The 143,459-nt window shown below is 52.5% G+C and overlaps 3 protein-coding genes across 5 annotated transcripts; all 3 read right to left on the minus strand.

Annotated features, from left to right (window-relative positions):
• Window positions 1-6,090: 6,090 nt before the first annotated feature.
• LOC139684177 (zinc finger protein 850-like) lies at window positions 6,091-113,446 on the minus strand. The gene is given in 5 exon segments (XM_071579780.1): window positions 6,091-7,311; window positions 26,052-26,266; window positions 26,324-26,475; window positions 78,209-78,214; window positions 112,360-113,446. Coding segments are annotated over 5 exon segments (2,382 nt in total). The 5' UTR covers window positions 113,299-113,446; the 3' UTR covers window positions 6,091-6,241.
• LOC139684178 (serine/threonine-protein kinase pim-1-like) lies at window positions 17,411-23,020 on the minus strand. Of its 2 annotated transcripts, none has more exons than XM_071579783.1 (8): window positions 22,858-23,020; window positions 22,666-22,716; window positions 22,093-22,459; window positions 21,259-21,435; window positions 20,872-20,981; window positions 19,296-20,601; window positions 18,561-18,633; window positions 17,411-18,038 (listed from the first exon to the last, which is right to left on the minus strand). In XM_071579783.1, exons 1-5 carry the CDS (start codon window positions 22,927-22,929, stop codon window positions 20,875-20,877), a joined length of 774 nt encoding a protein of 257 aa, XP_071435884.1. In that variant the 5' UTR covers window positions 22,930-23,020; the 3' UTR covers window positions 17,411-18,038; window positions 18,561-18,633; window positions 19,296-20,601; window positions 20,872-20,874. The 2 variants fall into 2 exon arrangements, with proteins under 2 accessions (XP_071435884.1, XP_071435883.1); XM_071579782.1 differs by having other exon boundaries at window positions 20,847-20,981.
• Window positions 113,447-123,427: 9,981 nt separating the features above from the next.
• Window positions 123,428-129,026, minus strand: LOC139684180 (serine/threonine-protein kinase pim-1-like). Of its 2 annotated transcripts, none has more exons than XM_071579789.1 (8): window positions 128,868-129,026; window positions 128,679-128,729; window positions 128,106-128,472; window positions 127,276-127,452; window positions 126,889-126,998; window positions 125,313-126,618; window positions 124,578-124,650; window positions 123,428-124,055 (listed from the first exon to the last, which is right to left on the minus strand). In XM_071579789.1, the coding sequence occupies exons 1-5, from the start codon at window positions 128,937-128,939 to the stop codon at window positions 126,892-126,894; spliced, it is 774 nt and encodes a 257-aa protein (XP_071435890.1). In that variant the 5' UTR covers window positions 128,940-129,026; the 3' UTR covers window positions 123,428-124,055; window positions 124,578-124,650; window positions 125,313-126,618; window positions 126,889-126,891. The 2 variants fall into 2 exon arrangements, with proteins under 2 accessions (XP_071435890.1, XP_071435889.1); XM_071579788.1 differs by having other exon boundaries at window positions 126,864-126,998.
• Window positions 129,027-143,459: the final 14,433 nt, after the last annotated feature.

Consider the following 143,459-nt stretch of genomic DNA (forward strand, 5'->3'; position numbering starts at 1 on the left):
CCAGTGGGGTGAAACAAGGTTGTGTTCTTGCACCCACTCTATTCACAGTCTTTTTCAGCATGATGCTCCAAAGAGCCACAGCAGAGCTCGATGAAGGAAACGGCATCTCCATCCGATATGGTACCGATGGAAGCCCATTCAGCCTAAGGCAACTGCAGGCCCACACCAAGCCCCTGAATCACCTTGTCCAGAGCTGCTTTTTGCTGACGATGCCGCCCTCGTTGCTCACACAGAAGCAGCTCTGCAGCGCTTCACATCCTGCTTTGCAGAGGCTGCTGAGCTTTTTGGGCTGGAAGGCAGCTTGAAGAGTACAAGCTGCACCTCAGGAAGTCTTCCATCAGCCCCACATCACTGTAGGCAAATCAGAGCTCAAGTCAGTCCAGCAGTTGATTTTCTCTATTGCAAAATTTAACCCCCAAACTCCCTCAGAAACTCTGTTTGTGAGCATGTCCTGCAGCACTGTGTATTCCTCCTGCAAATCCCCTGGGAGGGAAGTTCTTTGTGATTATTCCATGTCTATTTAGTGGCACACAAACTGCCCATCTTTGTGGCTCTTAGGGCTTAGTTATGTTATTACAAGCCAGTAATAGAGCATAGAATTAACTTGTGTAAAGCAAAGAAACATCAGGTGTGGCCAGTCTTGCCTTCCCCACCTCCTCTTTCCCACCTGTGTCCATCCCCCACCCACACATGGGGCTTTTCCCAAGGGCTTGGCTCCAGGCACCACCACTGGGACCAGTTTGGGGCCAGGCAGGTTTCGAACTGGGTTTATTGTCTTTATTTACTCATATTTTCCACTCTGGTGCTGGCACAGAGGCTCAAGCCCAGTCCTCACCAGTTCACCCCTGGTGCTTCTGATGGCCAGTGAAGCTTCCAGGGCCTTGCACCTTTCCTGGCTTGTGGTCCAGTTGCCCTCAGCCTCAGAAAAGTAACAGCATTTTCCTTGGAAACCAGGCCAAGTGTCTGGGCACACACAGCAGAATTCCAGTTGAGGGAAATGTCATCTCCAAGGAATGAAATAGAGAAAGCTGAGTGAGACACATGGGCAGCCTTAAAAAGCAGGAAAATTGGATTAATTTATTGAGGTTTTTCCTAGCAGCTGCAAGAGAGAAACTGGGGATGATAATCTTGTGATGGAGTGAGGAGCAGAAGCCTGGACCACAGTTTAGGGCAAAAATGGAGTCACCTCAAAGGGTGCTTTGCCTGGGGAGCCTGCCTTGATGCTGGGAAAATCCTGGGGTCCTCCCATCCCCTAAAATGGAGGTGCCTGGCCCGGATCCTCCCCACGGGGGTGCCTGGGTGGGACTCACCAGTCAGGGCCACAGCCAGGCTGAGGCTGAGGGTTCCCAGGAACACACTCAGAGGGAGGAGAACACGCACCGGGTGGGATGTCTGCCAGTCTGACCCTGGGGAAGGGAAGAGCAGAACAAGGCTGGGCTGGGTCCTCTCCCCTTTGCTTTGGCCTCCTGTGCTGGATCCTCAGTCCATCCTGAGTCCCAACCAGGACAGGGACCTTCTTGGGGCTCAGGAGGGCAAGGTCCTTCACAGGCACCAAGGTGTGTCTGAGGACCTGGAGATGGATCTTCAGCCTCCTGAGGTGATCAGAGCCAGGAATTTGAGTGCTCCACACCAACCCCAGGGCTCCATCCCCATCCCACTGGTGCTTCCCAAGAGAGAGATGCTCTTCCCACCCCCTGCCCTCTCCCAGGGCGTTGGTTTTCCCAGCATTGCCCCATTTGGACTGTTCCTCCGGATCACGGCAGGGGTTCAACGCTTCCTCCTGGCCTGAACACTTTGTCTCCTGGGTTTCTTTTCCCTTTGTGGCAGAGAAGCCTCAGAGCCCAGGGCTGCTGTTCCCGGCCCCTGCAGGTGAATCCTCTGGGGCGCCTGTGCCAAGGCAGAGGCTGAGGAGACCTGCAGGCAGCTGAGCCCCAGCGTGTGCCACATCCCATGGAGCCAGCACAGCCTGGCTGGGGCTCTGCAGCCCCTGGGCTGGAGGGGCAAGAGGCACCTCGGGAAGCCCTGGCAGGGCAGGGTTTGCCCTGAGCTGAACAGGCATTGCTGGGAGGACGTGGCAGAAAGGACAGAGGGAGGGGAAAAGGCAGGGGAGGGAAAGAGAGGGGAGGGAGAAAGATTGAAAAAGATCAAGAGGTAAAAAAGACAAGTAGAGAAGAAAAAAAGACAAGTTTAAATTTTAAATAAATAGAGAAGTCACTGTCTGCTCAGAGGTCAAAGGGAGCTGAAGTGATTGCGAGGGCACAGGAGCCTGTTCAGGGTCAGGAGCTGCTTCTTCCAAGAGGAAGGAAATGCCCCAAGAGATCTGAGCAGAGTTTGTGCTTTGAGACCCCTTTCCCAGAACCTGCAGGAGGGAAAGAGCTGAGTCTGAAATAACAAGTGTTCTCTTGAGCTTTAATGTCTCGTAGCTGCTTGCAAGCTTGTTTAGCTTTGTTTGCCAAGATGTAGAAATGGTAAAAAGCTTTGCCAGTTGGTGCTGGATTCGTGAAGCAGCCCCGGGCCAGCTCTGCAGTAACAAAGAATCGATGTCTGTCCCGAGCGTGTCACTCTCGGCCTGTCACACCCGGGAAGGAACGCGATGTTTGCCGCCACCCCCGAGGCACAAACTCGCTCCGAGCCCGCCGGGGGGTCCGCGGGAAGGAGCGGGCGGGGAGCCGCTCCCTGTGCGGGATCTGGGTAGGGGACATGGGGGGACACGGGGGGATACGGGGGGGACACGGGGGGACATGGGGGGCACAGCCCCTGGGGAGGGGACACGCGGGGACACTGGGGCCGAGCCCCCCAAGTCCCGCTCCTGCGCCCCCCCGCCCGCACCAAGCCCCGAGCCCCGGCAGGGCTGCAGCCCCCAAACCAGCTGGAACCTGGGGGTGGGAGGGCAGCCCTGAAGCCAGGCTTGCTATGGTGGGACTTGATGAGAGCCAGTTAGAAGGGTTTGTTCATAAGGAACTGGCCTGAATCCTGCGAAAAGACAAATGTTTTCTGTTTTTCTATCAAAGATAAGCAGGAGAATTTCTGAACAAACAACAGTAAAACGATAAAACAAAATTTTTTTTGACCATACAGAGTTTTAGATAAAGAAAACCTTGAAAGAGTTTAGTCCTGCATTTGCAAGAAATAAATCAAAAGACCTCTCTGTCCCAGAGGCTGCAACCAGTAAACAATGTCTAGTTAGAAAAGAAATGCATAGACACAAGACATTCAGTCTTTTAACCATTTGCCTAAGCCCTAAAAATGTGTCTTAGGTGATTCACCAGATGTTTGTGTAGCTTGGAAGGATGTGCAGTGATTGATGTCACTCAGATGGATCTGCACCACGGAATATAGGGGGTCCTCAGTGAAATTCCCCTCCTAAACCGGCCCAAATTTGACTCCTGGGGAGCTGCATCGTGTCAGGCACTGCCCCTGTGCCTGCCCACGGTGTCAATAAAGGCACTTTGGCTCACAGTGCGGCCCTGGGTGGGTTGCTGTGACTCAGCCCCACAAACCAGGGCTGTGCCCTCGGGCGCTCGGAGCTGCACCAGGGGGGTAAAGGCCCCCCAGTCCCCCAGTGCCCCCAGCAGCTGCTCTGCCCCTAGAGCGGGGCTGTGCCCCCCAGAGCAGGGCCCAGAGCAGGGCTCTGCCCCCCAGAGCAGGGCTGTGCCCCCAGAGTAGGTCTCTGCCCCCCAGAGCAGGGCTCTGCCCCCCAGAGCGGGGCTGTGCCCCTCAGAGCAGGGCTCTGCCCCCTAGAGCAGGGCTCTGCCCCCAGAGTGGGGCTGTGCCCCCCAGAGCGGGGCTGTGCCCCCCAGAGCAGGTCTCTGACCCCAGAGCGGGGCTGTGCCCCCCAGAGCAGGGCTGTGCCCCCCCAGAGCAGGGCTGTGCCCCCCCAGAGCGGGGCTGTGCCCCCCAGAGCGGGGCTCTGCCCCCCAGAGCAGGGCTCTGCCCCCCAGAGCGGGGCTGTGCCCCCCAGAGCGGGGCTCTGCCCCCCAGAGTGGGGCTGTGCCCCCCCAGAGCAGGGCTGTGCCCCCCAGAGCAGGGCCCAGAGCGGGGCTGTGCCCCCCAGAGCGGGGCTGTGCCCCCCAGAGTGGGGCTGTGTCCCACACCCCACGGCCCATCCCAGGCTTGGGGCTGAGCGCAGAGCAGGTGCTGAGCTGCTGGATCTGTCTCGGGGCTCAGGGGGACAAGGGGGTGTCACAGGAGTGGCACAAACAAGAGATGAGTGGTGTGTGTCAGTCCCTCCCCCTCGCTCTGTCCCTCCCCACTGCAGCCTTTCTGCCAAAGCCCCGAGGATGCTGTGCCGGGCCCTCCATCCCACGGCCCAGGATAAGGGAGATTCCAGCCCCTCCTGGGCTTTCCTGCACTGAAAGAGCCGCACCGGGGGGTCTCTGCTGCCCCACGTCACCCAAAGAGCTGCCCCCAGGGCCGCAGTTTGGGGCAGGACTGAGGGCTCAGGGACTGCCAGAGCAGATCTGAGCTGGGAGGAAAACACAGATAGAGACTCACATGTGGGAGTATCCCAAAAGAACTGAATTATCCCAAAATATCCCTCAGTTCATCCCACAGGAACTCTGATCCCTCCCCCAATATCAGAATTCTCCCCAGATAACTGAAACCTCCTGGAATACCTGATTCTTCCCCAAAAATCCTTTGATTCTTCCCCAAATAATCAAAAAATACCCGAGGTCTCCCAAATATTTCTGAATTATTCTGAAATACCCCTGAACTCCCCCCAAATCCCCAGGAACTCTCTCAAACAACTCTCAATCCTCCAGAAATACATCAAATATCACCAAATACATCTCAATTAGCTGCATCCCCTTAAACTGCCACAAAATATGCAAAGACCCCCAAACACACTCAGAGCCCACCAAGGTCCCCACCAAATCCCCTTCTGGGGGGACCTTTTGGGGCACTGGTGGTGCTGGGACCCTCCTGGCTGTGGGTGAGGAGCTCTTGGGTGAGCAGGGTGGGGGGTGGGAGGAGGGGATGGTGGGAAAGGTCTGAGGGGAAGTAGATAAAAGGGGTGCTTGGACCCCCAAACTGAGCAGGAGGGGAGTGGGACCCCTCTCAAAACAGAGTGGGGCTGGAAACTGAGGACTGGGGACAACAGGAAATGGGATGGGAGAGGTCAGAAAAGTGGGGGAAAAGGGAGGGGTGGACCCCCAAAACTGATCAGGAGGTGGATGGGCATTGGGGGGATGATTTGTAAGGGTTGGGAGAAGAGGGAAGTGTGAGCTGTGACCAGCAAACTGATCTTGGCAGGGGCTGAGGATTGAGGAGGCAAAGGGAAAAGGGAGGAATAGGCAGAAGGGTGAAAAAGGGAGGGGGGGGGGCACTTGGCAGGATGGACAGTCCCATGGGGGTCTTTGGGTAGAGGGGGGATTGGAAAAGGGGGCTCCGGGGTGGTTCCCTGAGCTCCCAGCCTGCTGTGGGGTGCTGGGGCTGCTGGAGAGGGGGGGGCACCCTGGGGCAGGGGGGAAAATGGAAGGCTTAGGGTTTTATTTATTTTACAAATTCTCAAAGATGTTAAACAAAATCATTTACTACAAAATATAAATGCTAAAACTACCAGTAGTATAGTGTGAGACAGGACAGCGCACCATCCTAAAGCAACTGATGAAGCAATTCTACTAAAGCTATCACAAAAGAAAGAATTATTAAGTAGAGATCAATGGAACTCACCCAGCCCAAGGGACCTGGGGAGATCTTTGCTCTCAGCCTCAAGGAGTGACCTTGGTGGGGGTTCCCACCCTAAGGGAGGAATCTCCACACACACCCCAAGAAGGGATATGTTGGAAGAACCTGCCCCTGTGAAAGGGGATTGGACCTTTAGAGTATAAAGGGATTGACTGACAACCATTTGACTCCTGGGGTTGCCTCACCATCAGGATGTTAATCTGGGGTTGAAACCAGAGCGGAGTCCCCTCAGCCAACCACTGATACATTTGCAAACAGGGCATTGTTTGCTTGGACATTCCAATGAGGGATGTCCTGGCACAGGCCTAAAGTCATCAAATCCCCTCATCCTACAGGATTTTCAAGGTCAGGTCTGTGTCCTGATGGATGTTCCTCCCACTCTGTTCACCCAGATGCCTACAGGGAACCAGGAGGATGAGGAGACCACCAGCCAGGTGTTTTCCCAATGTGAGTCACCAGGAATGTTGGTCACCAAGACTCTACCCTAAGTGGGTCACCAGGTCTTTACCCAACATGGGTTACCAGGTCTGTGCTCAATGTGGGTCACTGTGGATCATTCAACATTGGTACTCCAATGGGTGATGGAGCTGGAGCAGCAGACGAAGCTCTTCCCGCAGTTGGGGCACTCTGAGGGCTTCCCTTACTGGTGGGCCCGTTGGTGTTGGGTCAAGGTAGAGCTGTCAGTGAAGCTCTTCCCACACTCGTCACACCTGTAGGGCCTCTCCCCAGTGTGGATGCGCCGGTGGGTGACGAGGTGCGAGCTGTGCCTGAAGCTCTTCCCGCAGTCGGAGCAGCGGAAGGGCCTCTCGTCTGTGTGTGTGCGCTGATGCTTGAGGAGATTGGAGCTGGTGTGAAACCTCTTCCCGCACTCGGAACACTCGTAGGGACGTTCCCCGGTGTGGAAGCGCCGGTGGGTGACGAGGTGCGAGTTGTGCCTGAAGCTCTTCCCGCAGTCGGTGCAGCGGAAGGGCCTCTCCCCGGTGTGTGTGCGCTGATGCACCAGGAGATATGAGCTGCTGTGAAACCTCTGCCCACACTGGGAACACTCGTAGGGCTTCTCCCCGGTGTGGATGAGCTGGTGGGCAACGAGGCGGGAGTTGTATTTGAATCTCTCCCCGCAGTGGGTGCAGCGGAAGGGCCTCTCGTCTGTGTGTGTGCGCTGATGCTTGAGGAGATTGGAGCTGGTGTGAAACCTCTTCCCGCACTCGGAACACTCGTAGGGCCTCTCCCCAGTGTGGATGCGCCGGTGGCTGACGAAGTGCGAGCTGTGCCTGAAGCTCTTCCCGCAGTCGGAGCAGCAGTAGGGCCTCTCCCCGGTGTGTGTGCGCTGATGCACCAGGAGATATGAGTTGCTCTGGAACCTCTTCCCACACTGGGAACACTCGTAGGGCTCCTCCCCAGTGTGGATCTTCTGGTGGCTGATCAGGCGGGAGCTGCATCTGAAGCTCTTCCCACATTCCCTGCACGTATAGGGCCGTTCCCCAGTGTGGATGTGCTGGTGGCAGATCAGGTGGGAGCTCTGGCTGAATCCCTTCCCACATTCCAAACACTTGTAGTGCTTCTCCCTGGTCTGAAGCTGCTGCTGCACCATCAGGTCAGAGCTCTGGCTCAAGCTCTGGCCGCCTTCCAAGAACAGCCTTGGGTGTTCCTCCTCACAGCACACTGGGCTGGGTTTGGAGCTTCTCCTCCTGGGGCATCTCCGTGGCTTTTCCTCCCCACTCACTTCCTGTACCCTGAAGTCATTCAAAACAGCCTCTGCCAGCAGGTTCTGCCGGGGGGATTTGTCCTCCGTGCTCCCCGTGCTCAGCTCGGGGCCTGGGGCAGGAGGGAACAAGCACAGGCAGGGCATTTGCCTCCAGGCCACAGGGAAGGCCAAGGACATCCCCCCAAACCCGGCCCCGGCAGGACGGCGTCGGCAGCGGGGCTGTCCTGCAGCCGGGGCCATGCTGGGCTGGAAGATGCAGCACAAGGGAGGGGCAAAGGGGCACTGACTTCCTCCTCACCTGCCTGGGAGTCCCGGGGCATCTTCCTCTTCCTCGCAGCCTCCTCCTCCATCCTGACAAGCTTTGGCAAGGAGAAATCCTGTTTTCTGGGGCAAAACAAGGTGTGAGTGCCTTGGGTTGGGGGTTCCTCCTCCCAAAGACCATCTCTAGAACTTACTGAGCTTCTTGTGTCCAGAAAAATCTCCAAAATTCCAAGATTCAGCCAAGAAAATACTGAAAGGAACTCCTCCTCTCTGGCCTCTCCATTTTGGGGTTCTGGGGGTCCCCGCTGTCCTGGCTGCTGGGGGTCTCCTGTCTGTTCAGGGTCCTCCCTCTCCAGGCTGCCGGGGCTCCAGAAACCCCTGCCCGGCCATTCTCAGGTTTCCTGTCCCCACACCCCTTAATTCTGTGACTCCAGGACAACCCTGACCCCCCTTTCCCACCCATCCCACACTCCCTTTTCCTTTAACCTGCCATCCCCTGGACTCCCCTTTTAGGGGCACAGGGACCCCCTGGACCCACCAACTACCTCTCCCACCCCAGTCCTGCCTGTCCTTCACCTTGGCACCCTCCTGATCGCCCACTCCCAGGCACTGGGATCCCCCTGCACCCCCTTATCCTGCACCAATATTCCCCTGCATACCCTTTCCTGGCCATTCCACCTCTTCCAGCCCCCACACCTCCTGTTTTGTTTTGGTTTTTTTCACTCTGGGACCCCTGGAACTCCCACTCCTGAATTTCCCAGACCACAGACTCCCCCTTCCCTTTTTGGAACACTGGGGGACCCTTTCAGTCCCTTTCTCTGGACACACTGGATCTCCCTACCCCATGATTCCCCTTTCCCCAACACTGGGGACCCCTGGACCCCCCTTTCCTGGGCACAGGGTCTCCCTGGACCCCCCATTTCCCTTCTCCAAGCTGCTACATCCCCCCTTCCTTGGACCTCTGGCCCCCTGAAAACCCCCTTCCCCAGCTCTGTGTCCCCCCTGCACAACAAAGATTCAGCCCCAAAAAAGCCTCCCAGAAGTTCCCGCTCTCTGATCTCTCCCCTTTGGGCTTTGGGGGGTCTCCCCTAATGGGCTTGCTGGGGGCCCTACAGGTATTGGAGGTCCCCCCTCTCCAGGCTCCCTGTTTTAGTGTCCCAGGGGGGTCTCTGAGCACCCCGAGAAGAGACTCAGGGCAGAAGCCGCCCCTGGGACCCTCGGTATTCCTTGGAGGGGTTTGGAGGGCCCTGGAGCTGTTTTGGGAGGTCTGGGAGGGAGCTTTGGGGGGATCCTGGGATAGTTGGGGTAGGTCTAGAAGCGGTTTGGGGGACCTGGTGTGGTTTGGAGGGACTGGGAGAAAGAATAGGGGGGGTCCTGAAGAGGTTTAGGAGGGTCTGGGTGGGGGTCTGGGAGGAGGTTGAGAGAATTTGGGCAGGTCTGGGTGCCCTAGAAGGGGGTTTGGTGAGTCCTGCGATGGTTTCGGGGGTCTGGGAGCTGACTTTAGGTGAGTATGGGGGCATTTTAGCGGTCCTGGGCAGTTTAGACGGTCTGGGAGAGGTTTGGGGGGTCTGGGAGGGGTTTAGGAGATCTCTGGGGTGTTTGGGGCGGCCCGGGGTGTTTCAGGGGCTTCGGAGAGTTCAGGACGGGATGTGGGGCATCCTGGGGCTCCAGGGCAGTTTGGGGGGTCCCAGGTGGTGGGTTAGGGGGGTCTCAGGGGTATTTTCGGGGGGGATTTGGGGCGTTCTGAGGCGCATCCCGGGCTGGGGGGAGAGGCTTACCCGGCTCCTTCACCGTCACGGCCAACACGGCCCCGGGGGGGTCCCGGGGGGTCTGTGGGGGGTGGGGGGGTCGTGAGGGACCCCCAAAACCCGCCCCGAGTCCCCGAATGCCCCCGAAACGCTCCCAAATTTTCAGAAATTAGCCGAAACTCGCCGCCATCGCTCAACTCTCCCGCCAGCGCCGTCGAGTCCCGCCCTCCGTCTGCGCCGCCTCTGATCGGGATGCAGCGGGCGGTGACGGGCCAGGGAGTCCGCGCCATTTTGGGCCTGTCCCGTACTACATCTCCCGTCATGCACCGCGCCCCCGCTCTGGCCAATCACAGGCGGCACTACAACTCCCGCCCCCCCCGCGCCCAATCGGGTCGGTCCCACCCCCATCGCAGCCCCCCAAGTGCCCCCCGGACCCCAAACTGCCCCAGAAGGGCCCCAGGACCCCCAAGTGCTCCCCCGACACCCACCAGGACTCCCAAATCACCTCCCTGGACCCCCAAGTGACCGCTAAAATCCTCTTTGGACCCCCAGATTCCGTCCCTGGGCACTCGAGTGACCCCCAGGGGTCCCCTCGGACACCCAAGTTCTTTCCCAGTGCCCCATAAATGCCCCTCACACCTCAATGGGACCCCCAAGTGCCCCCCAAGTTCCTTCCAGGCCCCCAAATCCACCCCAACCTCCCCAAAGCCCCCCAGCCCCCCCTTCCCATGGGCCCTTCCCCGGGATTTGGGGCTCCAAAGGGACACTTGGGGGTTGGGGGGGATTTGGGGGCATTTGGGGGGCTGGTGAGTTGGGGAAAGGATTTTGTGTGGAATTGAGGGAATTTAGAGTGGAATTCAGTGGATTTGAGGTGAAATTAGGAGAGTTTGGGTAGAATTAAGGGAATTTGGGATGGAACTAAATAATCCTTATGTGAAATTAAGGGCATTTCTGTGGAACCTTCAGGATTTGGGATGAAATACTTGGGATTGTAAGAGGGATTAAGGTATTTTTGAGTGGAGGTCAGAGATTTGGGATGGAATTAGGGATATGTTGGGTAGAAATAAGGAAATTTTGCATGTATTTAAGAAGATTTGAGGTGTAAATAAAGAGAATTGAGAGATTTTAGGTGAAATGAAAGTAATTTTTGGTGAAATTTATGGGATTGGGGAGGTTATAGATGGAATTAAGGGAACTTTGGGCAAAAATAATGGAGATCTTCAGGAAAATTAAGTGGATTTGGGGGTAAATGAGAGGAGTTTTATGTGGAATTAATAGAATTTTGGGTGGAAGACACGGGAGATTTGGGGCAAAATCAGCAGGACTTTGATGGGTTTATAGAGATCTGAGTTGGAATTAAAGCAACTTGGAGTAGAACCATTGTGGTATGAGGTGAAAATCAGGGAATCTTTCGGTGGAATTAAAGGGATTTTGAGGGTAATTGTGGGATTTTGAGTGGAATCCTGGGGATTTGGGGTAAAACTGGGGGGATTTGAGGTGAAAGTCCCAGGAGTGTGTTTGTTTTCAATGGTGAAACTTATGAGTTTCAGATTGCAGCAAAAATAGAGGAAAAATCCCTCTCTGCCTGTGTCCAGCCAGTTCTCAGAACAAAGCAGGTCCCAGTTGACTGATGAGAGACATGATGGGGCTGGGGAGGTGTGGAGCAAGGTTGTCCCCACTGTCAGACCTCATGGGATTGCTCTGCAATTAGTCCAGACCTTCTTAGGAGAAAACCTGGGCCAATATCAATCAGAGAATGCTGCAATCACCTCTTCTCTAAAAAGAAAAGTAATTATCCAAATCATTTGAAATAAGAATGCACATTTGTTAGAAGCTCTTTCAAACCTTTTTCCAAGACTGTATTAGGCAACTTTCTTAATTAACTCTCCTTGATTAGAGGACAAACTCAGAAAGAGCCATGATCTGTTGGGACTGGCTTTACCTTAACAAGCCCCGTGGTGCATTTGGTGCTGAGCCCTTGAGCCTCAGGTCCTGAGAGGAGATTGCACAAACCTTTCCATATGTCAAAGGCAGAAGAAAATCACAAAGTGTCTCAAAGCACTAATGGTCCCACTGAGGGCCATTCCCAACACAGGCTCTTCACAGACTGGTAGGAGGAGATAATTGGAAGCCTTGATTGAATAAACCTCTCATAGACTCAGCTTCAAAAGGGAAGGGAAAGTATCTCAATAAATGTTGAGTCCCTTGAAGCATTAACAAGCCTCACCTTGGGCTGTTACTGACAAAGCCTCTCAGGGGTCTAATTAAAGCAGATCATTGCAGGCCATGATTTCACAAACCTCTCATTGAGTGGGTGTCAAAAAGAAATACTTCAATAAGCTTTGAGTACCTTGAAGCATTAATGAGCCCCACTGAGTGTTGGTACTAAGACTCTCAAGGGACTGGTTACAGCTGATAATTGGAGGCCTTAATTGAACAAACCTCTCAGACTCCAAACCAAAAGCAAAATTAAAAGTACTTTGTAAAACCTGCAGTCCCTTGAAGATTTCAGGAGCCCCCAAGGGCCATTCCTGACAAAGCCTCCCCAGGGACTCGCCCCAGCAGACCCTTGGAGGCCACGACTGCAGGGAGGCAAAGGCTCTGGGAGCAGCTCAGGTGCTGAGCAAAGCCTGGCTTGGCTGGAGGCAGCAGAAAGGCCCAGCCCTGACCCCCAGCCTGGGGAAGGCACATCCTGTCCCTCACACCTTGCTCAGGGCTCTGCCGGGGGCACTGGCATGGGGGGTGATGCTGAGGGCAGGGCAAGGGGTGACAGTGCCCAGCCTTCCTGGGGCTGTGCCAGGAGGCCACGAGGCCCCAGAGCCTCAGCACAGCAGGTCTGCTCACAGCCCTTGGTGGCACAGACGATGCTGTGCCCGAGGGGACAAAGACTTGGGATCTCTTGCACTTCTGGCCCAGTCACTTGATGTCCCTCTGGGAAGGAAGAAACCACCTCTCAGAGGTGGGTGACAAACCAGTGCTGGGAATGGTCATTGGGAGGGGCTGGTCTGTGATGGATGTCCTGGGGCACCTTGAGCAGAGTGTCTAAAGTAAACAATTTTCAGCAGAAAGGACTTCACCAACAAGCTTATGAAGTTTATAGTGAAGACCTTTTATTGCCCAAAGCACACAGTTCATATAGGGTAGGACTACAGCTTGTTGGCTAAAAGAGTTACACACCACCACGCCAGATACTTCATTGGTTAAAGCCTGTCTCTCACAAGTCCCATGTTTATATTATTTCATCCTGGCTGTTTTCGTGCCCCTGCAGAGTCCTGTGAATTCCTACGATGTGAATTCTTGGGCAGTAACCCCCTCCCTACCAGCCAGCAGCAGCTGAGCTCTTTGCTGCCTCTGGCTGACAGCTGAGTCTCACAGGGCTTTCTATAGGTCTGAATTGCTCACTTTGGATTTTACTGTAACAACAAATCCCCTTTCTTTATTTTGAGCAATTCAGATTTATAGCATTGACTTGTGAAGTGAGTCTACAACACACTACAACAGGCAAAGCAATAGAACTAAGACAAGTACAGTGATTAAAACAATTGTTAGGCCTTCTTTCAGAAAATTGAATAACCAACCATTAAATCTCAGCCTTTTCAACCAAATATCAAAAGCAGATGATGTTACCATTAACTTTTTCATATAGTCTTTTAGCCATCTTAAATCTGCATGAAAAGACACTGAATGATCTGACAAATTCATGCAGCACATCCATCAAATTCCTCAAAACTAAGGCCTTGAGCTAAAAGCTGTGCTGAAAGCAAAGAAAATTAAAAGCAACTACTTTATTTTGCAATAATGCAGCCTAATGCATATTTCAATCAGTGGTAAGTCAAGGCATCTACATTCTACAGGTGGTTTTTTGGTCTTTAAAGATGCATCCATCAGTCATGTCAGACATCAGAGAATAGACACACACACACACGCTGGCATCTTGACAAGTCTTTGCAATTGTGCCACAAAAATAGCAACAGCACTTCAGCAGGGGCTTTTAGGAGAAGGCTACTGCATCTGTGACAGCAGCACAACTGTCACCATCAAAAAATTCACCAAAAAAATCTACAAGTCATTTTTAGAGCAATTTGTTTAGCTGACTTCATTTATCATTTGTTGCTCTTGACTTGGTTTTTACTTGCACTTCTGTCACTTCTTTATTCTTTTTCTGATGTTAATGTCACTGCTGTTCTCCCCCGATTTTTTTTTTTGAGATCCATAAAATTATTTATTTAATATCATCTTTCTTTTTCTCTTTTTGCTTTTTCCATAGTTTTCTCTCCCTTTATATTTTTAGAATATTTAGTGAAAGTACTAATTGACAATACACTTAAAAGCTACAAATGCAACCTTATTCTAATGACTTAAACCTTAACCAAATTAACATTACTCTGCTAACTCAATTAACACTTTAAATCTTAACTTATTCTGCTTAACATCTTAATTTATTAACAAATTAAAAACACTATTCGATTTTACCCAAAATCCTTATTTTCATAACAAATTAAAAATAATATTCTATTAGCTTAACAACTATCTTAACAAAAGAAGGAGCTTTATCCTATCTGCTTAACATCATTATCTGTAACAAATGAAAAACATTCCTGCAGGCACTGTCAGTGATGCATCAAGAAACTTAAGAAACCTTAACAGAAATAGAACAACACTACACAACATTATTTCTATAAACTTGTTATGTTGCATCAAGTCTTATATTCATAAAAAGCAGAGCTTAACATTTCTTATTCTTATAATTCTAGTGTTACTTGTGGTAAATATGCATTCTTGTATTTAAAAGAACAGATCCTAACCAATCTAATGTTATATAACCAAAACCATTCTCTGCTTTAATTCACTTCAGAACTCCTAAGAAGAGCTGTTTGAAAATGCTTAATTCCAACAGATGGAAACACCTCAATTACTATCAGGTGTTATGAATTTTGAATCTGAAGGATCAAATTAAAAGCTTTAATCAGTCACTCACATGTTCAGGTAACTGATCTTGATTCAGTCACAGGAAACTGGTTGTCCTCATCCATCGCTGACTTCAACCTGTGGAGACAAAAATAGAAACTTTTCTCCAAATTATTAACAGCTGACAACATTCTATAACTTTTAAACAAGAACCAAATAACAGAGAAATCAGTTCAACAGATCCCTTCTAGGCTTCTCTGTTGCCCTCCAATTGCTGGAGAAAGCAGCTGCATTTTGGCTGTGCATGATGTCCTGTACGGCTGTGACACAGGGCACCAGGTGCCTGTCCCGCTGTCTCGAAGGCAGCTGGGCTGATGTTTGTTAGAGCGGGGTCACTCACGCTGCTCTCTGGGTCACTGACAGGCTCGCAGACTGTCAGGGGTGCGCTGGAACCACAACAACCAGAGCCCTTTGGGAGACTACATCACCCAGGGGTGTGTGCAAGGAGCTGATGTCGCATCAAAGCTCTGCCTGCCCACGGTGACGTCCCCGAGGGACCCGCCTCCCTCCCCATCGGAGGGGGGGCCGGCCCCTCCCATCCCAGAGTGGCAGCGCCACTTTCAAATTTCACAGCAAAAATCCTCTCAGCATCGAAAACCTGGAATGGGGGGGTTGTCTTTGCAAGCACAGTTCTCCTCCCAGTTCCCGTGTCGCGCTGTCTTTCTGTCTTGTGCCGGTTCCGGGACCCCTCGCAGGGCGGCGGGGACGGCGGGCGGGAGCGGCGGGGGGTGCAGCGATCCCCGAAAGCGGCGGGAGCTGGACCCGCACGGCGGCGGCGGCCGGGGCTGGGGGGGTGGAGGCGGCGGGAGCGAGAAGAGGCGGCGGCGGCGGGACGTGGGGCGGGGGGGGCAGTGCCCTCGCAGCGGAGCCAACACGGAGCCACAGCGAGAGCCGGCGGGAGCGGGGGGAGAGGCGAGGGGTCCGCCAGAGCCTGTGCGCGACCCCCAAAGGTGTCCCCCAGGTCAGCCCGCAGGGGGGGGGGGCGGCGGGAGCGAGAGCCGATCGCGGCCAGCGCGGAAAACCGCGGCAGTCCCTTCGGGTTTTATGTCCCGCAACGCATCCCTTGCAAGCTTCTTCCTAATTCTGAGTTTATACCAGAGGCTTCTCCTCATGGCCCCCACGTAAACCGCTTAAACGCCGTAACATCGGGGAAAAAAAAGGTCTCTTATCTTGTGCCCACTTTCAAAACTACTGTAAAGTCCAGAAATGAAGGCAAATCCCTTTCTTAGACAGGATATAAACAGAAGAGCTTATCCCCATCTCTTCCCCAGCCGCTTGCCCACCTGAATTTTTGAGCAAGATTTGCCGGACGACTTTTCCTGTCGCTCCATGACGCGTCTTTTCTGTCTCAGGCTCCGCGGGGCACAGCGGTCCTGCCTGACCACCGGGGCAGTGGTCCCTCTCGGCTGGAAACTTCTCCGCCTTTCATCCTCGTGTCCTACTGCTTCTCCTTCAGGGTGCAGGGGTGGGGAAATGCAACCATGGAGGGAATATCTTCCTCATGGTCCGAGGGTATCAGCCGTATTCGGGCGCCAGTTAAAGTAAACAAACTTTCACGGACAGAAAGGACTTCACCAACAAGCTTATGAAGTTTATAGTGAAGAACCTTCCTGGTTCCGTGTAGGCACCTGGGTGAATGCAGAGGGAGGAACATCCATGGGGACACAGACTGTCATTGGAAATTCGTTGGGGAGAGGGGATTTGTTAACATTAGACACCCAGAAATCTCACCTGCTCTATCCAATCATTTCCTCAGCTGGCATCAAGAAATGCAGGATAATCTTCAAACTCTTTTCCAACCTCTTTCATTCTGTTTCTCATTCTCTATGTCCCATGATGCCCCCAGTCTAAACCTGTGGACACTTGACCCAGACACAAAATACTTTTATTTTGTTTTGATTTTGTTTTGATCTATCTTCATCCCTTAAAAATGCAGGATATTTGGGTAAAATAAAGAAAGTGAACAAGAACACCTAAACCCTCACTATTTTACTGGAATTTGGGGGAAATGGGAGTTTGGAGGATTTTGTGGATTCTGTGGGGATTTGGTGGAATTTTCTCCATTGCTTCTTACTCCAAGAGCCCAAAGGGATTGATCTGTCACCTCAAACCCCATCAATTCCACGCCAAAATTACCTGATCTCACAGTCCCCTCAAAATGCCCAAAATGGGTGGGATGAGGATTTGCAAGGGTTGGGATATGAATTGGGAGAGGTAGGATAGGAGTCAGGGTGGGGTGGGATGGGGGAAATTGGGCTTGGGAAGGGTGTCTTCATGCCCGGAGTGGCTGGAATGGGAATTGGGAGGGGTGGGATGGGGTCTCGAATTGGAAAGCTGAAGGCTGGGATTGATGACACCATGGGGAACAACCCCATTCCTGAGGGCATTTTGGAGTATCTCCTAATCCTTCAGCTGGAGGACACTCAGGGTAGCCCTCGTTGCAGTTCCAACTTCCTCTGCAGGGGCCGAGGATCTCTGCTCTGTGGGGACCAGGGAGAGGACCTGAGGGAATGGCCTGAAGTTGTGTCAGGGCAGGTTTAGGGTGGATGTTAGAAAAAAAGGTCTTCCCCAGAGGGTGGTTGAGCACTGACCAGGCTCCCCAGGGCAGCGGTCACAGCACCAAGACTGCCAGAGCTCAAGGAGCGTTTGGATGATACTCTGGGGCACAGGATGTGACTCTCAGGGATGGTCCTGTGCAGAGCTAAAGGTTGGACTGGATGATCTTTGGAGGTCCCTTCCAACTCAGCGTATTCTGTCTTCTGTGATCCCCTCCATCCTCTCCTATGGAACAGCTCCTCTAGTGCAGCTGCCAAAGCCCCAGAGCCTCCAGCCCTGGCCACCCCAAGCTCCCCTGCCCCAACCTGCTGCGGGCCTTGCAAAAGCAACAAACTACAGAAAGATTTTACAGTGTAAGAATCTTTATAATAACATCAGTCTATAAAATGTATTTACATTATAAGGGCCTGTGTAACAACAATAATCCATGGAACATATTTACACAAGGACAACATAACAATATATAAAACACACAGATACAGAACACATTTACACTATAAGGGTCTTTATAAAAACAACAATCTTCTTTGTAAAGTCAGCAATTATAAAACATACAAAATGACCACCCGTTGACTGCAATTGCCCAAAGCACAAGTGGAAACAAAGTCACCAAAGGCATTTATTTAGGGACAACTTGGGTTTTTAGAGGGTTCTGAGGGAAGGTTCTGGAACTTGGCAGTGACTGGACAAGGGTGTGGGCAGAGTGTGTAACTGGGCAACCAGACAGCCAATGGGGAACAACTCATCAAAAGTGGGAACAGCAACCAAAAGGAATCCAGGGATTAGGGCAAAGATGAGAAAAACTATGAGGGGAAGAAGATAACATGCTGAGTATGCAGGGATGGAACCACCAGGCGAATAACCGTGAGCAGAAATACCACAAACGGGTAACAATAAACCTTCAAAAAGTAAGAACCGTACAAAAAAACATGCAACTCAAACTTCAGCAGTGAAAGTCTCCAGTTTGTCTGGTCCAGGTTGGTCCACAGCCCCATCATCCTAGTAAGTCCACCTTCTGAAATGTTCTTTCCAGTCCTCATAATTAAAGCATTCACCCAAAGTAAAATATATGTACAGAAGTGGCATATCCATGTCCATCCTGTCCATCAGTCCTGGAAATAAAGCAAGGGCACGGTCATTCCTATCACAGCATTTTAGAACAGTCTCCACATGAACCAATCACTGCCAGGCTGCAGGTGATGGATTACACATGGGTTGGAGAGGACTTCCTGAGTCCTTCTGTGTCCACTTTGCACCCTCACAGGACTGCTGAGAATGGGGCCAGCTCTCCTGAGGCTCAGCCAAGAGGCACTGCCCTCATCCAGCACCCACTCCCAGCTCCTCTTCTCCTCCCACAGCACCCACAGGGACCCCTGAACCTCTGCTAATTAGGCCCAAATTACTCAGACTCTGCATCAGGATGTGAGGCTCAAGCCCTCACTTTTCAGCCCATGCCTGGGGGATGCAGCCAGGCAGGAGCAGCCTTTCAGCTCTTGGGGGGATGCAAGGAGCAAGAAGTAGCTGCTGGAAAAAAACCCTGGGAGTGGTGAGCTGCTTCCCAGCCCATGCCAGCACAGTGCCACACATGGAGAAGCCTCCTGGGGGACCACAACCCCTTGCTCCACTGTCTTTACCTGCCATCAAAGGAATAGCACAGGAGAGCTCTGGCTGAGCAGGTGCCACCTCTGGAAGAAGGTCTTCTTCCACCTGCAAAGGAGTCAGAGGGAAAATGTGATAAAACAAAGAGAAAAAAGAATGGCACAGAGCAAAAGCTGAGGAAACCACAGAGCCAATGGAAAGGAAAGTGTGCTGCTTGTGGGTCTGGGGCTCACCGCCTGCCCCACACTGCAGGAGCCCAGGCTGCAGGTGAGACCCACACCAGCATGGACACAGCTCTGTCCCAGCAAGTGAGGGGGGCTGCAGCACCACGGAGAGCAGTCAGGAGGGGAAATTATATGAAAAATGCCACAAAACCAAAAGCAGGCAGGAAATATTAACAAGAACATTAATCAAAGAACCAGACACGGTTAAAGGACCCAGGAGTACACACAAATGGTAGCACCCCATCAGGGTCCTCTGCAACATCCACCCTGCAAGGGGAGATCTTCACTCACCCACCAGCCCCTGCCTGCCCTCCTTGAGCCAAAATAAGGAGGGTTTTTCCTCCTGTCAAGCTCTGCAGCCTTGGGCACTGTTCACACTCAAGCTGCAGGTCCCACAGCAGAGACCACACCTTGGAGCTCACAGGCCAAGAGAGAAGACAGCAGGGCAACAACAAGCTTTGAACCTCCATCCCCATCCCCTCAGATTGAGGAGAGAGGAGGAGGATGCTCCTGTAGACAAACCACACCACAGAACAGCTGTCCCACCTCATGCTCACTCCTCCTTAACTCCCACTCCCGGCAGCAGGCTCAGAGCTGCTCCAGCAGGTCGGGCTCCAGGCTCTGCTCCTGCTCTGGCATTTCCAGGAGCAGAGGGTCAGAGAGCTTCAGCCATTCGGCCCGCTGAGGGTCAACAGGAATCATAACACATCAGATCCACAGGGATCAATAGCACATGGCTGGACACATGGGCTCAGGGAAAAATAGCTTCCCTTCAGAATATGGGGGTAACCAGCCTCTTGTGCAGGATTTATTCCCTCTCCCACACTGCCACAGGGGTGCTGACCCACCGGGTCTCAGCAGATCCACAGAAATGCCAAAATACCTGTGGCAAAGATGCTTCCCCCATCAAAGGGGCAGGTAACTATGACCATCCTTTCCTTTGACAAAAACAACTAGCTTTAATCCCACGTAACAGTCAGCCCAGGGCACTGCCAGGTTTGCAGGACACCCCACTGGGAACCCTGGAAAGAAGCCCAGCTTCCAGGGCTATGTATCAGCTCCTCACCTACCCCACCAGGATGGGTGGGAGCCGTTTGTCTGATCTGTACTTACAAGTCTCTGAGAAGATTTCACAGCCCCCCAGGCCTGTCCTGATGCTTAACATCCTTAGAGCTAAAGAGCTTTTATCTTAGTGAAATCTTCTCTGCTACCAAAGAAGCCCCTCTATACCTGCTCCCATGGAAGCTGCGGGGACAGCCAGGCAGCATCCCCAAAGAGCAGCCTCCTGCACCCACAGGGCTGTTATCACGTCCCCTATACCCCTTCCTCCCTCCTGCATATCTTCCCTAGAAGAAATAACCCCAAGGCCTTCTTCAGAGGTCATTTTCCCTTCAATCTCTCATCCCCCCAACTCTCCTATTCTGCACTCAACTGCAAACCAAACCAGCCGCTGCACAGGTTCTGCAGCCCCACCTTTGTGTTGGTTTCTGTCAGGCCCACTCCCCCTGCCCCAGCCCCTGCCCAGGGCTGGGTGAGGCTCTCGTTTCACAACCAGCCCAGACCTCCCCTCCACCCCCTGCCAAGGAGCAGCTTGGCTGTGGGCTGAAGAATTAATAGCATTTCCCACCAGCAAAGGGGGGAACCTTCAATAGCCAGCCAGGCCCACATCTGGGAGCATCGCCCTGGGGGTGTACTCATCTGTAAACTAGGTGTGGAAGACAGCTTTGATGGTGGTGCCAGCTTCAAAGTCCATCATCTTCAGGTGGGCATTGTCCAGGTCAACAAAGAGGCCTTGATGTCTCTGGCAGCAGGCCCACCCAATACAGCTTCTCCAAGGGCTCCTTCTCCATCCCTGTGGGCGAGACCAGGCTGTCAGCATTGTGCCAAGGGCTCCAGCTCTCAGCAAAGCAGGGCGAGCAAAACCAGGTTGGATGGTGGCCAGCAATGCATGGAAGACCAGGTGTCCAGCTCAGCTCCCACACTAAGAGGTGAGATGCGTTTCCATGTGCTAATCTACCCCTAGTGCCACACTTATGCCAGAAAAGTCTGGTTTTCTTTGCTTCTTATTGCCAGGAGATGTGTGGAGCGGTTACTTGCCAGGTCCCTCGATCAAACAAAGCACCTTCTAGGGCAGGTGCATGCCCTGCACCCAAGGATGGCAGAATAGGTCTTCCAGTGATGGTCTCTCTGAGGGGCGGATGGACAAACACCACTTGATAAGGTGTCGGCACTCTGGGGGAGAGAAACCAGAAACTGACGGTCAGCTGGAGAAGGATCCTGTCCCCTTTGTCCCACTGTCTGTGTGCCCAGGCCATTCTGGGGGCACTCAGAGCTGCATCCAAACTTCCCGATTACTTCTCTGTTTTGGAGGAGAGCAGGATGGCAGGACATGTGCCACCTCCTCCAGCCAACCAGGGGATATAAACAGCTTCAAGAGCAGGATCCACATGAGCCCGCTGCCAACTCCCAACACCATTATTCCCCCCATGCCACAAAGATGGGTATCCACCTCGAGAGACCGGTTGTGGGAACAGGAGCTGCCCCCCCATGGTGCTCCAGCCTTGCAGGAAAGGGTGCTTCCCGCAGACCATCTGGTAGAGCAGGATGCCCAGGGACCAGATTGTTGCCCCCTCGCCGTGGTAGTACTTGTGGTGGATCCACTCCGGCGGACTGTATGACAGTGTTCCTATGGAATACAGACAGAGCTCACCAGGGGGATGCTTCCTGCTCCCAGACCCTCGCCTGAGCATCCCTGGGGATGTGGCACCTGCCCCACTGCCACACGCTGGGACCCGCTGCCTTCTCACCAGCACCTGACAGCAGCTTACAAACTCTGGGTTGTAGGAGAAGCCACCGGTGTCCAAGAGGGCAGCAGAAGTCCTGGGAAGGCCCAACCATTACCCACAAGGAACAAACCCACCCAGTGGTGAGGAAAAGCCATGCCTTCTCCCTGCCCCACTGCACTGCCCTCAACAGTTAATCAATCATAAGACAAGGCAAACAAGGGGAGCAGAGCAGCCCATGACCTTCCTGGCATGCACACCTAACCAGCTGCTGCAGGAGTTCTGAGCCCTCCTCTCTGCTACCCTCACTGGTGTTTTTATCAGGCTGGCTCCGCCCTGTACCCACTCCAGCCCAGGTCGGGATGAGTGGTGAGGGCTGGCAGCAAGGCTGGGGACTGGCTTGCAATAGCTCACCCACCCCATCCCAATCCTAAAGCAACTTGGCTGGAGAATTAATCCCATTCTCTCTCAGATTAATGGGGAGTCCCCAGTGCAGCATGGCCATGCAATGCCTGAGGTGCCGGTACCAGGAGCATCCCCCTGGGTGGGTGTGGGCTCACCTGCAAACTGGGTGTACACCCTGTCCCGAAGGAACGTGCCGCATCCAAAGTCAATGAGTTTCAGGTTGCCGGTGGCCAGGTCGAGGAGGATGTTTTCGGGCTTGATGTCACGGTGCAGGACGCCACAGCTGGTGCAGTGCTGTACAGCCTTCAGCACTTGACAGAACAGCTTCCAGGCCACCTCCTCTGGCAGGAACTTCCACTCCCGGATTAAGTGGAAGAGGTCCTGAGACCACTGTGGACGCTCCATCACCAACAAGAAAGCGTTGGAGAGCTCAAACCACTCCAGGAGCTGGATGACACCAGGAAACCCAGTGGACACCTTGTTCAGCAGCACGATCTCCAGGGGCGCCCGGGTGCCGTCGGGCTGCGGGGGGACCACGATGTCGTCAGTGCCACTGATGATGTGTCACAGCTCTGTCTGGTACCCCTTACCCAGCCTGGAATGCTCCCGCCCCGCACTGACCCCACGCCCGCTCTCCCTCCAAGCGTCCTGGCGGCTTCCACCCTCCCGGGCTCGGCTCCTCCCGTCCCGTCCCGCCCCGCTTGTTTCCGCTGGCCCCGCTCACTCACCAGCTTGCCCCAGTGCCGGATGCGATTCCGACGCACGAGTTTGATGGCCACCTGCGAGCCAAGGGGAGCAGCGGACTGAGCCCGCTGCCCGACCCGCACAACCCTCCTTCTCCTCCTCATGTTCCTCCTCCTTCTCTTCCTCCTCCTCCTCCTCCTCCTCCTCCTCCGCCCGCCGCCGGCCCCGCCACTCACCGGGGCTCCGTCCTCGAGGCGAGTCCCCGCGTAGACTTTGCCGAAGCCGCCACTGCCCAGCAGCGAACCCATCCGGTAGCGCCTGTACAGGAGCTCCTTCGCCTTCCCTGCGGGCGAGACGTGGCCGGCAGCGTTCGACCCGGGGCCCGGCACGGTCCCCGAGCGCCCCTCGACCGCCTTGGGTTGGGTTTCCCCGACCGCCTTGGGCTGGGTATCCCCGACCGCCTTGGGCTGGGTATCCCCGACCGCCTTGGGTTGGGTATCCCCGACCGCCTTGGGTTGGGTATCCCCGACCACCTTGGGTTGGGTTTCCCCGACCGCCTTGGGTTGGGTTTCCCCGACCACCTTGGGCTGGGTATCCCCGACCGCCCCAGGCACCGGCCGCTCGCTGCTCGCGGCCGCGCTGCCGAGCGGCGGAGCTCTGGCAGGGGAAGCCGCAGACGAGGCGGCAGCGGCCGCGGCGCCGGTGTCCTCTGACAGCCCTGGGAGGCACCGGGGCCGGACCCCCAGCAGGGGCAGCCCTCGGGCTCCGGCTCGGGCTCGGGCTCGGGCTCGGGCTCGGGCTCGGGCTCGGGCTCGGGCTCGGGCTCGGGCTCGGGCTCGGGCTCGGGCTCGGGCTCGGGCTCGGACTCGGGCTCCGGCCCGGAGCCGGAGCAGGCGGAGCCAAGGGGCGGCGAGGCCGAGCCCGTCCCACAGCCAGCCGCAGATTCTCGTCCAGCAGCGCCGCAGCCGGCACGCCGAGACTCGGGCAAAGGCGAGAGCGCGCCGGGCCAGGCAGGGGCGGGGACGGGGCGGCCCCGGCCAGGAGCGGGGAAGGGACACCGGGGCCATGGCCCGGGCCGCCAGGGGCAGGGGGAGACCGGGAAAGGGAGAGGGACACCGCGGGAGGGACAGCGGGAGAGGGACAACGGGAGAGGGTGCGGGACACCGGGAGAGGGACACCGAGGGTGCGGGGCACCGGAGAGGAAGAGGAGGAAAAGAGTAATAGTATGTGCGAGAGCGAATCGCTGCTGCCGCCGCTGTCGCCGCTGCCGCCGCTGTCGCCGCTGTCGCCAAAGTGCCAGGGCCGTTTGTCCGTTTGTCCGTCGCCCGTTTGTCCCCGCGCGCCCCGGAGGCAACCCCTCCGCTCCGAAGCAGCCCCGGCCGGAGTCACCGACTTTTTCAGCTGCCTCTTCACTTTATTAAATAAACTCCTTTGGCGGCAACCTTGCCCCTTGCCGCCGATGCTCGGCATCTCCCGGACCCATCCCGCCCGTTCGTCCTGCCCTGCCGTCGCTTCCTCCCATGCCAAGCGGACTTGTCCCTGTTCTTTGGGAAGGCATTTGCTCGGTGAGCAGCCCCGGGGCGTCTGGCCAGCGCCAGTCAGAGCAAGAGCCAGAGCCAGCCCGGGGGAGGGCAGAACAGGACGATGGGGAGGGAGAAATCCAGCCCCTTGGGGTCAGCGCAGCTCCCCAGCGGCACCAGGGCTGTTTGTGTTCTCCTGTCCGGTTACAGGGGGAAATTGGAGACTGTGGAGAGAATTAAAAAGAATAGAAGTACAACACTGGTTTTGCTGCCATTTGGATGCCAGACCATACTAATAAATCCAGGTTTAATTTGGAATGCACACGATTTAGCAGCTTTTGCAGTACACAATATCAGCTCCCCTTCAAGGGACAATGGGAAAAGTGTGGGAGAGCAGGAGAAAAGGGGGACTGGGAGCTCCAAACTGAGTGGGAAAGGAGGTTAGACTTTGAAACCGAGCAGGGCAGGGGGGAAGCAACACTCCCAAACTGAGCTGGGTGGGAGCTGGGGATTGTGGGGACGATGGGAAAGGGGGGCAAGATGGGAGAAAAGGGGTGTTGGACAGGGGGCAGGGGAGCAGAGGACAAGGGATTCTCACAGGGCTCCCCCCTGTCCTCCATCACTTGAGCCCAGGGGCTCTGTGGGGGATGGATCCACACTGGGGGGGGTCCCCAAACTCCCTGTCCATCCCTGTGAGCTGATGGGTGTGTTCCCCCCACCCAGAAGTCAGTGCTGCAGCAGCTGTGGGGCAGAGTGGGGTGGCAAAAGGAGGTCCAGGGTGGGCCCCTGAGCTCCCAATGTGCTGTGGCAGCTGGGGGCTGCTGGGGGAGAGGAAGTGGCACCCCATGACCTGTGTCCCTGCACCCCCAGGCGTGTTTCAGTTCCCGGGAAAAGCTGAGTGTCACTTCTCAAAAGGCCCTGGCCTGGAGGATGGTGGACAGGTACAGCTACAACCAGGAGCAGCTCGGGCACCTCGTCAGTGATTTGGGAACTTTGGTGGGGAACAGCCCATGTGGGGAGACCCAGGCCAGGCACTGGAACAGCCAATGGGAATTTCTGGAGAACAGACAGGCTCAGGGGGACACGGACTGCTGACACAACTATGAGATCATGGCCACGTTCACCCAGCCTGGGTACCCCCAATTTTGGGGAAACCTCCCTCAGATCCCCCCAGAACAGCCAAGTCCTCAAAAACATCTCTCTGAATCCCCAAATTCCCCCCAAATCCCAATAACATGTTGGAGTTTACATGTCTTTGTTTGATTTCTTTATTTTTACCCCAGTTTGGGGTGGTTTTAAGGGATGAAATGGAACAAATAAAAATCAAAGCCCAAAGAAAAGGATTTGTATGTCAGCATCATGTGAGTCTCCATGGGGTTGGGTTGGGTGGGTGCAAGAGCCTTTTTTGAAGAGGTTTCCACACCACTGTCTCCAGACTCTTGGTCTTTGCCCCAGTCTGTCACCCCTTGGCTGTAGAAGATGCTTGGGGGGCAGAGAGAATCATGGAATTATTTAGGTTGGAAAAGTCCTTAAAGATCATCCAGTGTTGCTTGATGGCACCAAAAGAAACAATTAGACAGAGCAGGAGAGACGTTTGGAGGTCAAAAGTCAACAAATCAGCTCTTCCCAATGAATTTCCAATGTCTGTCTGTGTCCCTGTGGATGTTTCTCCCTCTGTGTTCACCCAAGTGCCTACAGGGAACCAGGAGGATGTGGAGACCAGGAATGGATCCCAGTGTGGATCACCAGGAATGTGGGTCACCAGATCTGTTACCAGTGTGTGTCCTCCGATGGGTCACGAAGTTGGGGAGCAGCAAACAAAGCTCTTCCCACAGTCAGGGCACTTGTAGGGCCTCCCTTACTGGTGGCTGTGTCAGCATCTGGTCAAGGCACAGGGAAACTCTTCCAACACTCAGGACACTCACAGGGCCTCTCCACAGTGTGAATGCGCTGGTGGTTCATGAGGTTGGAGCTGTGGCTGAAGCTCTTCTCACACTTCCCACACTTGTACGGCCTCTCCCCGGTGTGTATGTTCCAGTGGGTGACAAGATTGGAGTTCTGGTTGAAGCTCTTCCTGCAGCTGGTGCAGCAGAATGGCCTCTGCCCCATGCGCGTGGGCTGATGCCTGAGGAGACACAAATTGATCTTAATCCAATTTCCACACTCAAAACACTCATAGGGCTGGATCAGGTTGGAGCTGCTGCTGAAGCCCTTCCCACATTTCCCACATGTGTAGGGCCTTTCCCCGGTGTGGGTATTCTAGTGGCGGATCAGGTTGGAACTCCAGCAGGAGCACTTCCCACATTCCAAGCACTTGTACGGCTTCTCCCCAGACTGAAGCCACTCACAGACTTCCAGGTGGCAGCTCCAGCTGAAGCTTCAGCCGCCTTCCCCACACACGGTGGGTCTTTCATCCTTGGAGCACCCTGGGTTGGCTTTGGAGCCCCCACCACCACCCCACTCCACCCCCCAGGTATCTCCCTGGCTTTTCCTCCCCAGTGACTTCCTGCATCCTGGAGCTGTTCAAAACAGCCTCTGCCACCAGGTTCTGCTGGGGGGATTTGTCCTCTGTGCTCTCCGTGCTCCCCGTGCTCAGCACGGGACCTGGGGCAGGAGGGAACAAGGACAGGCAGGGGATTTGCCTCCAGGCCACAGGGAAGGCCAAGGAGATCCCCCCAAACCCGGCCCCGGCAGGACGGCGTCGGCAGCGGGGCTGTCCTGCAGCCGGGGCCATGCTGGGCTGGAAGATGCAGCACAAGAGAGGGACAAAGGGACACTGACTTCCTCCTCACCTGCCTGGGGGTCCCGGGGCATCTTCCTCTTCCTCGCAGCCTCCTCCTCCGCCCAGTCAAGCTCTGGGACAGAGAAATTCTGGATTTGGGGGAAAAACCAGATGTGAGCACATTGGGTTGGGGATTCCTCCTGCCCAAGTCCATCTCTAGAAGTCACTAGGTATCCTGTGTCCATAAAAACCTCCAAAACATCAAGATTTATCCCCAAAAGACCCTCCCAGGTGTTGCCCCTCTCTGGTCTCCTCAACTCGCTTTTCCTGTTCCAAGTGTCCATCGTGATAGAACAAAGCCTGCCATCCAGAGGGGTGGAAGACAGTCCTGAAAAGAAAAAGAGCTGTTCAAGGGCAGGAGATAGATGGAAATGGGATATGGCTTTGAGATCATATGGTATGAAATAAGGGGTGGAATGTGATGTGTTTGATAAACCCCACAACTCAGATTAAAGCTTTACTTTTATAGTAGGCCCAAGCCAAATTTAGTAGGCCTTGTAGACCCCAGAGGCAGGATGGGTCAGCTGCCATTAAACAGCCTATGATGTATTTCAGATCATATGATGTCAAATCGGTATAAAAGAAATGGGGAGGAGGAGTTTCTTTCTCTTCTCTTCATGGTTGCTGTTCAGGGAGGACATGCTGTGACCGTGTCAGAGCATTAGGCCTCACTGCCACCCCACTGCTACTTTATCTTGGGGAAGTAAACATTTTATTGTTAGCTTCTCTTTTTCTTCTGTTTGGGTATCTCTCGGGAGGTGAGTGGGGTGTCCAGAGTGGTGGATTTTGCCGTTCGGTGGGGAAGTGTAGAGTTGTTATTATCTTTTGCTTTTGTGTCTATGTGTTATATTGCATTTTGCTTTCAATTTTCTCTTTTCTGCGTAAATAAAGAAACTCTTTCTGGTTTAAGTTTCAGTTTTTCCCTCCCTTTCCCTTGGCAGGGTGGGGAGAAGGCTGCATTGCTGTGGTGAATACTTGGCATTTTGCTAAGGTAAAACCACAATGCCTTGCCTTGCCTTGCCTTGCCTTGCCTTGCCTTGCCTTTCCTTACCTTGCCTTGCCTTGCCTTGCCTTGTTTTGCCTTACCTTGCCTTGCCTTGCCTTGCCTTTCCTTACCTTGCCTTGCCTTACCTTGCCTTGCCTCGCCTCGCCTCGCCTTGCCTTACCTTGCCTTCCCTTGTCTTGCCTTACCTTGCGTTGCCTTGCCTTGCCTTGCCTTCCCTTCCCTTCCCTCCCCTTGCCTTGCCTTGCCTTCCCTTCTCTTGCCTTCCCTTGCCTTGCCTTCCCTTGCCTTGCCTTGCCTTGCCTTGCCTTCCCTTGCCTTCCCTTGCCTTGCCTTGCCTTCCCTTCCCTTCCCTTCCCTTCCCTTGCTTTCCCTTCCCTTGCCTTGCCTTCCCTTGCCTTCCCTTGCCTTCCCTTGCCTTCCCTTGCCTTCCCTTGCCTTCCCTTGCCTTCCCTTGCCTTCCCTTCCCTTCCCTTCCCTTCCCTTCCCTTCCCTTCCCTTCCCTTCCCTTCCCTTCCCTTCCCTTCCCTTCCCTTCCCTTCCCTTCCCTTCCCTTCCCTTCCCTTCCCTTCCCTTCCCTTCCCTTCCCTTCCCTTCCCTTCCCTTGCCTACTGTTCCACTGCCCTGCCTTACTTGCCCTTCCCTTGCCTTGCATGGCCAGGGAGGAGCAGGAAAGGCAAAGCAAGAGAGTTGCAGGCAAAGCTTTACAAGGGAAGGGAAAGGTAGGGAAGGGAAGACACAGCAGGGGTAGGTAATGTTAGGAAAGAGAAGGGTAGGCAAGGCAAGACATGGATAGACAAGAGAAGGCACGGAAGGTGTAGGACAGGCAAAGCAAGGGAGGGTTTAGCAAGGGAGGCACAGGAAAGACAATGCAGGTGAGTAGTAGGCAAGGAAAGTGTGAGAAATAAAAAGAGAGGGTTCGTTGTGGGAGGTGTGGAAGGAAGGGGTTTTGGTTGATTTGAACAGTTGAATTAAAAGGTTCTGTGTTAATTGCTTTTTGGAAAAGCGGAATGGCCCTGTAAGGGGGGGATTTCTCCACATGCAGGTCAGACAGGCGGATTTGGCGGGCAGTCTGTGAGGCAGCAGCCTCAGCAGGGGGGCTGTTGTCAGGGTCTGCAGCCGGTGGTAGGGCCTGTTAGGGCGACTGGATGGGCCAATCAGCGTTGATGACGCAGCAAGAAATTGCCCAAAGAAGGCAGTGAAGAAGTGAAGTGATGGAGTAACCTCGAATCAGCAGGCACGGGACCATACATGGACTATGGAGGGATGGACTCCTGGAGGGGAGGGAAGAGGGCGTGGGGTGAAGGAAATAAATGGGGGTGACCTCCCCCTCCCCGGTGTGCTCCCCAGTGTCTTCGCTGTGGCGAGGCACCCTGTGCGTGCAGTTTGGCCATTAAACCCTATTTTGTTTGCTCCTTCAACTCGTCTCTCTAAAAATTCTTTGAGCCGAGATTTTTCTCACAGAATCACTCTGTGTTCCAACCTGGAGTCACTCTGTGTTCCCACCAAAAGTCACTGTGTGTTCCCATCTGGTGCCATAATTTATTCCCACCTGGATCAACTCTGTGTTCTCACCTGGAGCCTCTCTGTTTTCCCACCTGGAGTCGCTGTCTGTTCCCACCTGGAGCCAGAATTGGTTCCCGACTGGATCCACTCTTTGTTCTCAACTGGAGTGACTGTGTGTTCCCACCTGGTGTCACTGTGTGTTCCCACCTTGACCCACTCTATGTTCCCAACTGGATGTAACCTGTGTTCCCACATTGAGTAACTCTGTGTTCCCAACTGCAGTCACAGAGTGTTCCCAACTTCACCCTCTGTGTGTTCCCACCTGCAGTCAATGTGTATTCCCACCTGAAGTCACTGTGTGTTCCCTTCTGAAGTCACTCTGTGTTCCCACCTGGAACCTGTGTGTGTTCCTACCTGGAATCACAGTGTGTTCCCACCTGGAGCTCTGTGTGTTCCTACCTGGAGCCACTGTGTGTTCCCACCAGGCCTCACTCTGTCTACCCAAGTGGATCCACTCCGTGCTCCCCCCGGGAGTCACTGTGTGTTCCATCTGGTGACACTGTGTGTTCCCATCTGGAGTCACGGCGTGCTCCCAGCTGGAGTCATGGAGTCACTTTCTGTTTCCTCCTGGAGCACTGTGTGTTCCCATCTGGAGTCATTGTGTGTTCCCACCTGGAGTCATTGTGTGTTCCCACCTGGAGTCGCTCTGTGTTCCCACTCGGAGTCACTGTGTGTTCCCATCTGGTACCACCATTGTTTCCCACCTCGATCCACTCTGTGTTCCCACCTGGATTATCTGTCTGTTCCCACCGGAACTCACTGTGTGTTCCTACCTGAAGCCTCTGTCTGTTTCCACCTGGAGACACTGTGTTCTCCCACATGGAGGCGCAGTGTGTTGCCACCTGGAGTCCCTGTCTGTTCCCACCTCGAGGCACTATGTGTTACCACCTGTAGTGACTCTGTGTTCACACCTGGAGTCACAGTGTGTTCCTGCCTGGAGTCACTGGATGTTCCCACCTCCTGTAACAGTCTGTGCCCACCTGGAATCGCTTTGTGTTGCCACCTGAAGTCACAGTGTGTTCCCACCTGTAGTCACGGTGGGTTCCCGCCGGGAGCCACTCTGTGTTCCCAACTGGACTCACTCTGTGCTCCCACATTGAGAAACTCTGTGTTCACACCTGGAGTCACTGTGTTTCCACCTGGAGTGACTCTGTGTTCCCGCCTGGAGTCATTGTGTGTTCCCACCTGGAGCTTTCTGTGTTCCCACCAGGAGCTTTGTGTGTTCCCACCTGGAGCTTTCTGTGTTCCCACCAGGATCTTTGTGTGCAATCTGTGTTCCCACCTGGAGTGGCTCTTCCCACCTGGATTCACTGTGTGTTCCCACCTGGAGCTTTGTGTATTCCCATCTGGAGTTTTGTGTGTTCCCACCTGGAGTCACTGTGTATTCCCAGGTGGAGTCACTCTGTCTTCCCACCTGGGGTCACTGTGTGTTCTCAACTGAAGTGGCTCTTCCCACCTGGATTCACTGTGTGTACCCAATTGGAGTCACCCTGTGTTCCCACCTAGAGCTCCCGTGTTTTCCCACCTGGATTCTCTGTGTGTTCCTGCCTCGAGTCACTGTATATTCCCACCTAGAATCACTGTGTATTTCCACCTGGAGCTCTGTCTGTTCCCACCTGGAGTCACCGTGTGTTCCCACATGGAGTCACTGTGCGTTCCCACATGGAGTCACCGTGTGTTCCCACCTGGAGCTCTGAGAGTTCCCACCTGGAGTCACTGTGTGTTCCCACCTGGAGCTCTGAGTGTTCCCACCTGGAGTCACTGTGTGTTCCCACCTGGAGCTCTGAGTGTTCCCACCTGGAGTCACTGTGTGTTCCCACCTAGAATCACTCACTGCCTGTTCTAACCTGGAGTCACTGTGTGTTCTCACCTGGAGTGACAGTGTGTTCCCACCTGGAGTCACTGCCTGTTCTACCCTGGATCCGTGCTCTGTTCCCACCTGGAGTTGCCGTGTGTTTCCACATGGACTCACTCTGTGTTCCCACCTGGAGTCACTGTGTGTTCCCACCAGGAGTCACTGTGTTTTCTCACCTGGATCCGCACTCTTTTCCCACCTGGAGCAGCCATGTGTTCCCACCTGGAGTCTCTGTGTCTTTCCACATCGACTCACTGTGTGTTCCCTCCTGGCCTCACTGTGTGTTCCAACTTGGAGTCACTCTGTTTTGCCACCTGGACTCAGTGTGTGTTCCCACCTGGAGTCACTGTGTGTTACTACATGGAGTCACTGTGTATTCCCACCTGGAGTTTTGTACATTCCCACCTGGAGTTCTGTGTATCCCCACATGAATTTTTTTCTGTTCCCACCTGGAGTCACTCTGTGTTCCTACGGGAGCCCTCTGTGTTCTCACCTGGAGACACCATTTATTCCAACCTGGATTCACTGTGTGTTCCCACCTGCAGTCACTGTGTGTTCCCACCTGGACTCATTGTGTGTTCCTACCTGCATACAGTGTGTGCTTACACCTGGAGTCACTGTGTGTTCACACCTGGAATCACTGTGTGTTCCCAACTGGAGTTTTCTATATTCCCACCCGGAATTTTGAATGTTCCCAGCTGAAGTCACTGTGTTCCCGCATGGACTCCCTGCCTCTTCTCACCTGGTGTGTTCCCATCTGAACTCACTGTGTGTTCCCACCTGCAGTTGCTGTGTGTTCCCACCTGGAATCACTGTGTGTGCCCATCTGCTGCCACCATTTATTACCACCCGGAACCAGTGTGTGTTCCCAACTGGAGTCACAGGGTGTTCCCACCTGGAATCACTGCTTGTTCCCAGCAGCAACAACCGTGAGTTCCCACCTGGAGTCTCTTTGTATTCCCACCTGTAGTCACTGTGTTTTGCCGCCTTGAGTCACTGTATATTCCCACTATAAGTCACTGTGTGTTCCCACGTGGAGTCACTGTGTGTTCCCACCTGGAGACACCATTTCTTCCCATCTGGAGTCACCCTGTGTTCTCATTTGGAGTAACTGTGTATTCCCTCCTGGAGTCACTGTGTTTTGCCAGCTGGAGTCACTTTGACTTCCCACCCGGAGTCACTGTGTGTTCCCACCTGGAGTCACTGTGTGTTCCCACCTGGACTCTGTGTGTGTTCCCACCTGGAGTCACTGTGTGTTACTACATGGAGTGGCTGTGTGTTCCCACCTGGATTCACTGTGTGTTCCCACCTGGAGTAACTGTGTGTTCCCACCGGGAACTGTGTGTTCCAGCCTGGAGCTTTCTGTGTTCCCACCTGTAGTCACTGTGTGTTCCCACATGGAGCTCTGTGTGCTCGCACCTGAAGTCACTGCGTGTTCTCACCTGGAGTCACTGTCTGTTTCCACCTGGAGTCACCGTGTCTTCCAACTTGGACTCACTCCGTGTTGTTACCTGGAGTCACTGTGTGTTCCCACCTGGAGTCACTGTGTGTTCCCACCTGGAGTCACTGTGTGTTGTTACCTGGAATCACTGTGTCACCACCTGAAGCCACTGAGTACTCCCACCTGGAGTCACTCTATGTGTTCACTTGGAGTCTCTGCGTGTTCCCACCTGGAGTCACTCTGTGTTCCCAACTGGAGTTTTCTATATTCCCACCTGGAATTTTGTCTGTTCCCAGCTGAAGTCACTGTGTTCCCACATGGACTCACTGCCTCTTCTCACCTGGTGTCACTGTGTGTTCCCATCTGAACTCACTGTGTGTTCCCACCTGGAATCACAGTGTGTGCCCATCTGCTGCAACCATTTATTCCCATCCGGAAACAGTGTGTGTTCCCAAATGGAGTCACTGTGTGTTCCCACCTGGAGACACCATTTCTTCCCACCTGGAGTCACCCTGTGCTCTCATTGGAGTAACTGTGTATTCCCACCTGGAGTCACTGTGTTTTGTCAGCTGTAGTCACTTTGACTTCCTACCTGGAGTCACTGTGTGTTCCCACCTGGACTCAGTGTGTGTTCCCACCTGGAGTCACTGTGTGTTCACACCTGAAGTCACTGCGTGTTCGCAGCTCGAACCGCTGTGTTTTCTTACCTGGAGTCACTCTGTCTTCAGACCTGGAGTCACTGCGTGTTCCCACCTTGAGTCACTCTTTGTTCCGAGCTGGAGCTCTGTGTGTTCCCACCTGGAGTCAGTGTGTGTTCACACCTGAAGTCACTTTGTGTTCCCAGCTTGAATCACTGTGATTTGCCACCTGTCACTGTGGAGTCACTGTGTCTTCCCATCTGGTACCACCGTTTCTTCCCACCTGGAGTCACAGTGTGTTCCCACCTGGAATTAACTGTGTGTTCCAATAGGCAGTCATGGTGTTTTCCCACATGGAGTTACTGTTTGCTCCCATATGGAGCCACAATTATTTCCCACCTGGATCCACTCTGTGTTCCCACCTGGAGCCACTGTGTGTTCCCACCTGGAGTCACTGCATCTTCCCAGCTAGAGTCACTGTGTGTTCCCACCTGGAGCTCGGGGTATTTCCACCTGCAGTCACTGTGTGTTCACACCTGGAGTCACTGTGTGTTCCCACCTGGACTCATTGTGTGTTCTCATCTGGAGTCACTGTGTGTTCCCACCTGGATCTTCCTCGTGCTTCCACCTGGAGTCATTGTGTGTTGACACCTGGTCTACCTGTGTGTTCCCACATGGAGTCACTCTGCGTTCCCACCTGGCGTCACTGTGTGTTCCTACATGGAGCCACCACTTCCCACCTGCAGTCAATTTCCATTCTCACCTGGAGTCACTGTGTCTTCCCACCTGGATCAACCATTGTTCCCACCTGGACTCACTGTGTTTTCCCACTAGGCATCACTGTGTGTTCCCATCTGGAGTCACTGTGTCTTCCCATCTGGAGCCACTGAGTCTTCCCACTTGGAGTCATCATGTGTTCCCACCTTTATCCATTCCGTGTTTCTACCTGGAGCCGTTGTGTGTTACCATCTGGAGGCACTGCCTGTTCCGACCTGGAGTCACTCGGTGTTCCCACCTGGAGCTCTGGGTGTTCCCACCTGGAGTTACTGATGTTTCTGATCTGGAGTCACTGTGTGTTCCCACATGGAGCCACTGTATGTTCCCACTGGGATTCACTGTGTGTTCCCACATGGAGCCACCATTTCTTCCCACCTGGACTCAATCTGTGTTGCCATCTGGAGTCACTGTCTCTTCCCACCTGCAGCCACCATTTGTTCCCAACTGGAGTCACTGTGTGTTTCTACTTGGAGTCATCGTGTCTTCCCACATTCATCCATTCCATGTTCCCACCAGGAGCCGTTGTGTCTTCCCACCTCTACTCCCTGAGCGTTCCCATCTGCAGCCACTGTGTGTTCCCACCTGGAGTCACTAAACGTTCCCAGCTAGAGTCACTGTGTGTTCCTACGTGGAGTCACTCTGTGTTCCCATCTGGAGTAACTGTGTGTTCCCACCTTGAGTCTCTGTGTGTTGCCACATGGAGACAATGTTTGTTCCCACCTGCAGCTCAGAGTGTTCCCATCTGGAGTCACTGGGTGTTCCCAACTGGAGCTTCCGTGTGTTCCCACCTGAAGCCACGGTGAGATCCCACCTGGAGCCACTCTGTGTTCCAACCTGGACTCACTTTGTGTTCCCACCTGGATCCACTGTGTATTCTCACCTGGAGTCACTGTGTGTTCCCACCTGGAGCTGCACCATGTTTCTTCCTGGATTCACTGTGTGTTTCCACCTGGATCCACTGTGTGTTGTCACATGGAGTCACTGTGTGTTTGCACCTGGATCCGCCCTGTGTTCCCACCTGGAGCCGCGGAGTGTTCCCACCAGGACTCACTGTGTGTTCCCACCTGGAGCCGTGGAGTGTTCCCACCTGGAGCCGTGGAGTGTTCTCACCTGGAGTCACTGTCTGTTTCCACCTGGAGTCACTGTGTGTTCCGACTTGGAGTCACTCTGTGTTCTTACCTGGAGTCACTTTGTGTTCCCACCTGGACTCACTGTGTGTTTCCATCTGGACTCACTGTGTGTTCCCACCTGGAGTCACTGTGTATTCCCACCTAGAGTCACTGTGTCTTCCTACCTGAATCTGCCCTCTGTTCCCATCTGGAGGCACCGTCTGTTCCCACCTGGAGTCACTGTGTGTTGTTACCTGGAGTCACTCTATGTGCCCACCTGGAGTCACTCTGTGTTCCCACCTGGAGTCACAGTGTGTTTCCACCTGGATTCTCTGTGAGTTCCCACCAGGAGCACTGTGTGTTTCCACCTGGACTCACTCTGTTTTCCCACCTTTATTCACTGTGTGTTCTCGCCTGCAGTCACTGTGTGTTCCCTTCTGGAGACTATAGGTGGGAAGACACAGTGACTCCAGGTGGGATCACACAGTGACTCCAGGTATAAACATACTAAGCTCCAGGTGGGAACAAACAGTGACTCCTGGTGGGAAGAGACCTTGACTCCAGGTGAGAATACAGAATTCCTCCAGGTGGGAAGAAATGGTGGCTCCAGGTGAGAAGACATATTGACTCCAGGTGGGAACACAGAGTTACTCAAGGTGGGAACACAGAGTGACTCCAGGTGGGAACACACAGTGACTCAAGTGGGAACACAGAGTGGCTTCAGGTGGGAACACACAGAGTGAATCCAGGTGGGAAAACACAGTGACTCCAGTTGGAAACGCACAGTGACTCCTGGTGGGAACAAAGACTGACTCCAGGTGGTAACAAATTGTGGCTCCAGGAGGCAACACACCTTGACTCCACGTGGGAACACACAGTGACTCCAGGTGGGAAAACACAGTGACTCCAGGTGGGAACACACAGTGACTCCAGGTGGTAACAAATTCTGGCTCCAGGTGGGAACACAGAGTGACTCCAGCTGGGAACACACAGTGTCTCAGTCATGGTGTTTTCCCACATGGAGTTACTGTCTGCTCCCTTTTGGTGCCACAAGTTTGTCCCACCTGGATCCAGTCTGTGTTCCCACCTGGAGTCACTGCGTCTTCCCAGCTAGAGTCACTGTGTGTTCCCACCTGGAGCTCGGGGTATTTCCACCTGCAGTCACTGTGTGTTCAAACTTGGAGTCACTGAGTGTTCCCACCTGGAGTCACTCTGTGTTCCCACCTGGAGTCAGAGTGTGTTTCCACCTGGAGTCAGAGTGTGTTTCCACCTGGAGTCAGAGTGTGTTTCCACCTGGATTCTCTATGAGTTCCCACCAGAAGCACTGTGTGTTCCCACCTGGACTCACTCTGTTTTCCCACCTTTATTCACTGTGTGTTCTCGCCTGAAGTCACTGTGTGTTCCCTTCTGGAGACTATAGGTGGGAAGACACAGTGACTCCAGGTGGGATCACACAGTGACTCCAGGTATAAACATACTAAGCTCCAGGTGGGAACAAACAGTGACTCCTGGTGGGAAGACACTTTGACTGCAGGTGAGAATACAGAGTTCCTTCAGGTGGGAACAAATGGTGGCTCCAGGTGAGAACACATATTGACTCCAGGTGGGAACACACAGTGACTCAAGTGGGAACACAGAGTGGCTTCAGGTGGGAACACACAGAGTGAATCCAGGTGGGAAAACGCAGTGACTCCAGCTGGAAACGCGCAGTGACTCCTGGTGGGAACAAAGACTGACTCCAGGTGGTAACAAATTGTGGCTCTAGGTGGGAACACACAGTGAGTCCAGGTGGGGACACACAGTGACTCCAGGTGGGAACACACAGTGACTCCTGGTGAGAACACAGAGTGAATCCATATGGGAACACACAGAGACTCCAGTTTGGAACACCCCGAGCTCCTGGTGGGAACACACCGTGACTACAGGTGGTAAAGAGCAGTGAATCCAGGTGGGAACACACAGTGATTCCAGGTGGAAATACACAGTGACTCCAGCTGGGAACACACAGGAACGCCAGGTGGGAACTCATGGTGACTCCAGGTGGGAACAGGCAGTAAATCCAGGGGGGAACACAGAGTGACTCTAGATGGGAAGAAACAGTGGCTCCAGGTGGACATACGTGGAAGATCCAGGTGGGAACACAAAGTGACACAAGGTGGCAACAAACTGTAACTCCAGGTGGGAACATACAGTGAGTCCAGCTGGGAACACAGAATGACTCCAGGTGGGAACACAGAGTGACTTCACGTGGGAAGGCACAGCGACTCCAGGTGGGAATACACGGCGGCTCCAGGTGGGAACACAGTGCGGATCCAGGTGAGAACACACAATGAGTCCAGGTGGGACCACACAGTGAATAAATGTGGGAACACACTGTTACTCCAGGTGGGAACACACAGTGAATAAATGTGGGAACACACAGTGACTCCTGGTTTGAACAAAGGGTGGCTCCCGGTGCAAACAAACTGTTACACCAGGTGGGAATACACAGTGGCTCCAGGTGGGAACACATGGTCACTCCATGTGGGAACATGGAGTGAATCCAGGTGGGAAAACACAGTGATTTCACGTGTGAACACACATTGGCTCCAGGTGGGAACACACAGTGGCTCCAGGTGGGAGCACAGAGTTACTCCATGAGGAAAAACACAGTGCCTCTAAATGGGAACACAAAGTGACTCCAGGTGGGAACACACGGTGTCTCCATGAGGGAACATAGAGATGATCCAGGTGGGAACACAGAGTGGATCCACGTAGGAAATAATGGTGGCACCGGATGGGAAGGCACAGTGACTCCGGGTGGGAACTCACAGTGACTCCAGGAGGGAACCCATAGCGACTTCAGGTGGGAAGTCATAGTGACTCCAGGTGGGAACACGCAGTGACGCCAGGTCAGAAAACACAGTGACCCATGTGGAAATGCATAGTGGCTTCACGTGGGAACACACAGTGACTCCAGGTGAGAACTCAGAGTGAATCCATGTGGGAACACACAGAGACTCCAGTTTGGAACACTCCGAGCTCCACGTGGGAACACACGGTGACTCCAGTTTTAAACACACAGTGAATCCAGGTGGGAAGACACGGTGACTCCAGGTGGGAACACACAGTGACTCCATGTAGGAAAACACAGTGACTCTTGGTGGGAACACACAGAGACTCCAGGTGCAAACACATGGAAGATCCAGGTTGGAAAACAATGTTATTTCAGGTTGAAACACACAGTGAGTCCAGGTTGGAACAGGCAGTGACAGCAGGTAGGAAAAAATGGTGACTCCAGGTGGGAATACAAAGTGACGGCAGGTGGGAACATACAGTGACTCCATTTGGAAACACAAAGTGACTCCTGGTGGGAAAACAGACTGAATCCAGGTGGTAACAAATTGTGGCTCCAGGTGGGAACACACAGTGAGTCCAGGTGGAAACGCACAGTGACTCAAGTGGGAACACAGAGTGACTCCAGTTTGGAATGCCCAGAGCTCCACGTGGGAACACACCATGACTACAGGTGGGAAAGGGCAGTGAATCCAGGTGGGAACACACAATGACTCCAATTTGGAACACACAGTGACTCCAGGTGGGATCACACAGTGACTCCATCTGGGAACACACAGTGACTGCATGTGGGAACACAGTGTGAATCCATGTGGGAACACACAGCGACTGCAGTTTGGAACACCTCGAGCTCCACATGGGAAGTCACGGTGCCTCCAGGTGGGAAAGGGCAGTGAATCCACATGGGAACACACCATGACTCCAGGTGGGAACACACAGAGTCTTACAGGTGGGAACTCACAGTGACTGCAGCTGGGAACACACAGAGACTCCAGGTGCTAAAACAGAATGACTCCAGGTCGGAACACTCTGCGGCTCCAGGTGTGAACACACAGTGACTCCAGGTGGCAAAACACGCAGTGACTCCATGTGGGAACAAACAGAGCTCCAGGTGTGAACACACAGTGACTGCAGGTGGCAAAACACGCAGTGACTCCATGTGGGAACACACAGAGCTCCAGGTGTGAACACACAGTGACTGCAGGTGGGAACACACAGTGACTCCAGGTGGGTAGAGACGTTGCCTCCAAGTGGGAACAGACAGTGACTCTTGGTGGGAACACACAGTGAATTCAGGTGGGAATACGGAGTGACTCCAGGTGGGAATACAGAGTGACTCCAGGTGGAAACACACAGTGATTCGAGGTGGGAACACACAGTGACTCCAGGTGGGAACACACAGGGACTCCAGGTGGAAAAACACAGTGCCTCTAAATGGGAACACACAGTTTCTCCAGGTGGGAACACAGAGTAGATCCAGGTGGGAAAAAATTCTGGCACCAGATGGGGACACACAGTAACTCCAGGAGGGAAAACACCGTGACACCAGTGTGGAACACACATTGACTCCAGTTTGGAACAGACAGTAACTCCAGGTGGGAGCACACAGTGACTCTAAGTGGGAATACACAGAGGCTCCAGGTGTAAACACACAGTGGCTCCAGGTCTGCCTTGGTTTGAGACAGCAAACTGCTAAGCCCCCAAGTACAGAGAGAAAAGCCTCCCTCCTAACACTAAGGAAAGGGAGGAAAAGAAAGGGGAATGGAAAAAAAACACTTCAAACCACATTTACACTAAAACTACATGTCTTTTGACAGAAAGGAAGAGACAATTAGAAGAGAGTACAAATATACACTCACACAAGTCTGCAACAACTAATTCCCCAGTTCTTAACGAACACATTACTTAAGAAAAAACACTTCTTCCCCTGGGAGAGAGACTCAAGCAGAAAGGAGAGACCCAGAACAACACATTTTACTTACCTGAGATATCCTGTGAGCCAGTGGTGGGCCTGGTCCTCTCCATCCCCCCTGGGACAGCATCGTGCGTCCTCCCAAGAGGAAGGCTGAGAAGCGACTGCCTTAACCACTCCCACACTGGTTCCTACTTCCTTACTTAGAGTCATATTTTCCCACATTCATCCATTCCATGTTCCCACCAGGAGCCGTTGTGTCTTCCCACCTCTAGTCACTGAGTGTTCCCATCTGGAGCCACTGTGTGTTCCCACCTGGAGTCACAAAACGTTCCCAGCTAGAGTCACTGTGTGTTCCTACGTGGAGTCACTCTGTGTTCCCATCTGGAGTAACTGTGTGTTCCCACCTTGAGTCTCTGTGTGTTGCCACATGGAGACAATGTTTGTTCCCACCTGCAGCTCAGAGTGTTCCCATCTGGAGTCACTGGGTGTTCCCAACTGGAGCTTCCGTGTGTTCCCACCTGAAGCCATGGTGAGATCCCACCTGGAGTCACTCTGTGTTCCAACCTGGACTCACTTTGTGTTCCCACCTGGATCCACTGTGTATTCTCACCTGGAGTCACTGTGTGTTCCCACCTGGAGTCACTGTGTGTTTCCATCTGGTGCTTTGTATGCTCCCATCTGGAGTTTTGTGTGTTCCCACCTGGAGTCACTGTGTATTCCCACGTGAAGACACTCTGTGTTCCTACTGGGGTCACTGTGTGTTGTCACCTGGAGAGGCTCATCCCACATGGATTCAGTCTGTGTTCCCACCTGGAGTCATTGTTTCTTCCCACCTGGAGTCACCATATGTTCTCATTTGGAGTCACCATGTATTCCCACCTGGAGTCACTGTGTTTTGCCAGCTGGAGTCACTTTGACTTCCTCCCTGGAGCCACTGTGAGTTCCCACCTGGATTCACTGTGTGTTCCCAACTGGAGTCACCGTGTGTTCCCACCTGGAGCTCCCGTGTTTTCCCACCTGGATTCTCTGTGTGTTCCCACCTGGAGTCACTGTATATTCCCACCTAGAATCACTGTGTATTCCCACCTGGAGCTCTGTCTGTTCCCACCTGGAGTCACTGTGTGTTCCCACCTGGAGGTTTGTGTGGTCGCACTGGAGTCACTGTGTGTTCCCACCTTGAATCACTCACTGCCTGTTCTAACCTGGAGTCACTGTGTGTTCCCACCTGGAGTCACTGTTTTTTCTCACCTGGATCTGCACTCTTTTTACACCTGGAGCAGCCGTGTGTTCCTACGCCAAGTCTCTGTGTGTTCCCACATCGACTCACTGTGTGTTTCCTCCTGGAGTCATTGTGTGTTACTACATGGAGTCACTGTGTATTCCAACCTGGAGTGGCTGGGTGTTCCCAGCTAGAGTCACTGTGTGTTCCCACCTGGAGTAATTGTGTGTTCCCACCGGGAACTGTGTGTTCCAGCATGGAGTTTTGAGTGTTCCCAGCTTGAGTCACTGTGTGTTCCCACCTGGAGTCACTGTCTGTTTCCACCTGGAGTCACTGTGTCTTCCTACCTGGAACTGCCCTGTGTTCCCACCTGGAGACGCCATCTGTTCCCACCTGGAGTCACTGTGTGTTGTTACCTGGAATCACTGTGTGTTCTCACCTGGAACTTCTGTGTGTTACCACCTGAAGCCACTGAGAGTTCCCACCTGGAGTCACTCTATGTGTCCACTTGGAGTCACCGTGTGTTCCCACCTGGAGTCACTCTGTGTTCCCAACTGGAGTTTTCTATATTCCCACCTGGAATTTTATCTGTTCCCAGCTGAAGTCACTGTGTTCCCACATGGACTTACTGCCTGTTCTCACCTGGTTGTCACTGTGTGTTCCCATCTGAACTCACTGTGTGTTCCCACCTGGAATCACTGTGTGTGCCCATCTGCTGCGACCATTTATTCCCATCCGGAACCAGAGTGTGTTCCCACCGAAGTTACTGTGTGTTCCCACCTGGAGACACCATTTCTTCCCACCTGGAGTCACCCTGTGCTCTCATTGGAATCACTGTGTATTCCCACCTGGAGTCACTGTGTTTTGCCAGCTGGACTCACTTTGACTTCCTACCTGGAGTCACTGTGTGTTCCCACCTGGACTCAGTGTGTGTTCCCACCTGGAGTCACTGTGTGTTCACACCTGTACTCACTGTGATTTCTCACCTGTAAATCTCTGTGTGTTTCCACCTGGAGTCACTGTGTGTTCCCACCTGGAGTCACTGTGTGTTCCCACCTGGAGCTCGGGGTATTTCCACCTGCAGTCACTGTGTGTTCAAACTTGAAGTCACTGTGTCTTCCCACCTGGATCTTCCTCGTGCTTCCACCTGGAGTCATTCTGTGTTGCCACCTGAGCTACCTGTGTGTTCCCACATGGAGTCACTGTGTGTTCCCACCTGGAGTCACTGTGTGTTCGGACTTGGAGTCACTCTGCTTTCCGACCTGGTGTCTCTCTGTGTTCCCATGTGGAGTCACTGTGTGTTCCCACCCAGAGTCACGGTGTGTTCCTACATGGAGCGACCACTTCCCACCTGGAGTCAATATCTATTCCCACCTGGAGTCACTGTGTCTTCCCACCTGGATCAACCATTTGTTCCCACCTGTACTCACTGTGTTTTCCCACTTGGCGTCACTGTGTGTTCCCATCTGGAGCCACTGAGTCTTTCCACTTGGAGTCATCATGTGTTCCCACCTTTATCCATTCCGTGTTCCTACCTGGAGCCGTTGAGTGTATCCACTTGGAGTCACTCTGTGTTCCCACCTGGAGTCACTCTGTGTTCCCACCTGGAGCTTTGGGTGTTCCCACATGGAGTTACTGATGTTTCTGATCTGGAGTCACTGTGTGTTCCCACCTGGAGCCACCGTGAGTTCCCACCTGGAGTCAGTGTGTATTCCCAGATGGAGTCATTGCGTGTTGCCACCTGGAGCCACTGTATGTTCCCACCGGGTTTCACTGTGTGTTCCCACATGGAGCCACCATTTCTTCCCACCTGGAATCAATCTGTGTTGCCATCTGGAGTCACTGTCTCTTCCCACCTGCAGCCACCATTTGTTTCCAGCTGGAGTCACTGTGTGTTCCTACTTGGAGTCATCGTGTCTTCCCACATTCATCCATTCCATGTTCCAACCAGGAGCCGTTGTGTCTTCCCACCTCTAGTCACTGAGTGTTCCCATCTGGAGCCACTGTGTGTTCCCACCTGGAGTCACTAAACGTTCCCAGCTAGAGTCACGGTGTCTTCCCACCTGGAGTCACTGTGCATTCCAACATGGAGTCACTGTGTATTCCCACCTGGAGTCTCTCTGTGTTCCCACCTGGAGTCACTGTGTGTTTCGATTTAGAGACAATGCTTGTTCCCACCTGGACTCACTGTGTGTTCCCAACTGGAGTCACTGTGTGTTCCCACCTGGAGTCAAGGTTTGTTCCCACCTGGAGCCACTGTGTCTTCCCACGTGAAGTCACTCTGTGTTCCCACCTGGAGTCATTCTGTGTTCCCAGCTGGACTCACTGTATGTTCTAACCTGGAGTTACAGTTTGTGGCCACCTTGTGTCACTTTGTGTTCCCACCTGGATCTTCCACGCATTTCCACCTGGAGCCACTGTTTCTTCCCATCTAGAGTAACTCTGTGTTCCCCCCTGGATTTACTGCCTGTTCCCACCTGGAGTCACCATGAGTTCCCACCTGGCGTTCCTGTGTGTTCCCAGCTGGAGTCACTGTGTATTTCCACCTGGAATCACTGTGTGTTCCCATCTGGATTCACTGCTCTTTACCACCTGTAGTTACGGTGTGTTCCCACCAGGAGCTCGGGGTGTTCCAAACTGGAGTCTCTGTGCATTCCCATATGGATTCACTCTGTGTTCTCACCTGGAGTCACTGTGTGCTCCCACCTGGAGTCACTGTGTGTTCCCACCTGGAGTCACTGTGTTTTCCCACCTGAAGCCAGTCTGTGTTCCCACTTGAGTAACTCTGTGTTCCCACCTGGAGTCAACTTGTGTTCTCACCTGGAGCCACCATTTCTTCCCACCTGGAGGAATTCTGTATTCTCACCTGGAGTCAAAGTGTCTTCCCACCAGGAGTCACTGTTTGTTCCCACCTGGAGCTTAGTATGTTTACACCTGGAGTCACTGTGTGATCCCACCTGGAGTCACTGTGTCTTCCCACCTATAGTCTCCAGAAGGGAACACACAGTGACTGCAGGCGAGAACACACAGTGAATAAAGGTGGGAAAACAGAGTGAGTCCAGGTGGGAACACACAGTGCTCCTGGTGGGAAAACAGAGAGAATCCAGGTGGAAACACACTGTGACTCCAGGTTGGAACACAGGGTGAGTCCAGGTGGGCTAATAGAGTGAGTCCAGGTGGGAACACAGAGTGACTCCAGGTGAGAACCCTCAGTGGCTTCAGGTGGTAACACAAGGAAGTTGCAGGTGAGAACACACAGTGATTCCAGGAAACAACACACAGTGACTCCAGGTGGGAACAGATGGCGTCTCCAGGTGGGAACACAGGGCAGATCCAGGTAGGAAGACACAGTGACTCCAAGTCGGAATACCCAGTGACTCCAGATGGGAAGACAAAGTGACTCCAGGTGGGAACACGGAGCGACTCCAAGTCAGAATACACGGTGAGTCCAGGTGGAAACAGACAGTGACTCCAGGTAGACAGTGACTCCAGGAGGGAACACACAGAGTTCCTTGTGGGAATACACAGTGACTCCAGGTGGGAACACACAGTGACTCCAGGTGAGAATACACGGTGGATCCAGGTAGAAACACAAAGTGAGTCGAGGTTGGAACACAGAGTGGCTCCAGGTGGGATCTCACCGTGGCTTCAGGTGGGAACACACGGAAGCTCCAGTTGGGAACACCCAATGACTCCAGATGGGAACACACTGAGCTGCAGGTGGGAACAAACATTGTCTCCATGTGGCAACACACAGAGACTCAAGGTGGGAACACACAGTTACTCCAGATGGGAACACAGAGTGACTCCACGTAGGAACACACAGTGACTCTAGCTGGGAACGTTTAGTGACTCCAGGTGGGAACACACAGTGGCTCCAGATGGAAACACTCAGTGACTAGAGGTGGGAAGACACAACGGCTCCTGGTGGGAACATGGAATGGATGAATGTGGGAAGACACAATGACTCCAAGTAGGAACACACAGTGACTCCATCTGGGAACAAATGGTGGCTCCAGGTGGGAAGAGACAGTGACTCCAGGTGGGAACACACAGTGCATTCAGGTGGGAACACACAGCCACTCCAGCTTGGAATGCACATTCACTCCATGTAGTAACACACAGTGACTCCAGGTGGGAACACAGAGTGACTCCAGGTGCGAACACACAGTGAGTCCAGGACGGAACACACAGTGAGTCGATGTGGGAACACACAGAGACTTGGCGTAGGAACACACGGCTGCTCCAGGTGGACAAAGTGTGCAGATCCAGGTGAGAAAAAACAGTGACTCCAGGTGGGAACACACAGTGACTCCAGGTGGGAACACACAGTGACTCCATGTGGAAACGTATGGCAGCTCCAGGTGGGAACACAGCACGGATCCAGGGTAGAACAGGCAGTGACTCCCGGTTAGAACAGGCAGTGAGTGATTCTAGGTGGGAACACACAGTGACTCCAGGTGGAAATAGAGATTGACTCCAGGCGGGAACAAATGGTGGCTCCATGTAGGAACACACAGTGACTCTAAGTGGGAACACACAGTGACTCCAGGTGGGAAAACACATTGACGTCAGGTGGGAACACAGAGTGACTCCATGTGGGAATACACAGGTAGCCCAGGTGGCAACACACAATTACTCCAGGTGTAAGCACGTGGAAGATCAGGTCGGACCTGCGAACACAAAGTGACTCCAGGTGGGAACACAGAGTGACTCCAGGTAGGAACTCACAGTGACTCTAGGTGGGAACTCACAGTGACTCCAGGTGGGAACACACAGTGACTCCAGGTGGGAAATCACAGTGACTCCAGGTGGGAACTCACAGTGACTCCAGGTGGGAACACACTCCGACTTCAGGTGGGAACAGGCAGTGACTCCAGGTGGGAACACACAGTAACTCCAGGTGGGAACAGTCAATAATTCAGGTGGGAATAGACAGAACTCCACGTGGGAGTGTACAAAACTCCAGGTGGGAACACACAGTGACTCCATGTAGTAACACACACTGACCCAGGTGGGAACACACACTGAGTCCAGGTAGCAAAACAGAGTGACTCCAAGTTGGAACACACAGTGAGGCCAGGAGGGAACACACAGTGAGTCGATGTGGGAACACACAGAGACTCCAGGTGGGAACACATGGCTGCTCCAGGTAGGAAAAGAGTGCGGATCCAGGTGGGAACACACAGTGACTCCAGGTGGGAACACACTGTCCCTCCAGGTGGGAACACACAGTGACTACAGGTGGGAACACAGAGTGACTGCATGTGGAAACACACGGCAGCTCTAGGTGGGAACAGAGCACGGATCCAGGGTAGAACAGGCAGTGACTCCAGGTGGGAACACACTGTCCCTCCAGGTGAGAACACACAGTGACTCCAGGTTAGAACAGGCAGTGAGTGATTCTAGGTGGGAACACACAGTGACTCCAGTGCGAATACACAAACCTCCAGGTGGGAACACACAGTTACTCCAGGTGGGAACACTCAGAGCTCGAGGTGGGAACAAACACTGACTCCATGTGGGAATGCACAGTAACTCCACGTGGGAACACACAGGGACTCCAGGTGGGAACACACAGTGACTCTAGGTGAGAATAGACAGTGGATCCAGGTGGGAACACAAGGTGAGTTCAGGTTGGAACACAGCGTGACTCCAGGTGGGCACTCAGAGTGACTCCAAGTGGGAACACACAGTGACTCCATGTGACAACACACAGTGGATCCAGGTGGAAACAAACAGTGAATCCAGGAGGAAATATGGTGCAGCTCCAGGTGGGAACACACAGTGAATCCAGGTGAGAATACACAGTGGATCCAGGTGGGAACACAAAGTGAGTCCAGGTTGGAACACAGAGTGACTCCAGGTGGGATCTCACTGTGGCTTCAGGTGGGAACACACGGAAGCTCCAGTTGGGAACACCCAGTGACTCCAGATGGGAACACTCTGAGCTGCAGGTGGGAACAAACATTGTCTCCATGTGGCAACACACAGAGACTCAAGGTGGGAACACACAGTTACTCCAGATGGGAGCACAGAGTGACTCCACGTAGGAACACACAGTGACTCTAGGTGGGAACGTTTAGTGACTCCAGGTGGGAACACACAGTGGCTCCAGATGGGAACACTCAGTGACTAGAGGTGGGAAGACACAACAGCTTGTGGTGGGAACATGGAATGGATGAATGTGGGAAGACACGATGACTCCAAGTAGGAACACACAGTGAATCCTGGTGGGAACAAATTGTGGCTGCAGGTGGGAAGAGACAGTGACTCCAGATGGCAACACAGATTGAGTCCAGGTGGGAAGAAATGGTGGTCACTGTGTGTTGCTATTTAGAGCCACTGCTTGTTCCCACCTGGAGTCACTGTGTGTTCCAACCGCGATCCACTCTGTGTTCCAACGTGGAGGCACTGTGTGTTCCCACATGTAGTCACAGTGTGTTCCCTCCTGGAGTTACTGTGTGTTCCCACCTGGAGCTACTATTTCTTCCCACCTGGAGTCGCGTTCTGTTCCCACCTGCAGTCACTGTGTGTTCCCACCTGGAATAACTTTGTGTTCCCACATAATGTCACTGTGTGTTCCCACCTGGATTCACTGTGTATTCCCATCTGGAATCACTGTGTGTTCCTGCTTGATGTCACTGTGTGTTCCCACCTGCAGTCACTCTGTGCTCCCACCTGGAGCCACTGTGTATTCCCGCCTGGTGTAACAGTGTGTTTGCACCGGGAGCCACCCTTTGTTCAAACCTGGAGTCACTGCGTGTTCCCACATTTATTCACTGTGTGTTCCCACCTGGAGTAACAGTGTGTTCCCACATTTATTCACTGTGTGGTCCCACCTGGACTCATTGTGAGTTCTTACCTGGATCCGCACTGTGTTCCCACCTGGAGCCGCCGTGTATTCCCACCTGGAGTCACTGTGTGTTCCTACATGGAGTCACTGTCTGATCCCACCTGGAGTCACTGTGTGTTCCCACCTGGAGTCAAGGTTTGTTCCCACCTGGAGCCACTGTGTCTTCCCATGTGAAGTCACTCTGTGTTCCCACCTGGAGTCATTCTGTGTTCCCAGCTGGACTCACTGTATGTTCCCACCAGGAGTTACAGTTTGTTGCCACCTTGTGTCACTTTGTGTTCCCACCTGGATCTTCCACGTATTTCCACCTGGAGCCACTGTTTCTTCCCATCTAGAGTAACTCTGTGTTCCCCCCTGGATTTACTGCCTGTTGCCACCTGGAGTCACCATGAGTTCCCACCTGGCGTTCCTGTGTGTTCCCAGCTGGAGTCACTGTGTGTTCCCACCAGGAGTCAAGGTGTGTTGCCACCTGGACTCACTGTTTGTTTCCACCCAGAGCCACAATTTGTTACCACCTGGAGTCAGTCTTTGTTCCCACCAGGAGTCACTGTGTGTTTCCAACTGGAGTCACTGTGTTTTCCCACCTGGATTCACTCTGTGTTCCCACTTGAGTCACTGTGTGTTCCCACTTGAGTCACTCTGTGTTCCCACCTGGAGTCAATATGTGTTCTCACCTGGAGCCACCATTTCTTCCCACCTGGAGGAACTCTGTATTCTCACCTGGAGTCAAAGTGTCTTCCCACCAGGAGTCACTGTTTGTTCTCACCTGGAGCTTAGTATGTTTATACCTGGAGTCACTGTGTCATCCCACCTGGAGTCACTGTGTCTTCCCACCTATAGTCTCCAGAAGGGAACACACAGTGACTGCAGGCGAGAACACAGAGTGAATAAAGGTGGGAAAACAGAGTGAGTCCAGGTGGGAACACACAGTGCTCCTGGTGGGAACTCACAGAGAATCCAGGTGGAAACACACTGTGACTCGAGGTGGAAACACACTGTGACTCCAGGTGGGCACATAGAATGACTCCAGGTGGGAAAACAGAGTGACTCCAGGTGGGCACACAGAGTGACTCCAGGTGGGAACACTGAGTGGCTTCAGGTGGTAACACACGGAAGTTGCAGGTGAAAACACACAGTGATTCCAGGTAACAACACACAGTGACTCCAGGTGGGAACAGATGGCGTCTCCAGGTGGGAACACAGGGCAGATTCAGGTAGGAAGACACAGTGACTCTAGGTGGGAACACAGAGTGACTCCAGATGGGAACACACAGTGAGTCCACGTGGGAACACAAAGTGACTCCAGGTAAGAACACGGAGTGACTCCAAGTCGGAATACACGGTGACTCCAGGTAGAAACAGACAGTGACTCCAGGTGAGAACACGCAGTGACTTCAGGTGGGAGCACACAGAGCTCCAGGTGGGAACACACAAAGCTCCAGGCCAGAACACACAGTGCTCCAGGTGGGAACACACAGTGACTCCAGGTTGGAACACACAGTGACTCCATGTGATAACACACAGTAGATCCAGGTGGAAACACTCAGTGAATCCAGGAAGAAACATGGTGCAGCTCCAGGTGGGAACACACAGCGACTCCAGGTGAGAATACACAGTGGATCCAGGTAGGAACACAAAGTGAGTTCAGGTTGGAACACAGAGTGACTCCAGGTGGGATCTCACCGTGGCTTCAGGTGGGAACACACGGAAGCTCCAGTTGGGAACACCCAGTGACTCCAGATGGGAACACTCTGAGCTGCGGGTGGGAACAAACATTGTCTCCATGTGGCAACACACAGAGACTCAAGGTGGGAACACACAGTTACTCCAGATGGGAACACAGAGTGACTCCAGGTGGGAACACACAGTGAGTCCAGGACGGAACACACAGTGAGTCGATGTGGGAACACACAGAGACTTGGCGTAGGAACACACGGCTGTTCCAGGTGGAAAAAGTGTGCAGATCCAGGTGAGAAAAAACAGTAACTCCAGGTGGGAACACACAGTGACTCCAGGTGGGAACACACAGTGACTCCATGTGGAAACGTATGGCGGCTCCAGGTGGGAACACAGCACGGATCCAGGGTAGAACAGGCAGTGACTCACGGTTAGAACAGGCAGTGAGTGATTCTAGGTGGGAACACACAGTGACTCCAGGCGGGAATAGAGATTGACTCCAGGTGGGAACAAATGGTGGCTCCATGTAGGAACACACAGTGACTCTAAGTGGGAACAGACAGTGACTCCAGGTCGGAAAACACAGTTACGTCAGGTGGGAATACACAGGTAGCCCAGGTGGCAACACACAATTACTCCAGGTGGAAGCACGTGGAAGATCCAGGTGGGAACACACAGTGACTCCAGATGAGAACACACAATGAGTCCAGGTGGGAACACACAGAGCTCCAGCTCGGAACAAAGAGTGACTCAAGGTGGGAAGACACAGTGACTCCGGGTAAGAAAACACAGTGATTCGACCTGCGAACACAGAGTGACTCCAGGTGGGAACACAGAGTGACTCCAGGTGGGAACACACAGTGACTCCAGGTGGGAACTCACAGTGACTCCAGGTGGGAACACACACCGACTTCAGGTGGGAACAGGCAGTGACTCCAGGTGGGAACACACAGAACTCCAGGTGGGAACAGTCAAAAATTCAGGTGGGAATACACAGAACTCCAGGTGGGAATGTACAAAACTCCAGGTAGGAACACACAGTGACTCCATGTAGTAACACACACTGACCCAGGTGGGAACACACACTGAGTCCAGGTAGCAAAACAGAGTGACTCCAAGTTGGAACACACAGTGAGGCCAGGAGGGAACACACAGTGAGTCGATGTGGGAACACACAGAGACTCCAGGTGGGAACACATGGCTGTTCCAGGTGGGAAAAGAGTGCGGATCCAGGTGGGAACACACAGTGACTCCAGGTGGGAACACAGAGTGACTGCATGTGGAAACACACGGCAGCTCTAGGTGGGAACAGAGCACGGATCCAGGGTAGAACAGGCAGTGACTCCAGGTGGGAACACACTGTCCCTCCAGGTGGGAACACACTGTCCCTCCAGGTGAGAACACACAGTGACTCCAGGTTAGAACAGGCAGTGAGTGATTCTAGGTGGGAACACACAGTGACTCCAGTGCGAACACACAAACCTCCAGCTGGGAACACACAGTTACTCCAGGTGGGAACACTCAGAGCTCGAGGTGGGAACAAACACTGACTCCATGTGGGAACGCACAGTAACTCCATGTGGGAACACACAGTGACACCAGGTGGGAACAGACAGAGCTTCAGGTGGGAATACACAGTGATTCTAGGTGGGAATATACAGTGACTCCAGGTGGGAACACACAGAGAATCCAGGTGGGAACTCTCAGAGCTCCAGGTGGATACAAACAATGACTCCATATGGGAACGCACAGTAACTCCATGTGGGAACACACAGTGACTCCAGGTGGGAACAGACAGAGCTTCAGGTGGGAATACAGAGTGATTCTAGGTGGGAATATACAGTGACTCCAGGTGGGAACACACAGAGAATCCAGGTGGGAAGACACGGGAGCTCCAGGTGGGAACACACAGTGACTCCAGTTGGGAACGCACAGTGACTCCAGGTGGGAAGAAATGGTGTCTCCAGGTGGAAAGACACAGTGACTCCACGTGGGAACACAGACTGAATCCATGTGGGGTGAGCCACTCCAGGTGAGAACACACAGTGACCCCAGTTGGGAACACAGAATGTCACCACGTGGGAATACACAGTGACTCCAGGTGGGAACACACAAAACTCCAGATGGGAGCACACAAAGCACCAGATGGAAACACACAGTGACTGCAGGTGGGAACACACAGTGACTCCAGGTGAGAATACACAGTGGATCCAGGTGGGAACACAAAGTGAGTCCAGGTTGGAACACAGAGTGACTCCAGGTGGGATCTCACCATGGCTTCAGGTGGGAACACATGGAAGCTCCAGTTGGGAACACCCAGTGACTCCAGATGGGAACACTCTGAGCTGCAGGTGGGAACAAACATTGTCTCCATGTGGCAACACACAGAGACTCAAGGTGGGAACACACAGTTACTCCAGATGGGAACACAGAGTGACTCCACGTAGGAACACACAGTGACTCTAGCTGGGAACGTTTAGTGACTCCAGGTGGGAACACACAGTGGCTCCAGATGGGAACACTCAGTGACTAGAGGTGGGAACACCCAACGGCTCCTGGTGGAAACATGGAATGGATGAATGTGGGAAGACACGATGACTCCAAGTAGGAACACACAGTGACTCCAGTTGGGAAGAAATTGTGGCTGCAGGTGGGAAGAGACAGTGACTCCAGATGGCAACACAGATTGAGTCCAGGTGGGAAGAAATGGTGGCTCCATGTGGGAACACACAGTGAATCCCGGTGGGAACATACAGTGGCTCCAGGTGGCAACACGCAATGACTCCATCTGGGAACACAGAGTTACACAGGTGAGAACATACGGTGGCTCCAGGTGGGAACACATGGTGACTCCAGGTGGGAAAACACAGTGATTCCATGTGGGAACACAGAGGGACTCCATGTGCGAACACACAAAGCTTCAGGTGGGAACACACAATGACTCCTTGTGGGAAGACACAGTGACTCCAGATAGGAAACATCAGCAAGTCCAGGTGGGAACACCCAAAGCTCCAGGTGGGAACACAGAGTGACTCCAGGTGGGAACAGGCAGTGACTCCAGGTGGTAATACACAACGGCTCCAGGTAGGAACATGGAATGGATTTTTTTCCGTTCTCACCTGGAGACACTATTTGTTCCAACCTGGATTCACTGTGTGTTCCCACCTGAAGTGACTCTTTGTTCTCACCTGCAGTCACTGTGTGTTCCCACCTGGACTCATTGAGTGTTCCCACCTCGATACAGTGTGTGCTTACACCTGGAGTCACTGTGTGTTCCCACCTGGAGACACTGTGTATTCCCACCTGGGGTCAGTGTTTGTGCCCATCTGGAGTCACTGTGTGTTCCCACCTGGATCCGCACTGTTTTCCCACATGGAGGCAACGTGTGTTTCGACATGGAGTCACCGTGTGTTCCCACTTGGAGTCACCGTGTGTTCCCAACTGGAGTTTTCTAGGTTCCCACCCGGAATTTTGTCTGTTCCCAGCTGAAGTCACTGTGTTCCCACATGGACTCACTGCCTGCTCTTACCTGGTGTCACTGTGTGTTCCCATCTGAACTCACTGTGTGTTCCCACCTGCAGTTGCTGTGTGTTCCCACCTGGAATCACTGCTTGTTCCCAGCAGCAACAACTGTGAGTTCCCACCTGGAGTCTCTTTGTATTCCCACCTGTAGTCACTGTGTTTTGCCGCCTTGAGTCACTGTATATTCCCACTATAAGTCACTGTGTGTTCCCACCTGGAGACACCATTTCTTCCCATCTGGAGTCACCCTGTGTTCTCATTTGGAGTCACTGTGTATTCCAACCTGGAGTCACTGTGTTTTGCCAGCTGGAGTCACTTTGACTTCCTACCTGGAACCAATGTGTGTTCCCACCTGGAACCAATGTGTGTTCCCACCTGGAACGAATGTGTGTTCCCACCTGGAGTCACTGTGTGTTCACACCTGAAGTCACTGCGTGTTCGCAGCTCGAACCGCTGTGTTTTCTTACCTGGAGTCACTCTGTCTTCAGACCTGGAGTCACTGCGTGTTCCCACCTTGAGTCACTCTTTGTTCCGAGCTGGACCTCTATGTGTTCCCACCTGGAGTCAGTGTGTGTTCACACCTGAAGTCCCTTTGTGTTCCTACCTTGAATCACTGTGTCTTGCCACCTGGAGTAACTGTGTGTTTCCACCTGGAGACACCATTTCTTCCCACTTGGAGTCACCCTGTGTTCCCATGTGAAGTCACCATGTGTTCCCACCTGGAGTCACAGTGTGTTCCCACCTGGAATTAACTGTGTGTTCCAATAGGCAGTCATGGGGTTTTCCCACATGGAGTTACTGTGTGCTCCCATTTGGGGCCACAATTTTTTCCCACCTGGATCCACTCTGTGTTCCCACCTGGAGCCACTGTGTGTTCCCACCTGGAGTCACTGCGTCTTCCCAGCTAGAGTCACTGTGTGTTCCCACGTGGAGCTCGGGGTGTTTCCACCTGGAGTCACTGTGTGTTCACACCTGGAGACACTGTGTGTTCACACCTGGAGTCACTGTGTGTTCCTTCATGGAGCCACCATTTCTTCCCACCTGGAATCAATCTCTATTCCCACTTGGAGTCCCTGTGTCTTCCCACCTGGATCAACCATTTGTTTCCACCTGGAGTCATTGTGTCTTCCCACCTGGATCAACCATTTGTTCCCACCTGGACTCACTGTGTTTTCCCACTTGGCGTCACTGTGTGTTCCCACCTGGAGCCACTGAGTCTTTCCACTTGGAGTCATCATACGTTCCCACCTTTATCCATTCCGTGTTCCTACCTGGAGGCGTTGTGTGTTACCACCTGGAGTCTCTGCCTGTTCCCACCTGGAGTCACTCTGTGTTCCCACCTGGAGCTTTGGGTGTTCCCACCTGGAGTTACTGATGTTTCCCATCTGGACTCACTGTGTCTTCCCTCCTGGAGCCACCGTGTTTTCCCACCTGGAGTCACTGTGTATTCCCAGATGGAGTCATTGAGTGTTGCCACCTGGAGCCACTGTATGTTCCCACCGGGATTCACTGTGTGTTCCCACATGGAGCCACCATTTCTTCCCACCTGGACTCAATCTGTGTTGCCATCTGGAGTCACTGTCTCTTCCCACCTGGAGCCACCATTTGTTCCCAACTGGAGTCACTGTGTGATCCTACTTGGAGTCATCGTGTCTTCCCACATTCATCCATTCCATGTTCCCACCAGGAGCCGTTGTGTCTTCCCACCTCTAGTCACTGAGTGTTCCCATCTGGAGCCACTGTGTGTTCCCACCTGGAGTCACTAAAGGTTCCCATCTAGAGTCACTGTGTGTTCCTATGTGGAGTCACTCTGTGTTCCCATCTGGAGTAACTGTGTGTTCCCACCTTGAGTCTCTGTGTGTTACCACATGGAGACAATGTTTGTTCCCAACTGCAGCTCAGTGTGTTCCCATCTGGAGTCACTGGGTGTTCCCAACTGGAGCTTCCGTGTGTTCCCAACTGGAGCTTCCGTGTGTTCCCACCTGAAGCCACGCTGAGATCCCACCTGGAGCCACTCTGTGTTCCAACCTCGACTCACTTTGTGTTTCTACCTGGATCCACTGTGTATTCTCACCTGGAGTCACTGTGTGTTCCCACCTGGAGTCACTGTGTATTCCCACATGGAGCTCTGTGTGTTCCCACCTGGAGTCACTGTCTATGTCCACCTGGAGTCACTGTCTGTTTCCACCTGGAGTCACCGTGTATTCCGACTTGGAGTCACTCCGTGATCTTACCTGGAGTCACTGTGTGTTCCCACCTGGAGTCACTGTGTGTTCCCACCTGGAGTCACTGTGTCTTCCTACCTGGATTTGCCCTGTGTTCCCACCTGGAGACGCTATCTGTTCCCACCTGGGGTCACTGTGTGGTGTTACCTGGAATCACTGTGTGTTCTCACCTGCAACTTCCGTGTGTTACCACCTGAAGCCACTCAGTGTTCCCACCTGGAGTCATTCTAGGTGCCCACCTGGAGTCACTCTGTGTTCCCACCTGGAGTCATTCTATGTGCCCACCTGGAGTCACTGTGTGTTCCCACCTGGAGTCACAGTGTGTTTCCACCTGGATTCTCTGTGAGCTCCCACCAGGAGCACTGTGTGTTCCCACCTGGACTCGCTCTGTTTTCCCACCTTTATTCACTGTGTGTTCTCGCCTGAAGTCACTGTGTGTTCCCTTCTGGAGAGTATAGGCGGGAAGACACAGTGACTCCAGGTGGGATCACACAGTGACTCCAGGTGTAAACATACTAAGCTCCAGGTGGGAACAAACAGTGACTCCTGGTGGGAAGACACTTTGACTCCAGGTGAGAATACAGAGTTCCTCCAGGTGGGAAGAAATGGTGGCTCCAGGTGAGAACACATATTGACTCCAGGTGGGAACACAGAGTGACTCAAGTGGGAACACAGACTGGCTTCAGGTGTGAAGACACAGAGTGAATCCAGGTGGGAAAACACAGTGACTCCAGTTGGAAACACACATTGACTCCTGGTGGGAACAAAGACTGACTCCAGGTGGTAACAAATTGTGGCTCTAGGTGGAAACACACACTGAGTCCAGGTGGCAACACACCTTGACTCCACGTAGGAACACACAATGACTCCACGTGGGAACACACAGTGACTCCAGGTGGGAACACACAGTGACTGCAGGTGAGAACAAAGAGTGAATCCATGTGGGAACACACAGAGACTCCAGGTGGGAACACCCCGAGCTACACGTGGGAACACACCGTGACTACAGGTGGTAAAGAGCAGTGAATCCAGGTGGGAACACACAGTGATTCCAGGTGGAAATACACAGTGACTCCAGCTGGGAACACACAGGAACGCCAGGTGGGAACTCATGGTGACTCCAGGTGGGAACAGGCAGTAAATCCAGGGGGGAACACAGAGTGACTCTAGATGGGAAGAAACAGTGGCTCCAGGTGGAAATACGTGGAAGATCCAGGTGGGAACACAAAGTGACACAAGGTGGCAACAAACTGTAACTCCAGGTGGGAACATACAGTGAGTCCAGCTGGGAACACAGAATGACTCCAGGTGGGAACACAGAGTGACTTCACGTGGGAAGACACAGTGGCTCCAGGTGGGAACAAACCTTGACTCCAGGTGGGAACACACAGTGACTCCAGGTGGGATCAGACAGTTACTCCATGTAGGAACACACAGTGACTCCAGGTGGGAATACACAGCGGCTCCAGGTGGGAACACAGTGCGGATCCAGGTAAGAACTCACAATGAGTCCAGGTGGGACCACACAGTGAATAAATGTGGGAACACACTGTTACTCCAGGTGGGACCACACAGTGAATAAATGTGGGAACACACAGTGACTCCAGGTTTGAACAAAGGGTGGCTCCCGGTGCAAACACACTGTTACACCAGGTGGGAATACACAGTGGCTCCAGGTGGGAACACAGAGTGACTGCAGGTGGGAACACACAGTGACATCAAGCAGGAACACACAGTGATTCCAGATGGGAATACACAGTGAATCCAGCTGGGAACACACAGTGACATTATGTGGGAACACAAAGTTATTCCAGGTGGGAACACACAGTGACTCCAGGTAGGAACACAGTGACTGCAGGTGGGAACACACAGTGACTGCAGGTGGGAACAGAACGCGACTCCAGGTGGGAAGAAATAGTAGCTCCAGGTGGGAACACACAGTAACTCCAGGAGGGAACACACTGTGACTCCATGTGGGAACACACAGTGCCTTCACGTTGGAACACAGAGTGGATCAAGGTTGGAACACACAATGACTCCAGGTGGGAACAGGCAGTGACTCCAGGTGGGAACACGCAGTGACTGCAGCTGTGAACAGAACGCAACTCCAGGTTGGAAAAAATTGTAGCTCAAGGTGGGGACACACCATGACTACGTGTGGGAACGCACAGTGGTATCCAGATTGAAACACAGAGTGGATTGAGTTTGGAACACACAGTGAGTCCAGGTGGGAACAAGCATTGGCTCTAAATAGCAACACACAGTGACTCCAGTTGGGAACACAGAGTGACTCCAGTTGGGAACACACAGTGAGTCCAGGCGGGAACACACAGTGAGTCCAGGTGCGAACAAGCATTGTCTCTAAATAGAAACACACAGTGACTCCAGGTGGGAACACACCATGGCTCCAGGTGGGAACACACAGTGACTCCAGGTGGGAACACAGAGTGGATCGAGGTTGGAACACACAGTGACTCCAGGTGGGAACAGGCAGTGACTCCAGGTGGGAACAGAACGCAACTCCAGGTGGGAAAAAATTGTAACTCCAGGTGGGAACACACAGTGACTACATGTGGGAACGCACCGTGCTATCCAGATTGGAACACAGAGTGGATCGAGTTTGAAACACACAGTGACTCCAGGTGGGAACACATAGTGACTCCAGGTGGGAACAAGCATTGGCTCTAAATAGCAACACACAGTGACTCCAGGTGGGATTGCACAGTGACTCCAGGTAGGAACACACCATGGCTCCAGGTGGGAACACACAGTGGATCCAGGTGGGAAAAAATTCTGGCACCAGATGGGGACACACAGTAAGTCCATGAGGGAAAACACCGTGACACCAGTGTGGAACACACATTGACTCCAGTTTGGAACAGACAGTAACTCCAGGTGGGAGCACACAGTGACTCTAAGTGGGAATACACAGAGGCTCCAGGTGTAAACACACAGTGGCTCCAGGTCTGCCTTGGTTTGAGACAGCAAACTGCTAAGCCCCCAAGTACAGAGAGAAAGGCCTCCCTCCTAACACTAAGGAAAGGGAGGAAAAGAAAGGGGAATGGAAAAAAACACTTCAAACCACATTTATACTAAAACTCCATGTCTTTTAACAGAAAGGAAGAGACAATTAGAAGAGAGTACAAATATACACTCACACAAGTCTGCAACAACTAATTCCCCAGTTCTTAACGAACACATTACTTAAGAAAAAACACTTCTTCCCCTGGGAGAGAGACTCAAGCAGAAAGGAGAGACCCAGAACAACACATTTTACTTACCTGAGATATCCTGTGAGCCAGTGGTGGGCCTGGTCCTCTCCATCCCCCCTGGGACAGCATCGTGCGTCCTCCCAAGAGGAAGGCTGAGAAGCGACTGCCTTAACCACTCCCACACTGGTTCCTACTTCCATGGAGATGATGTCATAATGTGGTATGGAGTACAAAAGTACTGGCTAGAAGAGGTCAGCTGTTAGCTCAGCCCAGCTCAGGTCAGCTGACAGCTTCGGCCTAGTCCCAACTACAGAGCCCAAATTTAGGTCCACCTGTTTGAACCCATAACAAGGTGGGAACGCAGAGTGACTCCAGGTGGGAACACACTGTAACTACAGGGGGGAATAAATGGTGGCACCAGATGGAAACACACTCTGACTCCAGGTGAGAGCACACTGTGACTCCAGGTGGGAACAGACCAAGCTCCAGGTGGGAACACACTCTGACTCCAGGTGGGAGAGCAGAGTGACTCCAGTTGGAAACACACAGTGACTGCAGGTGGTAACAAATTCTGGCTCCAGGTGGGAACACAGAGTGACTCCTGCTGGGAACACACAGTGTCTCAGTCATGGTGTTTTCCCACATGTAGTTACGGTCTGCTCCCATTTGGTGCCACAATTTTTTCCCACCTGGATCCACTCTGTGTTCCCACCTGTAGCCACTGTGTGTTCCCACCTGGAGCTTGGGGTATTTCCACCTGCAGTCACCGTGTGTTCCCAGCCAGAGTCACTGCGTCTTCCCAGTTAGAGGTACAGTGTGTTCCCACCTGGAGCTTGGGGTATTTCCACCTGCAGTCACTGTGTGTTCCGACCTGAAGTCACTGTGTGTTCCCACCTGGAGTCACTGTGTGTTCCCACCTGGAGTCACTGTATGTTCCTACATGGAGCCACCATTTCTTCCCACCTGGAATCAATCTCTATTCCCACCTGGAGTCATTGTGTCTTCCCACCTGGATCAACCATTTGTTCCCACCTGGACTCACTGTGTTTTCCCACTTGGCGTCACTGTGTGTTCCCATCTGGAGCCACTGAGTCTTCCCACTTCGAGTCATCATGTGATCCCACCTTTATCCATTCCGTGTTCCTACCTGAAGCCGTTGTGTTCTACCTCCTGGAGTCACTGCCTGTTCCCACCTGGAGTCACTCTGAGTTCCCACCTGGAGCTTTGGGTGTTCCCTCCTGGAGTTACTGATGTTTGTCATCTGGAGTCACTGTGTCTTCCCACCTGGAGCCACCGTGTGTTCACACCTGGAGTCACTGTGTGTTCCCAGATGGAGTCATTGCGTTTTGCCACCTGGAGCCACTGTGTGTTCCCACCATGATTCACTGTGTGTTCCCACATGGAGCCACCATTTCTTCCCACCTGGACTCAATCTGTGTTGCCATCTGGAGTCACTGTCTCTTCCCACCTGGAGCCACCATTTCTTCCCAACTGGAGTCACTGTGTGTTCCTACTTGGAGTCATCGTGACTTCCCACATTCATCCATTCCATGTTCCCACCAGGAGCCGTTGTGTCTTCCCACCTCTAGTCACTGAGTGTTCCCATCTGGAGCCACTGTGTGTTCCCACCTGGAGTCACTAAACGTTCCCACCTAGAGTCACTGTGTGTTCCTATGTGGAGTCACTCTGTGTTCCCATCTGCAGTAACTGTGTGTTCCCACCTTGAGTCTCTGTGTGTTGCCACATGGAGACAATGTTTGTTCCCACCTGCAGCTCAGTGTGTTCCCATCTGGAGTCACTGGGTGTTCCCAACTGGAGCTTCCGTGTGTTCCCACCTGAAGCCACGGTGAGATCCCACCTGGAGTCACTCTGTGTTCCAACCTGGACTCACTTTGTGTTCCCACCTGGATCCACTGTGTATTCTCACCTGGAGTCACTGTGTGTTCCCACCTGGAGTCACTGTGTGTTCCCACCTGCAGTCACTGTGTGTTTCCATCTGGAGCTCTGTGTGTTCTTATTTGGAGTTTTGTATGTTCCCACCTGGAGTCACTGTGTATTCCCACGTGAAGACACTCTGTGTTCCCAACTGGGGTCACTGTGTGTTCTTACCTGGAGAGGCTCATCCCACATGGATTCAGTCTGTGTTCCCACCTGGAGTCATTGTTTCTTCCCACCTGGAGTCACCATATGTTCTCATTTGGAGTCACCATGTATTCCCACCTGGAGTCACTGTGTTTTGCCAGCTGGAGTCACTTTGACTTCGTCCCTGGAGCCACGGTGTGATCCCACCTGCATTCACTGTGTGTTCCCACCTGGAGTCACTGTGTGTTCCCACCTGGAGTCACTGCCTGTTCTACCCTGGATCCGTGCTGTGTTCCAACCCGGAGCCGCCATATGTTTCCACCTGGAGTCACTGTGTGTTCCCACCTGGAGTCACTGTGTGTTCCCACCTGGAGTCACTGTTTTTTCTCACCTGGATCTGCACTCTTTTTACACATGGAGCAGCCGTGTGTTCCTACGCCAAGTCTCTGTGTGCTCCCACATCGACTCACTGTGTGTTTCCTCCTGGAGTCATTGTGTGTTACTACATGGAGTCACTGTGTATTCCAACCTGGAGTGGCTGGGTGTTCCCACCTGGAGTCACTGTGTGTTCCCACCTGGAGTAATTGTGTGTTCCCTCCGAGAACTGAGTGTTCCAGCATGGAGCTTTGAGTGTTCCCATCTGGAGTCACTGTGTGTTCCCACCTGGAGTCACTGTTTGTTCCCACCTGGAGTCACTGTGTCTTCCTACCTGGAACTGCCCTGTGTTCCCACCTGGAGACGCCGTCTGTTCCCACCTGGAGTCACTGTGTGTTGTTACCTGGAATCACTGTGTGTTCTCACCTGGAACTTCTGTGTGTTACCACCTGAAGCCACTGAGAGTTCCCACCTGGAGTCACTCTATGTGTCCAATTGGAGTCACCGTGTGTTCCCACCTGGAGTCACTCTGTGTTCCCAACTGGAGTTTTCTATATTCCCACCTGGAATTTTGTCTGTTCCCAGCTGAAGTCACTGTGTTCCCACATGGACTTACTGCGTGTTCTCACCTGGTGTCACTGTGTGTTCCCATCTGAACTCACTGTGTGTTCCCACCTGGAATCACAGTGTGTGCCCATCTGCTGCCACCATTTATTCCCATCCGGAACCAGTGTGTGTTCACACCGGAGTTACTGTGTGTTCCCACCTGGAGACACCATTTCTTCCCACCTGGAGTCACCCTGTGCTCTCATTTGGAGTCACTGTGTATTCCCACCTGGAGTCACTGTGTTTTGCCAGCTGGACTCACTTTGACTTCCTACCTGGAGTCACTGTGTGTTCCCACCTGGACTCAGTGTGTGTTCCCACCTGGAGTCACTGTGTGTTCACACCTGTACTCACTGTGATTTCTCACCTGTAAATCTCTGTGTGTTTCCACCTGGAGTCACTGTGTGTTCCCACCTGGAGTCACTGTGTGTTCCCACCTGGACCTCGGGGTATTTCCACCTGCAGTCACTGTGTGTTCAAACTTGGAGTCACTGTGTGTTCCCACCTGGATCTTCCTCGTGCTTCCACCTGGAGTCATTGTGTGTTGCCACCTGGGCTACCTGTGTGTTCCCACATGGAGTCACTGTGTGTTCCCACCTGGAGTCACTGTGTGTTCCGACTTGGAGTCACTCTGCGTTCCGACCTGGCGTCTCTCTGTGTTCCCATGTGGAGTCACTGTGTGTTCCCACCCAGAGTCACGGTGTGTTCCTACATGGAGCGACCACTTCCCACCTGGAATCAATCTCTATTCCCACTTGGAGTCACTGTGTCTTCCCACCTGGATCAACCATTTGTTCCCACCTGGACTCACTGTGTTTTCCCACTTGGCGTCACTGTGTGTTCCCATCTAGAGCCACTGAGTCTTTCCACTTGGAGTCATCATGTGTTCCCACCTTTATCCATTCCGTGTTCCTACCTGGAGGTGTTGTGTGTTACCACCTGGAGTCACTGCCTGTTCTCACATGGACTCACTCTGTGTTCCCACCTGGAGCTTTGGGTGTTCCCACATGGAGTTACTGATGTTTCTGATCTGGAGTCACTGTGTGTTGCCACCTGGAGCCACCGTGTCTTCCCACCTGGAGTCACTGTGTATTCCCAGATGGAGTCATTGTATGTTGCCACCTGGAGCTACTCTATGTTCCCACCGGGTTTCACTGTGTGTTCCCACATGGAGCCACCATTTCTTCCCACCTGGACTCAATCTGTGTTGCCATCTGGAGTCACTGTCTCTTCCCACCATTTGTTCCCAACTGGAGTCACTGTGTTATCCTACTTGGAGTCATCGTGTCTTCCCACATTCATCCATTCCATGTTCCCACCAGGAGTCGTTGTGTCTTCCCACCTCTAGTCACTGAGTGTTCCCATCTGGAGCCACTGTGTGTTCCCACCTGGAGTCACTAAACGTTCCCAGCTAGAGTCACTGTGTCTTCCTACGTGGAGTCACTCTGTGTTCCCATCTGGAGTAACTGTGTGTTCCCACCTTGAGTCTCTGTGTGTTGCCACATGGAGACCATGTTTGTTCCCACCTGCAGCTCAGTGTGTTCCCATCTGGAGTCATTGGGTGTTCCCAACTGGAGCTTCCGTGTGTTCCCACCTGAAGCCATGGTGAGATCCCACCTGGAGTCACTCTGTGTTCCAACCTGGACTCACTTTGTGTTCCTACCTGGATCCACCGTGTATTCTCACCTGGAGTCACTGTGTGTTCCCACCTGGAGTCACTGTGTGTTCCCACGTGGAGTCAATGTGTGTTCCCACCTGGAGTCAATATGTCTTCTCACCTGGAGCCACCATTTCTTCCCACATGGAGGAACTCTGTATTCTCACCTGGAGTCAAAGTGTCTTCCCACCAGGAGTCACTGTTTGTTCTCACCTGGAGCTTAGTATGTTTATACCTGGAGTCACTGTGTCATCCCACCTGGAGTCACTGTGTCTTCCCACCTATAGTCTCCAGAAGGGAACGCACAGTGACTGGAGGCGAGAACACACAGTGAATAAAGATGGGAAAACAGAGTGAGTCCAGGTGGGAACACACGGTGCTCCTGGTGGGAACTCACAGAGAATCCAGGTGGAAACACACTGTGACTCCAGGTTTGAACACAGAGTGAGTCCAGGTGGGCACATAGAGTGACTCCAGGTGGGAACACTGAGTGGCTTCAGGTGGTAACATACGGAAGTTGCAGGTGAAAACACACAGTGATTCCAGGTAACAACACACAGTGACTCCAGGTGGGAACAGATGGCGTCTCCAGGTGGGAACACAGGGCAGATCCAGGTAGGAAGACACAGTGACTCTAGGTGGGAACACAGAGTGACTCCAGATGGGAACACACAGTGAGTCCAGATGGAAACACAAAGTGACTCCAGGTAAGAACACGGAGTGACTCCAAGTCGGAATACACGGTGACTCCAGGTAGAAACAGACAGTGACTCCAGGTGAGAACACGCAGTGACTTCAGGTGGGAGCACACAGAGCTCCAGGTGGGAACACACAAAGCTCCAAGCCAGAACACACAGTGCTCCAGGTGGGAACACAGAGTGACTCCAGGTTGGAACACACAGTGACTCCATGTGATAACACACAGTAGATCCAGGTGGAAACACTCAGTGAATCCAGGAAGAAACATGGTGCAGCTCCAGGTGGGAAGACACAGCGACTCCAGGTGAGAATACACAGTGGATCCAGGTAGGAACACAAAGTGAGTCCAGGTTGGAACACAGAGTGACTCCAGGTGGGATCTCACTGTGGCTTCAGGTGGGAACACACGGAAGCTCCAGTTGGGAACACCCAGTGACTCCAGATGGGAACACTCTGAGCTGCAGGTGGGAACAAACATTGTCTCCATGTGGCAACACACAGAGACTCAAGGTGGGAACACACAGTTACTCCAGATGGGAACACAGAGTGACTCCAGGTGGGAACACACAGTGCATTCAGGTGGGAACACACAGCCACTCCAGGTTGGAATACACATTCACTCCATGTACTAACACACAGTGACTCCAGGTGGGAACACACAGTGAGTCCAGGACGGAACACACAGTGAGTCGATGTGGGAACACACAGAGACATGGCGTAGGAACACACGGCTGCTCCAGGTGGAAAAAGTGTGCAGATCCAGGTGAGAAAAAACAGTGACTCCAGGTGGGAACACACAGTGACTACAGGTGGGAAAACACAGTGACTCCATGTGGAAACATATGGCGGCTCCAGGTGGGAACACAGCACGGATCCAGGGTAGAACAGGCAGTGACTCACGGTTAGAACAGGCAGTGAGTGATTCTAGGTGGGAACACACAGTGACTCCAGGCGGGAATAGAGATTGACTCCAGGTGGGAACACAGAGTGACTCCAGGTAGGAACTCACAGTGACTCTAAGTGGGAACAGACAGTGACTCCAGGTCGGAAAACACAGTTACGTCAGGTGGGAATACACAGGTAGCCCAGGTGGCAATACACAATTACTCCAGGTGGAAGCACGTGGAAGATTCAGGTGGGAACACACAGTGACTCCAGATGAGAACACACAATGAGTCCAGGTGGGAACACACAGAGCTCCAGCTCGGAACAAAGAGTGACTCAAGGTGGGAAGACACAGTGACTCCAGGTAAGAAAACACAGTGGTTCGACCTGCGAACACAAAGTGACTCAAGGTGGGAACACAGAGTGACTCCAGGTGGGAACACACAGTGACTCCAGGTGGGAACACACAGTGACTCCAGGTGGGAACTCACAGTGACTCCAGGTGGGAACTCACAGTGACTCCAGGTGGGAACACACACCGACTTCAGGTGGGAACAGGCAGTGACTCCAGGTGGGAACACACAGAACTCCAGGTGGGAACAGTCAAAAATTCAGGTGGGAATACACAGAACTCCAGGTGGGAATGTACAAAACTCCAGGTGGGAATACACCGTGACTCCATGTAGTAACACACACTGACCCAGGTGGGAACACACACTGAGTCCAGGTAGCAAAACAGAGTGACTCCAAGTTGGAACACACAGTGAGGCCAGGAGGGAACACACAGTGAGTCGATGTGGGAACACACAGAGACTCCAGGTGGGAACACATGGCTGTTCCAGGTGGGAAAAGAGTGCGGATCCAGGTGGGAACACACAGTGACTCCAGGTGGGAACACAGAGTGACTGCATGTGGAAACACACGGCAGCTCTAGGTGGGAACAGAGCACGGATCCAGGGTAGAACAGGCAGTGACTCCAGGTGGGAACACACTGTCCCTCCAGGTGGGAACACACTGTCCCTCCAGGTGAGAACACACAGTGACTCCAGGTTAGAACAGGCAGTGAGTGATTCTAGGTGGGAACACACAGTGACTCCAGTGCGAACACACAAACCTCCAGCTGGGAACACACAGTTACTCCAGGTGGGAACACTCAGAGCTCGAGGTGGGAACAAACACTGACTCCATGTGGGAACGCACAGTAACTCCATGTGGGAACACACAGTGACTCCAGGTGGGAACAGACAGAGCTCCAGGTGGGAATACACAGTGATTCTAGGTAGGAATTTACAGTGACTCCAGGTGGGAACACACAGAGAATCCAGGTGGGAAGACACGGGAGCTCCAGGTGGGAACACACGGTGACTCCAGTTGGGAACGCACAGTGAATCCAGGTGGGAAGAGCCACTCCAGGTGAGAACACACAGTGACCCCAGGTGGGAACACACAGTGACTCCAGGTGAGAACACACAGTGACCCCAGGTGGGAACACACAAAGCTCCTGGTGGGAACACAAAAAGCTCCAGGTGGAAACACCCAGTGACTCCTGGGGGGAATACACCGTGACACCAGGTGGAAAGACACAGTGATCCAGGCGGGAACACACCGTGGCTCCAGGGAGGAAGTCAAAGTGACTCGAGCTGGCAAAACACAGTGACTCCAGGTGGGAATACATGGTGACTCCAAATGAGAACATATGGTGACTCCAGGTGGGAAGAAATGGTGTCTCCAGGTGGAAAGACACAGTGAGTCCAGGTGGGAACACAGATTGAATCCATGTGGGATGAGCCACTCCAGGTGAGAACACACAGTGATCCCAGTTGGGAACACAGAGTGTCACCACGTGGGAATACACAGTGACTCCAGGTGGGAACATAAAAACTCCAGATGGGAGCACACAAAGCACCAGATGGAAACACACAGTGACTGCAGGTGAGAATACACAGTGACTCCAGGTGAGAATACACAGTGGATCCAGGTGGGAACACAAAGTGAGTCCAGGTTGGAACACAGAGTGGCTCCAGGTGGGATCTCACCGTGGCTTCAGGTGGGAACACACAGAAGCTCCAGTTGGGAACACCCAGTGACTCCAGATGGGAACACTCTGAGCTGCAGGTGGGAACAAACATTGTCTCCATGTGGCAACACACAGAGACTCAAGGTGGGAACACACAGTTACTCCAGATGGGAACACAGAGTGACTCCACGTAGGAAGACACAGTGACTCTAGCTGGGAACCTTTAGTGACTCCAGGTGGGAACACACAGTGGCTCCAGATGGGAACACTCAGTGACTAGAGGTGGGAAGACACAACGGCTCCTGGTGGGAACATGGAATGGATGAATGTGGGAAGACACGATGACTCCAAGTAGGAACACACAGTGACTCCAGTTGGGAAGAAATTGTGGCTGCAGGTGGGAAGAGACAGTGACTCCAGATGGCAACACAGATAGAGTCCAGGTGGGAAGAAATGGTGGCTCCAGGTGGGAACACACAGTGAATCCCGGTGGGAACATACAGTGGCTCCAGGTGGCAACACGCAATGACTCCATCTGGGAACACAGAGTTACTCCAGGTGGGAACATACGGTGACTCCAGGTGGGAAAACACAGTGATTCCATGTGGGAACACACAGTGACTCCATGTGCGAACCCACAAAGCTTCAGGTAGGAACACACAGTGACTCCAGGTGGGAAGACACAGTGACTCCAGATAGGAAACATCAGTAAAACCAGGTGGGATCACCCAAAGCTCCAGGTGGGAACACAGAGTGACTCCAGGTGGGAACCGGCAGTGACTCCAGGTGGGAACACACAACGGCTCCAGGTAGGAACACGGAATGGATATTTTTCCGTTCTCACCTGGAGACACTATTTGTTCCAACCTGGATTCACTGTGTGTTCCCACCTGAAGTGACTGTGTGTTCTCACCTGCAGTCACTGTGTGTTCCCACCTGGACTCATTGAGTGTTCCCACCTGGATACAGTGTGTGCTTACACCTGGAGTCACTGTGTGTTCCCACCTGGAGACACTGTGTGTTCCCACCTGGGGTCAGTGTTTGTGCCCATCTGGAGTCACTGTGTGTTCTCACCTGGATCCGCACTGTTTTCCCACATGGATACAACGTGTGTTTCGACATGGAGTCACCGTGTGTTCCCACTTGGAGTCACCGTGTGTTCCCAACTGGAGTTTTCTAGGTTTCCACCCGGAATTTTGTCTGTTCCCAGCTGAAGTCACTGTGTTCCCACATGGACTCACTGCCTGCTCTTACCTGGTGTCACTGTGTGTTCCCGTCTGAACTCACTGTGTGTTCCCACCTGCAGTTGCTGCGTGTTCCCACCTGGAATCACTGCTTGTTCCCAGCAGCAACAACTGTGTGTTCCCACCTGGAGACACCATTTCTTCCCATCTGGAGTCACCCTGTGTTCTCATTTGGTGTCACTGTGTATTCCCACCTGGAGTCACTGTGTTTTGCCAGCTGGAGTCACTTTGACTTCCTACCTGGAGTCACTGTGTGTTCCCACCTGGAACCAATGTGTGTTCCCACCTGGAGTCACTGTGTGTTCACACCTGAAGTCACTGCATGTTCGCAGCTCGAACCGCTGTGTTTTCTTACCTGGAGTCACTGTGTCTTCAGACCTGGAGTCACTGCGTGTTCCCACCTTGAGTCACTCTTTGTTCCGAGCTGGAGCTCTGTGTGTTCCCACCTGGAGTCAGTGTGTGTTCACACCTGAAGTCCCTTTGTGTTCCTACCTTGAATCACTGTGTCTTGCCACCTGGAGTAACTGTGTGTTTCCACCTGGAGACACCATTTCTTACCACTTGGAGTCACCCTGTGTTCCCATGTGAAGTCACCGTGTGTTCCCACCTGGAGTCACTGTGTCTTCCCACCTGATACCAGAGTTTCTTCCCACCTGGAGTCACAGTGTGTTCCCACCTGGAATTAACTGTGTGTTCCAATAGGCAGTCATGGTGTTTAACCACATGGAGTTACTGTGTGCTCCCATTTGGGGCCACAATTTTTTCCCACCTGGATCCACTCAGTGTTCCCACATGGAGTCACTGCGTCTTCCCAGCTAGAGTCACTGAGTGTTCCCACCTGGAGCTCGGGGTATTTCCACCTGCAGTCACTGTGTGTTCAAACTTGGCGTCACTGTGTGTTCCTACATGGAGCCACCATTTCTTCCCACCTGGACTCAGTCTGTGTTGCCATCTGGAGTCACTGTCTCTTCCCACCTGCAGCCACAATTTGTTCCCACCAGGAGTCACTGTGTGTTCCTACTTGGAGTCATCGTGTCTTCCCACATTCATCCATTCCATGTTCCCACCAGGAGCCGTTGTGTCTTCCCACCTCTAGTCACTGAGTGTTCCCATCTGGAGCCACTGTGTGTTCCCACCTGGAGTCACTAAAGGTTCCCAGCTAGAGTCACTGTGTCTTCCTACGTGGAGTCACTCTGTGTTCCCACCTGGAGTCACTGTGTGTTTCCATTTGGACTCACTGTGTGTTCCCACCTAGAGTCACTGTGTCTTCCTACCTGGATCTGCCCTGTGTTCCACCTGGAGACGCCGTCTGGTCCCACCTGGAGTCACTGTGTGTTGTTACCTGGAATCACTGTGTATTCTCACCTGAAACTTCCGTGTGTTACCACCTGAAGCCACTGAGTGTTCCCACCTGGAGTTACTCTGTGTTCCCACCTGGAGTCACTCTATTAGCCCACCTGGACTCACCCTGTTTTCCAACCTGGAGTCACAGTGTGTTTCCACCTGGATTCTCTCTGGGTTCCCACCAGGAGCACTGTGTGTTCCCACCTGGACTCACTCTGTTTTCCCACCTTTATTCACTCTGTGTTCTCGCCTGCAGTCACTGTGTGTTCCCTTCTGGAGACTATAGGTGGGAAGACACAGTGACTCCAGGTATAAACATAATAAGCTCCAGGTGGGAACAAACAGTGACTCCTGGTGGGAAGACACTTTGACTCCAGGTGAGAATACAGAGTTCCTCCAGGTGGGAAGAAATGGTGGCTCCAGGTGAGATCAGATATTGACTCCAGGTGGGAACACAGAGTGACTCAAGTGGGAACACAGACTGGCTTCAGGTGGTAAGAAATTGTGGCTCTAGGTGGCAACACACCTTGACTCCATGTGGGAACACACAGTGACTGCATGTGGGAACACACAGTGACTCCAGGTGGGAACACACAGTGACTCCTGGTGAGAACACAGAGTGAATCCAGGTGGGAACACACAGAGACTCCAGTTTGGAACACCCCGAGCTTCACGTGGGAACACACCGTGACTACAGGTGGTAAAGAGCAGTGAATCCAGGTGGGAACACACAGTGATTCCAGGTGGAAATACACAGTGACTCCAGCTGGGAACACACAGGAACGCCAGGTGGGAACTCATGGTGACTCCAGGTGGCAACAGGCAGTAAATCCAGGGGGGAACACAGAGTGACTCTAGATGGGAAGAAAGAGTGGCTCCAGGTGGAAATACGTGGAAGATCCAGGTGGGAACACAAAGTGACACAAGGTGGCAACAAACTGTAACTCCTGGTGGGAACATACAGTGAGTCCAGCTGGGAACACAGAATGACTCCAGGTGGGAACACAGAGTGACTTCACATGGGAAGACACAGTGGCTCCAGGTGGGAACAAACCTTGACTCCAGGCGGGAACACACAGTGACTCCAGGTGGGATAAGACAGTGACTCCATGTAGGAACACACAGTGACTCCAGGTGGGATCAGACAGTGACTCCATGTAGGAACACACAGTGACTCCAGGTGGGAATACACAGCGGCTCCAGGTGGGAACACAGTGCGGATCCAGGTAAGAACTCACAATGAGTCCAGGTGGGACCACACAGTGAATAAATGTGGGAACACACTGTTACTCCAGGTGGGAACACACAGTGAATAAATGTGGGAACACACAGTGACTCGAGGTTTGAACAAAGGGTGGCTCCCGGTGCAAACACACTGTTACACCAGGTGGGAATACACAGTGGCTCCAGGTGGGAACACAGAGTGACTGCAGGTGGGAACACACAGTGACATCAAGCAGGAACACACAGTGATTCCAGATGGGAATACACAGTGAATCCAGGTGGGAACACACAGTGACATTATGTGGGAACACAAAGTTATTCCAGGTGGGAACACACAGTGACTCCAGTGGGAACACAGTGACTGCAGGTGGGAACACACAGTGACTGCAGGTGGGAACAGAACGCGACTCCAGGTGGGAAGAAATAGTAGCTCCAGGTGGGAACACACAGTAACTCCAGGAGGGAACACACTGTGACTCCATGTGGGAACACACAGTGCCTCCACGTTGGAACACAGAGTGGATCAAGGTTGGAACACACAGTGACTCCAGGTGGGAACAAGCAGTGGCTCTAAATAGCAACACACAGTGACCACAGGTGGGAACACACAGTGACTCCAGGTGGGAACAGGCAGTGACTCCAGGTGGGAGCACGCAGTGACTGCAGCTGTGAACAGAACGCAACTCCAGGTGGGAAAAAATTGTAGCTCAAGGTGGGAACACACCATGACTACGTGTGGGAACTCACAGTGGTATCCAGATTGGAACACAGAGTGGATTGAGTTTGGAAAACACAGTGAGTCCAGGTGGGAACAAGCATTGGCTCTAAATAGAAACACACAGTGACTCCAGGTGGGAACACACCATGGCTCCAGGTGGGAACACACAGTGACTCCAGGTGGGAACACACCATGGCTCCAGGTGGGAACACACAGTGACTCCAGGTGGGAACACAGAGTGGATCGAGGTTGGAACACACAGTGACTCCAGGTGGGAACAGGCAGTGACTCCAGGTGGGAACAGAACGCAACTCCAGGTGGGAAAAAATTGTAACTCCAGGTGGGAACACACAGTGACTACATGTGGGAACGCACCGTGCTATCCAGATTGGAACACAGAGTGGATCGAGTTTGAAACACATAGTGACTCCAGGTGGGAACAAGCATTGGCTCTAAAGAGCAACACACAGTGACTCCAGGTGGGAATGCACATTGACTCCAGGTAGGAACACACCATGGCTCCAGGTGGGAACACAGAGTGGATCCAGGTGGGAAAAAATTCTGGCACCAGATGGGGACACACAGTAAGTCCATGAGGGAAAACACCGTGACACCAGTGTGGAACACACATTGACTCCAGTTTGGAACAGACAGGAACTCCAGGTGGGAGCACACAGTGACTCTAAGTGGGAATACACAGAGGCTCCAGGTGTAAACACACAGTGGCTCCAGGTCTGTCTTGGTTTGAGACAGCAAACTGCTAAGCCCCCAAGTACAGAGAGAAAGGCCTCCCTCCTAACACTAAGGAAAGGGAGGAAAAGAAAGGGGAATGGAAAAAAACACTTCAAACCACATTTATACTAAAACTACATGTCTTTTGACAGAAAGGAAGAGACAATTAGAAGGGAGTACAAATATACACTCACACAAGTCTGCAACAACTAATTCCCCAGTTCTTAACGAACACATTACTTAAGAAAAAACACTTCTTCCCCTGGGAGACAGACTCAAGCAGAAAGGAGAAACCCAGAACAACACATTTTACTTACCTGAGATATCCTGTGAGCCAGTGGTGGGCCTGGTCCTCTCCATCCCCCCTGGCACAGCATCGTGCGTCCTCCCAAGAGGAAGGCTGAGAAGCGACTGCCTTAACCACTCCCACACTGGTTCCTACTTCCATGGAGATGATGTCATAATGTGGTATGGAGTACAAAAGTACTGGCTAGAAGAGGTCAGCTGTTAGCTCAGCCCAGCTCAGGTCAGCTGACAGCTTCGGCCTAGTCCCAACTACAGAGCCCAAATTTAGGTCCACCTGTTTGAACCCATAACAAGGTGGGAACGCAGAGTGACTCCAGGTGGGAACACACTGTAACTACAGGGGGGAATAAATGGTGGCACCAGATGGAAACACACTGTGACTCCAGGTGGGAACACACTGTGACTCCAGGTGGGAACAGACCAAGCTCCACGTGGGAACACACTCTGACTCCAGGTGGGAGATCAGAGTAACTCCAGTTGGAAACACACAGTGACTGCAGGTGGTAACAAATTCTGGCTCCAGGTGGGAACACAGAGTGACTCCTGCTGGGAACACACAGTGTCTCAGTCATGGTGTTTTCCCACATGTAGTTACGGTCTGCTCCCATTTGGTGCCACAATTTTTTCCCACCTGGATCCACTCTGTGTTCCCACCTGTAGCCACTGTGTGTTCCCACCTGGAGCTTGGGGTATTTCCACCTGCAGTCACTGTGTGTTCCCACCTGGAGTCACTGTGTGTTCCCACCTGGAGTCACTGTATGTTCCTACATGGAGCCACCATTTCTTCCCACCTGGAATCAATCTCTATTCCCACCTGGAGTCATTGTGTCTTCCCACCTGGATCAACCATTTGTTCCCACCTGGACTCACTGTGTTTTCCCACTTGGCGTCACTGTGTGTTCCCATCTGGAGCCACTGAGTCTTCCCACTTCGAGTCATCATGTGATCCCACCTTTATCCATTCCGTGTTCCTACCTGGAGCCGTTGTGTGCTACCACCTGGAGTCACTGCCTGTTCCCACCTGGAGTCACTCTGAGTTCCCACCTGGAGCTTTGGGTGTTCCCTCCTGGAGTTACTGATGTTTGTCATCTGGAGTCACTGTGTCTTCCCACCTGGAGCCACCGTGTGTTCCCACCTGGAGTCACTGTGTGTTCCCAGATGGAGTCATTGCGTGTTGCCACCTGGAGCCACTGTGTGTTCCCACCGGGATTCACTGTGTGTTCCCACATGGAGCCACCATTTCTTCCCACCTGGACTCAATCTGTGTTGCCATCTGGAGTCACTGTCTCTTCCCACCTGGAGCCACCATTTCTTCCCAACTGGAGTCACTGTGTGTTCCTACTTGGAGTCATTGTGTCTTCCCACATTCATCCATTCCATGTTCCCACCAGGAGCCGTTGTGTCTTCCCACCTCTAGTCACTGAGTGTTCCCATCTGGAGCCACTGTGTGTTCCCACCTGGAGTCACTAAACGTTCCCATCTAGAGTCACTGTGTGTTCCTACGTGGAGTCACTCTGTGTTCCCATCTGCAGTAACTGTGTGTTCCCACCTTGAGTCTCTGTCTGTTGTCACATGGAGACAATGTTTGTTCCCACCTGCAGCTCAGTGTGTTCCCATCTGGAGTCACTGGGTGTTCCCAACTGGAGCTTCCGTGTGTTCCCACCTGAAGCCACGCTGAGATCCCACCTGGAGTCACTCTGTGTTCCAACCTGGACTCACTTTGTGTTCCCACCTGGATCCACTGTGTATTCTCACCTGGAGTCACTGTGTGTTCCCACCTGCAGTCACTGTGTGTTTCCATCTGGAGCTCTGTGTGTTCTTATTTGGAGTTTTTTATGTTCCCACCTGGAGTCACTGTGTATTCCCACGTGAAGACACTCTGTGTTCCCAACTGGGGTCACTGTGTGTTCTTACCTGGAGAGGCTCATCCCACATGGATTCAGTCTGTGTTCCCACCTGGAGTCATTGTTTCTTCCCACCTGGAGTCACCATATGTTCTCATTTGGAGTCACCATGTATTCCCACCTGGAGTCACTGTGTTTTGCAGCTGGAGTCACTTTGACGTCTTCCCTGGAGCCACAGTGTGTTCCCACCTGCATTCACTGTGTGTTCCCAACTGTACTCACCGTGTGTTCCCACCTGGAGCTCCGGTGTTTTCCCACCTGGATTCTCTGTGTGTTCCCACCTGGAGTCACTGTATATTCCCACCTAGAATCACTGTGTGTTCCCACCTGGAGCTCTGTCTGTTCCCACCTGGAGTCACTGTGTGTTCCCACCTGGAGGTTTGTGTGGTCGCACTGGAGTCACTGTGTGTTCCCACCTAGAATCACTCACTGCCTGTTCTAACCTGGAGTCACTGTGTGTTCCCACCTGGAGTCACTGCCTGTTCTACCCTGGATCCGTGCTGTGTTCCCACCCGGAGCCGCCATATGTTTCCACATGGAGTCACTGTGTGTTCCCACCTGGAGTCACTGTGTGTTCCCACCTGGAGTCACTGTTTGTTCCCACCTTGAGTCACTGTGTCTTCCTACCTGGAACTGCCGTGTGTTCCCACCTGGAGACGCCGTCTGTTCCCACCTGGAGTCACTGTGTGTTGTTACCTGGAATCACTGTGTGTTCTCACCTGGAACTTCTGTGTGTTACCACCTGAAGCCACTCAGTGTTCCCACCTGGAGTCACTCTATGTGTCCACTTGGAGTCACCGTGTGTTCCCACCTGGATTCACTCTGTGTTCCCAGCTGAAGTTTTCTATATTCCCACCCGGAATTTTGTCTGTTCCCAGCTGAAGTCAATGTGTTCCCACATGGACTTACTGCGTGTTCTCACCTGGTTGTCACTGTGTGTTCCCATCTGAACCGGCTGTGTATTCCCACCTGGAGTTGCTGTGTGTTCCCACCTGGAATCACAGTGTGTGCCCATCTGCTGCCACCATTTATTCCCATCCGGAACCAGTGTGTGTTCCCACCGGAGTTACTGTGTGTTCCCACCTGGAGACACCATTTCTTCCCACCTGGAGTCACCCTGTGCTCTCATTTGGAGTCACTGTGTATTCCCACCTGGAGTCACTGTGTTTTGCCAGCTGGACTCACTTTGACTTCCTACCTGGAGTCACTGTGTGTTCCCACCTGGACTCAGTGTGTGTTCCCACCTGGACCTCGGGGTATTTCCACCTGCAGTCACTGTGTGTTCAAACTTGGAGTCACTGTGTCTTCCCACCTGGATCTTCCTCGTGCTTCCACCTGGAGTCATTGTGTGTTGCCACCTGGGCTACCTGTGTGTTCCCACATGGAGTCACTGTGTGTTCCCACCTGGAGTCACTGTGTGTTCGGACTTGGAGTCACTCTGCGTTCCGACCTGGCGTCTCTCTGTGTTCCCATGTGGAGTCACTGTGTGTTCCCAACCAGAGTCACGGTGTGTTCCTACATGGAGCGACCACTTCCCACCTGGAATCAATCTCTATTCCCACTTGGAGTCACTGTGTCTTCCCACCTGGATCAACCATTTGTTCCCACCTGGACTCACTGTGTTTTCCCACTTGGCGTCACTGTGTGTTCCCACCTGGAGCCACTGAGTCTTTCCACTTGGAGTCATCATGTGTTCCCACCTTTATCCATTCCGTGTTCCTACCTGGAGCCGTTGTGTGTTACCACCTGGAGTCACTGCCTGTTCCCACCTGGAGTCACTCTGTGTTCCCACCTGGAGCTTTGGGTGTTCCCACCTGGAGTTACTGATGTTTGCCATCTGGAGTCACTGTGTCTTCCCTCCTGGAGCCACCGTGTGTTCCCACCTGGAGTCACTGTGTGTTCCCAGATGGAGTCATTGCGTGTTGCCACCTGGAGCCACTGTATGTTCCCACCGGGATTCACTGTGTGTTCCCACGTGGAGCCACCATTTCTTCCCACCTGGACTCAATCTGTGTTGCCATCTGGAGTCACTGTCTCTTCCCACGATTTGTTCCCAACTGGAGTCACTGTGTGTTCCTACTTGGAGTCATTGTGTCTTCCCACATTCATCCATTCCATGTTCCCACCAGGAGTCGTTGTGTCTTCCCACCTCTAGTCACTGAGTGTTTCCATCTGGAGCCACTGTGTGTTCCCACCTGGAGTCATGAAACGTTCCCAGCTAGAGTCACTGTGTGTTCCTACGTGGAGTCACTCTCTGTTCCGATCTGGAGTAACTGTGTGTTCCCACCTTGAGTCTCTGTGTGTGGCCACATGTAGACAATGTTTGTTCCCACCTACAGCTCAGTGTGTTCCCATCTGGAGTCATTGGGTGTTCCCAACTGGAGCTTCCGTGTGTTCCCACCTGAAGCCATGGTGAGATCCCACCTGGAGTCACTCTGTGTTCCAACCTGGACTCACTTTGTGTTTCTACCTGGATCCACCGTGTATTCTCACCTGGAGTCACTGTGTGTTCCCACCTGGAGTCACTGTCTATTCCCACATGGAGCTCTGTGTGTTCCCACTAGTGGTCACTGTGTGTTCCCACCTGGAGTCACTGTCTGTTTCCACCAGGAGTCACCGTGTATTCTGACTTGGAGTCACTCCGTGTTCCCACCTGGAGTCACTCCGTGTTCCCACCTGGAGTCACTGTGTGTTCCCACCTGGACTCACTGTGTGTTCCCACCTTGATCCACTCTGTGTTCCCGCCTGCAGTCACTCTGTGTTCACACCTGGAATAACTTTGAGTTCCCACATAATGTCACTGTGTGTTCCCACCTGGATTCACTGTGTATTCCCATCTGGAATCACTGTGTGTTCCTGCTTGATGTCACTGTGTGTTCCCACCTGCAGTCACTCTGTGTTCCCACCTGGAGCCACTGTGTATTCCCACCTGGTGTAACAGTGTGTTTGCACCGGGAGCCACCCTTTGTTCAAACCAGGAGTCACTGTGTGTTCCCACATTTATTCACTGTGTGTTCCCACCTGGAGTAACAGTGTGTTCCCACATTTATTCACTGTGTGTTCCCACCTGGAGTAACAGTGTGTTCCCACATTTATTCACTGTGTGGTCCCACCTGGACTCATTGTGAGTTCTTACCTGGATCCGCACTGTGTTCCCACCTGGAGCCGCTGTGTATTCCCACCTGGAGTCACTGTGTGTTCCTACATGGAGTCACTGTCTGATCCCACCTGGAGTCACTGTGTGTTCCCACCTGGAGTCAAGGTTTGTTCCCACCTGGAGCCACTGTGTCTTCCCACGTGAAGTCACTCTGTGTTCCCACCTGGAGTCATTCTGTGTTCCCAGCTGGACTCACTGTATGTTCCCACCTGGAGTTACAGTTTGTTGCCACCTTGTGTCACTTTGTGTTCCCACCTGGATCTTCCACGTATTTTCACCTGGAGCCACTGTTTCTTCCCATCTAGAGTAACTCCGTGTTCCCCCCTGGATTTACTGCCTGTTCCCACCTGGAGTCACCATGAGTTCCCACCTGGCGTTCCTGTGTGTTCCCAGCTGGAGTCACTGTGTATTTCCACCTGGAATCACTGTGTGTTCCCACCTGGATTTACTGCTCTTTACCACCTGTAGTCACGGCGTGTTCCCACGTGGAGCTCGGGGTGTTCCAAACTGGAGTCTCTGTGTGTTACCACCTGGAGTCACTGTGTGTTCCCACATGGAGTCAAGGTGTGTTGCCACCTGGACTCACTGTGTGTTTCCACCTAGAGCCACAATTTGTTACCACCTGGAGTCAGTCTTTGTTCCCACAAGGAGCGAATGTGTGTTCCCACCTGGAGTCAATATGTCTTCTCACCTGGAGCCACCATTTCTTCCCACCTGGAGGAACTCTGTATTCTCACCTGGAGTCAAAGTGTCTTCCCACCAGGAGTCACTGTTTGTTCTCACCTGGAGCTTAGTATGTTTATACCTGGAGTCACTGTGTCATCCCACCTGGAGTCACTGTGTCTTCCCACCTATAGTCTCCAGAAGGGAAGACACAGTGACTGCAGGCGAGAACACACAGTGAATTAAGGTGGGAAAACAGAGTGAGTCCAGGTGGGAACACACAGTGCTCCTGGTGGGAACTCACAGAGAATCCAGGTGGAAACACTGTGACTCCAGGTGGAAACACACTGTGACTCCAGGTTGGAACACAGAGTGAGTCCAGGTGGGCACATAGAGTGACTCCAGGTGGGAACACTGAGTGGCTTCAGGTGGTAACACACGGAAGTTGCAGGTGAAAACACACAGTGATTCCAGGTAACAACACACAGTGACTCCAGGTGGGAACAGATGGCGTCTCCAGGTGGGAACACAGGGCAGATCCAGGTAGGAAGACACAGTGACTCTAGGTGGGAACACAGAGTGACTCCAGATGGGAACACACAGTGAGTCCAGATGGGAACACACAGTGAGTCCACGTGGGAACACAAAGTGACTCCAGGTAAGAACACGGAGTGACTCCAAGTCGGAATACACGGTGACTCCAGGTAGAAACAGACAGTGACTCCAGGTGAGAACACGCAGTGACTTCAGGTGGGAGCACACAGAGCTCCAGGTGGGAACACACAAAGCTCCAGGCCAGAACACACACTGCTCCAGGTGGGAACACACAGTGACTCCAGGTTGGAACACACAGTGACTCCACGTGATAACACACAGTAGATCCAGCTGCAAACACTCAGTGAATCCAGGAAGAAACATGGTGCAGCTCCAGGTGGGAAGACACAGCGACTCCAGGTGAGAATACACAGTGGATCCAGGTAGGAACACAAAGTGAGTCCAGGTTGGAACACAGAGTGACTCCAGGTGGGATCTCACCGTGGCTTCAGGTGGGAACACACCGAAGCTCCAGTTGGGAACACCCAGTGACTCCAGATGGGAACACTCTGAGCTGCAGGTGGGAACAAACATTGTCTCCATGTGGCAACACACAGAGACTCAAGGTGGGAACACACAGTTACTCCAGATGGGAACACAGCGTGACTCCAGGTGGGAACACACAGTGAGTCCAGGACGGAACACACAGTGAGTCGATGTGGGAACACACAGAGACTTGGCGTAGGAACACACGGCTGTTCCAGGTGGAAAAAGTGTGCAGATCCAGGTGAGAGAAAACAGTGACTCCAGATGGGAACACACAGTGACTACAGGTGGGAACACAGAGTGACTCCATGTGGAAACATATGGCGGCTCCAGGTGGGAACACAGCACGGATCCAGGGTAGAACAGGCAGTGACTCACGGTTAGAACAGGCAGTGAGTGATTCTAGGTGGGAACACACAGTGACTCCAGGTGGAAATAGAGATTGACTCCAGGCGGGAACAAATGGTGGCTCCATGTAGGAACACACAGTGACTCTAAGTGGGAACAGACAGTGACTCCTTGTCGGAAAACACAGTTACGTCAGGTGGGAATACACAGGTAGCCCAGGTGGCAACACACAATTACTCCAGGTGGAAGCACGTGGAAGATCCAGGTGGGAACACACAGTGACTCCAGATGAGAACACACAATGAGTCCAGGTGGGAACACACAGAGCTCCAGCTCGGAACAAAGAGTGACTCAAGGTGGGAAGACACAGTGACTCCAGGTAAGAAAACACAGTGGTTCGACCTGCGAACACAAAGTGACTCAAGGTGGGAACACAGAGTGACTCCAGGTGGGAACACACAGTGACTCCAGGTGGGAACACACAGTGACTCCAGGTGGGAACACACACTGAGTCCGGGTAGCAAAACAGAGTGACTCCAAGTTGGAACACACAGTGAGGCCAGGAGGGAACACACAGTGAGTCGATGTGGGAACACACAGAGACTCCAGGTGGGAACACATGGCTGTTCCAGGTGGGAAAAGAGTGCGGATCCAGGTGGGAACACACAGTGACTCCAGGTGGGAACACAGAGTGACTGCATGTGGAAACACACGGCAGCTCTAGGTGGGAACAGAGCACGGATCCAGGGTAGAACAGGCAGTGACTCCAGGTGGGAACACACTGTCCCTCCAGGTGAGAACACACAGTGATTCCAGGTTAGAAAAGGCAGTGAGTGATTCTAGGCGGGAACACACAGTGACTCCAGTGCGAACACACAAACCTCCAGGTGGGAACACACAGTTACTCCAGGTGGGAACACTCAGAGCTCGAGGTGGGAACAAACACTGACTCAATGTGGGAACGAACAGTAACTCCATGTGGGAACACACAGTGACTCCAGGTGGGAACAGACAGAGCTCCAGGTGGGAATACACAGTGATTCTAGGTGGGAATATACAGTGACTCCAGGTGGGAACACACAGAGAATCCAGGTGGGAAGACACGGGAGCTCCAGGTGGGAACACACAGTGACTCCAGTTGGGAACGCACAGTGAATCCAGGTGGGAAGAGCCACTCCAGGTGAGAACACACAGTGACTCCATGTGGGAACACTGAGTGGCTTCAGGTGGTAACACACAGTGACCCCAGGTGGGAACACACAGTGACTCCAGGTGAGAACACACAGTGACCCCAGGTGGGAACACACAAAGCTCCTGGTGGGAACACAAAAAGCTCCAGGTGGAAACACCCAGTGACTTCTGGTGGGAATACACCGTGACACCAGGTGGGAAGACACAGTGATCCAGGCGGGAACACACCGTGGCTCCAGGGAGGAAGTCAAAGTGACTCGAGCTGGCAAAACACAGTGACTCCAGGTGGGAATACATGGTGACTCCAAATGAGAACATATGGTGACTCCAGGTGGGAAGAAATGGTGTCTCCAGGTGGAAACACACAGTGACTCCAGGTGGGAACACAGACTGAATCCATGTGGGATGAGCCACTCCAGGTAAGAACACACAGTGACCCCAGTTGGGAACACAGAATGTCACCACGTGGGAATACACAGTGACTCCATGTGGGAACACACAAAACTCCAGATGGGAGCACACAAAGCACCAGATGGAAACACACAGTGACTGCAGGTGGGAACACACAGTGACTGCAGGTGGGAACACACAGTGACTGCAGGTGGGAACACTCAGTGACTCCAGGTGAGAATACACAGTGGATCCAGGTTGGAACACAGAGTGACTCCAGGTGGGATCTCACCGTGGCTTCAGGTGGGAACACACCGAAGCTCCAGTTGGGAACACCCAGTGACTCCAGATGGGAACACTCTGAGCTGCAGGTGGGAACAAACATTGTCTCCATGTGGCAACACACAGAGACTCAAGGTGGGAACACACAGTTACTCCAGATGGGAACACAGAGTGACTCCACGTAGGAACACACAGTGACTCTAGATGGGAACGTTTAGTGAGTCCAGGTGGGAACACACAGTGGCTCCAGATGGGAACACTCAGTGACTAGAGGTGGGAAGACACAACGGCTCCTGGTGGGAACATGGAATGGATGAATGTGGGAAGACATGATGACTCCAAGTAGGAACACACAGTGACTCCAGTTGGGAACAAATTGTGGCTCGAGGTGGGAAGAGACAGTGACTCCAGATGGCAACACAGATTGAGTCCAGGTGGGAAGAAATGGTGGCTCCATGTGGGAACACACAGTGAATCCCGGTGGGAACATACAGTGGCTCCAGGTGGCAACACACAATGACTCCATCTGGGAACACACAGTTACTCCAGGTGAGAACATACGGTGGCTCCAGGTGGGAACACATGGTGACTCCAGGTGGGGAAACACAGTGATTCCATGTGGGAACACACAGTGACTCCATCTGGGAACACACAACGCTTCAGGTAGGAACACACAGTGACTCCATGTGTGAACACACAAAGCTTCAGGTGGGAAGACACAATGACTCCAGGTGGGAAGACACAGTGACTCCAGATAGGAAACATCAGCAAGTCCAGGTGGGAACACCCAAAGCTCCAGGTGGGAACACAGAGTGACTCCAGGTGGGAACAGGCAGTGACTCCAGGTGGGAACACACAACGGCTCCAGGTAGGAACATGGAATGGATTTTTTTCCGTTCTCACCTGGAGACACTATTTGTTCCAACCTGGATTCACTGTGTGTTCCCACCTGAAGTGACTCTTTGTTCTCACCTGCAGTCACTGTGTGTTCCCACCTGGACTCATTGAGTGTTCCCACCTGGATACAGTGTGTGCTTATACCTGGAGTCACTGTGTGTTCCCACCTGGAGACACTGTGTATTCCCACCTGGGGTCAGTGTTTGTGCCCATCTGGAGTCACTGTGTGTTCTCACCTGGATCCGCACTGTTTTCCCACATGCAAACAACGTGTGTTTCGACATGGAGTCACCGTGTGTTCCCAATTGGAGTCACCGTGTGTTCCCAACTGGAGTTTTCTAGGTTCCCACCCGGAATTTTGTCTGTTCCCAGCTGAAGTCACTGTGTTCCCACATGGACTCACTGCCTGCTCTTACCTGGTGTCACTGTGTGTTCCCGTCTGAACTCACTGTGTGTTCCCACCTGCAGTTGCTGTGTGTTCCCACCTGGAATCACTGCTTGTTCCCAGCAGCAACAACTGTGAGTTCCCACCTGGAGTCTCTTTGTATTCCCACCTGTAGTCACTGTGTTTTGCCGCCTTGAGTCACTGTATATTCCCACTATAAGTCACTGTGTGTTCCCACCTGGAGTCACTGTGTGTTCCCACCTGGAACCAATGTGTGTTCCCACCTGGAACCAATGTGTGTTCCCACCTGGAGTCACTGTGTGTTCACACCTGAAGTCACTGCGTGTTCGCAGCTCGAACCGCTGTGTTTTCTTACCTGGAGTCACTCTGTCTTCAGACCTGGAGTCACTGCGTGTTCCCACCTTGAGTCACTCTTTGTTCCGAGCTGGACCTCTATGTGTTCCCACCTGGAGTCAGTGTGTGTTCACACCTGAAGTCCCTTTGTGTTCCTACCTTGAATCACTGTGTCTTGCCACCTGGAGTAACTGTGTGTTTCCACCTGGAGACACCATTTCTTCCCACTTGGAGTCCCCCTGTGTTCCCATGTGAAGTCACCGTGTGTTCCCACCTGGAGTCACAGTGTTTTCCCACCTGGAATTAACTGTGTGTTCCAATAGGCAGTCATGGGGTTTTCCCACATGGAGTTACTGTGTGCTCCCATTTGGGGCCACAATTTTTTCCCACCTGGATCCACTCTGTGTTCCCACCTGGAGCCACTTTGTGTTCCCACCTGGTGTCACTGCGTCTTCCCAGCTAGAGTCACTGTGTGTTCCCACCGGGAGCTCGGGGTGTTTCCACCTCCAGTCACTGTGTGTTCACACCTGGAGTCACTGTGTGTTCCTTCATGGAGCCACCATTTCTTCCCACCTGGAATCAATCTCTATTCCCACTTGGAGTCACTGTGTCTTCCCACCTGGATCAACCATTTGTTCCCACCTGGACTCACTGTGTTTTCCCACTTGGCGTCACTGTGTGTTCCCATCTGGACCCACTGAGTCTTTCCACTTGGAGTCATCATGTGTTCCCACCTTTATCCATTCCGTGTTCCTACCTGGAGCCGTTGTGTGTTCCCACCTGGAGTCAGTGCCTGTTCCCACCTGGAGTCACTCTGAGTTCCCACCTGGAGCTTTGGGTGTTCCCACCTGGAGTTACTGATGTTTGCCATCTGGAGTCACTGTGTCTTCCCAACTGGAGTCACTGTGTTTTCCCACCTGGAGTCACTCTGTGTTCCCAGATGGAGTTATTGCGTGTTGCCACCTGGAGCCACTCTATGTTCCCACCGGGATTCACTGTGTGTTCCCACATGGAGCCACCATTTCTTCCCACCTGGACTCAATCTGTGTTGCCATCTGGAGTCACTGTCTCTTCCCACCTGGAGCCACCATTTGTTCCCAACTGGAGTCACTGTGTGTTCCTACTTGGAGTCATTGTGTCTTCCCACATTCATCCATTCCATGTTCCCACCAGGAGCCATTGTGTCTTCCCACCTCTAGTCACTGAGTGTTCCCATCTGGAGCCACTGTGCGTTCCCACCTGGAGTCACTAAACGTTCCCAGCTAGAGTCACTCTGTGTTCCTATGTGGAGTCACTCTGTGTTCCCATCTGGAGTAACTGTGTGTTCCCACCTTGAGTCTCTGTGTGTTGCCACATGGAGACAATGTTTGTTCCCACCTGCAGCTCAGTGTGTTCCCATCTGGAGTCACTGGGTGTTCCCAACTGGAGCTTCCGTGTGTTCCCACCTGAAGCCACGGTGAGATCCCACCTGGAGCCACTCTGTGTTCCAACCTCGACTCACTTTGTGTTTCTACCTGGATCCACCGTGTATTCTCACCTGGAGTCACTGTGTGTTTCCACCTGGAGTCACTGTCTGTTTCCACCAGGAGTCACCGTGTATTCTGACTTGGAGTCACTCCGTGTTCTTACCTGGAGTCACTGTGCATTCCCACATGGAGTCACTGTGTGTTCCCACATGGAGTCACTGTGTGTTTCTATTCAGAGACAATGCTTGTTCCCACCTGGACTCACTGTGTGTTCCCACCTGGACTCACTGTGTGTTCCCACCTTGATCCAATGTGTGTTCCAACCTTGATCCACTCTGTGTTCCCACCTGCAGTCACTGTGTGTTCCCACCTGGAATAACTTTGTGTTCCCACATAATGTCACTGTGTGTTCCCACCTGGATTCACTGTGTATTCCCATCTGGAATCACTGTGTGTTCCTGCTTGATGTCACTGTGTGTTCCCACCTGCAGTCACTCTGTGTTCCCACCTGGATCCACTGTGTATTCCCACCTGGTGTAACAGTGTGTTTGCACTGGGAGCCACCCTTTGTTCAAACCTGGAGTCACTGTGTGTTCCCACATTTATTCACTGTGTGTTCCCACCTGGAGTAACAGTGTGTTCCCACATTTATTCACTGTGTGGTCCCACCTGGAGTAACAGTGTGTTCCCGCATTTATTCACTGTGTGGTCCCACCTGGACTCATTGTGAGTTCTTACCTGGATCCGCACTGTGTTCCCCCCTGGAGCCGCCGTGTATTCCCACCTGGAGTCACTGTGTGTTCCCACCTGGAGTCAAGGTTTGTTCCCACCTGGAGCCACTGTGTCTTCCCACGTGAAGTCACTGTGTGTTCCCACCTGGAGTCATTCTGTGTTCCCAGCTGGACTCACTGTATGTTCCCACCAGGAGTTACAGTTTGTTGCCACCTTGTGTCACTTTGTGTTCCCACCTGGATCTTCCACGTATTTTCACCTGGAGCCACTCTTTCTTCCCATCTAGAGTCACTCTGTGTTCCCCCCTGGATTTACTGCCTGTTCCCACCTGGAGTCACCATGAGTTCCCACCTGGCGTTCCGGTGTGTTCCCAGCTGGAGTCCCTGTGTATTTCCACCTGGAATCACTGTGTGTTCCCACCTGGATTCACTGCTCTTTACCACCTGTAGTCACGGTGTGTTCCCACCAGGAGCTCGGGGTGTTCCAAACTGGAGTCTCTGTGTCTTCCCACCTGGAGTCATTGTGTGTTCCCACCTGGAGTCACTGTGTGTTCCCACATGGAGTCACTGTGTGTTCCCACATGGAGTCAAGGTGTGTTGCCACCTAGAGCCACAATTTCTTACCACCTGAAGCCAGTCTGTGTTCCCACTTGAGTCACTCTGTGTTCCCACCAGGAGTCAATGTGTGTTTCCAACTGGAGTCACTGTGTTTTCCCACCTGGATTCACTCTGTGTTCCCACTTGAGTCACTGTGTGTTCCCACTTGAGTCACTCTGTGTTCCCACCTGGAGTCAATATGTGTTCTCACCTGGAGCCACCATTTCTTCCCACCTGGAGGAACTCTGTATTCTCACCTGGAGTCAAAGTGTCTTCCCACCAGGAGTCACTGTTTGTTCTCACCTGGAGCTTAGTATGTTTATACCTGGAGTCACTGTGTGATCCCACCTGGAGTCACTGTGTCTTCCCACCTATAGTCTCCAGAAGGGAACACACAGTGACTGCAGGCGAGAACACACAGTGAATAAAGGTGGGAAAACAGAGTGAGTCCAGGTGGGAACACACAGTGCTCCTGGTGGGAACCCACAGAGAATCCAGGTGGAAACACACTGTGACTCCAGGTTGGAAAACAGAGTGACTCCAGGTGGGCACCTAGAGTGACTCCAGGTGGGAACAGATGGCGTCTCCAGGTGGGAACACAGGGCAGATCCAGGTAGGAAGACACAGTGACTAGGCGGGAACACAAAGTGACTCCAGATGGAAACACACAGTGACTCCAGGTGGGAACACAAAGTGACTCCAGGTAAGAAGACGGAGTGACTCCAAGTCGGAATACACGGTGACTCCAGGTGGAAACAGACAGTGACTCCAGGTGGGAACACACAGAGTTCCATGTGGGAATACACAGTGACTCCAGGTGGGAGGACACAGTGACTCCAGGTGAGAATACACGGTGGATCCAGGCAGAAACACAAAGTGAGTCCAGGTTGGAACACAGAGTGACTCCACGTAGGAACACACAGTGACTCTAGCTGGGAACCTTTAGTGACTCCAGGTGGGAACACACAGTGGCTCCAGATGGGAACACTCAGTGACTAGAGGTGGGAAGACACAACGGCTCCTGGTGGGAACATGGAATGGATGAATGTGGGAAGACACAATGACTCCAAGTAGGAACACACAGTGACTCCTGGTGGGAACAAATGGTGGCTGCAGGTGGGAAGAGACAGTGACTCCAGATGGCAACACAGATTGAGTCCAGGTGGGAAGAAATGGTGGCTCCATGTGGGAACACACAGTGAATCCCGGTGGGAACAGAGAGTGGCTCCTGGTGGCAACACGCAATGACTCCATCTGGGAACACACAGTGACTCCAGGTGGGAACACAGGGTGGCTCCAGGTGGGTACACATGGTGACTCCAGGTGGGAACACACAGGACCTCCATGTGGGAAGACACAGTGACTCCAGATGGCAAACATCAGTAACTCCAGGTGGGAACACCCAAAGTTCCAGGTGGGAACACAGAGTGAGTCCAGGTGGGAACAGGCAGTGACTCCAGGTGGTAACACACAACGGCTCCAGGTAGGAACAAGGAATGGATAAAGGTGGGATCACATGATGACTCCAAGTGGAAAGACTCAGTGGCTCCAGATGGGAACACACAGTGAGTCCAGGTGGGAATAAATGGTTGATCCAGGTGGGAAGACACAGGGACTCCAGGTGTGAACACACAGTGACTGCAGGTGGAAATACCCCGAGCTCCAGGTGGGAACACACAGTGACTGCAGGTGGAAATAGCCCGAGCTCCAGGTGGGAACACACAGTGACTCTGGCTGGGAAGACGCAGTGACTCCAGGTGGGAACACAGAGTGGATCCAGGTGGGAAAAAATTGTGGCACCAAATGGGAGCAGACAGTAACTCCATGTGGGAAAACACCATGACTGAGACACTGTGTGTTCCCAGCTGGAGTCACTCTGTGTTCCCACCTGGAGCCAGAATTTGTTACCACCTGGAGTCACTGTGTGTTTCCAACTGGAGTCACTGTGTTTTCCCTCCTGGAGTCAAGGGATGTTCCTACATGGATTCACTGTGTGTTTCCACCTGCAGACCCTTTGTATTCCCACCTGGAGCCACCATTTGTTCCCACCTGGACTCACTGTGTGTTCCCACCTGGATCTTCCACATGTTTCCACCAGGAGTCACTGTGTGATCCCACCTGGAGTAACTGTCTGATCCCACCCGGAGTCACTGTGTGTTCCCACCTGGAGCTTAGTATGTTTACACCTGGAATCACTGTGTGATCCCACCTGGAGTCACTGTGTGTTCCCACCTATAGTCTCCAGAAGGGAACACACAGTGACTGCAGGCGAGAACACACAGTGAATAAAGGTGGGAAAACAGAGTGAGTCCAGGTGGGAACACACAGTGCTCCTGGTGGGAACCCACAGAGAATCCAGGTGGAAACACACTGTGACTCCAGGTTGGAACACAGAGTGAGTCCAGGTGGGCACATAGAGTGACTTCAGGTGGGAACACAGAGTGACTCCAGGTGGGAACACTGAGTGGCTTCAGGTGGTAACACACGGAAGTTGCAGGTGAAAACACACAGTGATTCCAGGTAACAACACGCAGTGACTCCAGGTGGGAACAGATGGCGTCTCCAGGTGGGAACACAGGGCAGATCCAGGTAGGAAGACACAGTGACTCTAGGTGGGAACACACAGTGACTCCAGATGGGAACACACAGTGAGTCCAGATGGAAACACACAGTGAGTCCAGGTGGGAACAGAAAGTGACTCCAGGTAAGAACATGGAGTGACTCCAAATCGGAATACACGGTGACTCCAGGTGGAAACAGACAGTGACTCCAGGTCAGAACACAGAGTGACTTCAGGTGGGAGCACACAGAGCTCCAGGTGGGAACACAGAAAGCTCCGGGCTGGAACACACAGTGACTCCAGGTGGGAACACTCCGCGGATCCAGGTTGGAACACACAGTGACTCCATGTGACAACACACAGTAGATCCAGCTGCAAACACTCAGTGAATCCAGGAAGAAACATGGTGCAGCTCCAGGTGGGAAGACACAGCGACTCCAGGTGAGAATACACAGTGGATCCAGGTAGGAACACAAAGTGAGTCCAGGTTGGAACACAGAGTGACTCCAGGTGGGATCTCACCGTGGCTTCAGGTGGGAACACACGGAAGCTCCAGTTGGGAACACACGGAAGCTCCAGTTGGGAACACCCAGTGACTCCAGATGGGAACACTCTGAGCTGCAGGTGGGAACAAACATTGTCTCCATGTGGCAACACACAGAGAATCAAGGTGGGAACACACAGTTACTGCAGATGGGAACACAGAGTGACTCCACGCAGGAACACACAGTGACTCTAGATGGGAACGTTTAGTGACTCCAGGTGGGAACACACAGTGGCTCCAGATGGGAACACTCAGTGACTAGAGGTGGGAAGACACAACGGCTCCTGGTGGGAACATGGAATGGATGAATGTGGGAAGACACGATGACTCCAAGTAGGAACACACAGTGACTCCTGGTGGGAACAAATCGTGGCTCCAGGTGGGAAGAGACAGTGACTCTAGGTGGGAACACACAGTGCATTCAGGTGGGAACACACAGCCACTCCAGGTTGGAATACACATTCACTCCATGTAGTAACACACAGTGACTCCAGGTGGGAACACACAGTGAGTCCAGGACGGAACACACAGTGAGTCGAAGTGGGAACACACAGAGACTTGGCGTAGGAACACACGGCTGCTCCAGGTGGAAACATGTGGAAGATCCAGGTGAGAAAAAACAGTGACTCCAGGTGGGAACACACAGTGACTCCAGGTGGGAACACAGAGTGACTGCATGTGGAAACACACGGCAGCTCTAGGTGGGAACAGAGCACGGATCCAGGGTAGAACAGGCAGTGACTCCAGGTGGGAACACACTGTCCCTCCAGGTGAAAACACACAGTGACTCCAGGTTAGAACAGGCAGTGAGTGATTCTAGGTGGGAACACACAGTGACTCCAGTGCGAACACACAAACCTCCAGCTGGGAACACACAGTTACTCCAGGTGGGAACACTCAGAGCTCGAGGTGGGAACAAACACTGACTCCATGTGGGAACGCACAGTAACTCCATGTGGGAACACACAGTGACTCCAGGTGGGAACAGACAGAGCTCCAGGTGGGAATACACAGTGATTCTAGGTGGGAATATACAGTGACTCCAGGTGGGAACACACATAGAATCCAGGTGGGAAGACACGGGAGATCCAGGTGGGAACACAGGGTGACTCCAGTTGGGAACGCACAGTGAATCCAGGTGGGAAGAGCCACTCCAGGTGAGAACACACAGTGACCCCAGGTGGGAAGAGCCACTCCAGGTGAGAACACACAGTGACCCCAGGTGGGAACACACAAAACTCCTGGTGGGAACACAAAAAGCTCCAGGTGGAAACACCCAGTGACTTCTGGTGGGAATACACCGTGACACCAGGTGGGAAGACACAGTGATCCAGGCGGGAACACACCGTGGCTCCAGGGAGGAAGTCAAAGTGACTCGAGCTGGCAAAACACAGTGACTCCAGGTGGGAATACATGGTGACTCCAAATGAGAACATATGGTGACTCCAGGTGGGAAGAAATGGTGTCTCCAGGTGGAAACACACAGTGACTCCAGGTGGGAACACAGACTGAATCCATGTGGGATGAGCCACTCCAGGTGAGAACACACAGTGATCCCAGTTGGGAACACTGAGTGTCACCACGTGGGAATACACAGTGACTCCAGGTGGGAACACAAAAACTCCAGATGGGAGCACATAAAGCACGAGATGGAAACACACAGTGACTGCAGGTGGGAACACACAGTGACTCCAGGTGAGAATACACAGTGGATCCAGGTGGGAACACAAAGTGAGTCCAGGTTGGAACACAGAGTGACTCCAGGTGGGATCTCAGCGTGGCTTCAGGTGGGAACACACGGAAGCTCCAGTTGGGAACACCCAGTGACTCCAGATGGGAACACTCCGAGTTGCAGGTGGGAACAAACATTGTCTCCATGTGGCAACACACAGAGACTCAAGGTGGGAACACACAGTTACTCCAGATGGGAACACAGAGTGATTCCACGTAGGAAGACACAGTGACTCTAGCTGGGAACGTTTAGTGACTCCAGGTGGGAACACACAGTGGCTCCAGATGGGAACACTCAGTGACTAGAGGTGGGAAGACACAACGGCTCCTGGTGGAAACATGGAATGGATGAATGTGGGAAGACACGATGACTCCAAGTAGGAACACACAGTGACTCCAGTTGGGAACAAATTGTGGCTCCAGGTGGGAAGAGACAGTGACTCCAGATGGCAACACAGATTGAGTCCAGGTGGGAAGAAATGGTGGCTCCATGTGGGAACACACAGTGAATCCTGGTGGGAACATACAGTGGCTCCAGGTGGCAACACGCAATGACTCCATCTGGGAACACAGAGTTACTCCAGGTGAGAATATACAGTGGCTCCAGGTGGGAACACATGGTGACTCCAGGTGGGAAAACACAGTGATTCCATGTGGGAACACACAGTGACTCCATGTGGGAACACACAGTGACTCCAGGTGGGAAGACACAGTGACTCCAGATAGGAAACATCAGTAAGTCCAGGTGGAAACACCCAAAGCTCCAGGTGGGAACACAGAGTGACTCCAGGTGGGAACAGGCAGTGACTCCAGGTGGGAACACACAACGGCTCCAGGTAGGAACACGGAATGGATTTTTTTCCGTTCTCACCTGGAAACACTATTTGTTCCAACCTGGATTCACTGTGTGTTCCCACCTGAAGTGACTGTGTGTTCTCACCTGCAGTCACTGTGTGTTCCCACCTGGAGTCACTGTGTGTTCCCACCTGGATACAGTGTGTGCTTACACCTGGAGTCACTGTGTGTTCCCACCTGGAGACACTGTGTGTTCCCACCTGGGGTCAGTGTTTGTGCCCATCTGGAGTCACTGTGTGTTCTCACCTGGATCCGCACTGTTTTCCCATGAAGTAGAGAAAAGCCAGAACTTAGGGGATTTTACAAAGAGCACCCAACTTTCATGGGAGTTTCCAAGAGATAAGGTTTAACCTTCAGTGGAGTCATAATTAACGATCCAATCATGGGAGTTTCCAGGAGATAAGGTTTAACCTTCAGTGGAGTCATAAATAACGATCCAATTAGCGTAGACCTGTGCTTAGCTAAACAACAAATTGACAGGTTAATCCCAAGAAAAGAAACCAGAACACCATAGTTGGCAAAACCCACTGCAAGATCATACAGAGTTCATGAGGATGAGGAGCAAGAATGCGACCACCACCTGATGAAGTAACAGGATCTCCCCTCATAATATTCCTCAAAATGGACAGCTCCGCCCCAACTCCGCCTGCTATGAATATTATATTGCAATATTATAATTATGCATGAATATGTATGTAAGAATACTGTAATCCCTCACCAAAATGTATAAATACTGTAGCTTCTCACTGTAGATTTTGAAGCTCTTTGCCCGACGCTAGTCGGGGGCTTCCCAACGTTGTCTTAATAAATACCTTGCTGTTTATGGACTAAAACTTTGTCTCTAAACAGTTTGTTCTGCCTTTTTGGGCATCATATTCTGGCGACTCTGGTGGGACAGTCCTGCTCCATCGGTGCTGAAACCCGAGGGGCTGGGGACACTGTAGGGCGCCCCCACGACCGAGTTTGCTGTCGGACAGTCTCCCTGACCCCTGGTCTCATACACCGGTGGACAAGGACCTCTCGAAGGATCAAAAGGTATTTATAACCGTATTTGAATGAAGGAATAAAGGTGCACTATAAAACTGAATCGAACAGGGCGAGGAGGACGCTCCCAGGTCTGAGGTTAGAGTCCCCAGAACCTGAGTCCTGAAAGGGGTTAGAGTCCCCGTTTTAAGAGGTTTTTTTTTAGGGGTTGGAGTCCCCTCAAGAACATGGATTTGAATCTCACAAAGGCAGAATAGCGTATGAACTTATTACTATATGTGATGCTGCTATGTATGTGGAGTGTGATGCTAATAATTGTGTTGTTTTAGCTATTTGAATTATATGTGAAGTTGGTATGTATGTTGAGTGGGGTGCTAATAATTGTGTTGTTTTAGCCTTTTGAACTACAAGAAAGAAAAAAAAAAAAAAAAAAGAGAGAGAGAGAGAAGGAGATTGCTGTTAACTAATTCCTGTAAGCTATTAGATTTCAAGAGTTCTGCATGGGAAAAGGTACTGAAAGGCTGTCTGTAGAAGGGCTTTGTTCCTCTGAGCCTCTGATAAAGATTTGTCCAAATTGTGAATGTTCGCTGTTTATGATTGCTAGATGTAATGTTTGCAGTGGCTTAATTTTTGATGAAGATCGTTTGCCAGGGGTGTCATATATATGGTGTGACCATTGTTTCTCGGAGCAAGCTCTGCATATGGTTAAGCGGGTGGAATATTTCTGTAAGAGAACTCGAGGCTTAGTCTTTCTCCACATGCTTTCAGACCTGTTGTAATAATAGAATCAAGCTGCACCAGGGACCACCTGAAAATCCTGCGGTCTACAGCGACATCTTGTGGCCTCCCCTGGTAACATCATTATTTTGATCCAATATTAAGGGGGGGCGGTCAGAGGGGAGTGCAAGAGTGTGAAAGAGAGTGAATGAGACGCAGTCTGACTGCGAAGCGAGTGAGGAGTTCCGATCTACGTTTCCGCGTCCTTCGCGAGAAGGCCGGCTAGAGACGAACGAAGCGATTGACAATCTAGTGGGAGTAAATATTGACAATGGGCAGTCAACCGAGTAAGGAAGGTAAAGAAATAAATTTAAAACCCCCCCTTGGGTGTATTCTGAAACACTGGAAAGAGTTTGGAGGGGTCCCGGGTGGAAACATGAGTAAAAAGAAGCTGTTAAAGTATTGTCAAGACTGGTGGCCATTATATACCTTAGACGAGGGAGAAAAATGGCCCCCTGAGGGGAGCTTGAATTATAAAACAATGCTGCAGCTCCTCCTGTTCCTCCGCAGATTGGAAAAGTGGGATGAGGTTATATATTGTGAAATGTTTTTTTCATTGAGAGACAAACCAGAGTGGCAGAGAGATTGTGGGGTAAATATCCCACCCCAAGACCCTTTTGTGTTAGCACTAGAAAAAGATCAGAAGAATTCTAAAGCAAAAAAGCGTTGTTGTGATGCCTGCAGTATTGGAAAACAATGTCTTAAATATAGAAAGAGACGAGATAGTGATAGTGAAAAAGAAAGCCTTATGGACATAACAGACTTGATACAGAGATTTCAAATATTTGAGGCTGCCACAAAAACAAAAACAATCAAAGGTGCTCCTGTGACGCCAGGAACGGTGGAAAAACAGGATAGCGAGGAGGATACTTCGAGCGACACAACACAGGGAAAAAGCAGAATAGAAACCGCCAACGCTGCAGAAACTGGGACATTACCGAAAACCCCAGACACAAGAAGACTGAAAGGCAAAACAGACACTGAAAGTAGCAGTGACAGTGATGAATCAGAAGGTGCCAGCCATTCCTATCAAACCAGGTCGGCGAAGCAAAAAGGCAGCAAAGGGAAAACAGGAAAGAAAGCAGATAGTCGTTTAATTGCTCCCCTTAGACAAGTAATAAATCTCAAAGGAGAACAAGGAAGAATAAAGGTCCCCTTTTCATCAGGGGAGTTGGATAGATGGAAGGAGGCAGTGAAGAGTTTCAGGGAAGAACCAGAAAGTATAGCACAGAGATTTGAATTAATAGCTAGGAACCAAGACATTGACTGGGAGGATACGGACTTGTTATTGAATGCATTTACTCCTACTGAGAAGGAGTTGGTGCTAAATGCGGCTAGGACGCACGCGAGGTCCTTACGGGGAGATTTAAGGGATATTTTCCCTAGAGAAAACCCGAGATGGGACGTGAACCGATCAGAAGACTATGCAATGTTGAAGCAATATCGAGAAATAATTGCCGAGGGTTTAAGGAATGCGATTCCTAAGGCAATAAATTGGGCTGCCCTATATCAAATCAGACAGGATACAGGGGAATCACCTACCGACTACTTAGATAGACTCAGAAAGGCAATGAGACAATATACTCCCTTGGATCCCGCTTCGGAAATAGGCATTGCACAACTGGTCGGGCTGTTTATAGGGCAAAGTAATCCAGACATAAGAAGAAAGTTGCAAAGATTAGGTCACCCAGACGACAAAAATCTGGAAAAATTGATGACGGAAGCCTGGAGAGTATATAACAATAGAGAAGAAAAGAAACTAGCAGGGAAGCCACCACGTTTGGTAGCTATGACCCAGGGATTCCCTGAAACATATGGTCAGTACCCTGTGGGGACCGGGGGCAGGGTCCCTGGATCTAATACAGGAGGAAGGGGTCGTGGTAACTTCATGCGAGGAAGGGGAGGTGCACACGTATCGCAGAGAATAGGACCAAATCAGTGTTCCCACTGCCTGCAAATAGGTCACTGGAAGCGGGACTGTCCCCTCCTGGCAATAAAAAGTGCTAACTCTGCCACCACTATTGCACATCAAAGCAATCAATGAGGAGGACCGGTGGGTTGTTCCCTAGCGGACCCACTGGTTAAAATAACGCTGGGGGAGGGTAATGAAGAACTAGATTTTTTAGTCGACACTGGAGCAACATTCTCGGTTTTAAATCAAAAATTGGTACCACAAAGTGATGAATCTGTAAGAGTCATAGGTGCAACAGGCCAACCAGAAAAGGCATTTTTCCTAAAACCCTTAAAGTATAAAATTGGGAAACAGATGGGAATACACCAATTCTTGTATTTACCTAATTCTCCTAAGCCTTTATTAGGGAGAGATTTGCTGGAGAACTTGGGAGCGGTCATTAAATTTAGTAAGGGAGAACTGGAATTTTTGGTTAATGAAGACAGATGGATAGCTGCTCTAAGCTTAGCTATGAGCAGCGTTGAGCCAGAGCGAAACAATGAAAATAACAAGCGAATCATGGACGAAGTGTATCCCTTGGCCTGGGCAACGGACACACCTGGGAGGTCGAAACAAGCAATACCAATAAAGGTTGAATTAATACAAGGGGCAAAGCCGGTAAATAAAAAACAATACCCACTAAGGCTGGAAGACAGAGAGGGAGTAACACCCATAATAAAGAAGTTTTTAGAATTAGGATTGTTAATAGAATGTGAGTCTGAATTTAATACACCCATCCTGCCAGTAAAGAAACCAAACGGAACATATAGATTGGTACAGGACTTAAGAGCCGTAAATGAAATTACAAAAACTATACATCCGGTAGTGGCCAATCCATATACCCTTTTAACCAAATTGAAAGATAACTTAATCTGGTTTACAGTGTTGGATTTAAAAGATGCATTCTTTTGCCTTCCCTTAGCGTCAGAAAGTCAGAAGATTTTTGCTTTTGAATGGGAATCCATTGGGGGGAGAAAAACTCAATTAACATGGACGGTGTTGCCCCAGGGTTACAAGAATAGTCCCACAATTTTTGGGAACCAATTGGCTAAAGAGCTAGAGCAATGGGAACGGCCGCCAGGAGATGGCGTTCTTCTACAGTATGTCGATGATCTGATCCTGGGAAATGAGAAAGAAGAAGATTGTGTTCAATGGACGATTTCGCTTTTAAATTTCTTGGGCTTAAACGGATACCGAGTCTCCCAACAAAAGGCCCAGTTAGTACAAAAACAAGTCGTGTACTTGGGATATGAAATCTCAAAGGGACAGAGATCTCTAGGAACAACAAGGAAAGAAGCTATATGCCAGATGCCTAAGCCCCAAACACCTAGAGACTTACGAGCCTTTTTAGGGATGACAGGATGGTGCCGGTTATGGATATACCAGTACGGGATACTGGCAAAGCCACTATATGACTTACTCAAGGACACCAAAAGGACTGTCGAGTGGACTCCTGAGGCTGAGGCAGCATTCAAAAGATTAAAACAAGAACTTATGAGGGCCCCGGCACTGGGTTTGCCAGATGTGACGAAGCCTTTTTGGTTGTACTCTCATGAACGCCAGGGAATGGCAATGGGGGTGTTGGCCCAACAGCTGGGACCATGTAAAAGGGCTGTGGCATACTTCTCGAAGCAACTGGATGAGGTGAGCAAAGGATGGCCTACATGTCTAAGGGCAGTTGCTGCCGTAATTCTGAACATTGAAGAGGCCAGGAAACTCACATTGGGACAAAAGATGACAGTGTTAGTATCTCATACTGTATCGACAGTATTGGAACAGAAGGGTGGCCATTGGCTGTCACCCTCGAGATTCCTGAAGTACCAGGCAATACTGGTTGAATCTGATGACATAGTAATTCAGGTCACTAACGTTGTCAATCCAGCTTCATTTTTAGAAGGAAGGACACCAGAGGAACCACTTGAGCATAACTGCATGGAAACTATTGAAGCAGTGTACTCCAGCCGTCCTGACCTCAAAGAGATACCAATCCCGGAAGCAGAGAACTGGTTCTCAGACGGCAGCAGCTTTGTGAAACAAGGCGTGAGGATGGCTGGGTATGCGGTAACCACTACGGAACAGGTGATTGAATCAAATCCTTTACCTGTGGGGACCTCTGCACAAAAGGCAGAGTTGATAGCCCTCACCCAGGCTCTTGAATTGGCAGACGGACTATGTATAAATGTGTGGACGGACTCTAAATATGCCTTCTCCGTAGTGCATGCTCATGGAGCGATTTGGAAGGAACGGGGATTATTAACCACCCAGGGGAAGGTTGTAAAACATGCAGAAGAAATCCTACGACTACTGGAAGCCGTCCAGCTCCCGGACCAAGTGGCCGTAATGCATTGTAAAGGACACCTGAAAGGTAACACCGTCCCAGAAATAGGTAATAGGAAAGCTGACGCAGAAGCCAAGTTAGCTGCAATAAAGGGTCAAAGACTACTAGTAACTGCATTAGTACCTGGAGAGTTGGATACTAACTTCCAACCGGAATATCGAGAAACAAATCATAAGTGGATACAGAGAAATAAGGGCAAGCTACTGGATAGTGGATGGGGCCAAATAGAAACAGGGCAGTTAATATTGCCAGGAAATATAATGTGGCAATTCGTAAAGACAGAACATGAGAAAACTCACTGGGGTTTAGATCCCCTCTATCAGTATCTTAAAAGTAGAATAGCAGGACCTAAACTATATACTACCATAAAACAAGTGACCTCCCGGTGTGAGCGCTGTCTGAAAAACAATCCAAACACTGGAACAAAAGTACACTTGGGAGCAATTAACAAAGGGAAATTCCCAGGGGAAATGTGGCAAATTGATTTCTCCGAACTCCCAAGGAAAGGGGGATATCGATATATGTTAGTTTTAACTGACACATTTTCTGGGTGGCCTGAAGCCTTTCCATGTAAGACATGTAAAGAAAAAGAGGTGATTAAAGTATTACTGAATGAAATTATACCAAGGTTTGGGATACCTAAAAATATTTCATCGGACCGGGGAACGCATTTTTGTGCAAAGATTGTTCAGGCAATCAGCAAGGCACTACAAATCAAGTGGCAATTGCATACACCCTATAGGCCCCAAGCCAGTGGGCAAGTAGAAAAAATGAATCATCTTCTTAAACAACAAATTGCTAAGATATGTCAGGAGACCAACCTGCAATGGTACCAAGCCTTGCCTATTGCCTTGATTCGATTAAGGGTCAAGCCCAGATCAAAAGAAAAGCTGAGCCCGTTTGAAATCCTGTATGGGCGACCCTATGCAATGCAAATTGTGAACAGTGAAGCTATAGATCATATAGGCAACCAGTATGTATATGATTACATTACTGCGATAGGGAAACAGTTTGACAAAAATGCCACTATAGTAATAGGACAACAGCCTAGACAACCCGATAACAAGTTGCACCCCTTTAACTCTGGTGACTGGGTATATGTTCAGAATCTTTTAGGAGAACCCCTACAAGAGAGGTGGGAGGGACCGTTCCAAGTATTGCTGACCACCTTCACGGCAGTCCGAATAAAGGAACGACCTACCTGGATCCACTACTCACGGGTTAAGAAAGCCCCGGAACCTGAACAAGAAAACTCCCCCTCAGAAAATGGATGAACGTAATCTCACTAAAATACAGAGGCGGCGCTGGACAAGAGCCCTGTTACCAATAGTTAAAGAGGTTAAGCCAAACGTAAAAGCATGGGGAGTAATATCCCTGGCTCAAGAATTAGCCCACACGGGAGGAAGGAATTGGTCGAAATCATCACAGATCAGAAAAAGAATATCAAAAGGACCAAGATATTTTTGTGGATGTGGGAAGGATGGGTCCCACTACCGTTGGTACAAAGTGTTGTGTAGTGGGTGTCAGAAAATTTGGTGGGTACATCAAAATTATTACAGACACTACGGTACTTGTATGAGTTGCGACCGTAAATTTAATCAGGATATCACAGACCGCTATAGAGATCTGTTAGAACAACATTGGTCACCACAAGATGTAGAAAATCTACACATAATATCAACATTAGTAGTAGAAAACAGGGATCATTAGTATTTAATGAATCTGGAACATTGGACTAGGAACGCAGTGCGGAGAATCCTTTGTGAGGATAAAACCTGGGCAATAGCTGAGTATTGTGGGGCAGGAATCGGGGCTCACTATTTGCAAAATTATGACGAGAAATCCTGGGAAAGAATAACGGGAATGTCTGTTTCAGGAGTAACTGTTTCTGCCCCCTCAACTCCCTGTAGCCTGGACCAGGAATTTCAAGGAATGACTCTCCACTAAAGGAAGAAGGATCCCTAACGACAATCATTGACAATGGATTTAACCATGCTCCTCATAATGATTTCGGGACACTGGATAAGTATAATTTTATCGTTTGAGTTGCAATGGCCTTGGTCTACTGCACGAATGAGGAAGGCGCTTATGTGGTCCGATGCGGATGATCCACAGTCTAGCCCAGAAGTCGACCAGTATTTAGTTATCTATGTCTTGCACAACAACCAATCATATATGCCATATGATTGGCAATACACAGAGAGTCAAGGAAAACTAACGAGTATAACTGGGAAAAAAGGGGAAGAGATTCAGATAGGATGTAAACCTGCCAATTTGGTGAGTCAGGATAAGGGACAGGTTAGACTAACCATAACCCCGAAGAAAGGCTCAATCCTTACATTCAGTAAAGGGATACAACATCCAGTATGGGTAAAAAGAGAAAGATCAGTTAGCTGCTTATGGGACACAGTAGGAAGCAGTGGAGAGGAGAAATGTGAACTAAAAATGATTTTAACTCAGTTTGTCACAGTAACTTGTATATGGTTAGAGATCGAGCAGTATCGGACCAGTTTATGATCCATGTCGCAGAAGACACCCCTATTACTACTAAAACCCCCACAACTTCAGTACTTCTCAGCCCAATTTGTAGAAGAATACATAATCTGACTTTTATTAGTCCACAGGTAATAAGCCACTCAAATGGGCAGAAATTGTTATTAGATCCCGCATACTCACTAAAAAGAATTAAAGTTAATGTCCAGGTAGATGTTTCGCAATTACGAGGGGAATGCCAGCCCTTTATTCAGCAGAGCCTCACAGGCTGGAATGCATGGCTGGCAGCTAGATCCTATCCCCAGCGAGTCCGTAGAGATGTAACTGGATGGTTAAGGACGGGATTAGGAGTATTGAACACGATCGACCAGGAAGTATTAGTAAATAAGTTAAGCTCAGTTACTTCAGATCTGGGGAGACTTAGGGTTCCCATAAGCTCATCTATGTTGGCCCTGGCCGAAACACAATCGGTAGCAGTCAAACTGCTAACCCTATTAGCTAACCACACGGCTGAGGATTTCCTTAAGATTGCAGAATATGCTGGGGATGTTAGCAGGACGGTTGTACTCGCTCTCCAATGCATCCAAACACAGCAGTGGGTACAGTCTGTAACAGCTGGAATTATAAGGGAAGGAGTCTCAGGAATTTTGCCTCAAGAAATAAGAGAACTAATAGCTAAAAACAATTCCACTACCCAGTTTGAAAGGGATCATCAAGCCTGGTGGCACCTGGTAAATTTTACCTACAATCCCCAACATGAACAAATCGAGGCATATGTACTCACGATCAGTGCCGCCAGGGAACGAACTGTTTTTCCTGTCCTGACTCTGGGGACAATGCACCAAAACGTTTTAGTTCGACCAATTGATCATAACGTCTGGGCCAGTTTTGATTACATTAAGGGGAAATGGATAACAGTCAGCTTAGAAACGTGCATCTCCAAAGGACACTTAGGTTATGTCTGTGAAAATACTATTGTAGAAGGAGAAGACCTGTGCTTAGACACTGAAAATAGCGTATGTACCTTTGAAATGTTACCCCACAATCAAACCAAATCGCAGGTATACTATATCGGCAATGGATGTGCATGCCTTAGGACTCTCTGTACTGAACTCACAATTGACCATTGCCATGAAACAACTAATGGTACTAACTTTTGTGTATGTAATTTTACTCGCATTATAGGTTGTGATTTTGACTACACTGCTCCGGTAACTACTAAACAGCTGATAGAAGTGGATTATAGCCTGTATCATAATATACCACGCCTGCAAATAAGTATGGATACTGAACTTCTTAAGAAAATGCTTAGACACCCAGACATAGAAAGATTAGTGCAAGAAGTAAACAGAAGTACACAACGCACCTTATGGCAAGTAGAACACGATACAGCAAAGATAAAAACTATCCTGACAAAGGTAGAGCGAGAGGGAGAACAGCATTGGTGGGATATCCTAACAGGACGTTCCCCTACTGCAACACAGGTATTCAATTCTCTAGTGCATCCAATGATAGCTATAGCCGTAAGTACCGTCCTGCTAACACTCCTGAATGTGTACTTGTGGTACAAGATTAGCACCATAATTAAGAGAACCCAATCTTTATGGATTATGGTGAAAACAGCACAAAATTCTTTTGGGCTTGGCGGAAGAATCCGCAAGCCATAAGAAAAGGGGGGGGAATGAAGTAGAGAAAAGCCAGAACTTAGGGGATTTTACAAAGAGCACCCAACTTTCATGGGAGTTTCCAAGAGATAAGGTTTAACCTTCAGTGGAGTCATAATTAACGATCCAATTAGCGTAGACCTGTGCTTAGCTAAACAACAAATTGACAGGTTAATCCCAAGAAAAGAAACCAGAACACCATAGTTGGCAAAACCCACTGCAAGATCATACAGAGTTCATGAGGATGAGGAGCAAGAATGCGACCACCACCTGATGAAGTAACAGGATCTCCCCTCATAATATTCCTCAAAATGGACAGCTCCGCCCCAACTCCGCCTGCTATGAATATTATATTGCAATATTATAATTATGCATGAATATGTATGTAAGAATACTGTAATCCCTCACCAAAATGTATAAATACTGTAGCTTCTCACTGTAGATTTTGAAGCTCTTTGCCCGACGCTAGTCGGGGGCTTCCCAACGTTGTCTTAATAAATACCTTGCTGTTTATGGACTAAAACTTTGTCTCTAAACAGTTTGTTCTGCCTTTTTGGGCATCACTGGCATGTCACATGACCTTAGCATGTTTTAGCATGTTCCTGGTGTGCCACATGACATTGGCACCCTCTTTGCATGTTGTTGGCATGTTCTTATCATGTTACAGGACCGTGGCATGTTCTTAGCGTGTTCCTGATGTGTCACATGACCTTACCATGTTCTTGGCACGTTTGCACTCATGTGACACGGCCTTATCATGTTTATGCCATGTTGGATTACCTTAGCATGACCTTGTTGTGTCCCCACACATGTCACATGACCTTAGCATGATCCTGGCATATGCCCATGCATGTCACATGACCTTGGCATGTTCTTGGCATATTCTCATGCGTGTCACACGGCATCGGCATACTCTTGGCATGCTCCTGGCGTGTCAGATGCTATCGGCATGTTCCAGGTATGTTCCTGAGATGTCACATGATTTTTTCATGTTCTTGTCATGTTCTCACGCACGCCACATGACCTTGGCATGTTCTTACTATGTTCTTGACATGCCACATGGACTTAGCATGTTCTTTGCATGGCCCCACGCGTGTCACATGACCTGGGTGTGTTCTTAACATGTTCTTGGCATGTCATGTGACCTCTAGCATGGTCTTGGCATGTTTACAGCATGTCCCATTACCTTAGTGTGTTCTCGGCATTTTCCTGGCATGTGACGTGACCCCATGTTCTTACCCTATATTCTGGTTCCTTAGTCTGTTACATGTTCCTTTAGCATGTTCTACGGTCTCTTCATGTGTTCTTAGCATGTCCCTAGTCACTAGCCTTTTCCATGATCCCTTACCATGTTCTTGGTATGATCTTAGCATGTCACACGTTCTCACCATGTCTCATGGTTGTGGTGTTTTCTAGCTTGTCTTTACATGTTCTTAGCATGATTTAACACGATTTTAACATCTTCTTACCATGTTTTAAACATGTGTCTGTTTCAAGGCATGATTCCTAAGGTTTTACTTGTTTTAGCACGTCCTTAGCATGATTTTGGCATGTTTGTCCCTAAATTGTGCATGTCATATACAACCCACACGTCACACACACACCCCTCCACCCCACACACACGTCACACACACATGTGACCCCCCCCACACACATCACACACCCCCCATGCACACGTAACACACATCCCCACACACACGTCACACACACGTGACACCCACACCCCCATCACACACACCCCCCATGCACACGTAACACACATCCCCACACACACGTCACACACACATGTGACCCCCCACACCCCCTCACACACACTTCCCCCCGCACATGTCACACACAGCCACCCACACACACGTCACACACACACATGTGACACCCACACCCCCATCACACGCACCCCCCATGCACACATAACACACATCCCCACACACACGTCACACACACACACGTGACACCCACACCCCCATCACACACACCCCCCATGCACACATAACACACATCCCCACACACACGTCACACACACACACGTGACACCCACACCCCCATCACACACACCCCCCATGCACACATAACACACATCCCCACACACACGTCACACACACGTGACACCCACACCCCCATCACACGCACCCCCCCATGCACACATAACACACATCCTCACACACACGTCACACACACACACGTGACACGCACACCCCCTCACACACACTTCCCCCCCGCACACGTCACACACAGAGCCACCCACACACACGTCACACACACGTGACACCCACACCCCCATCACACACACCCCCCATGCACACATAACACACATCCCCACACACACGTCACACACACGTGACACCCACACCCCCATCACACACACTTCCCCCCCACACATGTCACACACACAACCCCATGCACATGACACACCCCACGCACAGCTCACACACACCCCTCCCATGCACAGACACACACCCCTTGCACACATTACACGCTCACCCCATGCAACACATACACCCCCCACACCCCTCGCACCCTTCACACACACCCCCCCCACGCACACGTCACACTCACACTCCATGCCCCCATCACATCCCAGGAGGGGGAATGTCCATCCGTTCATCCCTCAGCCTCCATTGATACCAAGGGGTGTGGAGCTTTATGGAGAACCCCTCCCCCTTGAGACAACCAACTGCACCAAGGAAAGGGACAATTCTGTAATTAACTGTGCCAACACATGTTAGTGCTGTGGCTGCTTCTGGCTGGCAGTCGTATCTCTGTAATCCAGATGAAAAACCTGGATCAGCAAATGCCTGCGGTGGCCAGAAAACTCTACAAGCCCCTTTTCTGGATCAAAAGCAAATAAATCAATTCCAGCTCATCACAAAGAACTTTTTTCAGGGAACTGTTTCATCGTCCTATCCTTCTTTACCCTTTAGTCAGCCAAAGCCAATTCTACACTCAGAGCTACCACTCCACTCCAATCTTCCTGCCAGCACAGCAGCACCAGCTGAGAGCTCTCATAAACCTGTATCAACACCAGCAGTTCAGTTTTTCAGAAAACACTTTACAGCTAATTCAGGAACAGCTTTCTGTAATATGCCCTCAGTTTAGAATCCCACAAAAATCAATAAAGAACCCAGGAAAAGCAGGTACATGCCTAGAGAGAAATGTCAGGTCTTCTAGGAAAATATCAAAGGATTTTAAAATACTGACAAACTATTAAAACTCACTGCAGCTCTGGTATCCTTTGGATGAAAATGAACTGGCTCAATCCTCTTTTGATCATCCTGTATCAAACCAGTGTCATCATTTGAGCATGTCGTTAGAATCTGCCCTTTGAGAGAACTTAAAAACATCCCTTGCATTGTTTTTCTTCAAACAAATGTCTTCACTGGAACGTGACACACACAATTATCAAATGATACCAGTAGCCAGGAGGATAATCCTGATCTTTGTACTTTTCCTCAGGTGTTTATTGGACCAGACTCTTTTATGGAGTTTTCAGAAGGCTCTGTATGCCTTTGCCAACCTGCTGTCTGTCTCTTTGTCGATCTTACTGTCCGAGGAAATGATGCTTCCCAGGTAGGGGAACTGCTGGGCTGACTTAAGCTCTGATTCCCAAGAGAAGTGTAGGGAATGGAACAAAGGACTCCATGTAACTTTCCTTGACCTCACCAAAGCTTTTGACACTGTGAGCAGGAAAGGCCTGTGGCAGATCTTGGAATGTTTAGGATGTCCCCCCAGGTTCCTCGAAATGATCATCCTGAGGATCAGCGTGGACAAGTCAGATCTGGCGATGCACTCTCTGAGCCCTTTCCCATAACCAGTGGGGTGAAACAAGGTTGTGTTCTTGCACCCACTCTATTCACAGTCTTTTTCAGCATGATGCTCCAAAGAGCCACAGCAGAGCTCGATGAAGGAAACGGCATCTCCATCCGATATGGTACCGATGGAAGCCCATTCAGCCTGAGGCGACTGCAGGCCCACACCAAGCCCCTGAATCACCTTGTCCAGAGCTGCTTTTTGCTGACGATGCCGCCCTCGTTGCTCACACAGAAGCAGCTCTGCAGCGCTTCACATCCTGCTTTGCAGAGGCTGCTGAGCTTTTTGGGCTGGAAGGCAGCTTGAAGAATACAAGCTGCACCTCAGGAAGTCTTCCATCAGCCCCACATCACTGTAGGCAAATCAGAGCTCAAGTCAGTCCAGCAGTTGATTTTCTCTATTGCAAAATTTAACCCCCAAACTCCCTCAGAAACTCTGTTTGTGAGCATGTCCTGCAGCACTGTGTATTCCTCCTGCAAATCCCCTGGGAGGGAAGTTCTTTGTGATTGTTCCATGTCTATTTAGTGGCACACAAACTGCCCATCTTTGTGGCTCTTAGGGCTTAGTTATGTTATTACAAGCCAGTAATAGAGCATAGAATTAACTTGTGTAAAGCAAAGAAACATCAGGTGTGGCCAGTCTTGCCTTCCCCACCTCCTCTTTCCCACCTGTGTCCATCCCCCACCCACACATGGGGCTTTTCCCAAGGGCTTGGCTCCAGGCACCACCACTGGGACCAGTTTGGGGCCAGGCAGGTTTCGGGCTGGGTTTATTCTCTTTATTTACTCATATTTTCCACTCTGGTGCTGGCACAGAGGCTCAAGCCCAGTCCTCACCAGTTCACCCCTGGTGCTTCTGATGGCCAGTGAAGCTTCCAGGGCCTTGCACCTTCCCTGGCTTGTGGTCCAGTTGCCCTCAGCCTCAGAAAAGTAACAGCATTTTCCTTGGAAACCAGGCCAGGTGTTTGGGCACACACAGCAGAATTCCAGTTGAGGGAAATGGCATCTCCAAGGAATGAAATAGAGAAAGCTGAGGGAGACACATGGGCAGTCCTAAAAAGCAGGAAAATTGGATTGATTTATTGGGGTTTTTTTTCCTAGCAGCTGCAAGAGAGAAACTGGGGATGATAATCTTGTGATGGAGTGAGGAGCAGAAGCCTGGACCACAGTTTAGGGCAAAAATGGAGTCACCTCAAAGGGTGCTTTGCCTGGGGAGCCTGCCTTGATGCTGGGAAAATCCTGGGGTCCTCCCATCCCCTAAAATGGAGGTGCCTGGCCCGGATCCTCCCCACGGGGGTGCCTGGGTGGGACTCACCAGTCAGGGCCACAGCGAGGCTGAGGCTGAGGGTTCCCAGGAACACACTCAGAGGGAGGAGAACACGCACCGGGTGGGATGTCTGCCAGTCTGACCCTGGGGAAGGGAAGAGCAGAACAAGGCTGGGCTGGGTCCTCTCCCCTCTGCTTTGGCCTCCCGTGCTGGATCCTCAGTCCATCCTGAGTCCCAACCAGGACAGGGACCTTCTTGGGGCTCAGGAGGGCAAGGTCCTTCACAGGCACCAAGGTGTGTCTGAGGACCTGGAGATGGATCTTCAGCCTCCTGAGGTGACCAGAGCCAGGAATTTGAGTGCTCCACACCAACCCCAGGGCTCCATCCCCATCCCACTGGTGCTTCCCAAGAGAGAGATGCTCTTCCCACCCCCTGCCCTCCCCCAGGGCGTTGGTTTTCCCAGCATTGCCCCATTTGGACTGTTCCTCCGGATCACGGCAGGGGTTCAACGCTTCCTCCTGGCCTGAACACTTTGTCTCCTGGGTTTCTTTTCCCTTTGTGGCAGAGAAGCCTCAGAGCCCAGGGCTGCTGTTCCCGGCCCCTGCAGGTGAATCCTCTGGGGCGCCTGTGCCAAGGCAGAGGCTGAGGAGACCTGCAGGCAGCTGAGCCCCAGCGTGTGCCACATCCCATGGAGCCAGCACAGCCTGGCTGGGGCTCTGCAGCCCCTGGGCTGGAGGGGCAAGAGGCACCTCGGGAAGCCCTGGCAGGGCAGGGTTTGCCCTGAGCTGAACAGGCATTGCTGGGAGGAGGTGGCAGAAAGGACAGAGGGAGGGGAAAAGGCAGGGGAGGGAAAGAGAGGGGAGGGAGAGATTGAAAAAGATCAAGAGGTAAAAAAGACAAGTAGAGAAGAAAAAAAGACAAGTTTAAATTTTAAATAAATAGAGAAGTCACTGTCTGCTCACAGGTCAAAGGGAGCTGAAGTGATTGCGAGGGCACAGGAGCCTGTTCAGGGTCAGGAGCTGCTTCTTCCAAGAGGAAGGAAATGCCCCAAGAGATCTGAGCAGAGTTTGTGCTTTGAGACCCCTTTCCCAGAACCTGCAGGAGGGAAAGAGCTGAGTCTGAAATAACAAGTGTTCTCTTGAGCTTTAATGTCTCGTAGCTGCTTGCAAGCTTGTTTAGCTTTGTTTGCCAAGATGTAGAAATGGTAAAAAGCTTTGCCAGTTGGTGCTGGATTCGTGAAGCAGCCCCGGGCCAGCTCTGCAGTAACAAAGAATCGATGTCTGTCCCGAGCGTGTCACTCTCGGCCTGTCACACCCGGGAAGGAACGCGATGTTTGCCGCCACCCCCGAGGCACAAACTCGCTCCGAGCCCGCCGGGGGGTCCGCGGGAAGGAGCGGGCGGGGAGCCGCTCCCTGTGCGGGATCTGGGGAGGGGACATGGGGGGACACGGGGGGGACACGGGGGGACATGGGGGGCACAGCCCCTGGGGAGGGGACACGCGGGGACACTGGGGCCGAGCCCCCCAAGTCTCGCTCCTGCGCCCCCCCGCCCGCACCAAGCCCCGAGCCCCGGCAGGGCTGCAGCCCCCAAACCAGCTGGAACCTGGGGGTGGGAGGGCAGCCCTGAAGCCAGGCTTGCTATGGTGGGACTTGATGAGAGCCAGTTAGAAGGGTTTGTTCAGAAGGAACTGGCCTGAATCCTGCGAAAAGACAAATGTTTTCTGTTTTTCTATCAAAGATAAGCAGGAGAATTTCTGAACAAACAACAGTAAAACGATAAAACAAATTTTTTTTTGACCATACAGAGTTTTAGATAAAACCTTGAAAGAGTTTAGTCCTGCATTTGCAAGAAATAAATCAAAAGACCTCTCTGTCCCAGAGGCTGCAACCAGTAAACAAGGTCTAGTTAGAAAAGAAATGCATAGACACAAGACATTCAGTCTTTTAACCATTTGCCTAAGCCCTAAAAATGTGTCTCAGGTGATTCACCAGATGTTTGTGTAGCTTGGAAGGATGTGCAGTGATTGATGTCACTCAGATGGATCTGCACCACGGAATATAGGGGGTCCTCAGTGAAATTCCCCTCCTAAACCGGCCCAAATTTGACTCCTGGGGAGCTGCATCGTGTCAGGCACTGCCCCTGTGCCTGCCCACGGTGTCAATAAAGGCACTTTGGCTCACAGTGCGGCCCTGGGTGGGTTGCTGTGACTCAGCCCCACAAACCAGGGCTGTGCCCTCGGGCGCTCGGAGCTGCACCAGGGGGGTAAAGGCCCCCCAGTCTCCCGGTGCCCCCAGCAGCAGCTCTGCCCCTAGAGCGGGGCTGTGCCCCCCAGAGCAGGGCCCAGAGCGGGGCTGTGCCCCTCAGAGCAGGGCTGTGTCCCCCAGAGCGGGGCTGTGCCCCCCAGAGCAGGGCCCAGAGCGGGGCTGTGCCCCTCAGAGCAGGGCTGTGTCCCCCAGAGCGGGGCTGTGCCCCCCAGAGCAGGGCCCAGAGCGGGGCTGTGCCCCTTAGAGCAGGGCTGTGTCCCCCAGAGCGGGGCTGTGCCCCCCAGAGCAGGGCTCTGCCCCCCAGAGCAGGGCCCAGAGCAGGGCTGTGCCCCTCAGAGCAGGGCTGTGCCCCCCAGAGCAGGGCTCTGCCCCCCAGAGTGGGGCTGTGCCCCCCAGAGCAGGGCTGTGCCCCCCAGAGCAGGGCTGTGCCCCCCAGAGTGGGGCTCTGCCCCCAGAGCAGAGCTGTGCCCCCCAGAGCAGGGCTCTGCCCCCCAGAGTGGGGCTGTGCCCCCCAGAGTGGGGCTGTGCCCCCCAGAGCAGGGCTGTGCCCCCAGAGTAGGGCTGTGCCCCCCAGAGCAGAGCTGTGCCCCCCAGAGCGGGGCTGTGCCCCCCAGAGCAGGGCTCTGCCCCCCAGAGCAGGGCTGTGCCCCCCAGAGTGGGGCTCTGCCCCCAGAGCGAGGCTGTGCCCCCCAGAGCAGGGCTGTGCCCCCCAGAGCAGGGCTGTGCCCCCCAGAGCGGGGCTGTGCCCCCCAGAGCGGGGCTGTGTCCCAGACCCCACGGCCCATCCCAGGCTTGGGGCTGAGCGCAGAGCAGGTGCTGAGCTGCTGGATCTGTCTCGGGGCTCAGGGGGACAAGGGGGTGTCACAGGAGTGGCACAAACAAGAGATGAGTGGTGTGTGTCAGTCCCTCCCCCTCGCTCTGTCCCTCCCCACTGCAGCCTTTCTGCCAAAGCCCCGAGGATGCTGTGCCGGGCCCTCCATCCCACGGCCCAGGATAAGGGAGATTCCAGCCCCTCCTGGGCTTTCCTGCACTGAAAGAGCCGCACCGGGGGGTCTCTGCTGCCCCACGTCACCCAAAGAGCTGCCCCCAGGGCCGCAGTTTGGGGCAGGACTGAGGGCTCAGGGACTGCCAGAGCAGATCTGAGCTGGGAGGAAAACACAGATAGAGACTCACATGTGGGAGTATCCCAAAAGAACTGAATTATCCCAAAATATCCCTCAGTTCATCCCACAGGAACTCTGATCCCTCCCCCAATATCAGAATTCTCCCCAAATAACTGAAACCTCCTGGAATACCTGATTCTTCCCCAAAAATCCTTTGATTCTTCCCCAAATAATCAAAAAATACCCGAGGTCTCCCAAATATTTCTGAATTATTCTGAAATACCCCTGAACTCTCCCCAGATCCCCAGGAACTCTCTCAAACAACTCTCAATCCTCCAGAAATACATCAAATATCACCAAATACATCTCAATTAGCTGCATCCCCTTAAACTGCCACAAAATATGCAAAGACCCCCAAACACACTCAGAGCCCACCAAGGTCCCCACCAAATCCCCTTCTGGGGGGACCTTTTGGGGCACTGGTGGTGCTGGGACCCTCCTGGCTGTGGGTGAGGAGCTCTTGGGTGAGCAGGGTGGGGGGTGGGAGGAGGGGATGGTGGGAAAGGTCTGGGGGGAAGAGGATAAAAGGGGTGCTTGGACCCCCAAACTGAGCAGGAGGGGAGTGGGACCCCTCTCAAAACAGAGTGGGGCTGGAAACTGAGGACTGGGGACAACAGGAAATGGGATGGGAGAGGTCAGAAAAGTGGGGGAAAAGGGAGGGGTGGACCCCCAAAACTGATCAGGAGGTGGATGGGCATTGGGGGGATGATTTGTAAGGGTTGGGAGAAGAGGGAAAGTGTGAGCTGTGACCAGCAAACTGATCTTGGCAGGGGCTGGGGATTGAGGAGGCAAAGGGAAAAGGGAGGAATAGGCAGAAGGGTGAAAAAGGGAGGGGGGGGCACTTGGCAGGATGGACAGTCCCATGGGGATCTTTGGGTAGAGGGGGGATTGGAAAAGGGGGCTCCGGGGTGGCTCCCTGAGCTCCCAGCCTGCTGTGGGGTGCTGGGGCTTCTGGAGAGGGGGGGGCACCCTGGGGCAGGGGGGAAAATGGAAGGCTTAGGGTTTTATTTATTTTACAAATTCTCAAAGATGTTAAACAAAATCATTTACTACAAAATATAAATGCTAAAACTACCAGTAGTATAGTGTGAGACAGGGCAGTGCACCATCCTAAAGCAACTGATGAAGCAATTCTACTAAAGCTATCACAAAAGAAAGAATTATTAAGTAGAGATCAATGGAACTCACCCAGCCCAAGGGACCTGGGGAGATCTTTGCTCTCAGCCTCGAGGAGTGACCTTGGTGGGGGTTCCCACCCTAAGGGAGGAATCTCCACACACACCCCAAGAAGGGATATGTTGGAAGAACCTGCCCCTGTGAAAGGGGATTGGACCTTTAGAGTATAAAGGGATTGACTGACAGCCATTTGACTCCTGGGGTTGCCTCACCATCAGGATGTTAATCTGGGGTTGAAACCAGAGCGGAGTCCCCTCAGCCAACCACTGATACATTTGCAAACAGGGCATTGTTTGCTTGGACATTCCAATGAGGGATGTCCTGGCACAGGCCTAAAGTCATCAAATCCCCTCATCCCACAGGATTTTCAAGGTCAGGTCTGTGTCCTGATGGATGTTCCTCCCACTCTGTTCACCCAGATGCCTACAGGGAACCAGGAGGATGAGGAGACCACCAGCCAGGTGTTTTCCCAATGTGAGTCACCAGGAATGTTGGTCACCAAGACTCTACCCTAAGTGGGTCACCAGGTCTTTACCCAACATGGGTTACCAGGTCTGTGCTCAATGTGGGTCACTGTGGATCATTCAACATTGGTACTCCAATGGGTGATGGAGCTGGAGCAGCAGACGAAGCTCCTCCCGCAGTTGGGGCACTCTGAGGGCTTCCCTTACTGGTGGGCCCGTTGGTGTTGGGTCAAGGTAGAGCTGTCAGTGAAGCTCTTCCCACACTCGTCACACCTGTAGGGCCTCTCCCCGGTGTGGATGCGCCGGTGGGTGACGAGGTGGGAGTTGTGCCTGAAGCTCTTCCCGCAGTCGGAGCAGCGGAAGGGCCTCTCGTCTGTGTGTGCGCGCTGATGCTTGACGAGATTGGAGCTGGTGTGAAACCTCTTCCCGCACTCGGAACACTCGTAGGGACGTTCCCCGGTGTGGAAGCGCCGGTGGGTGACGAGGTGCGAGTTGTGCCTGAAGCTCTTCCCGCAGTCGGTGCAGCGGAAGGGCCTCTCCCCGGTGTGTGTGCGCTGATGCACCAGGAGATATGAGCTGCTGTGAAACCTCTGCCCACACTGGGAACACTCGTAGGGCCTCTCCCCGGTGTGGATGAGCTGGTGGGCAACGAGGCGGGAGTTGTGTTTGAATCTCTTCCCGCAGTGGGTGCAGCGGAAGGGCCTCTCGTCTGTGTGTGTGCGCTGATGCTTGAGGAGATTGGAGCTGGTGTGAAACCTCTTCCCGCACTCGGAACACTCGTAGGGCCTCTCCCCAGTGTGGATGCGCCGGTGGCTGACGAAGTGCGAGCTGTGCCTGAATCTCTTCCCGCAGTCGGTGCAGCAGTAGGGCCTCTCCCCGGTGTGTGTGCGCTGATGCACCAGGAGATATGAGTTGCTCTGGAACCTCTTCCCACACTCGGAACACTCGTAGGGCTTCTCCCCAGTGTGGATCTTCTGGTGGCTGCTCAGGCTGGAGCTGCATCTGAAGCTCTTCCCACATTCCCTGCACGTATAGGGCCGTTCCCCAGTGTGGATGTGCTGGTGGCAGATCAGGTGGGAGCTCTGGCTGAATCCCTTCCCACATTCCAAACACTTGTAGTGCTTCTCCCTGGTCTGAAGCTGCTGCTGCACCATCAGGTCAGAGCTCTGGCTCAAGCTCTGGCTGCCTTCCAAGAACAGCCTTGGGTGTTCCTCCTCACAGCACACTGGGCTGGGTTTGGAGCTTCTCCTCCTGGGGCATCTCCGTGGCTTTTCCTCCCCACTCACTTCCTGTACCCTGAAGTCATTCAAAACAGCCTCTACCAGCAGGTTCTGCCGGGGGCATTTGTCCTCCGTGCTCTCCGTGCTCAGCTCGGGGCCTGGGGCAGGAGGGAACAAGCACAGGCAGGGCATTTGCCTCCAGGCCACAGGGAAGGCCAAGGACATCCCCCCAAACCCGGCCCCGGCAGGACGGCGTCGGCAGCGGGGCTGTCCTGCAGCCGGGGCCATGCTGGGCTGGAAGATGCAGCACAAGGGAGGGGCAAAGGGGCACTGACTTCCTCCTCACCTGCCTGGGAGTCCCGGGGCATCTTCCTCTTCCTCGCAGCCTCCTCCTCCATCCTGACAAGCTTTGGCAAGGAGAAATCCTGTTTTCGTGGGCAAAACAAGGTGTGAGTGCCTTGGGTTGGGGGTTCCTCCTCCCAAAGACCATCTCTAGAACTTACTGAGCTTCTTGTGTCCAGAAAAATCTCCAAAATTCCAAGATTCAGCCAAGAAAATACTGAAAGGAACTCCTCCTCTCTGGCCTCTCCATTTTGGGGTTCTGGGGGTCCCCGCTGTCCTGGCTGCTGGGGGTCTCCTGTCTGTTCAGGGTCCTCCCTCTCCAGGCTGCCGGGGCTCCAGAAACCCCTGCCCGGCCATTCTCAGGTTTCCTGTCCCCACACCCCTTAATTCTGTGACTCCAGGACAACCCTGACCCCCCTTTCCCACCCATCCCACACTCCCTTTTCCTTTAACCTGCCATCCCCTGGACTCCCCTTTTAGGGGCACAGGGACCCCCTGGACCCACCAACTACCTCTCCCACCCCAGTCCTGCCTGTCCTTCACCTTGGCACCCTCCTGATCGCCCACTCCCAGGCACTGGGATCCCCCTGCACCCCCTTATCCTGCACCAATATTCCCCTGCATACCCTTTCCTGGCCATTCCACCTCTTCCAGCCCCCACACCTCCTGTTTTGTTTTGGTTTTTTTCACTCTGGGACCCCTGGAACTCCCACTCCTGAATTTCCCAGACCACAGACTCCCCCTTCCCTTTTTGGAACACTGGGGGACCCTTTCAGTCCCTTTCTCTGGACACACTGGATCTCCCTACCCCATGATTCCCCTTTCCCCAACACTGGGGACCCCTGGACCCCCCTTTCCTGGGCACAGGGTCTCCCTGGACCCCCCATTTCCCTTCTCCAAGCTGCTACATCCCCCCTTCCTTGGACCTCTGGCCCCCTGAAAACCCCCTTCCCCAGCTCTGTGTCCCCCCTGCACAACAAAGATTCAGCCCCAAAAAAGCCTCCCAGAAGTTCCTGCTCTCTGATCTCTCCCCTTTGGGCTTTGGGGGGGTCTCCCCTAATGGGCTTGCTGGGGGCCCTACAGGTATTGGAGGTCCCCCCTCTCCAGGCTCCCTGTTTTAGTGTCCCAGGGGGGTCTCTGAGCACCCCGAGAAGAGACTCAGGGCAGAAGCCGCCCCTGGGACCCTCGGTATTCCTTGGAGGGGTTTGGAGGGCCCTGGAGCTGTTTTGGGAGGTCTGGGAGGGAGCTTTGGGGGGATCCTGGGATAGTTGGGGTAGGTCTAGAAGCGGTTTGGGGGACCTGGTGTGGTTTGGAGGGACTGGGAGAAAGAATAGGGGGGGTCCTGAAGAGGTTTAGGAGGGTCTGGGTGGGGGTCTGGGAGGAGGTTGAGAGAATTTGGGCAGGTCTGGGTGCCCTAGAAGGGGGTTTGGTGAGTCCTGCGATGGTTTCGGGGGTCTGGGAGCTGACTTTAGGTGAGTATGGGGGCATTTTAGGGGTCCTGGGCAGTTTAGACGGTCTGGGAGAGGTTTGGGGGGTCTGGGAGGGGTTTAGGAGATCTCTGGGGTGTTTGGGGCGGCCCGGGGTGTTTCAGGGGCTTCGGAGAGTTCAGGACGGGATGTGGGGCATCCTGGGGCTCCAGGGCAGTTTGGGGGGTCCCAGGTGGTGGGTTAGGGGGGTCTCAGGGGTATTTTCGGGGGGGATTTGGGGCGTTCTGAGGCGCATCCCGGGCTGGGGGGAGAGGCTTACCCGGCTCCTTCACCGTCACGGCCAACACGGCCCCGGGGGGGTCCCGGGGGGTCTGTGGGGGGTGGGGGGGTCGTGAGGGACCCCCAAAACCCGCCCCGAGTCCCCGAATGCCCCCGAAACGCTCCCAAATTTTCAGAAATTAGCCGAAACTCGCCGCCATCGCTCAACTCTCCCGCCAGCGCCGTCGAGTCCCGCCCTCCGTCTGCGCCGCCTCTGATCGGGATGCAGCGGGCGGTGACGGGCCAGGGAGTCCGCGCCATTTTGGGCCTGTCCCGTACTACATCTCCCGTCATGCACCGCGCCCCCGCTCTGGCCAATCACAGGCGGCACTACAACTCCCGCCCCCCCCGCGCCCAATCGGGTCGGTCCCACCCCCATCGCAGCCCCCCAAGTGCCCCCCGGACCCCAAACTGCCCCAGAAGGGCCCCAGGACCCCCAAGTGCTCCCCCGATACCCACCAGGACTCCCAAATCACCTCCCTGGACCCCCAAGTGACCGCTAAAATCCTCTTTGGACCCCCAGATTCCGTCCCTGGGCACTCGAGTGACCCCCAGGGGTCCCCTCGGACACCCAAGTTCTTTCCCAGTGCCCCATAAATGCCCCTCACACCTCAATGGGACCCCCAAGTGCCCCCCAAGTTCCTTCCAGGCCCCCAAATCCACCCCAACCTCCCCAAAGCCCCCCAGCCCCCCCTTCCCATGGGCCCTTCCCCGGGATTTGGGGCTCCAAAGGGACACTTGGGGGTTGGGGGGGATTTGGGGGCATTTGGGGGGCTGGTGAGTTGGGGAAAGGATTTTGTGTGGAATTGAGGGAATTTAGAGTGGAATTCAGTGGATTTGAGGTGAAATTAGGAGAGTTTGGGTAGAATTAAGGGAATTTGGGATGGAACTAAATAATCCTTATGTGAAATTAAGGGCATTTCTGTGGAACCTTCAGGATTTGGGATGAAATACTTGGGATTGTAAGAGGGATTAAGGTATTTTTGAGTGGAGGTCAGAGATTTGGGATGGAATTAGGGATATGTTGGGTAGAAATAAGGAAATTTTGCACGTATTTAAGAAGATTTGAGGTGTAAATAAAGAGAATTGAGAGATTTTAGGTGAAATGAAAGTAATTTTTGGTGAAATTTATGGGATTGGGGAGGTTATAGATGGAATTAAGGGAACTTTGGGCAAAAATAATGGAGATCTTCAGGAAAATTAAGTGGATTTGGGGGTAAATGAGAGGAGTTTTATGTGGAATTAATAGAATTTTGGGTGGAAGACACGGGAGATTTGGGGCAAAATCAGCAGGACTTTGATGGGTTTATAGAGATCTGAGTTGGAATTAAAGCAACTTGGAGTAGAACCATTGTGGTATGAGGTGAAAATCAGGGAATCTTTCGGTGGAATTAAAGGGATTTTGAGGGTAATTGTGGGATTTTGAGTGGAATCCTGGGGATTTGGGGTAAAACTGGGGGGATTTGAGGTGAAAGTCCCAGGAGTGTGTTTGTTTTCAATGGTGAAACTTATGAGTTTCAGATTGCAGCAAAAATAGAGGAAAAATCCCTCTCTGCCTGTGTCCAGCCAGTTCTCAGAACAAAGCAGGTCCCAGTTGACTGATGAGAGACATGATGGGGCTGGGGAGGTGTGGAGCAAGGTTGTCCCCACTGTCAGACCTCATGGGATTGCTCTGCAATTAGTCCAGACCTTCTTAGGAGAAAACCTGGGTCAATATCAATCAGAGAATGCTGCAATCACCTCTTCTCTAAAAAGAAAAGTAATTATCCAAATCATTTGAAATAAGAATGCACATTTGTTAGAAGCTCTTTCAAACCTTTTTCCAAGACTGTATTAGGCAACTTTCTTAATTAACTCTCCTTGATTAGAGGACAAACTCAGAAAGAGCCATGATCTGTTGGGACTGGCTTTACCTTAACAAGCCCCGTGGTGCATTTGGTGCTGAGCCCTTGAGCCTCAGGTCCTGAGAGGAGATTGCACAAACCTTTCCATATGTCAAAGGCAGAAGAAAATCACAAAGTGTCTCAAAGCACTAATGGTCCCACTGAGGGCCATTCCCAACACAGGCTCTTCACAGACTGGTAGGAGGAGATAATTGGAAGCCTTGATTGAATAAACCTCTCATAGACTCAGCTTCAAAAGGGAAGGGAAAGTATCTCAATAAATGTTGAGTCCCTTGAAGCATTAACAAGCCTCACCTTGGGCTGTTACTGACAAAGCCTCTCAGGGGTCTAATTAAAGCAGATCATTGCAGGCCATGATTTCACAAACCTCTCATTGAGTGGGTGTCAAAAAGAAATACTTCAATAAGCTTTGAGTACCTTGAAGCATTAATGAGCCCCACTGAGTGTTGGTACTAAGACTCTCAAGGGACTGGTTACAGCTGATAATTGGAGGCCTTAATTGAACAAACCTCTCAGACTCCAAACCAAAAGCAAAATTAAAAGTACTTTGTAAAACCTGCAGTCCCTTGAAGATTTCAGGAGCCCCCAAGGGCCATTCCTGACAAAGCCTCCCCAGGGACTCGCCCCAGCAGACCCTTGGAGGCCACGACTGCAGGGAGGCAAAGGCTCTGGGAGCAGCTCAGGTGCTGAGCAAAGCCTGGCTTGGCTGGAGGCAGCAGAAAGGCCCAGCCCTGACCCCCAGCCTGGGGAAGGCACATCCTGTCCCTCACACCTTGCTCAGGGCTCTGCCGGGGGCACTGGCATGGGGGGTGATGCTGAGGGCAGGACAAGGGGTGACAGTGCCCAGCCTTCCTGGGGCTGTGCCAGGAGGCCACGAGGCCCCAGAGCCTCAGCACAGCAGGTCTGCTCACAGCCCTTGGTGGCACAGACGATGCTGTGCCCGAGGGGACAAAGACTTGGGATCTCTTGCACTTCTGGCCCAGTCACTTGATGTCCCTCTGGGAAGGAAGAAACCACCTCTCAGAGGTGGGTGACAAACCAGTGCTGGGAATGGTCATTGGGAGGGGCTGGTCTGTGATGGATGTCCTGGGGCACCTTGAGCAGAGTGTCTAAAGTAAACAATTTTCAGCAGAAAGGACTTCACCAACAAGCTTATGAAGTTTATAGTGAAGACCTTTTATTGCCCAAAGCACACAGTTCATATAGGGTAGGACTACAGCTTGTTGGCTAAAAGAGTTACACACCACCACGCCAGATACTTCATTGGTTAGAGCCTGTCTCTCACAAGTCCCATGTTTATATTATTTCATCCTGGCTGTTTTCGTGCCCCTGCAGAGTCCTGTGAATTCCTACGATGTGAATTCTTGGGCAGTAACCCCCTCCCTACCAGCCAGCAGCAGCTGAGCTCTTTGCTGCCTCTGGCTGACAGCTGAGTCTCACAGGGCTTTCTATAGGTCTGAATTGCTCACTTTGGATTTTACTGTAACAACAAATCCCCTTTCTTTATTTTGAGCAATTCAGAATTATAGCATTGACTTGTGAAGTGAGTCTACAACACACTACAACAGGCAAAGCAATAGAACTAAGACAAGTACAGTGATTAAAACAATTGTTAGGCCTTCTTTCAGAAAATTGAATAACCAACCATTAAATCTCAGCCTTTTCAACCAAATATCAAAAGCAGATGATGTTACCATTAGCTTTTTCATACAGTCTTTTAGCCATCTTAAATCTGCATGAAAAGACACTGAATGATCTGACAAATTCATGCAGCACAACCATCAAATTCCTCAAAACTAAGGCCTTGAGCTAAAAGCTGTGCTGAAAGCAAAGAAAATTAAAAGCAACTACTTTATTTTGCAATAATGCAGCCTAATGCATATTTCAATCAGTGGTAAGTCAAGGCATCTACATTCTACAGGTGGTTTTTTGGTCTTTAAAGATGCATCCATCAGTCATGTCAGACATCAGAGAATAGACACACACACACACGCTGGCATCTTGACAAGTCTTTGCAATTGTGCCACAAAAACAGCAACAGCACTTCAGCAGGGGCTTTTAGGAGAAGGCTACTGCATCTGTAACAGCAGCACAACTGTCACCATCAAAAAATTCACCAAAAAAATCTACAAGTCATTTTTAGAGCAATTTGTTTAGCTGACTTCATTTATCATTTGTTGCTCTTGACTTGGTTTTTACTTGCACTTCTGTCACTTCTTTATTCTTTTTCTGATGTTAATGTCACTGCTGTTCTCCCCCGATTTTTTTTTTTGAGATCCATAAAATTATTTATTTAATATCATCTTTCTTTTTCTCTTTTTGCTTTTTCCATAGTTTTCTCTCCCTTTATATTTTTAGAATATTTAGTGAAAGTACTAATTGACAATACACTTAAAAGCTACAAATGCAACCTTATTCTAATGACTTAAACCTTAACCAAATTAACATTACTCTGCTAACTCAATTAACACTTTAAATCTTAACTTATTCTGCTTAACATCTTAATTTATTAACAAATTAAAAACACTATTCGATTTTACCCAAAATCCTTATTTTCATAACAAATTAAAAATAATATTCTATTAGCTTAACAACTATCTTAAGAAAAGAAGGAACTTTATCCTATCTGCTTAACATCATTATCTGTAACAAATGAAAAACATTCCTGCAGGCACTGTCAGTGATGCATCAAGAAACTTAAGAAACCTTAACAGAAATAGAACAACACTACACAACATTATTTCTATAAACTTGTTATGTTGCATCAAGTCTTATATTCATAAAAAGCAGAGCTTAACATTTCTTATTCTTATAATTCTAGTGTTACTTGTGGTAAATATGCATTCTTGTATTTAAAAGAACAGATCCTAACCAATCTAATGTTATATAACCAAAACCATTCTCTGCTTTAATTCACTTCAGAACTCCTAAGAAGAGCTGTTTGAAAATGCTTAATTTCAACAGATGGAAACACCTCAATTACTATCAGGTGTTATGAATTTTGAATCTGAAGGATCAAATTAAAAGCTTTAATCAGTCACTCACATGTTCAGGTAACTGATCTTGATTCAGTCACAGGAAACTGGTTGTTCTCATCCATCGCTGACTTCAACCTGTGGAGACAAAAATAGAAACTTTTCTCCAAATTATTAACAGCTGACAACATTCTATAACTTTTAAACAAGAACCAAATAACAGAGAAATCAGTTCAACAGATCCCTTCTAGGCTTCTCTGTTGCCCTCCAATTGCTGGAGAAAGCAGCTGCATTTTGGCTGTGCATGATGTCCTGTACGGCTGTGACACAGGGCACCAGGTGCCTGTCCCGTTGTCTCGAAGGCAGCTGGGCTGATGTTTGTTAGAGCGGGGTCACTCACGCTGCTCTCTGGGTCACTGACAGGCTCGCAGACTGTCAGGGGTGCGCTGGAACCACAACAACCAGAGCCCTTTGGGAGACTACATCACCCAGGGGTGTGTGCAAGGAGCTGATGTCGCATCAAAGCTCCGCCTGCCCACGGTGACGTCCCCGAGGGACCCGCCTCCCTCCCCATCGGAGGGGGGGCCGGCCCCTCCCATCCCAGAGTGGCAGCGCCACTTTCAAATTTCACAGCAAAAATCCTCTCAGCATCGAAAACCTGGAATGGGGGGGTTGTCTTTGCAAGCACAGTTCTCCTCCCAGTTCCCGTGTCGCGCTGTCTTTCTGTCTTGTGCCGGTTCCGGGACCCCTCGCAGGGCGGCGGGGACGGCGGGCGGGAGCGGCGGGGGGTGCAGCGATCCCCGAAAGCGGCGGGAGCTGGACCCGCACGGCGGCGGCGGCCGGGGCTGGGGGGGTGGAGGCGGCGGGAGCGAGAAGAGGCGGCGGCGGCGGGACGTGGGGCGGGGGGGGCAGTGCCCTCGCAGCGGAGCCAACACGGAGCCACAGCGAGAGCCGGCGGGAGCGGGGGGAGAGGCGAGGGGTCCGCCAGAGCCTGTGCGCGACCCCCAAAGGTGTCCCCCAGGTCAGCCCGCAGGGGGGGGGCGGCGGGAGCGAGAGCCGATCGCGGCCAGCGCGGAAAACCGCGGCAGTCCCTTCGGGTTTTATGTCCCGCAACGCATCCCTTGCAAGCTTCTTCCTAATTCTGAGTTTATACCAGAGGCTTCTCCTCATGGCCCCCACGTAAACCGCTTAAACGCCGTAACATCGGGAAAAAAAAAGGTCTCTTTTCTTGTGCCCACTTTCAAAACTACTGTAAAGTCCAGAAATGAAGGCAAATCCCTTTCTTAGACAGGATATAAAGAGAAGAGCTTATCCCCATCTCTTCCCCAACCGCTTGCCCACCTGAATTTTTGAGCAAGATTTGCCGGACGACTTTTCCTGTCGCTCCATGACGCGTCTTTTCTGTCTCAGGCTCCGCGGGGCACAGCGGTCCTGCCTGACCACCGGGGCAGTGGTCCCTCTCGGCTGGAAACTTCTCCGCCTTTCATCCTCGTGTCCTACTGCTTCTCCTTCAGGGTGCAGGGGTGGGGAAATGCAGCCATGGAGGGAATATCTTCCTCATGGTCCGAGGGTATCAGCCGTATTCGGGCGCCAGTTAAAGTAAACAAACTTTCACGGACAGAAAGGACTTCACCAACAAGCTTATGAAGTTTATAGTGAAGAACCTTCCTGGTTCCGTGTAGGCACCTGGGTGAATGCAGAGGGAGGAACATCCATGGGGACACAGACTGACATTGGAAATTCCTTGGGGAGAGGGGATTTGTTAACATTAGACACCCAGAAATCTCACCTGCTCTATCCAATCATTTCCTCAGCTGGCATCAAGAAATGCAGGATAATCTTCAAACTCTTTTCCAACCTCTTTCATTCTGTTTCTCATTCTCTATGTCCTATGATGCCCCCAGTCTAAACCTGTGGACACTTGACCCAGACACAAAATACTTTTATTTTGTTTTGATTTTGTTTTGATCTATTTCATCCCTTAAAAATGCAGGATATTTGGGTAAAATAAAGAAAGTGAACAAGAACACCTAAACCCTCACTATTTTACTGGAATTTGGGGGAAATGGGAGTTTGGAGGATTTTGTGGATTCTGTGGGGATTTGGTGGAATTTTCTCCATTGCTTCTTACTCCAAGAGCCCAAAGGGATTGATCTGTCACCTCAAACCCCCTCAATTCCACGCCAAAATTACCTGATCTCACAGTCCCCTCAAAATGCCCAAAATGGGTGGGATGAGGATTTGCAAGGGTTGGGATATGAATTGGGAGAGGTAGGATAGGAGTCAGGGTGGGGTGGGATGGGGGAAATTGGGCTTGGGAAGGGTGTCTTCATGCCCGGAGTGGCTGGAATGGGAATTGGGAGGGGTGGGATGGGGTCTCGAATTGGAAAGCTGAAGGCTGGGATTGATGACACCATGGGGAACAACCCCATTCCTGAGGGCATTTTGGAGTATCTCCTAATCCTTCAGCTGGAGGACACTCAGGGTAGCCCTCGTTGCAGTTCCAACTTCCTCTGCAGGGGCCGAGGATCTCTGCTCTGTGGGGACCAGGGAGAGGACCTGAGGGAATGGCCTGAAGTTGTGTCAGGGCAGGTTTAGGGTGGATGTTAGAAAAAAAGGTCTTCCCCAGAGGGTGGTTGAGCACTGACCAGGCTCCCCAGGGCAGCGGTCACAGCACCAAGACTGCCAGAGCTCAAGGAGCGTTTGGATGATACTCTGGGGCACAGGATGTGACTCTCAGGGATGGTCCTGTGCAGAGCTAAAGGTTGGACTGGATGATCTTTGGAGGTCCCTTCCAACTCAGCGTATTCTGTCTTCTGTGATCCCCTCCATCCTCTCCTATGGAACAGCTCCTCCAGTGCAGCTGCCAAAGCCCCAGAGCCTCCAGCCCTGGCCACCCCAAGCTCCCCTGCCCCAACCTGCTGCGGGCCTTGCAAAAGCAACAAACTACAGAAAGATTTTACAGTGTAAGAATCTTTATAATAACATCAGTCTATAAAATGTATTTACATTATAAGGGCCTATGTAACAACAATAATCCATGGAACATATTTACACAAGGACAACATAACAATATATAAAACACACAGATACAGAACACATTTACACTATAAGGGTCTTTATAAAAACAACAATCTTCTTTGTAAAGTCAGCAATTATAAAACATACAAAATGACCACCCGTTGACTGCAATTGCCCAAAGCACAAGTGGAAACAAAGTCACCAAAGGCATTTATTTAGGGACAACTTGGGTTTTTAGAGGGTTCTGAGGGAAGGTTCTGGAACTTGGCAGTGACTGGACAAGGGTGTGGGCAGAGTGTGTAACTGGGCAACCAGACAGCCAATGGGGAACAACTCATCAAAAGTGGGAACAGCAACCAAAAGGAATCCAGGGATTAGGGCAAAGATGAGAAAAACTATGAGGGGAAGAAGATAACATGCTGAGAATGCAGGGATGGAACCACCAGGCGAATAACCGTGAGCAGAAATACCACAAACGGGTAACAATAAACCTTCAAAAAGTAAGAACCGTACAAAAAAACATGCAACTCAAACTTCAGCAGTGAAAGTCTCCAGTTTGTCTGGTCCAGGTTGGTCCACAGCCCCATCATCCTAGTAAGTCCACCTTCTGAAATGTTCTTTCCAGTCCTCATAATTAAAGCATTCACCCACAGTAAAATATATGTACAGAAGTGGCATATCCATGTCCATCCTGTCCATCAGTCCTGGAAATAAAGCAAGGGCACGGTCATTCCTATCACAGCATTTTAGAACAGTCTCCACATAAACCAATCACTGCCAGGCTGCAGGTGATGGATTACACATGGGTTGGAGAGGACTTCCCGAGTCCTTCTGTGTCCACTTTGCACCCTCACAGGACTGCTGAGAATGGGGCCAGCTCTCCTGAGGCTCAGCCAAGAGGCACTGCCCTCATCCAGCACCCACTCCCAGCTCCTCTTCTCCTCCCACAGCACCCACAGGGACCCCTGAACCTCTGCTAATTAGGCCCAAATTACTCAGACTCTGCATCAGGATGTGAGGCTCAAGCCCTCACTTTTCAGCCCATGCCTGGGGGATGCAGCCAGGCAGGAGCAGCCTTTCAGCTCTTGGGGGGATGCAAGGAGCAAGAAGTAGCTGCTGGAAAAAACCCCTGGGAGTGGTGAGCTGCTTCCCAGCCCATGCCAGCACAGTGCCACACACGGAGAAGCCTGCTGGGGGACCACAACCCCTTGCTCCACTGTCTTTACCTGCCATCAAAGGAATAGCACAGGAGAGCTCTGGCTGAGCAGGTGCCACCTCTGGAAGAAGGTCTTCTTCCACCTGCAAAGGAGTCAGAGGGAAAATGTGATAAAACAAAGAGAAAAAAGAATGGCACAGAGCAAAAGCTGAGGAAACCACAGAGCCAATGGAAAGGAAAGTGTGCTGCTTGTGGGTCTGGGGCTCACCGCCTGCCCCACACTGCAGGAGCCCAGGCTGCAGGTGAGACCCACACCAGCATGGACACAGCTCTGTCCCAGCAAGTGAGGGGGGCTGCAGCACCACGGAGAGCAGTCAGGAGGGGAAATTATATGAAAAATGCCACAAAACCAAAAGCAGGCAGGAAATATTAACAAGAACATTAATCAAAGAACCAGACACGGTTAAAGGACCCAGGAGTACACACAAATGGTAGCACCCCATCAGGGTCCTCTGCAACATCCACCCTGCAAGGGGAGATCTTCACTCACCCACCAGCCCCTGCCTGCCCTCCTTGAGCCAAAATAAGGAGGGTTTTTCCTCCTGTCAAGCTCTGCAGCCTTGGGCACTGTTCACACTCAAGCTGCAGGTCCCACAGCAGAGACCACACCTTGGAGCTCACAGGCCAAGAGAGAAGACAGCAGGGCAACAACAAGCTTTGAACCTCCATCCCCATCCCCTCAGATTGAGGAGAGAGGAGGAGGATGCTCCTGTAGACAAACCACACCACAGAACAGCTGTCCCACCTCATGCTCACTCCTCCTTAACTCCCACTCCCGGCAGCAGGCTCAGAGCTGCTCCAGCAGGTCGGGCTCCAGGCTCTGCTCCTGCTCTGGCATTTCCAGGAGCAGAGGGTCAGAGAGCTTCAGCCATTCGGCCCGCTGAGGGTCAACAGGAATCATAACACATCAGATCCACAGGGATCAATAGCACATGGCTGGACACATGGGCTCAGGGAAAAACAGCTTCCCTTCAGAATATGGGGGTAACCAGCCTCTTGTGCAGGATTTATTCCCTCTCCCACACTGCCACAGGGGTGCTGACCCACCGGGTCTCAGCAGATCCACAGAAATGCCAAAATACCTGTGGCAAAGATGCTTCCCCCATCAAAGGGGCAGGTAACTATGACCATCCTTTCCTTTGACAAAAACAACTAGCTTTAATCCCACGTAACAGTCAGCCCAGGGCACTGCCAGGTTTGCAGGACACCCCCCTGGGAACCCTGGAAAGAAGCCCAGCTTCCAGGGCTATGTATCAGCTCCTCACCTACCCCACCAGGATGGGTGGGAGCCGTTTGTCTGATCTGTACTTACAAGTCTCTGAGAAGATTTCACAGCCCCCCAGGCCTGTCCTGATGCTTAACATCCTTAGAGCTAAAGAGCTTTTATCTTAGTGAAATCTTCTCTACTACCAAAGAAGCCCCTCTATACCTGCTCCCATGGAAGCTGCGGGGACAGCCAGGCAGCATCCCCAAAGAGCAGCCTCCTGCACCCACAGGGCTGTTATCACGTCCCCTATACCCCTTCCTCCCTCCTGCATATCTTCCCTAGAAGAAATAACCCCAAGGCCTTCTTCAGAGGTCATTTTCCCTTCAATCTCTCATCCCCCCAACTCTCCTATTCTGCACTCAACTGCAAACCAAACCAGCCGCTGCACAGGTTCTGCAGCCCCACCTTTGTGTTGGTTTCTGTCAGGCCCACTCCCCCTGCCCCAGCCCCTGCCCAGGGCTGGGTGAGGCTCTCGTTTCACAACCAGCCCAGACCTCCCCTCCACCCCCTGCCAAGGAGCAGCTTGGCTGTGGGCTGAAGAATTAATAGCATTTCCCACCAGCAAAGGGGGGAACCTTCAATAGCCAGCCAGGCCCACATCTGGGAGCATCGCCCTGGGGGTGTACTCATCTGTAAACTAGGTGTGGAAGACAGCTTTGATGGTGGTGCCAGCTTCAAAGTCCATCATCTTCAGGTGGGCATTGTCCAGGTCAACAAAGAGGCCTTGATGTCTCTGGCAGCAGGCCCACCCAATACAGCTTCTCCAAGGGCTCCTTCTCCATCCCTGTGGGCGAGACCAGGCTGTCAGCATTGTGCCAAGGGCTCCAGCTCTCAGCAAAGCAGGGCGAGCAAAACCAGGTTGGATGGTGGCCAGCAATGCATGGAAGACCAGGTGTCCAGCTCAGCTCCCACACTAAGAGGTGAGATGCGTTTCCATGTGCTAATCTACCCCTAGTGCCACACTTATGCCAGAAAAGTCTGGTTTTCTTTGCTTCTTATTGCCAGGAGATGTGTGGAGCGGTTACTTGCCAGGTCCCTCGATCAAACAAAGCACCTTCTAGGGCAGGTGCATGCCCTGCACCCAAGGATGGCAGAATAGGTCTTCCAGTGATGGTCTCTCTGAGGGGCGGATGGACAAACACCACTTGATAAGGTGTCGGCACTCTGGGGGAGAGAAACCAGAAACTGACAGTCAGCTGGAGAAGGATCCTGTCCCCTTTGTCCCACTGTCTGTGTGCCCAGGCCATTCTGGGGGCACTCAGAGCTGCATCCAAACTTCCCAATTACTTCTCTGTTTTGGAGGAGAGCAGGATGGCAGGACATGTGCCACCTCCTCCAGCCAACCAGGGGATATAAACAGCTTCAAGAGCAGGATCCACATGAGCCCGCTGCCAACTCCCAACACCATTATTCCCCCCATGCCACAAAGATGGGTATCCACCTCGAGAGACCGGTTGTGGGAACAGGAGCTGCCCCCCCATGGTGCTCCAGCCTTGCAGGAAAGGGTGCTTCCCGCAGACCATCTGGTAGAGCAGGATGCCCAGGGACCAGATTGTTGCCCCCTCGCCGTGGTAGTACTTGTGGTGGATCCACTCCGGCGGACTGTATGACAGTGTTCCTATGGAATACAGACAGAGCTCACCAGGGGGATGCTTCCTGCTCCCAGACCCTCGCCTGAGCATCCCTGGGGATGTGGCACCTGCCCCACTGCCACACGCTGGGACCCGCTGCCTTCTCACCAGCACCTGACAGCAGCTTACAAACTCTGGGTTGTAGGAGAAGCCACCGGTGTCCAAGAGGGCAGCAGAAGTCCTGGGAAGGCCCAACCATCACCCACAAGGAACAAACCCACCCAGTGGTGAGGAAAAGCCATGCCTTCTCCCTGCCCCACTGCACTGCCCTCAACAGTTAATCATAAGACAAGGCAAACAAGGGGAGCAGAGCAGCCCATGACCTTCCTGGCATGCACACCTAACCAGCTGCTGCAGGAGTTCTGAGCCCTCCTCTCTGCTACCCTCACCGGTGTTTTTATCAGGCTGGCTCCGCCCTGTACCCACTCCAGCCCAGGTCGGGATGAGTGGTGAGGGCTGGCAGCAAGGCTGGGGACTGGCTTGCAATAGCTCACCCACCCCATCCCAATCCTAAAGCAACTTGGCTGGAGAATTAATCCCATTCTCTCTCAGATTAATGGGGAGTCCCCAGTGCAGCATGGCCATGCAATGCCTGAGGTGCCGGTACCAGGAGCATCCCCCTGGGTGGGTGTGGGCTCACCTGCAAACTGGGTGTACACCCTGTCCCGAAGGAACGTGCCGCATCCAAAGTCAATGAGTTTCAGGTTGCCGGTGGCCAGGTCGAGGAGGATGTTTTCAGGCTTGATGTCACGGTGCAGGACGCCACAGCTGGTGCAGTGCTGTACAGCCTTCAGCACTTGACAGAACAGCTTCCAGGCCACCTCCTCTGGCAGGAACTTCCACTCCCGGATTAAGTGGAAGAGGTCCTGAGACCACTGTGGACGCTCCATCACCAACAAGAAAGCGTTGGAGAGCTCAAACCACTCCAGGAGCTGGATGACACCAGGAAACCCAGTGGACACCTTGTTCAGCAGCACGATCTCCAGGGGCGCCCGGGTGCCGTCGGGCTGCGGGGGGACCACGATGTCGTCAGTGCCACTGATGATGTGTCACAGCTCTGTCTGGTATCCCTTACCCAGCCTGGGATGCTCCCGCCCCGCACTGACCCCACGCCCGCTCTCCCTCCAAGCGTCCTGGCGGCTTCCACCCTCCCGGGCTCGGCTCCTCCCGTCCCGTCCCGCCCCGCTTGTTCCCGCTGGCCCCGCTCACTCACCAGCTTGCCCCAGTGCCGGATGCGATTCCGACGCACGAGTTTGATGGCCACCTGCGAGCCAAGGGGAGCAGCGGACTGAGCCCGCTGCCCGACCCGCACAACCCTCCTTCTCCTCCTCATGTTCCTCCTCCTTCTCTTCCTCCTCCTCCTCCTCCTCCTCCTCCGCCCGCCGCCGGCCCCGCCACTCACCGGGGCTCCGTCCTCGAGGCGAGTCCCCGCATAGACTTTGCCGAAGCCGCCACTGCCCAGCAGCGAACCCATCCGGTAGCGCCTGTACAGGAGCTCCTTCGCCTTCCCTGCGGGCGAGACGTGGCCGGCAGCGTTCGACCCGGGGCCCGGCACGGTCCCCGAGCGCCCCTCGACCGCCTTGGGTTGGGTTTCCCCAACCGCCTTGGGCTGGGTATCCCCGACCGCCTTGGGTTGGGTATCCCCCACCGCCTTGGGCTGGGTATCCCCGACCGCCTTGGGTTGGGTTTCCCCGACCGCCTTGGGCTGGGTTTCCCCGACCGCCTTGGGCTGGGTATCCCCGACCGCCTTGGGCTGGGTTTCCCCGGCCGCCTTGGGTTGGGTTTCCCCGACCGCCTTGGGCTGGGTATCCCCGACCGCCTTGGGCTGGGTTTCCCCGACCGCCTTGGGCTGGGTTTCCCCGATCGCCTTGGGCTGGGTATCCCCGATCGCCTTGGGCTGGGTATCCCCGACCGCCCCAGGCACCGGCCGCTCGCTGCTCGCGGCCGCGCTGCCGAGCGGCGGAGCTCTGGCAGGGGAAGCCGCAGACGAGGCGGCAGCGGCCGCGGCGCCGGTGTCCTCTGACAGCCCTGGGAGGCACCGGGGCCGGACCCCCAGCAGGGGCAGCCCTCGGGCTCGGGCTCGGGCTCGGGCTCGGGCTCGGGCTCGGGCTCGGGCTCGGGCTCGGGCTCGGGCTCGGGCTCGGGCTCGGACTCGGGCTCCGGCCCGGAGCCGGAGCAGGCGGAGCCAAGGGGCGGCGAGGCCGAGCCCGTCCCACAGCCAGCCGCAGATTCTCGTCCAGCAGCGCCGCAGCCGGCACGCCGAGACTCGGGCAAAGGCGAGAGCGCGCCGGGCCAGGCAGGGGCGGGGACGGGGCGGCCCCGGCCAGGAGCGGGGGAGGGACACCGGGGCCATGGCCCGGGCCGCCAGGGGCAGGGGGAGACCGGGAAAGGGAGAGGGACACCGCGGGAGGGACAGCGGGAGAGGGACAACGGGAGAGGGTGCGGGACACCGGGAGAGGGACACCGAGGGTGCGGGGCACCGGAGAGCAAGAGGAGGAAAAGAGTAATAGTATGTGCGAGAGCGAATCGCTGCTGCCGCCGCTGTCGCCGCTGCCGCCGCTGTCGCCGCTGTCGCCAAAGTGCCAGGGCCGTTTGTCCGTTTGTCCGTCGCCCGTTTGTCCCCGCGCGCCCCGCGGGCAACTCCTCCGCTCCGAAGCAGCCCCGGCCGGAGCCACCGACTTTTTCAGCTGCCTCTTCACTTTATTAAATAAACTCCTTTGGCGGCAACCTTGCCCCTTGCCGCCGATGCTCGGCATCTCCCGGACCCATCCCGCCCGTTCGTCCTGCCCTGCCGTCGCTTCCTCCCATGCCAAGCGGACTTGTCCCTGTTCTTTGGGAAGGCATTTGCTCGGTGAGCAGCCCCGGGGCGTCTGGCCAGCGCCAGTCAGAGCAAGAGCCAGAGCCAGCCCGGGGGAGGGCAGAACAGGACGATGGGGAGGGAGAAATCCAGCCCCTTGGGGTCAGCGCAGCTCCCCAGTGGCACCAGGGCTGTTTGTGTTCTCCTGTCCGGTTACAGGGGGAAATTGGAGACTGTGGAGAGAATTAAAAAGAATAGAAGTACAACACTGGTTTTGCTGCCATTTGGATGCCAGACCATACTAATAAATCCAGGTTTAATTTGGAATGCACACGATTTAGCAGCTTTTGCAGTACACAATATCAGCTCCCCTTCAAGGGACAATGGGAAAAGTGTGGGAGAGCAGGAGAAAAGGGGGACTGGGACCTCCAAACTGAGTGGGAAAGGAGGCGAGACTTTGAAACCGAGCAGGGCAGGGGGGAAGCAACACTCCCAAACTGAGCTGGGTGGGAGCTGGGGATTGTGGGGACGATGGGAAAGGGGGGCAAGATGGGAGAAAAGGGGTGTTGGACAGGGGGCAGGGGAGCAGAGGACAAGGGATTCTCACAGGGCTCCCCCCTGTCCTCCATCACTTGAGCCCAGGGGCTCTGTGGGGGATGGATCCACACTGGGGGGGGGTCCCCAAACTCCCTGTCCATCCCTGGGAGCTGATGGGCGTGTTCCCCCCACCCAGAAGTCAGTGCTGCAGCAGCTGTGGGGCAGAGTGGGGTGGCAAAAGGAGGTCCAGGGTGGGCCCCTGAGCTCCCAATGTGCTGTGACAGCTGGGGGCTGCTGGGGGAGAGGAAGTGGCACCCCATGACCTGTGTCCCTGCACCCCCAGGCGTGTTTCAGTTCCCGGGAAAAGCTGAGTGTCACTTCTCAAAAGGCCCTGGCCTGGAGGATGGTGGACAGGTACAGCTACAACCAGGAGCAGCTCGGGCACCTCATCAGTGATTTGGGAACTTTGGTGGGGAACAGCCCATGTGGGGAGACCCAGGCCAGGCACTGGAACAGCCAATGGGAATTTCTGGAGAACAGACAGGCTCAGGGGGACACGGACTGCTGACACAACTATGAGATCATGGCCACGTTCACCCAGCCTGGGCACCCCCAATTTTGGGGAAACCTCCCTCAGATCCCCCCAGAACAGCCAAGTCCTCAAAAACATCTCTCTGAATCCCCAAATTCCCCCCAAATCCCAATAACATGTTGGAGTTTACATGTCTTTGTTTGATTTCTTTATTTTTACCCCAGTTTGGGGTGGTTTTAAGGGATGAAATGGAACAAATAAAAATCAAAGCCCAAAGAAAAGGATTTGTATGTCAGCATCATGTGAGTCTCCATGGGGTTGGGTTGGGTGGGTGCAAGAGCCTTTTTTGAAGAGGTTTCCACACCACTGTCTCCAAACTCTTGGTCTTTGCCCCAGTCTGTCACCCCTTGGCTGTAGAAGATGCTTGGGGGGCAGAGAGAATCATGGAATTATTTAAGTTGGAAAAGTCCTTAAAGATCATCCAGTGTTGCTTGATGGCACCAAAAGAAACAATTAGACAGAGCAGGAGAGACGTTTGGAGGTCAAAAGTCAACAAATCAGCTCTTCCCAATGAATTTCCAATGTCTGTCTGTGTCCCTGTGGATGTTTCTCCCTCTGTGTTCACCCAAGTGCCTACAGGGAACCAGGAGGATGTGGAGACCAGGAATGGATCCCAGTGTGGATCACCAGGAATGTGGGTCACCAGATCTGTTACCAGTGTGTGTCCTCCGATGGGTCACGAAGTTGGGGAGCAGCAAACAAAGCTCTTCCCACAGTCAGGGCACTTGTAGGGCCTCCCTTACTGGTGGCTGTGTCAGCATCTGGTCAAGGCACAGGGAAACTCTTCCAACACTCAGGACACTCACAGGGCCTCTCCACAGTGTGAATGCGCTGGTGGTTCATGAGGTTGGAGCTGTGGCTGAAGCTCTTCTCACACTTCCCACACTTGTACGGCCTCTCCCCGGTGTGTATGTTCCAGTGGGTGACAAGATTGGAGTTCTGGTTGAAGCTCTTCCTGCAGCTGGTGCAGCAGAGTGGCCTCTGCCCCATGCGCATGGGCTGATGCCTGAGGAGACACAAATTGATCTTAATCCAATTTCCACACTCAAAACACTCATAGGGCTGGATCAGGTTGGAGCTGCTGCTGAAGCCCTTCCCACATTCCCCACATGTGTATGGCCTTTCCCCGGTGTGGGTATTCTAGTGGAGGATCAGGTTGGAACTCCAGCAGAAGCACTTCCCACATTCCAAGCACTTGTACGGCTTCTCCCCAGAGTGAAGCCGCTCACAGACTTCCAGGTCGCAGCTCCAGCTGAAGCTTCAGCCGCCTTCCCCACACACGGTGGGTCTTTCATCCTTGGAGCACCCTGGGTTGGCTTTGGAGCCCCCACCACCACCCCACCCCACCCCCCAGGTATCTCCCTGGCTTTTCCTCCCCAGTGACTTCCTGCATCCTGGAGCTGTTCAAAACAGCCTCTGCCACCAGGTTCTGCTGGGGGGATTTGTCCTCTGTGCTCTCCGTGCTCCCCGTGCTCAGCACGGGACCTGGGGCAGGAGGGAACAAGGACAGGCAGGGGATTTGCCTCCAGGCCACAGGGAAGGCCAAGGAGATCCCCCCAAACCCGGCCCCGGCAGGACGGCGTCGGCAGCGGGGCTGTCCTGCAGCCGGGGCCATGCTGGGCTGGAAGATGCAGCACAAGAGAGGGACAAAGGGACACTGACTTCCTCCTCACCTGCCTGGGGGTCCCGGGGCATCTTCCTCTTCCTCGCAGCCTCCTCCTCCGCCCAGTCAAGCTCTGGGACATGGAAATTCTGGGTTTGGGGGAAAAACCAGATGTGAGCACACTGGGTTGGGGATTCCTCCTGCCCAAGTCCATCTCTAGAAGTCACTAGGTATCCTGTGTCCATAAAAACCTCCAAAACATCAAGATTTATCCCCAAAAGACCCTCCCAGGTGTTGCCCCTCTCTGGTCTCCTCAACTCGCTTTTCCTGTTCCAAGTGTCCATCGTGATAGAACAAAGCCTGCCATCCAGAGGGGTGGAAGACAGTCCTGAAAAGAAAAAGAGCTGTTCAAGGGCAGGAGATAGATGGAAATGGGATATGGCTTTGAGATCATATGGTATGAAATAAGGGGTGGAATGTGATGTGTTTGATAAACCCCACAACTCAGATTAAAGCTTTACTTTTATAGTAGGCCCAAGCCAAATTTAGTAGGCCTTGTAGACCCCAGAGGCAGGATGGGTCAGCTGCCATTAAACAGCCTATGATGTATTTCAGATCATATGATGTCAAATCGGTATAAAAGAAATGGGGAGGAGGAGTTTCTTTCTCTTCTCTTCATGGTCGCTGTTCAGGGAGGACATGCTGTGACCGTGTCAGAGCATTAGGCCTCACTGCCACCCCACTGCTACTTTATCTTGGGGAAGTAAACATTTTATTGTTAGCTTCTCTTTTTCTTCTGTTTGGGTATCTCTCGGGAGGTGAGTGGGGTGTCCAGAGTGGTGGATTTTGCCGTTCGGTGGGGAGGTGTAGAGTTGTTATTATCTTTTGCTTTTGTGTCTATGTGTTATATTGCATTTTGCTTTCAATTTTCTCTTTTCTGCGTAAATAAAGAAACTCTTTCTGGTTTAAGTTTCAGTTTTTCCCTCCCTTTCCCTTGGCAGGGTGGGGAGAAGGCTGCATTGCTGTGGTGAATACTTGGCATTTTGCTAAGGTAAAACCACAATGCCTTGCCTTGCCTTGCCTTGCCTTGCCTTGCCTTGCCTTTCCTTACCTTGCCTTGCCTTGCCTTGCCTTGTTTTGCCTTACCTTGCCTTGCCTTGCCTTGCCTTTCCTTACCTTGCCTTGCCTTACCTTGCCTTGCCTCGCCTCGCCTCGCCTTGCCTTACCTTGCCTTCCCTTGTCTTGCCTTACCTTGCCTTGCCTTGCCTTGCCTTGCCCTGCCTTGCCTTGCCTTGCGTTGCCTTGCCTTGCCTTGCCTTGCCTTGCCTTGCCTTGCCTTCCCTTCCCTTCCCTTCCCTTCCCTCCCCTTGCCTTCCCTTCCCTTGCCTTGCCTTGCCTACTGTTCCACTGCCCTGCCTTACTTGCCCTTCCCTTGCCTTGCATGGCCAGGGAGGAGCAGGAAAGGCAAAGCAAGAGAGTTGCAGGCAAAGCTTTACAAGGGAAGGGAAAGGTAGGGAAGGGAAGACACAGCAGGAGTAGGTAATGTTAGGAAAGAGAAGGGTAGGCAAGGCAAGACATGGATAGACAAGAGAAGGCACGGAAGGTGTAGGACAGGCAAAGCAAGGGAGGGTTTAGCAAGGGAGGCATAGGAAAGACAATGCAGGTGAGTAGTAGGCAAGGAAAGTGTGAGAAATAAAAAGAGAGGGTTCGTTGTGGGAGGTGTGGAAGGAAGGGGTTTTGGTTGATTTGAACAGTTGAATTAAAAGGTTCTGTGTTAATTGCTTTTTGGAAAAGCGGAATGGCCCTGTAAGGGGGGGATTTCTCCACATGCAGGTCAGACAGGCGGATTTGGCGGGCAGTCTGTGAGGCAGCAGCCTCAGCAGGGGGGCTGTTGTCAGGGTCTGCAGCCGGTGGTAGGGCCTGTTAGGGCGACTGGATGGGCCAATCAGCGTTGATGACGCAGCAAGAAATTGCCCAAAGAAGGCAGTGAAGAAGTGAAGTGATGGAGTAACCTCGAATCAGCAGGCACGGGACCATACATGGACTATGGAGGGATGGACTCCTGGAGGGGAGGGAAGAGGGCGTGGGGTGAAGGAAATAAATGGGGGTGACCTCCCCCTCCCCCGTGTGCTCCCCAGTGTCTTCGCTGTGGCGAGGCACCCTGTGCGTGCAGTTTGGCCATTAAACCCTATTTTGTTTGCTCCTTCAACTCGTCTCTCTAAAAATTCTTTGAGCCGAGATTTTTCTCACAGAATCACTCTGTGTTCCAACCTGGAGTCACTCTGTGTTCCCACCAAAAGTCACTGTGTGTTCCCATCTGGTACCACCATTGTTTCCCACCTCGATCCACTCTGTGTTCCCACCTGGATTATCTGTCTGTTCCCACCGGAACTCACTGTGTGTTCCCACCTGGAGCCTCTGTCTGTTTCCACCTGGAGACACTGTGTTCTCCCACATGGAGGCGCAGTGTGTTGCCACCTGGAGTCCCTGTCTGTTCCCACCTCGAGGCACTATGTGTTACCACCTGTAGTGACTCTGTGTTCACACCTGGAGTCACAGTGTGTTCCTGCCTGGAGTCACTGGATGTTCCCACCTCCTGTAACAGTCTGTGCCCACCTGGAATCGCTTTGTGTTGCCACCTGAAGTCACAGTGTGTTCCCACCTGTAGTCACTGTGTGTTCCCGACGGGAGCCACTCTGTGTTCCCAACTGGACTCACTCTGTGCTCCCACATTGAGAAACTCTGTGTTCACACCTGGAGTCACTGTGTTTCCACCTGGAGTGACTCTGTGTTCCTGCCTGGAGTCATTGTGTGTTCCCACCTGGAGCTTTCTGTGTTCCCACCAGGAGCTTTGTGTGTTCCCACCTGGAGCTTTCTGTGTTCCCACCAGGATCTTTGTGTGCAATCTGTGTTCCCACCTGGAGTGGCTCTTCCCACCTGGATTCACTGTGTGTTCCCACCTGGAGCTTTGTGTATTCCCATCTGGAGTTTTGTGTGTTCCCACCTGGAGTCACTGTGTATTCCCAGGTGGAGTCACTCTGTCTTCCCACCTGGGGTCACAGTGTGTTCTCAACTGAAGTGGCTCTTCCCACCGGGATTCACTGTGTGTACCCAATTGGAGTCACCCTGTGTTCCCACCTAGAGCTCCCGTGTTTTCCCACCTGGATTCTCTGTGTGTTCCTACCTCGAGTCACTGTATATTCCCACCTAGAATCACTGTGTATTTCCACCTGGAGCTCTGTCTGTTCCCACCTGGAGTCACCGTGTGTTCCCACATGGAGTCACTGTGCGTTCCCACATGGAGTCAGTGTTTGTATCCACCTGGAGCTCTGAGAGTTCCCACCTGGAGTCACTGTGTGTTCCCACCTGGTGCTCTGAGTGTTCCCACCTAGAGTCACTGTGTGTTCCCACCTAGAATCACTCACTGCCTGTTCTAACCTGGAGTCACTGTGTGTTCTCACCTGGAGTGACAGTGTGTTCCCACCTGGAGTCACTGCCTGTTCTACCCTGGATCCGTGCTCTGTTCCCACCTGGAGTTGCCGTGTGTTTCCACATGGAGTCACTCTGTGTTTCCACATGCAGTCACTGTGTGTTCCCACCTGGAGTCACTGTGTTTTCTCACCTGGATCCGCACTCTTTTCCCACCAGGAGCAGCCGTGTGTTCCTACCTGGAGTCTCTGTGTCTTCCCACAACGACTCACTGTGTGTTCCCTCCTGGCCTCACTGTGTGTTCCAACTTGGAGTCACTCTGTTTTGCCACCTGGACTCAGTGTGTGTTCCCACCTGGAGTCACTGTGTGTTACTACATGGAGTCACTGTGTATTCCCACCTGGAGTTTTGTACATTCCCACCTGGAGTTCTGTGTATCCCCACATGAATTTTTTTCTGTTCCCACCTGGAGTCACTCTGTGTTCCCACGGGAGCCCTCTATGTTCTCACCTGGAGACACCATTTATTCCAACCTGGATTCACTGTGTGTTCCCACCTGCAGTCACTGTGTGTTCCCACCTGGACTCATTGTGTGTTCCCACCTGGATACAGTGTGTGCTTACACCTGGAGTCACTGTGTGTTCCCACCTGGATACAGTGTGTGCTTACACCTCGAGACACTGTGTGTTCCCACCTGGAGAACACTGTGTGTTCACACCTGGGGTCAGTGTTTCTGCCCATCTCGAGTCACTGTGTGTTCTCACCTGGATCCACACTGTTTTCCCACCTGGAGACGCCGTGTGTTTCGACATGGAGTCACTGCATGTTCCAACCTGGAGTCACGGTGTGTTCCCACCTAGAGCTCTGTGTGTTCTCACCTAGATCCGCACTGTTTTCCCACCTGGAGACAACGTGTGTTTCGACATGGAGTCACTGCGTGTTCCGGCTTGGAGACACCGTATATTCCCACCCGGAATTTTGAATGTTCCCAGCTGAAGTCACTGTATTCCCGCATGGACTCCCTGCCTCTTCTCACCTGGTGTCACTGTGTGTTCCCATCTGAACACACTGTGTGTTCCCACCTGCAGTTGCTGTGTGTTCCCACCTGGAATCACTGTGTGTGCCCATCTGCTGCCACCATTTATTACCACCCGGAACCAGTGTGTGTTCCCAACTGGAGTCACAGGGTGTTCCCACCTGGAATCACTGCTTGTTCCCAGCAGCAACAACCGTGAGTTCCCACCTGGAGTCTCTTTGTATTCCCACCTGTAGTCACTGTGTTTTGCCGCCTTGAGTCACTGTATATTCCCACTATAAGTCACTGTGTGTTCCCACCTGGAGTCACTGTGTTTTCCCACCTGGAGACACCATTTCTTCCCATCTGGAGTCACCCTGTGTTCTCATTTGCAGTAACTGTGTATTCCCTCCTGGAGTCACTGTGTTTTGCCAGCTGGAGTCACTTTGACTTTCCACCTGGACTCACTGTGTGTTCCCACCTGGAGTCACTGTGTGTTCCCACCTGGAGTCACTGTGTGTTCACACCTGTACTCACTGTGATTTCTCACCTGTAAATCTCTGTGTGTTTCCACCTGGAGTCACTCTGTGTTCCCACCTGGAGTCACTGTGTGTTCCCACCTGGAGTCACTGTGTGTTCCCACCTGGAGTCACTGCGTGTTCGCAGCCCGAACCGCTGTGTTTTCTTACCTGGAGTCACTGTGTCTTCAGACCTGGAGTCACTGCGTGTTCCCACCTTGAGTCACTCTTTGTTCCGAGCTGGAGCTCTGTGTGTTCCCACCTGGAGTCAGTGTGTGTTCACACCTGAAGTCCCTTTGTGTTCCCACCTTGAATCACTGTGTCTTGCCACCTGGAGTAACTGTGTGTTTCCACCTGGAGACACCATTTCTTCCCACTTGGAGTCACCCTGTGTTCCCATGTGAAGTCACCGTGTGTTCCCACCTCGAGTCACTGTGTCTTCCCACCTGGTACCACCGTTTCTTCCCACCTGGAGTCACAGTGTGTTCCCACCTGGAATTAACTGTGTGTTCCAATAGGTAGTGATGGTGTTTAACCACATGGAGTTACTGTGTGCTCCCTTTTGGTGCCACAATTTTTTCCCACCTGGATCCACTCTGTGTTCCCACCTGGAGTCACTGTGTGTTCCCACCTGGAGCTCGTGGTATTTCCACCTGCAGTCACTGTGTGTTCACACCTGGAGACACTGTGTGTTCCTTCATGGAGCCACCATTTCTTCCCACCTGGAATCAATCTCTATTCCCACTTGGAGTCACTGTGTCTTCCCACCTGGATCAACCATTTGTTCCCACCTGGAGTCATTGTGTCTTCCCACCTGGATCAACCATTTATTCCCACCTGGACTCACTATGTTTTCCCACTTGGCGTCACTGTGTGTTTCCATCTGGAGCCACTGAGTCTTTCCACTTGGAGTCATCATGTGTTCCCACCTTTATCCATTCCATGTTCCTACCTGGAGCCGTTGTGTGTTCCCACCTGGAGTCAGTGCCTGTTCCCACCTGGAGTCACTCTGAGTTCCCACCTGGAGCTTTGGATGTTCCCACCTGGAGTTACTGATGTTTGCCATCTGGAGTCACTGTGTCTTCCCACCTGGAGCCACCATGTGTTCCCACCAGGAGTCACTCTGTGTTCCCAGATGGAGTCATTGCGTGTTGCCACCTGGAGCCACTGTATGTTCCCACCGGGATTCACTGTGTGTTCCCACATGGAGCCACCATTTCTTCCCACCTGGACTCAATATGTGTTGCCATCTGGAGTCACTGTCTCTTCCCACCTGGAGCCACCATTTGTTCCCACCAGGAGTCACTGTGTGTTCCTACCTGGAGTCGTTGTGTCTTCCCACATTCATCCATTCCATGTTCCCACCAGGAGCCGTTGTGTCTTCCCACCTCTAGTCACTGAGTGTTCCCATCTGGAGCCACTGTGTGTTCCCACCTGGAGTCACTAAACGTTCCCACCTAGAGTCACTGTGTGTTCCTACGTGGAGTCACTCTGTGTTCCCATCTGGAGTAACTGTGTGTTCCCACCTTGAGTCTCTGTGTGTTGCCACATGGAGACAATGTTTGTTCCCACCTGCAGCTCAGTGTGTTCCCATCTGGAGTCACTGGGTGTTCCCAACTGGAGCTTCCGTGTGTTCCCACCTGAAGCCACGGTGAGATCCCACCTGGAGTCACTCTGTGTTCCAACCTGGACTCACTTTGTGTTCCCACCTGGATCCACTGTGTATTCTCACCTGGAGTCACTGTGTGTTCCCACCTGGAGTCACTGTCTATTCCCACATGGAGCTCTGTGTGTTCCCACCAGTGGTCACTGTGTGTTCCCACCTGGAGTCACTGTCTGTTTCCACCAGGGTCACTGTGTATTCTGACTTGGAGTCACTCCGTGTTCTTACCTGGAGTCACTGTGTGTTCGCACCTGGAATAACTTTGTGTTCCCACATAATGTCACTGTGTGTTCCCACCTGGATTCACTGTGTATTCCCATCTGGAATCACTGTGTGTTCCTGCTTGATGTCACTGTGTGTTCCCACCTGCAGACACTCTGTGTTCCCACCTGGAGCCACTGTGTATTCCCACCTGGTGTAACAGTGTGTTTGCACCGGGAGCCACCCTTTGTTCAAACCTGGAGTCACTGTGTGTTCCCACATTTATTCACTGTGTGTTCCCACCTGGAGTCACTGTGTGTTCCCACATTTATTCACTGTGTGTTCCCACCTGGAGTAACAGTGTGTTCCCACATTTATTCACTGTGTGGTCCCACCTGGACTCATTGTGAGTTCTTACCTGGATCCGCACTGTGTTCCCCCCTGGAGCCGCCGTGTATTCCCACCTGGAGTCACTGTGTGTTCCTACATGGAGTCACTGTCTGATCCCACCTGGAGTCACTGTGTGTTCCCACCTGGAGTCAAGGTTTGTTCCCACCTGGAGCCACTGTGTCTTCCCACGTGAAGTCACTCTGTGTTCCCACCTGGAGTCATTCTGTCTTCCCAGCTGGACTCACTGTATCTTCCCACCTGGAGTTACAGTTTGTTGCCACCTTGTGTCACTTTGTGTTCCCACCTGGATCTTCCACGTATTTCCACCTGGAGCCACTGTTTCTTCCCATCTAGAGTCACTCTGTGTTCCCCCCTGGATTTACTGCCTGTTCCCACCTGGAGTCACCATGAGTTCCCACCTGGCATTCCTGTGTGTTCCCAGCTGGAGTCACTGTGTATTTCCACCTGGAATCACTGTGTGTTCCCACCTGGATTCACTGCTCTTTACCACCTGTAGTCACGGTGTGTTCCCACGTGTAGCTCGGGGTGTTCCAAACTGGAGTCTCTGTGTGCTCCCACCTGGAGTCACTGTGTGTTCCCACGTGGAGTCACTGTGTGTTCCCACATAGAGTCAAGGTGTTTTGCCACCTGTACTCACTGTTTGTTTCCACCCAGAGCCACAATTTGTTACCACCTGGAGTCAGTCTTTGTTCCCACCAGGAGTCACTGTTTGTTTCCAACTGGAGTCACTGTGTTTTCCCACCTGGATTCACTCTGTGTGTTCCCACCTGAAGCCACTCTGTGTTCCCACTTGAGTCACTGTGTGTTCCCACCTGGAGTCAATATGTGTTCTCACCTGGAGCCAACATTTCTTCCCACCTGGAGGAACTCTGTATTCTCACCTGGAGTCAAAGTGTCTTCCCACCAGGAGTCACTGTTTGTTCTCACCTGGAGCTTAGTATGTTTATACCTGGAGTCACTGTGTGATCCCACCTGGAGTCACTGTGTTTTCCCTCCTGGAGTCAAGGGATGTTCCTAAATGGAGTCACTGTGTGTTTCCACCTGCAGACTCTTTGTATTCCCACCTGGAGCCACCATTTGTTCCCACCTGGACTCACTGTGTGTTCCCACCTGGAGTCACAGTGTGTTCCCACCTGGATCATCCACTTGTTTCCACCAGGAGTCACTGTGTGATCCCACCTGGAGTCACTGTCTGATCCCACCCGGACTCACTGTGTGTTCCCACCTGGAGCTTAGTATGTTTACACCTGGAATCACTGTGTGATCCCACCTGGAGTCACTGTGTCTTCCCACCTATAGTCTCCAGAAGGGAACACACAGTGACTGCAGGCGAGAACACAGAGTGAATAAAGGTGGGAAAACAGAGTGAGTCCAGGTGGGAACACACAGTGCTCCTGGTGGGAACCCACAGAGAATCCAGGTGGAAACACACTGTGACTCCAGGTTGGAACACAGAGTGAGCCCAGGTGGGCACATAGAGTGACTCCAGGTGGGAACACTGAGTGCCTTCAGGTGGTAACACACGGAAGTTGCAGGTGAAAACACACAGTGATTCCAGGTAACAACAGACAGTGACTCCAGGTGGGAACAGATGGCGTCTCCAGGTGGGAACACAGGGCAGATCCAGGTAGGAAGACACAGTGACTCCAGGTGGGAACACACAGTGACTCCAGATGGGAACACACAGTGAGTCCAGATGGAAACACACAGTGAGTCCAGGTGGGAACAGAAAGTGACTCCAGGTAAGTACACGGAGTGACTCCAAGTCGGAATACACGGTGACTCCAGGTGGAAACAGACAGTGACTCCAGGTGAGAACACAGAGTGACTTCAGGTGGGAGCACACAGAGCTCCAGGTGGGAACACACAAAGCTCCGGGCTGGAACACACAGTGACTCCAGGTTGGAACACACAGTGACTCCATGTGATAACACACAGTAGATCCAGGTGGAAGCACTCAGTGAATCCAGGAAGAAACATGGTGCAGCTCCAGGTGGGAAGACACAGCGACTCCAGGTGAGAATACACAGTGGATCCAGGTGGGAACACAAAGTGAGTCCAGGCTGGAACACAGAGTGACTCCAGGTGGGATCTCACCGTGGCTTCAGGTGGGAACACACAGAAGCTCCAGTTGGGAACACCCAGTGACTCCAGATAGGAACACACTGAGCTGCAGGTGGGAACAAACATTGTCTCCATGTGGCAACACACAGAGACTCAAGGTGGGAACACAAAGTTACTCCAGATGGGAACACAGAGTGACTCCAGGTGGGAACACACAGTGACTCTAGCTGGGAACGTTTAGTGACTCCAGGTGGGAACACACAGTGGCTCCAGATGGGAACACTCAGTGACTAGAGGTGGGAACACACAACGGCTTGTGGTGGGAACATGGAATGGATGAATGTGGGAAGACACAATGACTCCAAGTAGGAACACACAGTGACTCCATCTGGGAACAAATGGTGGCTCCAGGTGGGAAGAGACAGTGACTCTAGGTGGGAACACACAGTGCATTCAGGTGGGAACACACAGCCACTCCAGGTTGGAATACACATTCACTCCATGTAGTAACACACAGTGACTCCAGGTGGGAACACACAGTGACTACAGGTGGGAACACAGAGTGACTCCATGTGGAAACATATGGCGGCTCCAGGTGGGAACACAGCACGGATCCAGGGTAGAACAGGCAGTGACTCCCGGTTAGAACAGGCAGTGAGTGATTCTAGGTGGGAACACACAGTGATTCCAGGTGGGAATAGAGATTGACTCCAGGCGGGAACAAATGGTGGCTCCATGTAGGAACACACAGTGACTCTAAGTGGGAACAGACAGTGACTCCAGGTGGGAAAACACAGGGACTCCAGGTGGGAAAACACAGTTATGTCAGGTGGGAACGCAGAGTGACTCTATGTGGGAATACACAGGTAGCCCAGGTGGCAACACACAATTACTCCAGGTGGAAGCACGTGGAAGATCCAGGTGGGAACACACAGTGACTCCAGATGAGAACACACAATGAGTCCAGGTGGGAACACACAGAGCTCCAGCTCGGAACAAAGAGTGACTCAAGGTGGGAAGACACAGTGACTCCAGGTAAGAAAACACAGTGGTTCGACCTGCGAAAACAAAGTGACTCCAGGTGGGAACACAGAGTGACTCCAGGTGGGAACACACAGTGACTCCAGGTGGGAACTCACAGTGACTCCAGGTGGGAACACACAC

This window comes from Pithys albifrons, chromosome 34 (genome assembly GCF_047495875.1).
Source record: "Pithys albifrons albifrons isolate INPA30051 chromosome 34, PitAlb_v1, whole genome shotgun sequence".
In the NCBI taxonomy this organism is placed as follows: domain Eukaryota; kingdom Metazoa; phylum Chordata; class Aves; order Passeriformes; family Thamnophilidae; genus Pithys; species Pithys albifrons.

Excerpts from the sequence above, each read along its gene's own strand:
- LOC139684178 (XM_071579783.1), bottom strand. The coding sequence starts at position 22,929 with ATGGGTTCGCTGCTGGGCAGTGGCGGCTTCGGCAAAGTCTACGCGGGG. Across the intron at positions 22,717-22,857 it reads GCCTCGAGGACGGAGCCCCG|GTGGCCATCAAACTCGTGCG; the intron begins GTGAGTGGCGGG and ends CTTGGCTCGCAG. Across the intron at positions 22,460-22,665 it reads TCCGGCACTGGGGCAAGCTG|CCCGACGGCACCCGGGCGCC; the intron begins GTGAGTGAGCGG and ends GTCCCCCCGCAG.
- LOC139684180 (XM_071579789.1), bottom strand. The coding sequence starts at position 128,939 with ATGGGTTCGCTGCTGGGCAGTGGCGGCTTCGGCAAAGTCTATGCGGGG. Across the intron at positions 128,473-128,678 it reads TCCGGCACTGGGGCAAGCTG|CCCGACGGCACCCGGGCGCC; the intron begins GTGAGTGAGCGG and ends GTCCCCCCGCAG. Across the intron at positions 127,453-128,105 it reads GGTGTACACCCAGTTTGCAG|GAACACTGTCATACAGTCCG; the intron begins GTGAGCCCACAC and ends TGTATTCCATAG.